The sequence below is a fragment of the Clupea harengus genome, chromosome 6 (assembly GCF_900700415.2).
Source record: "Clupea harengus chromosome 6, Ch_v2.0.2, whole genome shotgun sequence".
In the NCBI taxonomy this organism is placed as follows: Eukaryota; Metazoa; Chordata; class Actinopteri; order Clupeiformes; family Clupeidae; genus Clupea; species Clupea harengus.
This window is the reverse complement of record NC_045157.1, coordinates 30,649,058-30,793,236: the sequence shown is the minus strand read 5'-3', so window position 1 is coordinate 30,793,236 and position 144,179 is coordinate 30,649,058. Positions and strand designations below refer to the sequence as shown.

The 144,179-nt window shown below is 41.1% G+C and overlaps 4 protein-coding genes across 8 annotated transcripts in view; all 4 read right to left on the bottom strand.

Annotated features, from left to right (window-relative positions):
• The window catches only part of LOC105891078 (transient receptor potential cation channel subfamily M member 1), a 62,172-nt gene extending 43,779 nt beyond the window's left edge, over positions 1–18,393 (bottom strand). The window contains exons 1-8 of the mRNA XM_031568656.1: positions 18,019–18,393; positions 11,865–11,941; positions 10,495–10,675; positions 6,970–7,183; positions 5,692–5,816; positions 4,808–4,979; positions 2,962–3,136; positions 1,643–1,766 (exon numbers count right to left, since the gene is read on the bottom strand). Of these exons, the coding sequence (XP_031424516.1) occupies positions 1,643–1,766; positions 2,962–3,136; positions 4,808–4,979; positions 5,692–5,816; positions 6,970–7,183; positions 10,495–10,675; positions 11,865–11,941; positions 18,019–18,102 (1,152 nt within the window). The 5' untranslated portion in view covers positions 18,103–18,393. The remainder of the gene's footprint in view (positions 1–1,642; positions 1,767–2,961; positions 3,137–4,807; positions 4,980–5,691; positions 5,817–6,969; positions 7,184–10,494; positions 10,676–11,864; positions 11,942–18,018) is intronic.
• Positions 18,394–24,208: 5,815 nt separating this feature from the next.
• LOC105891079 (anoctamin-1-like) lies at positions 24,209–82,753 on the bottom strand. Of its 5 annotated transcripts, none has more exons than XM_031569738.2 (27): positions 82,630–82,753; positions 70,625–70,701; positions 68,648–68,784; positions 60,136–60,217; positions 59,581–59,840; positions 59,322–59,420; positions 59,067–59,218; positions 57,244–57,298; positions 56,765–56,816; positions 55,735–55,790; positions 55,319–55,360; positions 53,731–53,795; positions 53,047–53,181; positions 51,619–51,779; positions 50,531–50,625; positions 49,138–49,209; positions 48,152–48,226; positions 47,807–48,008; positions 46,609–46,720; positions 44,253–44,310; positions 42,912–43,012; positions 37,768–37,910; positions 36,377–36,529; positions 35,681–35,733; positions 35,390–35,574; positions 34,639–34,744; positions 24,209–26,646 (listed from the first exon to the last, which is right to left on the bottom strand). In XM_031569738.2, exons 3-27 carry the CDS (start codon positions 68,720–68,722, stop codon positions 26,434–26,436), a joined length of 2,802 nt encoding a protein of 933 aa, XP_031425598.1. In that variant the 5' UTR covers positions 68,723–68,784; positions 70,625–70,701; positions 82,630–82,753; the 3' UTR covers positions 24,209–26,433. The 5 variants fall into 5 exon arrangements, with proteins under 5 accessions (XP_031425598.1, XP_031425597.1, XP_031425599.1 ...); XM_031569737.2 differs by lacking the exon at positions 82,630–82,753 and adding an exon at positions 77,202–77,261; XM_031569739.2 differs by lacking the exon at positions 70,625–70,701.
• A 12,993-nt stretch (positions 82,754–95,746) lies between these two features.
• Positions 95,747–100,644, bottom strand: LOC116220835 (intestinal mucin-like protein). The gene is made up of 15 exons (XM_031569735.1): positions 100,323–100,644; positions 99,809–99,983; positions 99,495–99,673; positions 99,326–99,395; positions 99,107–99,237; positions 98,915–98,949; positions 98,437–98,614; positions 98,047–98,145; positions 97,760–97,800; positions 97,492–97,614; positions 97,288–97,386; positions 96,891–97,019; positions 96,445–96,487; positions 96,218–96,329; positions 95,747–96,102 (listed from the first exon to the last, which is right to left on the bottom strand). The coding sequence occupies exons 1-15, from the start codon at positions 100,534–100,536 to the stop codon at positions 95,898–95,900; spliced, it is 1,833 nt and encodes a 610-aa protein (XP_031425595.1). The 5' UTR covers positions 100,537–100,644; the 3' UTR covers positions 95,747–95,897.
• Positions 100,645–100,964: 320 nt separating this feature from the next.
• LOC105891080 (mucin-5AC) lies at positions 100,965–122,480 on the bottom strand. The gene is made up of 33 exons (XM_042707942.1): positions 122,444–122,480; positions 122,109–122,162; positions 121,378–121,639; positions 121,036–121,150; positions 120,637–120,727; positions 120,448–120,554; positions 120,029–120,245; positions 119,815–119,940; positions 119,581–119,698; positions 119,120–119,258; positions 116,694–116,801; positions 116,405–116,474; positions 116,153–116,290; positions 115,905–116,069; positions 115,715–115,809; positions 115,478–115,604; positions 115,106–115,361; positions 114,723–114,775; positions 114,407–114,507; positions 114,028–114,179; positions 113,800–113,938; positions 113,530–113,640; positions 113,252–113,431; positions 112,901–113,140; positions 112,640–112,796; positions 111,926–112,054; positions 111,130–111,301; positions 110,119–110,223; positions 109,385–109,495; positions 108,332–108,595; positions 107,789–108,070; positions 101,291–107,697; positions 100,965–101,206 (listed from the first exon to the last, which is right to left on the bottom strand). The coding sequence occupies exons 1-32, from the start codon at positions 122,478–122,480 to the stop codon at positions 101,565–101,567; spliced, it is 10,554 nt and encodes a 3,517-aa protein (XP_042563876.1). The 3' UTR covers positions 100,965–101,206; positions 101,291–101,564.
• Positions 122,481–144,179: the final 21,699 nt, after the last annotated feature.

Genomic DNA, 144,179 nt, shown 5'->3' with positions numbered 1-144,179 from the left:
CTTGAATGTGTTGGACAGACCCACCAACATGCTTGACCATGCAAGTAAATTTTCTAGTCTCACAACTTCCCAAAATGTCTCCAAGTATATAGTCTCACCTTTTTAGGGCTGCATTGACACTGTTTTTCCTGTTTCATTAAGTAATGCGGCAGGTCTTTGGCAGTAAAGCAAGGGTTTTTCGTGCTGGAGTATTTCACAAACCTCAGTATGCAGTGATGAGCTAAGTAGCTCATCTTTTCATGCCTCTGGATCAACAGGAGCTAGGTCACCTAAATAATATGTTAAAGGTACAGTGTAGAGTATTTAGTAGAAATGGAATATAGTATTCAGAATTATGTTTTCATTTTTTAATAATGTAAACCTGCAACTATGAATCATTGTGTTTTTGTTAGCCTGGAATGAGCCCTCATATTTACATAGGGATTGGGTCCTCCAAAGAGTCCGACAGGTTGCGCTGCCATGTTTGCCATGTTTGCCCAGAAAGGACAAACCAAAACACTGGCTTTAAAGAGGGCCCTTCACATTTTGTGGCATTTAACAGCCACCATAGGTTCTCGTACAAGCTTGTAAACGAGGGGTATTCAATTGGTTGCAATTCAGCAACCTGGCCACTAGACGCCACTAAATCCTAGACACTGTACCTTTAACTCGGGAAGTTGAATTGTAGGATTTTAGTTGAAAAAAAAAAACAGCAACAAAAGTACTTGAATTTTTCTGCACTGCCCTTAACTTTTATGAAGTTATTATACAGCCCTGATATTTTTGTTAGCAAGTTTAATGAATTTTGTTTAATTTTGTTGTCTTCTGTGTTACAATTTGACAGATGCCATACAAACACTTACACATACAAAATCAAATGTTAAAGATAGCCCATGGCATGCAAGGCCTGTCGTCTGTCTGCCTCACATGAACATTAGCCCTATCTATTATATTATATTCCATTATACCACACTGCTTGTCTACATGAAAACACTTTATGCTAGGTCACACTGACATGGGACATGGATATCACCATAGGTCACCCATAAACCATGGCAGCACCAGGGGGGGTGCGGTCGCCCCCCCTGCCACATCCCCGAGTCTGCCAGTGCACTGTACTGATATGCCCTTCACACTAAGAGGTTGTGCCCTGTGAGTATAACAGCTGAGGCTGACTAAATGTTTAGTGTATTACATGACTTCATGCAACATGTTACAGCACAAACTAACATTCCAGCTCAGAAATGGTTTAGAAAAAAAAATCTGTCACAATTACAACAACTGGTTCTCAACGCCACCTCATGTCATGGCCTTGAGTCACACAGATGAATCTCTAAAATATACGCATGTAAGGATATGTGTGTTTCTTCTGTTGCATCCACTATGGCAACTGGTTACTGCTTTCAGTAGGCAGGCTTTTTCACCTTCACTCCTTCCCCCTTGCTTTTCTGCGCTACCTACCTGTGACATGTAACTGTAAAAAAGACCATTCAAAACGCTACGTGATGAATGACCACTCACTTGAGGGAATATAGCTTTTGAAGACACATAGCAGATTATTCTGCCCACAGTTTAGAAGTGCAAAAACTGTATAAACACAGTGGAAACGTTTTGGTGTAATCAAAGCGTCACCACTAAATGGAAACCAAATCTTAGGCCTCACCAGTTCTCGCTTCTTCATGCAGTCCATCACCATGAGGTAGATCTGCTGGGCCTGACTCCGGCTGTAGTTGAATGTCTTCTGTATGGTGACTAGCAGCTGGTCCCTCACAGCATCACTCACCATCCTGAGGCACAGAACACACATGTGGGGGGAGACAAAAGAAAAATCTAGATTTGCATTCCCTGAAGGAAATATTAGTGCTTGCTAATCAAAAAATATGAAACAAAATACAAAATACAACACAAAATAAAAGATGACGAAGTTCAAAAGATATTTAATGCATGCACACACACAGACAGAGAGATTGAATGAGTGAGTGAAACAAGTGGTTTCCTTTATATCATTTAAAACGAGATAAAAGAGAACTGTAATATAAATATAACACAATATGAGTGAGTTAAGAGATTTTACTAACTAAGCAATACACTAGCTAATACTGCCAACTGATAAATTCCCAGATTAAACAAATAGCTAATACAAAGATAAAGCAAAACAGCTGTACCGAACGGTTCGACAATATACTGTGTACCGGTGCATCCCTAATAAATGTATGGATAGAGAAATAAGTAAAGAAATAGGAGAGTAGGTTGAAAGATACAGAGAGAGACAGAGAGAGACATGCATCTTGAAGTGCATTATTTTCTGAAACCCTATCTCTCCAACTATCCACCCGCCTATAGTTCTTTAATCTTTCTTTCTCTCGAACTTTAGGTCTTTATCATCTTCTCCGCCTCTATATTCCTTTCTTGCTACACTCTTTACTCTATCTCTCTATACTCTCTGCAATCCCTCATTCACTCTCTGTCCATCCACCGATATTTCTTTACTGCTCTCTCTATTTTCCCTACTTTAATAACTGCATAGCTACAATTTTGGAAGACCTGATCAAATCACTTGTGGCCCTGCTTGATGTAGCCATGAAGTTGTTAGCATTCACAGAGTCAAGCCATTGATCATTAATTACAACCATACATATCTGACTTCATTCAATATATCTCAAAATCAATAAATAATTCAATAAATAATTCCTGTTTGGCATATGGTATGTTTCACTGGTATATATAGTAGCTGAAGGGTAAAACACACTCTTTCACTGCCTCTACTAAAGTTTAGTGGATAGATTAGGCTTTAAACCACATATTTATGTGAGTCTCAAAGTCTGCTAGGTAGTACAATTTCATGATCAGGCTTTAATCAAAAAAAAAATATGAGTATGTGAGCCCATTCCAGCCATTCGTTTTTAACCTGGTTTTACATATATGTGCAAAGTATTATGTATGAACCAATGTTCAAAGCAATGTTCAAACATGTGTTTTTACCCATTTCCCTCTGAGAACTTGTGAGCGAATGAGATGATGTCAGATGCTCGTCCGCTGCCATCACAGACCACCACAGGCACCGGAGGTTCCTCACGCAGGTGCTCACACACAGTGGCGATCACATTAGGGCCACCTTCCAGGATCAGGCACACCAGAGGCACACCCTGCCCCAGGCCTTTGAAAACACATGAACAAACACACAGAAACACAAGGACATCCGATGAGGATCTTTTGAAAATCAGTTGACATTATGTTCCATGTGAACTCCTGGTAATGTTTTATTTTAAGCAACCTACATCTTATATAAAAGTTCCTAGAGTCAAGGGGATGGATTATTTTGTCATAGCATTACAATGTATTACTTTTTAAACATAAGAAGTGGAACAGTGCATGTGTCTCAAGGTTCAGGTACAGTTACATTGAGTAGCGTACTGATTTATGTCTAATTTACCAATTTAAGTCATGCTGAGCAACCACTCCTCTTCAATATGACCACAATACCATTAGATTTGGGTGATTATAAGGAATCAGAAAAAAGTTTTTGTTCTAACCCATGCAGTTCCTGCGATATGAGCCCAAATGTAAATGTGCTTATTGCAGCGCCCCCTTGAGGATGAGTAGGACAGCTTCTATGTGCCATTATGAATGATCCTATGAAGTTTAATGAAGATCGGTCTTTCACACTTCCAAAGACTGACAGCTGAAATTTGATTGGCAAATGGGGCCAAGTATAAGTATACCACATTTCAGATTTTGAGCGTAAGCAGATCTTGAGATATTGACACGTGTCAGTTGTAGCGCCCCCTATGGCTGAAGTTTCACAAAATGTTGCGTGCGTCCAAAGAATGTGAAGATATTGACCACAGAGTCATTATGAGCCACGCCTACATAATTGATTGATACATAACTTTGAAACGGATTGTCGGATGACGCAAAAGGCTTTCTTTTTTTACAGTCTCAAAATCACATAGGCTACCCTGATTATCAATATGGTTATAGTAATGGTTATAGTATGTAGCAGACACTTTTGTCCAAAACATTTGCAAACAGTTTAAATAAAAACAAAACAGGCAGTAATAGAAATAAGCCTAATGAAAAGTAATTCAAGAAACAATATTAGGTACCAATTAATAATAATAACAACAACAATACCAAATACCAAAGCTATGACTACATATTGGAATGCATTGTTTTCACCTGGAAGTAAGGTGCACAATAGCTCTGCAAGGTAAAGTTGAATGGGTCTCTCTCTGCTGCCATGTCATACTGCTGAATATGTCATACTGCTGAATAGGTCATACTGCTGCCATGTCATACTGCTGAATATGTCATACTGCTGCCATGTCATACTGCTGAATATGTCATACTGCTGAATATGTCATACTGCTGCCATGTCATACTGCTGAATATGTCATACTGCTGAATATGTCATACTGCTGCCATGTCATACTGCTGAATATGTCATACTGCTGCCATGTCATACTGCTGAATATGTCATACTGCTGAATATGTCATACTGCTGAATATGTCATACTGCTGAATATGTCATACTGCTGCCATGTCATACTGCTGAATATGTCATACTGCTGAATATGTCATACTGCTAAATATGTCATACTGCTGAATATGTCATACTGCTGAATATGTCATACTGCTGAATAAGTCATACTGCTGAATAAGTCATACTACTGAATATGTCATACTGCTGAATATGTCATACTGCTGCCATGTCATACTGCTGAATAGGTCATACTGCTGAATATGTCATACTGCTGAATATGTATCATAATCCGTACCATGCTAACTGTCAGCAAAAACCTGTTGAGGGGTTACATGTTCCACTTACGTGTGTTGATCTTCTGGAGAGAGACGTGTTTCTCTAGTTGTCTGCGTAGGCGCACTTCTGCACCATATTTGCCATGAGTTCCATTATCCACCAGGATAAAATGTGAGTGGCTGTTGTTTAGGACTGACAGCTTACTCAGTGGGTTTGACATGGTCTGGTATGGCCGTGTCACCTATACATACCCAAAAAAGATTATGTTAGATGATATATGATTGTGGAGTCACTAGAAAAATGTCAATTATAAAGATAGATGTAACATCAATAGAAATAACAACTTTCAATAGTGTACTTTATCTATCCAATACAAAATCTGCGTTCGTGGACGTAATCCGAATGGATCCAGACATATAGATTTCCCCTAAGGGGTCGATTAAAGTAAATCAAAATGTTCAGAATCTGAGCTTTGAGTTTTGTGGCAAGCAGTAGGCTAGTAAATTGGAAACACATTGAAACTGTTATGTCCTTTTTAAGACTGTTTTACACTATGGCTGTTATGCAAACACATTACACAACTGCGAAGTGACAAAAAAACAGATAATAAGCAGGCCTTGTTTTGGTTGTATTTGCATAAATAATTGATAAATTGATAGATTGTAGCCCATTCCAAAAGGTTTAAAAACAATAAAAAGTGTTTATTAGGTTGGTCTCATGGGAATTGTTGAAACAAGTGTAACAGTAAAAGAGGGTGACAGAACGGCAGTAACGAGCGTTTATGGAATCATCTCCCATTTTTTATAAGATATGATTCCTCTTCACCATTGCCCACTCAAAAAAAGTCAAATAGGTTTAAAAATCCTATTTGGTCTTGTGTTACGAACCAAACTTTCTCCAACATTGTACAAAACCCTGAACATCATACCACATGTATAGAGTAGCAGACTTACATCTTGGCCAATGAGGTCCTCCTTATTCTCCACAATTCCCCAGGGGGCAATTCCAATGGCACATACTTTCCCTCTAGATTTAGAGGAGTGCTCTTTCAGTGCATCTCCCACATGGCGCATCACACCTGCAAACCATTAAGCAACCATTAAAGGAGTCATCGTAGGCCCATTTTACCACAAGTTGATATGGTTCCTTGGGGTCTTATTGAGATGTGTTACGTAGGATGTTTTGTATGTATACATGTTGTAGGCCTACATGTATTGTGTTCTGTTTTGTGTTGTTGGTTTGTCTCCCCCTACTGTTTTCATTCTCTTACTTCTCAGATGTGCACACCTGGTTCCAGTCATCAGTCACCACACCTGTTCCGTCAGCCATTCCACACCCTTTAAATAGTCCTTTTTGTTTGTGTTAGAGAGAGCTTGGGTTGAGCTCTGGCTGAGCTCTGGCTGAGCTCTGGCTGGTTTTGCTTGTTTATTGATTTATCTTTAGTTATGTAAAGTTTCCACCTTGTTGTACATTTGTGAACCATTTACTTTAGTTTTTAGCAGCTTACTTTTTTTTGTCTTTTGTTAAATTTCTGGTTTTGCGCACAGGGACAAACAAGGGTAGGTAAGATACCCTGGGTCTACATATCACACGCATGTATCACACACCTTTTGTTAAAACCCCAGTTTAGAATGAGCACCACCCGCTGTACTTTGGGGTGCTTAGCACCTGTCAATGGGTGGTGGGGTTATTATGTTGGGTTGGGTTCCTGTTTTTTTGTGTAACTGCACCCTCACTTGCTCAACCTGTTGCCTTATGATGCGTCCTTCTACTCCGAGCCACCAGGGGGCGTAACAAGATGTCTGTAACATACTTTAGTCAAAATACCACCCCTCCTCCCCCTCCACGGGGTGTGTTCACCCATGTACAGTTTGGAGCTACCATAGAAACTGTTGAGCGTGTATCTTGGGAGCCATATGGATGCTGGAGACTGACAGCGGTGCACCTACACCGTTTTAAACCAGAGTCAGACCCTGAACAATAAGAGGCTCCCGAACAAGTTGGAGAATTTAGCCTTCAACAGGACATTTCCGAATGGTTAGTTAACTTTGTCACTTCAACAACTCTTTTTCTATGTTTGTACATTGGCTAAGGTCATACTGTCTTACCTACTCTTTCAAATATTCAAAGTTACAAGAAGACTACTGCGGCAAAAAGACCACTTTTGTGTACTAGTATTGGTCCCATGCCAACTTTCCATTAAGAGTGACCGAGGCGGGCGGAGTGGGCACCTGTGCTGACGCCTCCAGTGAAGATCCAGGCTCCTGTAGTGACTGCTGCTTTGATCAAACCTTTCCCAAACACCTGCTTGAGTTTGGGCTGTAGGTCAAAGTTCTGCAGCCCTCCGTGGACTGAGATGAGAAGAGCTGGGAGCTCCTGCTGCCACTCCTGAACCATCAGCTGAAGCAGTGCATCTGGTTTAGTGTCATAGGAGACTCGGATATACTAAGAATGGGTAAACACACACACACACACACACACACACACACACACACAGTTTGAGACACAGCCGGATCCATAAACAATTTAAAAGATCATTTTCTCACTTTTACTTACAGTGGATATGTAATAAATAGATAATAGGTGGAAGCAGTGAAGATAGAAGCCAAGCATCAACCATGAATTACAACACTGAAGGGGCTGCAGTCAAAACACTAAAAGTCTGTGTGTAGCCTACCACATTGGTGTAAGCAATCAGTATTCATCTGAAAGCATTGTTCTGGCTTAGTTAGCAATATATCACATGAGCTGTTGTATTGTTGTGGCTTAGTTAGCAATATATCACATGAGCTGTTGTATTGTTGTGGCTTAGTTAGCAATATATCACATAAGCTGTTGTATTGTTGTGGCTTAGTTAGTAGTATATCACATGAGCTGTTGCATTGTTCACATCATTTGTAATTGCATACATGGACAAAGAATGGTTGAGTTGATGCTCTTTGAATGTACCATGGCTGTCACTTGATCGAATAGCACTAGGTTGGTCATTCCACCATTGAGGTTCCACTAATGAGAAGCATCTTGTTTGCCATCTCTCGCTGTGGAGAGAGAAGGCAAAGACAACAGACATTCTACAGAAGAACGAAACGATCGCATTCTTCCTAGATCTCTTTCTTTCGTAGGGTGAAGTGGCAGAATCCACGCAATTGCATAAGTTACGGTATGCAATGGCCGACTGTTGTGGCGCGATCATATGGATAAGCATTTTTTGGTGGGAATGCATCTGTAGTGAATCTTCTTCTTTTGGCTGGGGTGTGTATGGCAGCCCCTAGAACTGTATGGTGAAAAGTTTCATGCCAGCGCCTCAAGCGCTCTACTGCCATCAATAGGTTAAAGTTGGGGGTACATTTATGCATGTAACTTTTAAAACCGTATGGCCGATGTGGTACCATTTTGGAGAAAGCCAAGTGACACCATATGACTATAACATTTCCACTATATTGGATGTCCCACATTTTGGATTTAATTGGAGTAATTGTCACAGGTGAAAACCTCAGAAAAGTTATCACATAGATTTTGATTGACCAAAGCATTCGAACATAACAGCCAATCAAAACAGGTGGCAAAGCTATCAGACAGGAAGTGAGCCCATATCTCTGCAACACTTTGATGTATCTACACTAAACTTATCTTTGATGTATCTACACTAAACATATCTTTGATGTGTCTACACTAAACATATATTTGATGTATCTACACTAAACTTATCTTTGATGTATCTACACTAAACATATCTTTGATGTATCTACACCAACTTATCTTTGATGTATCTACACTAAACTTATCTTTGATGTATCTACACTAAACTTATCTTTGATGTATCTACACTAAACTTATCTTTGATGTTTCTACACTAAACATATCTTTGATGTATCTACACTAAACTTAACTTGGACAGTGGACTGACTCAAGATCAAGATCCGGAGTGCCTCTCAGGGGCACTATGCTCTGGATATGTTGTGATCTTATTCAATGGCAAAGCCCCTAAAACAGGAGGTGGGGTGATTTCTTAGAACCGCATAGCACCAACACCATGTCAAACTTTAAACATGTAACTTTACAAGTTCATTGCACTCAATGATTCTGTTTCCACCATACTGGATTTTTCCGCCATATTGGATTTTAAGGAACAGTTTAAAACATTTTGTATCTGATCTTCAGCCTCACAAACTTATTCACATGAATTCTTGCCTTTCAAGAGCATTCGCGCTCGTCAGTCAACAACCGATGAAAACTTTCAGCGAAGCTGCCAAACAGGAAGTAAAGTCATATCTCAGCGCCACCTTCGTGAACATTAAACTTGGTGTATGGGCTGTGGTGAAATAGTCTTTTTTGCTTAGGATGGTCCCTAACTGAGTGAAAGAAGTATCTAAGTGGCAGCCTTGATAAGAGCTGGTCAAATTTCCTAAATGCTCAGGAAAGGTGCTTCAGTGCTCCTTTCTTATCTTTTACATTTAGTCATTTAGCAGACGCTTTTATCCAAAGCGACTTACATATGTGCAACTTACAATGTATACACATTTTACATGTACACTGATGGCACACTGCACATCAGGAGTTCAGTGTCTTGCTCAAGGACGCTTCGACAGGGAATCGAACTAGCAACCTTCTGTTTACTAAACGACTTCTCTACCTACTGTACCACTGTCGCCCCAATCTCACAGGGTACACTGGACCATCCTGTACAAAAGGAAAGGAGATGATGCAACAGCAAATGATCAACATGATCCACGTCAGTAGTATCCACCTTCACATAATCAAGTAGCCCAGCGTAAGTGTAGTCGGATTCTTTTAGCACTGTGGTTGTCTTATGAATTCTTCTCCACGTCTTTCCCTGACCGTATGACATTTTCCATCAAGGTCAAGGAAAAGTGGTTAGGAAAAGATGATAGGACGTACAATTCATCCGCAGCCATGACCTCAGGACCCCATTGGGAGGGAGCTGAAAAAATTGGGTCAAATATCCTCTAGGGGGCGCTTCAATAAGCAAAAATCCATAACTATTTTGGAACTTGGACACTCAAAAAACAAACTTGGAAAAATTGTGTTTTTGTCGAAGAATCACTTCACTTTGCAAAGCTGGTTCAACCTCATCACACCATAGATGACAGGAAACAGGAAATGCCACACGTACAGGTTAGTGAGGAAGTGCAACAGTAGACTACAGAATATGGCTGTCAAATGTGTAGGCCTATACTCGGCCACCAAAATACTCTTGGCTCTATTAAGTGGATAGCAGACTATAGTGATTGACTGGGCCAGCTATAGGTTATTTCTTTCTTTCACAAAATAGCTTGCCTTAGCCTCAGCCATCGAGAAATTGGTTCAAGGTGAATGTCAACACTGGATGCTCTCTGTTTGCTACCACCGGACACGACACAACAGTTGACTTAAAGGGAGCATTCTTTTGGTAGCTGATGCGCAATGTAATTTTTTTCTCGTTACTTTACTACTGTAATCTAGTCCGTTTGTAAGGTTTTTTTTTCTCTTTAATTTTTTTCTTGCAAATGTATGAATATCCAAGTTTTTTCTCATAAATGTACAACTTTATTCTTGGACATTCTTGGAGTTTTTTGGTCTGGGTTTAGATCTCAAAGTCACCACTGACAGCTCAGGAAAAGTGACAGTCCCTGCAAAGGAGACTCCATGTCACCTAAAATAACGGAAAGGATGGAAAAATGAATGGAAATCCTCTCAAAGGGGCCTTGGTGCTTGACCTCATCATGCACTGCTCTCACAGAAACAGAGACACAAACCATGGCTTTGCAGCTATGACCTCCTCCTTGGAATTCGATGACACCATACGCATCTGTGGGTGAAGCCTGAGTGTGCTTATTCACTGACCATCTCTCCCCTTCCACTGGATCCTCTTCATTCTTAACAGCTGGACTTGATAAGAGTCCCACATGCTGACTGGCCAATCGACCACAGCTACATCTGTTTGAGGAAAGAACAACAGGTTTACAGACATTACAATATTAGAGTCATTCTCTGTCACACACACAGAGAGAGAGAGAGAGAGAGAGAGAGAGAGAGAGAGAGAGAGAGAGAGAGAGAGAGAGAGATGTAGCGGTGATGTCACAAACCAAATCAGGGCTATATTGGCAGAAAAGCCTTTTGTAGCCTACACCATCAGTTGGAATACAAGCATTGGAAATAATGTTATATACGTTACGGGAAAACGACGTTTAAACTGCTTGCTATAACAGCTAAGCCAATTAACAACTAGCTAACCAACCTAATGTTACAGTGTTTCATTTTGAAATTAAATCATCATACTTACCGTAATTTCCGGACTATTGAGCGCACCTGAATATAAGCCTCACGCACTAAATTTTTTAAAAATAATTATTTTTAACATAAATAAGCCGCACATGTCTATAAGCCGCAGGTGCCTACCGCAACATTGAAACAAATTAACTTTACACAGGCTAAAATGAATATCAAAACTAATACAATAGTTAGTTTTGCCAGTTAGATAAGTGCACTGTTGCTTTAAGAGCGCACAGTCGCAAGAGTCAATCAGAAGCTAGAACGTTAGATTGAAGACAGATGCTAGTTTGAAACCAGTGAGCTAAAGAACTTGAAGACTGGATTTGTATTGTTGTAAACTTTTATTTTATTTTCTAAAGTGTTTTGAGTTGTGTTCTGTCTACGCTGGTAGACTGTGGTTATTTTGACATTAGTTAAGTTATTGAGAGATACTGAGAAATCGCGTGGAGCTAAGCATCCATGCGGCTGCATCCATGCTAGCATCCTAGCTACACAAAGCCACCGTAAACACAAAGCCACCATATACAGTCACAGGTATCATAATCCATAAATTAGCCGCATCGTTGTTTAAGCCGCGAGGTTCAAAGCGTGGGAAAAAAGTAGCGGCTTATAGTCCGGAAAATACGGTACTTTCCCAGTAACAATACAAAGGCTTTTTGCTTTTTTTTTTTTACTGATACTAGTGACAAACCCTAATTTGTAATCCTATAGGCTTTTATAAACCCTTAACCTTAAAGAGCTGCCACTGTAGACAGGAACTTCATGTGGAATCCAGATTGGTTTGTTCAGCCCTATAGTATATCTATACACACAACATTCAATTTCACTGAAGATAGCATTTGTGGTTTGTTACCTAGTGGGGTCTTTACTGGGAAGGATGTGAATACACTCTCTCTTTTGAAATGTCTTCTCAATCCATACCTTTTGACCCTAAAGGGGGAGAGGACAAATGAAATAGCCAGAGATTACACATTGTATGATGACAGAGTGCATATCAGGGTGATCTAAGCACACAGCAATAGTCTTCTTAGGCATTGGGTCAAATGAAGCACTTCAACAGTTTTTAAATGAAGAGTGTAAAACAGTTCAATTCAGTTCAATTAAAACAGGGTTCTATCAGATCCTTAAAAAGTCATAAAAAGCATTGAGCTCATTAATCTAAAAATAAGGCCTTAATTGGTATTAAGACTTCAAAAGTCTTAAAAATGCTAAGACATGCCCTTATTAAATGAGACACTACTTAAAGTAATACACAATTCACTAATTTCAGGATATGTTCCCCAATCATTCAAAATAGCAGTGATCAAACCATCTCTCTCAAAAAAAACTTTGATCCTGATAATCTGGCTAACTATAGATCTACTGTATATCCAACCTCCATTTCTTGAAAAAATACTTGAATAAAATGATAGCAAAGGAACTCATCTCCTTTCGCCATAACACAATATCCAAGAAGACCTCCAATCTGGCTTTAGAGCCCATCACAGCACTGAAATGGCCTTAGTCAAAGTTCTGAATGACCTACTAATCGAATCTGATCATGGGTGCCCTTCAATACTTGTTCTTTTAGACCTTAGTGCTGCTTTCAACACTATAGATCATTATATTTTGGTACAGAGACTTGAACATCATGTTGGTATCAAAGGTTTTGCCCTATCCTGGTTAAGGTCTTAACTTTCTGACCATCTTCAGTTTTCTCATGTCCACAATGAGCCATCCAATCACAATTTACAGATTGCATTTTGCCACGTCACGTAGATCAAGATAGCGGAACCATCAACCCCGTTTTATTAGCGGCAAGCATGCTCAGAGCAGATGTACTGTTTGCAAAATTTTGCATCATGTCTGAAACCGGTAGCAAGCAATGTATACAAGGCATGGTGTATTGTGCAGGAAGTGTTTCAAACTCTACATATTTCATAAGCCCCGTCAAAATTACCTGATCAAATCTGAAAGTAATTTAAAGGTTCAAGGTAGGCTTATGATTGTGAGTAGTATTTAATATGAACCTTGGGCATGTATTAGCTAGTTTGCCCAAAATCAATTGCTGTTTCAATATTGTAGCGTAAGCAAACTACTGGCCTACTCTTGAATTGTCATCTTAGTTAATCAGGGCTCAGTGTCTGAAGTAGAGTGCAGTGAGTGCCTCAGTGTCTGAAGTAGTATGCAGTGAAGCCTGTGCAAAGCAAAATGTAGATAAGCCAGGGTTATTTTTTATAAGTTCAAATTTATGTTAAAAATGCGTTGTTTGGCCATAATCACCAAAGGGGTGTTTGGAGAAAAAAGGAGCACCATTTGATTCCGTATGCCATGTCATGATGTCAATCAAAAAAACTGAAGCCAGTGAGAGAAAAACTGAAGACAGTATTTTGAGGGCAGTGCTGTGTGTACATTACAGTAGTTCAGTCTAGAGAAGACAAAAGTATTGATTCGGTTTTTTGGCATCCTGCAGAGAAGACTGGAGGTCTGACTTTATTGCTATTTCTGAGACTGCTGAGGCAGATGGTTGTTGAAGTGATGTTTTAAAAACACATTAGTTACCTCAGGTTTCATTCTAGAAGCTACATTTCCTAACAATGTTTGTACTGGTGCACAACGAGAAAACCGACTCTCCGCAGAGCCTTTCCACTGCTGGAGTCGAATTATACTTGGCGTTTCTGTCACTTTCCGGATCATTTGCAGCACAAATAATTGGAATCATGTCACCGCTGACCAACAGAAAAAGAAAACAAAAGTTTAGCGATAAAGATATATATCTGTTAATGAGGTGTCATCAAACAAAGAGGCATAACATAGGTAATATGTAGCAGGAGGTACGTTAGGCTCCACCAAACTTTCCAGTTCCTCCATTGTTAGTAAATGAGTTGTGTGAGATCACACCTGGCAGCAACCTTCAAAGGTAGCCTAGTCCTTTAGATGTCAAAGCCCGCAGGTACTCGTCTCAACGCTGTACTGTATCTTACCATGTGCTGTACATTTGTATCAGTATCAGCTGACTACCTCGCAGTGGATATTTTTCTCTTGAAGTTGTGGAAGCACACAATATGTTCTGGTTTAGCAGGGGAAAAAACGTATTTAATATAGATTTGGCAAGGGAATATTTTATATTTAACAAACACAATCGATCAGGAAGTTGGGGAGTATGGTGACGCATATGCAGACATCTCACTTGCCATTGCACATGGGCATGATCATAATCTATACACAGGAATTTACAGTGACATCACATTTTACAATAATTGTGTACAGGTTTAGAGGTTTCAGTCAGAAATTGCATTGTGGAATACCTTCCTTGTCCTGATCCAGGGATTTAGGGACATCGCCACGGCCCATGTATTGTTATTTTCATACAATCCATAAGCGCTTAATGGGAAAAGACTGAGAGCAAAGCTGATTATTTCAATCCTACTGTGCTTATTTTGCCATTTTATGACTGTGCTGCCAGATTAAAAACCATCTGATTGTTATACACACGAAGCAGAAGTAGGATTGACTGCAGCTGTTCTACTTTCTCTCTGATTATTTGGACTTGTACAGTATAAAGCCCCTAGCAGCATTCTAGGCATGGGTAGTAGATCTAGCACTGATGCACTGATGCAGCATTCTAGGCATGGGGAGTAGATCTAGCACTGATGCAGCATTCTAGGCATGGGTAGCAGATCACTGATGCAGCATTCTAAGCATGGACGGATTATGAAACCATGGGCCCCTGGGCCTGGCCGTGTAAAAGGCCCCCCACCCTTCACGCACATTCTTGTGCGCTCGCAAAACATTACATGTAATGACTTTTTTTTGTTCAACAGCACAATAACTAAATTCACCTGTACCTCAACAGGATTTACAGCGCACATACACATGTGCTAACACAGCGCAGCTACACTTAATAGTTCATAACAGCGACTTCATGTAGTGGCACTGGCTTAGGGCCCCCTGAGTTCATGGGCCCCTGGGCCTGGGCCCGGTAGGCCCATTCGGTAATCCATCCCTGATTCTAGGCATGGGTAGTAGATCTAGCACTGATATCACTGATGCAGCATTCTAGGCATGGGGATTAGATCACTGATGCAGCATTCTAGGCATGGGGAGTAGATCACTGATGCAGCATTCTAGGCATGGGAAGTAGATCACTGATGCAGCATTCTAGGCATGGGGAGTAGATCACTGATGCAGCATTCTAGGCATGGGAAGTAGATCACTGATGCAGCATTCTAGGCATGGGGAGTAGATCACTGATGCAGCATTCTAGGCATGGGAAGTAGATCACTGATGCAGCATTCTAGGCATGGGGAGTAGATCACTGATGCAGCATTCTAGGCATGGGTAGTAGATCACTGATGCAGCATTCTAGGCATGGGTAGTAGATCTAGCACTGATGCACTGATGCAGCATTCTAGGCATGGGGAGTAGATCACTGATGCAGCATTCTAGGCATGGGTAGTAGATCACTGATGCAGCATTCTAGGCATGGGTAGTAGATCACTGATGCAGCATTCTAGGCATGGGTAGTAGATCTAGCACTGATGCACTGATGCAGCATTCTAGGCATGGGGAGTAGATCACTGATGCAGCATTCTAGGCATGGGTAGTAGATCTAGCACTGATGCACTGATGCAGCATTCTAGGCATGGGGAGTAGATCACTGATGCAGCATTCTAGGCATGGGGAGTAGATCACTGATGCAGCATTCTAAGCATGGGGAGTAGATCACTGATGCAGCATTCTAGGCATGGGGAGTAGATCTAGCACTGATGCAGCATTCTAGGCATGGGTAGTAGATCACTGATGCAGCATTCTAGGCATGGGGAGTAGATCACTGATGCAGCATTCTAGGCATGGGGAGTAGATCACTGATGCAGCATTCTAGGCATGGGGAGTAGATCACTGATGCAGCATTCTAGGCATGGGCAGTAGATCACTGATAGCACTGATGCAGCATTCTAGGCATGGGGAGTAGATCACTGATGCAGCATTCTAGGCATGGGGAGTAGATCTAGCACTGATGCAGCATTCTAGGCATGGGTAGTAGATCACTGATGCAGCATTCTAGGCATGGGGAGTAGATCACTGATGCAGCATTCTAGGCATGGGGAGTAGATCTAGCACTGATGCAGCATTCTAGGCATGGCTAGTAGATCTAGCACTGATAGCACTGATGCAGCATTCTAGGCATGGGTAGTAGATCACTGATGCAGCATTCTAGGCATGGGGAGTAGATCTAGCACTGATGCAGCATTCTAGGCATGGCTAGTAGATCTAGCACTGATAGCACTGATTGCTGCTTGCTTTTGTTTATTACTTTTTTATTATGATTTTAGTAATCCAAGAAGCCTATCGGAACATCAGGCTCTGATACGATGTTGATCATTATTTTACTCCATGTATTGCTCTTGCTGCTTGCTTTTATTGATTTTATGTAAAGCACTTTGAACTGCAACTCTTGTACGAAATGTGCTAGATAAATAAAGTCTTACTTACTTACTAAACCCTATCAATATTTAACACCACATTAACACCACATACTAAACCCTATTTAACACCACATCAAAACCACATACTAAACCCTATCAATAATTAACACCACATACTAAACCCTATCAATATTTAACACCACATACTAAACCCTATCAAGTTTTGTTTTGCAAGATTGCTTTGCAAAGACTACTTACACTTAGTTGTCTTAACTGTGACTTATGTTGCTGGACTAGACTAATGCTGGACATAGACGACTCTTCGATTAAAAAAACAGCTGTTGTATGTGTTTGCTGCCAGTAAACATCCTAATGAAAGCACATTTTTTCAATGAAAATATATCACAACTAATACTCACATTTATTTCCTGTTAACTGACTGGAAGAGCATTGAATATTACAGATCTGCTTGCCTTGGCATCATTTATACTGCATACTTGGCATACTTTGTTTTCTTGCGGTACAATGCTGATTGAAAGACTGAATCCATTCATCCATCCAGACATTCTATTTTTGAAAGTCTCCAAACTAATTTTTTAAGCTGCAGAATGGCATTTCCTTCTTTTAATGTTTAGAGGAAAACTCTCATTTACATATGGTATCATGTGGTCCACCAAACAACTTGAACATTCTAACTGGTGACACAGTAAAAAAACAACAACTCCACACCAATGTTCCAAGGGGACATTCTAATTGTCCCATCTCTTGAAGGTAATAAAGCAAAATTTGGGATAAAATCAAATTGTCCAATGAAATGAACTCATTTAATGCACCCCTACTTTTCAATCCCTTAAAACCTAGTGCACAACATCCAACATTATGTGCAACACACTCAAGTCTGCATACATTGGCTTGCATCCTCTGCTAAAGGCAAAATTACACTTTTAAACTTTGGACCCAAGCGATGAAGGAATATCTGAATAGGCCTACATGGTACAGTGGAAGCATGTTGCCAGACCAATATGTTAAATCAGAAATTCTCAGTGCGTCAAGATAAGGAAGCGCTGTGAAGAATACAAGACTGAGAATATATTTGATGTGAGAATGGGACACTTTTGAACTATGGAAGTGTTGGCTATTATGCAACTCCTACCGCCCAAACTACAGTATGTCAACCTTAATGTCCATCTGCTCCGGCAGAGAACAGAGGCTTTTGGGAACACACACATATGAGCACAATGTGTCAGATTTACACACACAAACAAACTGCGAGAACAACTCATGGCTCTGTAACCATTTAGTCTGAGAAGCATTACCATGTATAAAGGACAGACTGAATCATTACCATGTATAAAGGACAGCCTGAATCATTGGAAGGAAAGAAGAATTCTTTGATGATGTTAATCTTGATGTTGACATTATTTTGCATCATCCCATTAAATAATTAGGGTAATGCTTTTTAAAGTCAGCCGTTTACGTACATACATTGTTAGCCACAGCACTTAATGTGTAATAGAAAAAAGTCAATTTTACATGTATTGTAGATGCCATTTGATAGGTGTTAGGTGAGCAGTAATGTGAATTGTAGTTGTACCGTACCTTCTGAGAACCAGAGATGGTGCGTTTTATAGAAGCATGTCTGAAAGATCCGCTCTTTCTTCCTCCAGGTACCCGGCTGTCCATACTCCTCTCTCCTGAGTGGACACTTCACACTACAGGCGATCTTCAGGTCGATGTGTGTCTAAAAACAGCCTTTTCTGTGGGATTTGATATACCTTCAAAGATCCACACCCAAACTAACAAGACTATATACCAATACAGACAACATCTACACTGAATACACAATCCACCTCTAAATAGAAAAGACAAACGTGTAAGTGGAACGCCACATAATCAGACTGAGCATATAGCATGCTTGTGTGGAAGGCTCTGCATGACAACTAAAATAGCAGCTTATCTATCTGCTAAAACATAGGCTCTCTTTGCCCCTTTCCAATCCCCCAGTCTCTATTCCCCTCTCTCATTCTCTTTTTCTCTGTGTATAATCAGGCTTAATGGAGCATTACTCTTTAATGGCAGAGATTAAATCAATTGAGATTGAAGATAAATCTAAATCTACTTTGTAAATTTAGTGACATAAAGGTTTCAAAAATAAGGAAAATAAAAGGCACGTGATAAAAGTGGCAGATTTGCTGCTATACTTAACAAGAACATCAAGAACACAAGACCTAATTTGGATGCTCAAATTCTGAGCCCTATTACTGAAGTCTGATGCATACTGTGATGACACACCTGCAGCAGGGACTGTGTTTGACTGTGACGGGCAGCAATGCTATATAATCTAATTCTTAATTTCATTTAAATTTTCCCGAACCTTAAAGGGTGTTGCATAAAAAAAATCTTGTTAGTACATTGAGTGAAATAATGAAAACCCTTAAGATTTCCCTTTTAAGAAGTCCCTTAAAATCTGTAAAGTATCTGTTCAGTGTAACATGAAGATTTACCTTAATGTAATTTAAGATAGGCAAAAATGTAACAAATGACACCGTTTTTTAAACCACTGGAGGAGGGAAATGTGCCTTGACAACCTTTTAGAGAGGGACAACCCACTGGACCACATGAATGATGAAAAGTTGATGATGGAATATAGATTTTCTTATCAATCAATGTATTCATTTTTATGGTAAGCGACCTGGATCATCCTACCTGAAGAAACCATTACATAAGTACTAACCCCCTTTCAAGTCAGTATTTAGTCGATGCACTTTTGGCAGCAATTACAGTTTTGAGCCTGGGTGAAAAAGTCTATCGCTTTTGCACATCGCACATTGCAGCAGTTTTTTTGCAGAACTGCTCAAGCTCCGTCATGTTGCATGGGGACCGTGAGTGACCAGCCCTTTTCAAGACCAGTCACACATGTTCAGTTGGATTGAGGTCTGGATTCTGACTCAGTCGCTCAAGGACACTAACAATGTTTGTTTTGAAACCATTTGTGCGTAGCTTTAGCTGTATGCCTGAGGTCATTGTCTTGCAGACTGAAGTCACAGTTTTCTTGCAGACTGCATCAGGTTTTCCTCCAGGATTTCCCTGTATTTTCCTGCATTCATTTTATCCTCCCTCACAAGTCCCGTTCTTGCACGGTCACTCAAGGCAGGTTTACGGTTGTGCCATGTCCCTTCCATTCCTCCACCCTTTAGAGTCCAATCGGAACATGACCTTGTGGCACAAAAAGGCTTGTTGTCATGGTACATAGCAGAGATAAAATATACCCACCAATATAAGCAGGAGAAACAGCCCTTTTAAATGATATGAAATAAATAAAGAATAAACAATAAAGTGCAACACACATCGGTTTTTTTATAATAAAATCAAAAATCAATCAAAAAACAAAACAAAACATGGAAATATCGATGTGTCAAGATAAATCCAAGATACATTTCTATTGTTGATAGAGGAAAAACCTCGAGTGTATGATCAAGTGTGAGGGAGGAGAGAAACAGAGGATGAGGATGAGGATGAAGATGAACACGAGGGTTCTAGCTGATGGTGACTGCTTCTCCATATGCTTCATTTTACCCAGAGTATTAAACACACTGTGTTGTTTTATTTATGATTACAAATTCATAAAAAAACCAGGACCAACAACGGTATTCACACACATTTTTACAAGCAAGCAAACAGTAACTTTATTAGAACCACAACGATATTACGACAACAATATATAACAAAGGTGAACATAATAATTTAACATGGCAAACTAAATATGCAGCAGTTTTTCCACCTGATCTACCTGCAGAAACCCTCAGCTTACAGCTGCCCTTTCCCCCCAAACCATTCTGCACAAATCCTCCTCTGCTTAAAACACATGCTGTGAGCCAGCCTACTTACACGTCATATAAACTAATGGCATCACTGATGGTGTTCTGCTTCATTGCTCTGCCTATCCTCATAATAGTAACCTTGTGAGCACACTGTATGCCCACTAAGCTGTAATACACTGTATGCCCACTAAGCTGTAATAGTAACCTTGTGAGGACACTGTATGCCCACTAAGCTGTAATACACTGTATGCCCACTAAGCTGTAATACACTGTATGCCCACTAAGCTGTAATAGTGAACTTGTGAGGACACTGTATGCCCACTAAGCTGTAATAGTGAACTTGTGAGGACACTGTATGCCCACTAAGCTGTAATAGTGAACTTGTGAGGACACTGTATGCCCACTAAGCTGTAATAGTGAACTTGTGAGGACACTGTATGCCCACTAAGCTGTAATAGTGAACTTGTGAGGACACTGTATGCCCACTAAGCTGTAATAGTAAACTTGTGAGGACACTGTATGCCCACTAAGCTGTAATAGTAAACTTGTGAGGACACTGTATGCCCACTAAGCTGTAATAGTGAACTTGTGAGGACACTGTATGCCCACTAAGCTGTAATAGTGAACTTGTGAGGACACTGTATGCCCACTAAGCTGTAATAGTGAACTTGTGAGGACACTGTATGCCCACTAAGCTGTAATAGTAAACTTGTGAGGACACTGTATGCCCACTAAGCTGTTCTACAACCAATACTTTGAAGGCTGGCTCTCTCCATTTGTATCCACTATTAATTCTGTATATTTCAGGTACAACCCCTAATCAGAAAAAGTTGGGACGGTATGGAAAATGCAAATAAAAAAAGGAAGCAGCGATTTATACATTACCTTGACTTGTATTTCATTGCAGACAGTATGAACACAAGATATTTCATGCCTGTCATGGTATGAGGTTGTGTCAGTGCCATTGGCAAAGGTATGGGGCGCTGTTGGCTCTGGGGGGCAGGTCCTCCCCAGACCTTCAGTGCTCAGGTGGGCTATCTCCCGGGCCTTTCTGTGTGGAGTTTGCATGTTCTCCCCGTGTTCACAAAGGGTTTCCTCCACTTAGAATCCCAACAGAAAAACATGCAAAAAGAACAGAACACTCCTGTCCGTCCCTGACCGAGACGGACGGTTCAATTGGTCCCAGGGTGCTGAGAAGCTGCCCACTGCTCCTGGAGGAGGGACGATCCGGGATGGGTTAAAGGCAGAAGTTGAATTTGCGGCGACCTCAGGCCTGCGTGTGTGTAGTGTGTCTTGTGTCGCCTACATATATAACACGTGTGTGTTGCAGTGAGTCGCTTGTGCAATAAAAAACTGACAGCAGTCAGCCTTGTTTGTTGTTTGTTGTAACTTACACTTCTGTGATGGCACCATTAATGCCCAAAAGTACATAGAAATTTTGGAGGATGCTGCCTTCAAGACGACATCCTTTCCAGGGAAGCCCATGCATATTTCAACAAGACAATGCAAAACCACATTCTGCACACATTTCAAAGGCATGGCTGAGGAAGAAGGGTGTGCGGGTGCTGGACTGGCCTGCCTGCAGTCCTGACTTGTCACCAATAGAGAATGTGTGGTGCATTTTGAAATGCAAAATGCGACAATGAAGACCCCGTACCGTTGCACACCTAAAGACTTGTTTACAGGTGACAAATGCTTTACTGTCACAACTTTTTTTGAAATATGTTGCAAGAATCGAAATTGAATTAGGTGTTTATTATAAAAAAAAAAACATACAATTCATGAGGTAAAACATGATATAATGTTCTGTTGTATTTTTTTCAATGTAATACAGGTCAAAAATAATTTACAAATCACTTTTTTTTTGTTTTAATTTAAACTTAACATATCGTCCCAACTTTTTCTGATTTGGGGTTGTATATACCTTTCACCATTGTTCTAGGAATCATACATGTATCATGTACATATGTCTCATGTGTACTGATATATATATATATATTTATATATCATCTGTCCATCATCGTATAAAGCCCGCCCTGACAATTTGATTGGTCTGGTCAAGTTTTTGGTCAGGCATATTTTCTCCCCAACGGAGCAATGCCAGACCGAACTTCCAGACCTCAAATGTAAATGTTGTGGGCAGGGCTAAGTTCGTCTGGTACCCAGGCTAGATATTTTACTCTGGTGGTGGTTAAATTATTCAACAAACATATGTATTAAATCACTTCATTAATCAAAGCAAAATATACTCAGATATATATATTGCACATACAAAGTTATTTGTTTGATCTACACGTCATGAGTAATAACAACTGCTTTGAACAGTGGATGATAACAATAATACACACGTGTGAATTAGTGTTAGGTAAAAAAGGGAGACAGACCAAATTTTATTTATATGTACTACGTTTTATTTTTAAATAGTTTTCCACAGGTGTCATAGCATTAAACATCATAGTTTGACCTTAAAACAAAAGTGTGTTCTGAACAAAATAACACAGAAGTACCCCATGCAACCCAAACATAACATACATATCTATAGTACCACAACAAAGCAATATTTACATAAACAAAAAATCAAACATTTTTAATGAAATTTTTTTTTTCAAACATTATATAAATAGGGAGATTAATATGACACAAGGACTGGTGTACTGTTTTTTTGGAAAACCTATCTCGTTGAATTATACCAAGCCTGCATGTTAAAGCATTGTGAACTTTATTACGCTGTCTGTATTGAGTATAATTGTGTGGTTACACTCAGTCCTGTTGAAGGTATCATAAACATATCCCAATATTCCTGAGCACATTGTGGTAATTGTTTAAATCTTACCAAACCACATTAAACTAAATCAAATTTAAGATCTTTAAAAAAAATATATATATAGCTGCAAGCAACTTGGTGCCATCATGTCAAGGTCATGTTGAAGCTAGAACTACCAAAGAAAGTTATGGTAACACTTCCCGTTTGGTAGCTTTGACATCAAATTTGATGAGTCACACCTTTGTGCTTGGTCTCCGATAAAAATGCAATGTTCCTTCTTTCACTCGATGGCCCGTTTTGAGGACGATAACGCCCAGGCGGGTTGTCTAACCTCCGGCGTCACACCAAATTCTCCTCTGAGGCATGGAATGTTGAATATGGACGTGGCAAAATATTCTTCTCTGACATGGAACATTAGAATGCACCAATCATGAACCATAATTTTCCAAGAGTGATTATTTCCCTTGGAAGAGTAGTGCATTATTACACATGCCTGGATCAGCAAGAGTAGTGCATTATTACACATGTCTGGATCAGCGAGAGTAGTGCATTATGCATTATTACACATGTCTGGATCAGCAAGAGTAGTGCATTATGCATTATTACACATGTCTGGATGAGCGAGAGTAGTGCATTATGCATTATTACACATGTCTGGATCAGCAAGGAAGCAGGAGCAAACCTGTGGTACGGGTTCATGCAATTAAGCATGCCTGCAAAGTGGTTTGACATATCAAGATTATTTTGAAAAACCCTTGCCAGCAAAGTCTGTAGAGGATTCTCACACAATTTTTGTGTATTCTAATACAAAATCTTAACTGCACATCAAAACGCTTTGCTGCTTTTCTTTGTTTGAAGGCTTTGTATGACCATAGAAATGTGTATACAAAAATACAAGGACCATTCAGAAAGGTAACTATTTCTGCTGACATTTGATTGGCTGTTAAACATAACAGTACACAGTCAAACAGAATACTTGAGTGACCTTTTACACAACAAGCCTCAACTGCAAGCAAGCTGGTGAACAAAAGATATCTGTTGACTTCTGGGGGCCACAACATATCAAACTCTAAGTTGAAAATGAAATGAAGATGTAAACAATTTGGACTTGTCTGTGATAATCTCTCTCGCATGTCTAGTGACTAGACTGATTCATTAATCATTCATGTGGGTTAGGGTCATAACCCTTGCCTTAGCCCACTGTCATCATACTGAATACTGTGCAGGACAAAGATATTGCAGCATTCTTTGAGAAATGTTCCAAAATCTCCAGGATCTATTTGGACTTCATGATGTATTCATAATCTCATCTAAAGCCTTTAAATGGAATGTGCAAAGATCCCAAAAGTAAACCTGACACTACAGCACATATTTTGTGGCTAAGCCTACTCAGTCTCTTCATCTCAAGCCCTACCTGGGGGTGGTCTTTTTTTCTGTTGTATGCGCCAGAAGTTTCTGTTTGACGACTTAGGCACTGAAGGTGAAACACTATGAGGCCGCCCAACAACAGGGCGGAGGCTGAATTGCATGCGTTTAAAAGCCAACTGCAATATCCAACCATGATGACATGGAATTGAGTTTCTCTTCAGGCCTGGACACGAAATGGGCAGGAGTGTATCACGTTGCACTGTTTAATGTGGCCACTGTGATGGTACTGTCCGTTCACCTTTTCCTAAATGTCTTGCCACTACAATGAGTATGCCATTGCCTGTTCAGTGTATTTTCTGGAAACATTGGCATAAATATATTTTTTACACCATAATCTATCACTCAAACGATACAAATATTCAGTTACATCACCCAGACGATAAATATTGACAAAAAATGTGATTAAAGGATGTTTTTAAGGGATTGAAAATAAGAAATGGGCAGAAATCACCCACTTTGGAATAGCTTTTCTAGGCTTGTATGGTAAATCCCAATGCAGTATACATTATCCCGCTTATTATACGGCTACTTAATAGAACTACTTAGAGGTGGTGCATAGCAACCTATTACTTGCTGACTTGAAGTTACAATGAATTTCCATTACATTATATGAATGGACTACTTGCGGAATGATATAAAATATTTGAATTAGAAGCACAAAACCCGTTGCAAATGGCAGTGGTCATTCATATTTTGCAGTGGTCATTATGAAGAAATATCACACCCCCTAACACTGGGGGGGGGGCATTAAAATCAATGGAACTTTTGACAACATTCTGAGGAGCTGTATAATAAGATGATGTATCCAATAAACCTAATTCCTCAAAGACTATATTTACGTCTATCTATGGAACCTATTTGATTGCATTTTTACAATGTTTAAATGAAAATAGACTAGAAACAAGAAATATAATAAATTCATGTTCATTAAATTTGGCTGTGATAGAATGATCATTTTTAAGATTTTAGTATAGGAATATTTATATATAGGAAAAGATGTCAAATTCCTTGTTGGGGTTGGGGACTTCCCGCAGCAGCCAAACCTCTCACAGTACTTAACAACAACAACAACAACAACAACAACAAAGTAGCTTTTTTGAGCACTTCACTGGGGTTGTCAAGTGGGCAACTTCCTTCGCCAATGTTTCATTGAATTAGGCCTAAGACACCTCTAGAAGGCTCAACAGTGGAATCTGGAATCCTAGACCCACCCCCCGCTATCCTCACAATAGGTTAGGACACATGTCGATACCTGAGACAACTAAAGACACACCTCAAGAATCAAGATACACCCAAGCATTATTGAGACACTTCCCCACAACAACCATGATCGGATATCAGTCCAACAGAGTTCATCAGCTATACTAGGAAGGACATCATAAGAGGTTCCAACAATGAATGTAATGCGCTTAGCATCCATAGCCCACCATTTTCTCCAGCTGATTAAGTGTAATAATAGCAAAATTAGTTTTTAGTATTTAGTAATTAATGGCACATTAATCACAGCCGCTAATGAGGGCAGAGGTTTGGACAATCCCTGAATGTCAAATAGTGCAATATAAAAATGGGAGGCAAAAGTCACGTCAAGGCTTGAAAAGAGAGTTAGTAGCAAACGTGTTTTTTGTGTGTAAGAATCGTTAAATTAGGTCCTTAATTCCCACACCAACTCTATATGCAGTGGCTTCCATATGGCTTCCGTCTTGATGTATATTACATTTACATTTTACATTTAAAGACAAACATTTTCATCAGAACTTGTGCTCCCTGGCCACGACCGTGGTTTCGTTTTTTCTCTATCAAAAAAGTGCTATGAGAATAGTATTTGGTCCCTGTCCTCGTATCTGGTGACGACTTCTGTGCACCCAAAACATAGGGCCCAGCGTGTAAGAGTTTAAAAGAACCTTTAGAAGAACCTTTTCACATAAACTGACTTCTGTATCACAGCCATTGTTCACATTCTGATTAAAGTAGGGCAGTTATTTTCCTGTGTGGTAGGAGAAGCTAAGTGTTTCTCTGTGTGTTGGAGCTGGGGCGTGAGCGTGCCAGAGGTGGACTGTGCTGGCTCTGGACGCTCCGAGGTGGTTTCTTCCCCTGCTCCTCCTTCATGAAGAGGTCCACCAGAAGGGCCTTCTCCCTGTGGATCTGGAGACTGATGTCTTTGGGAATGTCAGGGATCAGCCAGTCGATGAAGTCACTCATCAGCATCACAGCATTCTGCAATTAGAGCTTAGATTATTTGGAGCCTCATAAAAAGAGGTGCTGACAACAATCATGGCTAGAATGGCTTTCAGGGGAATAGAATAATTACAGACGCATGTCTGCAAGAAAACGTGAAGTGGGATTGCTCAACAGCAGCAGAAGATCATTAACCCTTTCCCAGCAAATGACAGATTATACAGCCTTAACACTGATCATTATAATTATATAACCTGGAACACATGAGCATACAGCACACAGTTGGCTTTATGATTCATAAAACAGTATTGAAAATAAGTCATTATAAATTACAAATAAATGTCCCCGGATCAAGGCACAAATGTCAATGTCTGTCCATTTATCAAGATCAAGGTCTAAAGTGTAAAAACACTAAAGTGTTACAATATTCTACCCATCCTCCATGCTTTAAGTGTAAAGAATGTCAATTATACTTAGAATACTTTGAAATCCTCAAATACCACAGAGTCAGCTGGTACAATGACTGTAAATGAGAGTATGGACAAATAGTCTTACTGTTGTAAAATCAGAGCATTTTATAGAATTTTTGTTATTTGTTAACGCTTTCAAATAAACCATTTAACCAATTTCAATGGAAGAGAAAATATGGTGTATCAAATCCTCTGTTACAGATGTAGTGGGGTTAACTGGGGATGAGCGTAGGTATGTGACCACAATAATCACACTTTAGTTGGACAAATGTTGAAAATATGGAAATAAATAGTTTTAGGCTACCTGGTGCCTGTCCTTATAGGATAACAGGTAGGCCATGTTAAAAATGTGTAAATAAAAAGTCTTAGCCAACTGATGCACAATGTAATGGTAGGCGTAACATAACAGTTAGTGTAAAGTACCTGCTGGTGACTTTGCTGGTGTAGCATGTGTGACTGTGTAGCATGTGTGCTGATGTGGACTCAGAATGCTGCCAAGGTGAAACACTGATATCACACCTTAGCAAAGGGCTTTGAAACCATTTAGTTAATAACACTCTTAGTACCTTGCTTTAGACTGCCATCTTTTGTCAAAAGCTGTTGTATAGGGCTGCCTGAACTGTCACTGGGCAGAACTTGTTTTGTGTATTGATTAGCGATGTGTTATTGGGACTGGCAGCTTGCATTATGCTTGGGATACACACAGTGTAACTTGCACCTTGTTTGTATCAGTAGACTACCCTGTCTCACAGTGATATTAGGCTACCTAGGCCTACTTGCAAGATTTCTTTGTTTCTACAACCATAACGTCGTCTGACTGCATTAAAAAAATGTGTCTACCCCTCAACACGTTTGATTTTTCCAATGCAAATGATTTGATGTTATGTAGGCTAGCCTACAAGTAAAGTTGAGCCAGTTGATTGTGGGCTATAGCCACAACACCTCAGAAGAACACAGCAACTATAAAGCAGTGCGGTGCTGTCAAGAGTTCTGCTCACAGTTAACCATGTAAAAATGCATTGTTGTCAAGTCAAATGTATTTATAAAGCACATTAGAAAACAGCTCATGTTAAAATGAACCCCAGTAGTAGATCCGTAACACCTCTAATTAGGTAGTAGTCGCCCGATATGCTGGGCTGACACACGGAGTAAGCATTATACTAGTCTAAAGACAATGTATGAGCAGATGTGTGGAAACAAACTTATGTTAGTGCCCTGTTGTAGGTTGTTACCAGCTAACTTAGCTAATGTTAGCTGTTGGCTAACACTGCTTACTAGCTATGCTTAGACATTACCTTGTCACTTTGAATTTGAATTTACACAACCAAAACATCAGATGGAATGCAGGCTGTAATTAATCCAGTGTTGGTGGTTTCGTCATTTCATTTAAGTAAATCATTTTAACCTTAGTTATGTTGCTAACGGCTAAGCCATGTTATCCCGTTAGCTGTTGGCTGGAGAATAGTTGAGTGGCTACTACTAATTATTGTAGAAATTAGGATATCAGATTTTAAACCTAATTACAGTACAGAGACTGCTCAACAAAATGAGTCAATAATCTTAGACTTAGAGCTGCTGCAATCAAGGTCTCAGTTCTAATTCTCTTAGATTTAAGTGCTGCATTTCACTCCATTGACCACTGCATTTTAATCCATCATCTACAAAACCAGGTTGGTCTCTGAATGCGCTCTTAACTGCTTCCAAACATACATCACAGAGAGACACTTTTATGTTAGTCTTGGAGATCATGTATCCAAGAAATATGACATATTTTGGTGTTGCACAAGGAAGTTGTCTTGGTCCCCTTTTTCATGATATATGTCACATCCCAAGGCTATCTGCACATCCCAAGGCCATCACCTCTTGTCGGCAAAATGAAAGAGGGGGGGGGGGGGGTTGTCCTTAACTCTAATGCGGTCTGTTTTTCTAGGTCAAAGCATTCAATTTCATGGCTGATCCCCTGCCCCTAGGAGGAACTAGGCCATTCAAATCCCATAAGCTACTGACTACTACCAGTCTTGCTGTGATTTGTTTGTTATAAATAGTTTATTATTATAAAATTGTTCTTTATTTCTCCGACATAACTACATCCCATAATGATGTAGAAAGAGTAGCACACTGGGTCTGATTCCAGTGCCAATGAATGGTATATCCTGACACCCACCCTAGCCTCTCCCCTCAGTCCTCAGGCAGGTTATGGGGACATATGTGGGATGACATGCTTACAACTGTGCTCTTTTCTCAGGTGCAGACCGATGGATGTATGTTGGTGGTGGGATATTACTCTGTCCTAATTGCTACTGCAGTGAAAGGACAGCCTGCATATGGATGACCTTGGAATGTTCAAAATAGACCATTAAGTAAGTAAGTAAGTAAGTAATTTAACCTGTTGTATGCTCCAACCACGTTGAAAATGTTTACCTCACAAGGGCCACCAAGATGATATTACTTGAGATGAATAGACAACTCGGGCTTCTTTGAAGCTCAATTCGGCCCTCACAGGCTCCATCGGGCTCTATTCTGAGCTCCATCGGGCTCTCACAGGCTCCATCGGGCATTTGCTCCATTCGGGTCTACTTGACCCTGAGAATCCCTCGGGTGTGATCCCAAGGTAATAGGAGTGCTTGTGGTCACAAAGGGTGTATGAAAGAGGATATTTGGTTTTTAAATTTGAATTTAGAACTTGATTAAGTTCATTTGTGGAGATCAGTGATTTGCAATGGCCAGTCAGGATTCAAATGATAAGGTTCCCATGAGCGTTCAGATTGCTATGGCCACAATTGGGAATGATAAAATGCATGACCAGATTCAAACTTAGATGATCACAGATGGTTTTCAGCTAGTGTGGGGAGTCTGAGAAGAGGAGAAAGTGATATATATATCGAGAGTATAGAGTCAGATGGTCAGCGTACTCCTCCTGCTAGACTGCGAGAGAAAAATAGTTAAGGTTTTAATAGGAAAAGTCCCACCTACTGATGTAAAAACCTGAAAGCTATAGCAGATTATGCCCAGCTAATAACTGAATTAGTGGCCAGAGTTGAAGAGGTCATAGCACAAGTTGAGGATATTTCTGGACAAATTGCTGCAGTGATGGATGCTATAGCCCCTCCACCTTCGGCTTTGAAGCCACAGGGAAATCTCTACTCCACTCTGCACACAGCCCCTATCTCCACTCCACTCTGTCTCACAGCACAGGCTTTCTCAGCTACCTCAAATGGCTCCTATTTGGCCTGTAACACAAGCAGACAGACATACAGGGAGCAGAAGTGATCTGTGGCATAAGTGTCACTTACAAGGGATTTAAGTGTCTTTGGGTACTTAGAAAAGCGCTATATAAGTCTAAGGTATTATTATTATAATTATTATTATGGGGTAGAGGGTACTTACGGAATGTCTACTCCACTTACCCCATGAGCTCTTAGCCACATTTTGCAGCCTTTTGCCACTCTAAACACAAGATCCAAATGTTGAATGTTGGGTAAAGGTAAAGGATGCTGTGATGACCTTTTGCCACTCTAAACACAAGATCCAAATGTTGAATGTTGGGTAAAGGTAAAGGATGTTGTGATGACCTTTTGCCACTCTAAACACAAGATCCAAATGTTGAATGTTGGGTAAAGGTAAAGGATGCTGTGATGACCTTTTCTCTAGAATCTACTGAGGTTGATACTGTAATAATGGCCAAAGGCCCTCGGGGCTATGCCATACTTGGGAACAGAGAGCTGAGGCTAGTATAGCACAACTAAAAAATTGCTTTACAGTCTGATGTTTCTGTCAATATCTATACCGGCAGTGTTTACGCATACCATTAAACAAACACTCACGGGGTCCCGTATGGAAGAGCTGTCAACTTACCACAGCTGCAGGAGCCCTGATGGCCCATTAGGCTGAAATGATCAAACTCTGACATACTGACACATCTAACTCCTTGTAAGTGCTCTGTTATTAAAATGACAGGACGCCGTGAACAAGCCATGGACGCATTGGCTAAGGGAAATGGTCTTTCAAACAGAGCCGCTGCGGATCAAAAGGAGGAGTGTGAGAGTGACAAGGGTAGCAAGTCAAAACAATCAACACAACAGATAGCAGCATTCCCTTGTAGAGACTTAATGAAGGCCATTTTGTATGGGGATAAAACAAAAAAACACATATTCCTTATCGGCCACAAAGCTCAGGGTATGTTGAAAGTCATAACAGAGTTCTCAAAACAGGTCTTAGAGCCCGATAAGAACAGCATGATGGTAACCGGACAGCACATTTGCCATGTTACTAATGCAGTATATCACACCAATCAGAACGACCAAACCATCCTTTACTACTGTTGAAGCACATTTGCCTGTTGTGTTACTGATGCAGTATATCACACCAAACCATCCTTTACTACTGTTGAAGCACATTTGCCTGTTGTGTTACTGATGCAGTATATCACACCAAACCATCCTTTACTACTGTTGAAGCACATTTGCCTGTTGTGTTACTGATGCAGTATATATCACACCAAACCATCCTTTACTACTGTTGTGTTACTGATGCAGTATATATCACACCAAACCATCCTTTACTACTGTTGTGTTACTGATGCAGTATATATCACACCAAACCATCCTTTACTACTGTTGAAGCACATTTGCCTGTTGTGTTACTGATGCAGTATATATCACACCAAACCATCCTTTACTACTGGTGAAGCACATTTGCCTGTTGTGTTACTGATGCAGTATATCACACCAAACCATCCTTTACTACTGTTGAAGCACATTTGCCTGTTGTGTTACTGATGCAGTATATATCACACCAAACCATCCTTTACTACTGTTGAAGCACATTTGCCTGTTGTGTTACTGATGCAGTATATATCACACCAAACCATCCTCTACTACTGTCGAAGCACATTTGCCTGTTGTGTTACTGATGCAGTATATATCACACCAAACCATCCTTTACTACTGTTGAAGCACATTTGCCTGTTGTGTTACTGATGCAGTATATATCACACCAAACCATCCTTTACTACTGTTGTGTTACTGATGCAGTATATCACATCAAACCATCCTCTACTACTGTTGAAGCACATTTGCCTGTTGTGTTACTGATGCAGTATATATCACACCAAACCATCCTTTACTACTGTTGTGTTACTGATGCAGTATATATCACACCAAACCATCCTCTACTACTGGTGAAGCAGGCATGGGCAGTCACAGGGCCGCCACGAAGGCCTGCTGTTAGACACTTTTCCAAGCGGTTACGTAACAAACAAGAGTTACATACAAAATGATCCAACACCAGAGAGAGGAGCAGAGAGGACTGGTATTTAGTAGACGCTTTTATCCAAAGTGACATACAGACGACCTGCAACAATCGGGAAACAAAGCTGCTCTGCGCCCCATACACTCTCCCGGCTCTGCAAAACCTCAGTCAGTGGGAGTGTGAAGACTGTCAAGTTGTGTTGACTGTTGGCTCATTAAAGCATATTGTGTCTGGATGTAAAACTAGCCTGACCTTGGGTCGCTTCACATAGACACAAAATCAGGTTTTAAAATCATCTGCGTGTTTGTTTGAGAATAAACTTTGAGGTAAAATCTTTGCTGGTTAATGACAGGCACAGTAAGGTATCTTTTGTGTTAGAGGAACAGAAGAATGGAAACCAGGCAGGTACAAACAGCACTGGCCAATGGGGCAAAGCACGGGATTGGAGATGGCTGAAAATGAGGAATCATTCGAAAGGAAAGAGCTAAAGTAAGCTGAACTAGTAGCGGAAGCGAGGGAACGCGGTAGGCAAGCACACACAATGCCAGGGTTAGAGGTTTCACAGCTCAATCTACCACAACACTTCAGTCACTTCACTACCGGTTGCCTCTGGTAGTGGCATGTATTCTAACTTGGGGTGCAACCATTTGGTACGCCCCTTACAGTTCAATACACACATGTGATCCGCAGTGTTACGGTATGCCTGTGAATTTCCTATCATTTTCAAAACTTGCTGACTACACTGCTGACTACATGCAACGTTGCACATTCAGATCCACAGAACATCTCTAGTGCCTATTAGAATTCCACTGGAGCCTATCAGCGCTCTGTATGCAAACAGGAGCTGGAGAAGAGAGAGGAAACTAAAGCCAAATGATCTGAGCTTGAAAAAGGTGATTGCTTGCTAGACAGAGAGAAGCACATGTGCACTGGTGGTGAGGGCAGGAAGACTGTTGATGGAGATAATTTGCAAACACTGTTAATTACTTAATTACCTTATATGAAGCATGTACTTATGTAAGCAGGAACATGGCTTTTCTGTGTTTCTGTGTGCGTGTGTAACTTAGAATATTAGGTGCCACTTAGTCTGCATATGTACAAGAGCATGTTTAGACCAGAAGAGATAAGAAGGGTCGAACTGTGCTTTTTCCAACCTTGTGCAAAACTTCCATCCTTGCCTCGGACGTGAGAAATCCACCACGTGGTTTTCCCTGCTGAATGCTAAACTTCTGTCTATATAAACCTTGTGCGATGTGTTTATCATAGCTTCACTTTCAGCCTTGTGCTGGGGGTGAGCCCGATTGCAATTGTTGTTTGTCTAATAAATATACTTATATGCAGCTCCGGAGTCCTGAGGTAACTAGGGTGAATATTCACCTATCAACTGTCAAGTTGCTTTGCCACTGTTGGCTACTCAAGTGGAAACACTTCTTCATTTCATTACTCGGCCCTATCCCAGGTAGAGCAAGGAGTCAACTCATTAGTGAAACACAAGTTTCTCACTGTTGCCTTCCAACAACAATTAACAACTAATAAAAAAAAAACAAGAGGGGTACTTAGAAAGCGCAGAGCTCCACCAAGACCAAATGCCGCATCTCGCAACTTAAGCGAAGGTGAAACTAGTCGGATCCACTCCAGAATTCAATGGGTTATTCCTACATGATCACATTCAGAACCGTCTTAACAATGTTCTGCAGGTGACATGGTAGTATAAAAGAGTTGCGTTCATGTGCTCTCAATTCTTTTGTCTGGGAAAATTGCTGATGGTTCTTCTTTACAGTTGAAAAGATTTTGAAAAACATCAGTAAATCGTTTTTTTCTTCAAATTTCACGCGTTGATAACACTGTGACTATGGACACAATCATCTTGCAACCTTTGAACAGGAAACTAAATATAGAGGTTATTATCTCTTCAAAATTGGAAGCCTCTAGCATTAAAACCTTTTAAGATAATAAATCCCAGTTTGTTCGTCTGTGAACACGTCAAAGGGGGTTCTATGATCAGGAAGTAATTGATATCAAGCTGAGTTTTAGTTTAGAAGGTCACACTTAATGGGGTTACATTTTCAAGAAAATCTGAGATGGTCAAACAGAAGGCATTTGTTGATTTGAAGGGGAGTGACCCTATATAAATTAATAAAATCGAACTGAGCTTGAATACATTTTGGAAATTTCAAATCAGACCAGCAACTGAAAACATTGTGTAGAAATTATTATTTTAGTTATTTGCACTGTAAAAAGACATTAGACCAGCAACCAACTAATGTTGGTCTGTACTTACATAAATGAGCACAGAATCACCTGAACTCACCTGAAAAATAATGACGAATGCAAGCCTGGCAGCGAGTATGGCCCAAAACTCTCGAGAAAACTCATAGGGTGTATCGGACCATGGTGGGTCCCTGTAGTCCTTATACCTGATATTACACAAAATACACGTTTGGACAGTTTCCCTCATGACTTCATCACATCGCTAAAATACTTAATGATGAAAGTTGATTCAAATAATTTCTCAAAGAAGCAAAGTTAAAGTGGCATTATGTAGGAATTGTACTTCAGGGTTAGGGTTAGGATTAGCAGTTTTAGCTTAAAAAAACAGCTTAAAAAAAATTGGGGCGCTAAAATGAAGTTTAATATGGAGAATCGCCTCCGTGCCATTGTTGCCCGGTTACTACTGTCTGCCGAACTAGTAAGTAGCTTATTTGCCGTCTTGTTTTGTCTTGTGTTGCACTTGCTTGATGTTTGACTGTGTTAGGAAAGTTGTTGACTCACTAGTTTGTCATAGTGTCAAAGTAAGCAAATTTCAAGAGGTTTCGCTAGGTTTAGCCGCTAGCATCTCGTTAGCGATTAGCAATTCCTCCATCGTGCTGCTTTAATAAGTTTAATGAGTCTTAATGTCTCAATGCCAGTCAGGTAAGTGCTCATCCAAATGGCAACAGCTGTAGGCCAATTTGAGGCCACAGTGTGATGCCAATTAAGATAAAAAAAATATATAAATAACCATTTAAAGTTTACTTTGTTTAGCTTGATATACAAGGTTCCCTAGTATAGCTGCCGTGTACCTGCAGAGGTCCACACTGTAACCCAAGTGCATAGGCTGCAGGGGCGCAGTCCCAGGCTGGAAGTCAGACACATTAAAGTAGGAGAGGGTGTGATTGACAAATCCATGCAGGGTGCCATCTGGACTATACATGTACTGGTAAAATAGCCGTGGAATAAAGTCAGACGTGAATGCAATAACGAATGCCTGGAAAAAAGGAAAAAGGAGTGATAGTCAGCAACATATCCGTACAATTCTGAATCACCTTTACAATCATTAGATAAAACTTTATAGACACAAATGAAATACTCACGTTCACAATCACTGCCACTTTGCTGAGCCCTCTTAGAAGGTTATACCAGATACCTAAAACAAAAAACCTGAATTACATTTTTTAAATAATTGACCACTATCCTGGATCCCATCACATCACCATAATTGCTTTAAAGCATCGGTTCCCAAACTGGGGTACGCGTACCCCCAGGGGTACGCGAAGTGGTTCAGGGGGTACACAGGGAGAAAATTTCCGCGATAACAGAAAACGGACGGAATTCGCAGAATGTACCGTTTGAAACAGAATTGCAACTTTCAGACGGAAACATCATTTTGTGCATCAAAATTGCCCAAATTCCCCTGTATTTTGTCCTGCAAGGCTGTATTTCTTTCTTATAAACACAACAACGATCGCAACGATGAACAAGCATTAATTAGAAAACAAAACCACTGAGAAAATGTCACGTCTGTGCTGAACTCCGCTCCGGCCACGCCCCCCTATTCAACACAGACCTCCGTAGCCTGTCAAATGAATTCGCTCATCTTCCCAATCGCCTGCAAATAATGTTTTTTTAGTCTTCTGTTCTGTTGATGGCTGGCAAACAACAACCTTAGAAGGTTTGGGTCACGGGACTGTAAAAAGTTTGGGAACCACTGCTTTAAAGCAATGAAATAAGTATGCGACAGATGAGGGATACAGAAGAACGCATGTTTGCCTTTCATTTATCAAACTCACCAATATCCTTTGCCCTTGCTGCAGGAGGTCTTCTCAATTCTGTGACAAACTTCTTGGCGTCCAGTCGGATCTCAATGACATTGTTCAACAGAGCAAACAGTGGAGCCAAGGGGAAAGAGGCCACAAAGAGTGTCACCATGCCAAACTGGATAACTGTTGGAAAGACAATATAAACATTGGAACTATTTTAAAATAAGCCAATTTACATGGTTGATGCTTTACCAGGCCCTGCCATCAGGCCGAGGTTAATAGTTCAAAATGATTCAAAATTGTATCACCTCTCAATAATTGCATTATTTGTAAGTTCACAAGTAGTTGATTTCCTTTCATGAACATTCAAAAACAAATACTTTAGAAATACTATATTGCAAATACAGTTAGAAAAACATGCGATCATTGAAACTAAATTCAGTACACCTGTGATCTCCAATTAGCCTGAGTGCATGAACATGGTTATAGAATGCACTGTGAACACCAGAGCGGTCGGAATGCTGGTCCTTTAAATAGTTATTCTGATATGGACATTTGTATGTTGATTGTCAGAAACCTTCCCGAGGTAACATAAGGTAGCAGTGTTCCTTAACGTGAGAAGCTGCAAGATCAAGCAGAGGTTGGTTCATCTTGTATTTAAAACCATCAAAACTGTTAAAGCTGAGACGTGTCAAAGATGGAAATAAATCATTCGTATGCTTACATGTTCATTTATTGAACAGCATACACCTTGATCTGTTATTATCTCCAATCAGGTCCATGTGCCAATACTTTGTGAATCATTTTGAATATTAATAATTTTCACATGTAGGTGTACAGTCAGGCTGCATGGGGTTCGTGAGTAAACAGCCTTTTCAAGTCCAGCCACAAATTCTGGAGTCTGACTTGATTACTTGACAACATTAACATTGTTGTTTTTAAATCATTACCTGTATGCTGTATTGTCTTGCTGGAAAAACAATCTCCTAAGTGGAAGTTCTCTTGCAGACCAGACATATATCTCCTAAATTTTGCTCAACAGAACTGCCGTTCGATGTTTTCATTCTCTGAAAACTCTAGAGACTGTGGTGCATGAACATGTCGTGAGATTAGCAGTTTCTGAGATACTCAACCCCCCCCCATCTACATTTTCGTACAAGTCAGTTTGATCACATTTCTTCCCCATACTGATTATTGGTGCGAACAACAACTGAAACTCTTGGCCATATCTGCATGCTTTTATGCATTGACTTCCTACCATATGATTAGCTGATCAGATCTTTCCATTAACAAGCAGGTGTAGAGATGCAGCTAATACAGTATCCACTGAGTGTACTGAAACATATGGACCAAAAGCTCTTCAATGCAAGCTTTGTTGAACTCAGAAAAGTGTCTGTGTGGGTAGGCGTCCAGTGACTCACTCATTTCCATATATTCTGGGTTGAGGCCAGCAAAGGCCCCCAGGAAGTGGTCCCGCTCATGCCGCTGCAGATTCTTCTTGAACTCTTCCTCCTGCTGTGCGTCCATTTTGGTCTTTCGTCGCCGCATCATCTTCTTCAGTTTACTGCAGTACACAAAATAGTTTGAAGTTTGAGTACTCTTTTACTGTATATCTTTTTTATAATGCATGTCAGCAACACTGGTTAATCAACTAACAAGTTCACATGTCAATGCTAAAGCAGAAAATATGATATTCTTTTCAAAATTATAAAAATGATACAGGTACAACTGATTGACCATTAAAACTTGTACTTGTACTGAAGAACAACAATGTCACCACATAGGAGAGATTTGTCTGGAGAAAATCATTTCTTTGCACAAAAGAGGACAAGGGTACAAGAAGATTAGTAAATCACTGTTATAATAAAGAAGACTGTACTTTGATACAAAGATAGTAAAACATGACCTTTAACAAGCTCCCCCAAACGTTCACATCAACGAAGTAAGCTTTCAGCTTGTGATGAGCCATTTTTGCTAATAAAAGTTTTTTCAGTCAATTTGGAGCCAATCTTTTTGGATCTGATGCAAGTATGAGTGCTGAAGGTGTGAGGGGTTTGGACTTCATATATGGCATCATGAATTCACAAGAAATGTACTGAGAGAGATGGTCCTAACCTCTCAACATAACTCATCACAACTAAACACATATAAAATTCCCAGAATCAGTAAAACTGGGCTACAGCCAGTGCATGTTGTACTGTGAAGGAGGGCCTTTAGGGATCCCAGGTACAGCATGTGACGTGTGTTGTGGCTGTCGCCAGCCAGCTGGGCACTGTTGTGTACCCTGCCACCCTTGCCATCATAACTCATCAAAATTAAACATCAATAAAATTCCAATACACCTGGCCAAGCAGCCTCCCTCTCTCCCTCTCTCTTTCTATACCCTATTGGTAATGCTTATACTGATACTGATAGAGTGGCCATAATACCTACTTAGCTAAATGTATCTCCTTATCTGTTTATCAAAATGTTCTCTCTCTTATAGTGTGACCTTTGCTTGCAAATACTGATGGATGTGGAAACATTGTTCCTCATCACCATATCCATTAAGTACATTTACATATAGTGGCAGCCGAACCCACCCACTCACTTTGTCTCTTTCTTCCCCTCCTGGTCTAGACTATCTTCACTGTGGGATGCTGCTGTAGTGTCTCCACCTGATCCACTGTAGAAACCCTCGGCCTACACGTACCCACCCCCACCATACGGTCATACACCTATTCTACCCCTCTCTGTGCTATCATTTTCATACAATGTAAATCATTGCCACCATCCACATAGTTTTCTGTTCCTACTCTCCTTCCCCTTGTAATAGTAACCCTACAGGCACACTGTATACCCACTAAGCTGTTGTCCAATACTCAAATGCTCTGTCCTTCACTACCAATTATGTATACATCATGTATATACCATATTAAGTTTGAATGTATTATGTACATTTACCACATGTATGCTGTGTGTACATCTTTTTCTATCTCTACCCAGCCGGCCTCAAGCAGATAACCAACCCCCCCCCCCCCCCCCCCCCCCCATGTGCCACGGTTCTGCTTAGGGTTTCATCCTGATGAACAGGGAGTTTTTTCTTGCCCCTATCACCATTGTGCCTGCTTCTAGGAACAATTTGATTGTTTTGGCGCTATATAAATAAAGTACTCCCCCTCGAACATCAAGGCACTTAATGTGGTCATCCTTCTGGAGTTGAACAGTATGTTACAAAGTTGTACTCAAGTGTACACTCAATGTCAAGAACAGTCAATGCAGTACATGTTAGTAACAGAGAACATACTAAGTAGTAGAAGAATCAAGTGTGTACTCATTTTTGCAACCCTTGATCTAAGCAAAGTTTTCTAATTTACTACTTTCACAGTTATTAAATAACATATCTTTTGATGCTGTTAGTAAGTATATGTTTAATACAATTTGTATTCACTATTTGTTCCCCATCAGATATATGGCTTGACTTGCACAGCCAGCCCATATCTCCAAAGCTATTTTTAACTTTAACTTTTAAGAAAAAGTAGTATCAAAAGAGCCTTATTTGATCAAATGAGTGTCTCTAAATGCACTTTTGCATGAAACCATGATATTTGAATAGGATGTTCTGATCAAATATAAGATCAATTATTTGTGCATACCAAGTGCTTAACACATTATTTCATGTAGCCCGTAATACTGATACTCAGGAATGATTCCACATATGACAAAATGACTATTAAATCCCTGTGAACCCCCCTGTGCATTTCAAGATTAACACTCTTAGCCTATGGTCATCACTGTGCCACTGTGTGTGTGTGTGTGTGTGTGTGTGTGTGTGTGTGTGTGTGTGTGTGTGGGACTTACGGAATGCCAATCTCAAACAGGTTGTTCTGAATGAGCTGTTTCCCCAGCATGGTGATGTGTGTGTGTGTGTGTGTCTTACGGAATGCCAATCTCAAACAGGTTGTTCTGAATGAGCTGTTTGCCCAGCATGGTGATGCGTGTGTGTGTGTGTGTGTGTGTGTGTGTGTGTGTGTGTGTGCGTGTGTGTGTGCGTGTGCGCGTGTGACTTACGGAATGCCAATCTCAAACAGGTTGTTCTGAATGTGTGTGTGTGTGTGTGTGTGTGTGTGTGTGTGTGTGTGTGTGTGTGTGTGTGTGACTTACGGAATGCCAATCTCAAACAGGTTGTTCTGAATGAGCTGTTTCCCCAGCATGGTGATGCGTGTGTGTGTGTGTGTGTGTGTGTGTGTGTCAGTGGCGGCTGGTGGTTTTTAAAGTGAGGGAGGAAGGACTGCGCGCTTGGTTGCCATTGGCCTGCTTATTCTGTTGATGGCATAAGTATGTGAGATACAAGTTGTTTCAGGGTGTTTTTGTGAACTACAGTACAAAATAGCAGGCAGGGATACAATTGATATAAAGCCACCAGTGTGGCACAGTTGTACTTTGAAAGCTGGTGGGCAGCATGTCTTTGGACTAGACAAGGCCAGAAGGAAAGGATGCAAAGCCAATTAGTCAAATCAGGCCTACTCTTGATTTGAAAAACGAAATACAAAATTCTGGGCCTATCATTGGGCCTATTTCCCCCCTCAATTACTGAAGCTATTGGTTTTGATTTGACTAATTTTATTTTCAGCTGCAATTGTTTTAAGAAAAATTAAGACACAAGACCAAAAGTGATGCCATTTAAAATGCATCATGCTCTGAATCATTCATTAACATCCTTTCCACAATATTAAACAACAAGTAACAAAGGCAACAAGTAAAAGAACATTATTTCGCAACTATTAACATGGGCTTTAAGCCTAACATTGTTTGTGGCAAATGTGGATGTTAATGGATGTTTCAGAATGTTGGTCAATGTGCATTGATCACTTAGGGGTGGACTGACTTTGACTAAGTTTAATATTAAACAGAAATATATTTTTATGTTTAGGCTATGTGTCTGTCTAAGCAGATGTTTTAAGCCTATATAAAACAAATAGGCCTATGGAAAAAGTACAAACCCTGAGTAAATTACCTTTGTTCTCTAAAATTGCAAAAACAAAAACTTCCTATAATTGCTGCTCAGATTATTACAGCTATCACCCAAAGTAGCCTAATATGAGGCCAATGCCCAAGTGACAACGTAGGCTAATTAGAATAGATACGAAACACATCGCGTTCTGAAACATGCAGTAACAATTTCCATTCAGAATGTCAGCTGAACAAAACAGTATAGCCGACTGTTTGTAATGGTATACCAGTGAGCCATGAGTATTTCGCATACCAGTTAGCATCAGGGACGTGCGGTCATTAGCATTAACGGCAGCGGTTTTACCATTGGGTTTAATGATATGGATTTTTGGAAGTGGTCTCCATGTTGTTTTGATACTAACCTTCTCTCTGTAGCTAAATGTAGAAAACGGTTTGTTCAATAAGACATGTACAATGTCTTCGTTCTCCATTGCACATCTCTTTATTTGCAATATTTCTACAACAATCCAAGAGTGAAGTTCTATCGATAATATCTACAGCAGAATGGTCGAGCCGGGTAACTTCTTTCGCTCTTAATGTGTAATCCCCTCCCTTCAACGCTAAATCCGTTGTTTATTGGTTAAGCGATGTTGGCGCAGACTCAGACGCTAGGGAGGTCTTTCCTCCCCTGGGCAATGTAAGTGAATGAGCCCCACGAGCCGCCAGTATCAGAGACAGATCCCATTGATCTCAATAGGGGCAAAAGGGAGGACGGCGCTCCGTGCAATAATTTCTGGTTACGATAGGGGGTGCTAATGTTATTTTAACTCAGGGAAACGAATTGTGATGTGCATAGTATTAAATACTGGTATCAAACTGCATTTTTAAAGGAGTTTAGTCAGTTCAATTAAAAAAATAAATTCTCAAAAAGTTTGGGGAGGTCCTTCCTCCGTTTCCTCAATGGAAGAGCCTCCTCTGGTGTGTGTGTGTGTGTGTGTGTGTGTGTGTGTGTGTGTGTGTGTGTGTGTGTCTTACGGAATGCCAATCTCAAACAGGTTGTTCTGAATGAGCTGTTTGCCCAGCATGGTGATGTGTGTGTGTGTGTGTGTGTGTGTGTGTGTGTGTGTGTGTCTTACGGAATGCCAATCTCAAACAGGTTGTTCTGAATGAGCTGTTTGCCCAGCATGGTGATGCGCGTGTGTGTGTGTGTGTGTGTGTGTGTGTGTGTGTGTGTGTGTGTGTGTGTGTGTGACTTACGGAATGCCAATCTCAAACAGGTTGTTCTGAATGAGCTGTTTGCCCAGCATGGTGATGCGTGTGTGTGTGTGTGTGTGTGTGTGTGTGTGTGTGTGTGTGTGTGTGTGTGCATGTGTGTGTACATGTGTACATGTGTGTGAGTGTGTTTCTCTGTGTGTGTGTGTGTGTGTGTGTGTGTGTGTGTGTGTGTGTGTGTGTGTGTGTGTGTGTGTGTGTGTGTGTGTGTGTGACTGTGTGACTTACGGAATGCCAATCTCAAACAGGTTGTTCTGAATGAGCTGTTTCCCCAGCATGGTGATGTGTGTGTGTGTGTGTGTGTGTGTGTGTGTGTGTGTGTGTGTGTCTGTGTGTGTGTGTGTGTGTGTGTGTGACTTACGGAATGCCAATCTCAAACAGGTTGTTCTGAATGAGCTGTTTGCCCAGCATGGTGATGCATAATTGGATGCATAACTCCATCAGACAGCCAGCATGGGCACACTGTGAAATCAGATAGAGACGGACAATATGGAAATGAAAACAATTATATTCATTTTCAAATACACACATTACTTCCCTAGTTCTCTCTCCCCCTGATGGGCACTGTTCACATTTCCATCAAATAAGGAGCAAAATGAATAGAAACTATAGTCCAAACATTTACATGGTTAGAAATAATGATCTCTGTCAGAAATAATGGTTTTAGAGTCTCTTCTCTGTGATCCAAACACCAATTTAGATTTCTTTGTCAATCATCTTCCGTGGTCTGTGCAATTTTTGGTATTTGACGCTTCAATTAATAAACAAAAAAGAGTTTGCATGTTCTCCCCGTGTTCACAAGGGGTTTCCTCCACTAAGAACCCCAACAGAAAAACATGCAGAAGAACAGAACACTCTCCTGTCTGTCCCTGACCAAGACGGACGGATCACTTGACTAAAGGCTGCCTTGGAGGAAGGACAGTCCAGGATGGGAAAATGCAGAGGAAAGATTCACCGCGACCTCGGCCTGTGTGCGTGTCCTGTGTCACCACCTAAAATGCACCTATGTGTTGCTGTGTGTTGTTTGTGCCACAATAGACTGACTTTGACTTTGAAAAAAAAGTGTTATTTGATATGTATTTTTAAATGCAAAGAAAAAAAAAAGAAAATTTGTATTATTTCGATAATAATTCAATTTTCATTTAATCTGAATTTGTGCAGTGGTCTCCCACGTGTCTTTCTAACCTCGTTAAAAGCAGTTTGCACTGTTCTGTGAAGGAGGTGGTGACCACCTTAGTGCGTTAGCTGCAGTGTCTGCTACTTCTATTCTATGACACTATGCAGTGAGTGGGTGGGAGTTCACTGACTACAAAAAAATATTCTGGCAAATGAGTGTTACTAGGTCCTATGTTAGTATGGTGCTTAAAACTTTTCATATGCTGCAATTACTGTATAAAGTTTAAAAGTAACACAGTAATAAATTGGAAGAAATTCTCATTGTTTAATCTTTGCAAGCTGCAAGAGTTCTATAAACTTCTTTTCATTTTAAAAATCAACAAGATCTGCCATGTACACAGTGATCCCCAGACTGTTGTATACACATTTATTTCCGATGCGAGAAATAAAATTTCACAAAACAAGGAATTTCCCTGTGATTCTAACAGTAGTTAGTAGTGTATATCTGCCATAAACCTTAGTCCAGGGAGAGAGACACACATGAGACCATACATAGAAGAGAACAGAAGAGACTGTAAATAGTTACCTCCTCCATACGGTAGTTCCCTACAACATAGAGATATTTGCCAGGTCGCCCAACAAGCCTGTAGAGAGAAGATGGAAGGGCTTTCACTGGCCAGGATCACCCCTCTGCACAGCACACATACTCTATATCAGAGCAACAGTGCTTCAGGGAAATGAAACGCTTCCTACAGTGGCTTGCAAAAGTATTCAACCCCTCTGAATAGTCACCACCATTCTCACAGTTACAAGAGATACTTACACATATTTTTCCAATCAATATATTTATTTCGAACATTTATGGTCTAGTATATTTCCAGAGCCAAAATATTGTATTTGTCTGTTAAACATAGGATTAAAATAAATAAATAAATTGAAACCTCTAATATACTACTTGCATAAGTATTCAAAAATCGGTGTTTTTGAGTTCCAGATCAAATGATGTGAATATTGCAGAGGTAACACTTATTTCACTTAACTAATCATCATTAGGTGCTAGCTATGAGTGGTTAAAGTAGAGATTTCCTCCTGGATATAAAGATCACTCTGTCTAAAGGTCATCAGCCAGTGTGCTAGTCAGGGCTGCCTAGGTGCCAAGCGAGCAGAGCCAGGTCAAAGGTCATTTGTGTATTTACATCATGGAGGACCTTCATCTACTGCTGACGGAGCATTTCATTCAAGGCAGATACATTTGATGACCTTTTCCTAGACACAAGTCTTTCAAGGGCTTTAACCATTTAAAATAAACATTTTATGGAGGTTTCTGGCCAATTCTCAAAGCGCTACAAGTGGAGTTAACCTAATTATATTTTGTAAACAAAGTTGGGGAGGAGCTCATGGGGATGATTGACAGCCATCAACTCATCCCACTTCCGCATTATAGGATATTTAAAGCTCAGGATTCAACATCTACGGCCGGGAAAGGGCAGCTGATTCAGGCAAGCGCAGGGGCGGAGGGGTCTGTGTTAGGGTTCACTTTCTATAGGCTACAGATGTAGCGGTACTAGCATCACACTGCTCTCCAGTCCTCAAGCTGCTAACTGTACAAATCAGACCCTTCTATCTACCGCAGGAGTTTACTGCAGTCATTCTGAGTGTAGTCTACACCCCCCCCCCAGGCAGATAGGGCTACTGCTTTGGAAGTACTGTATGTGATTATCAATGGTCTGGAGAATATGCACCGGGAGGCAGCGTTCATTGTAGTTGGAGATTTCAACAGAGCCAACCTGAAGAATGAATGCCTAAGAGACCAGACCCTCGATCATTGTTATACAGCATTCCCGGGACAGTTATAAACCCCTCCCCCGCCCTGCTTTGGGAAAGGTGGATCACGTCTCCATTCTTCTCCTCCCCGCATATAGACAAAAGCTATAACAGGTCAGACCGGCTGCGAGGACAGTCCATCAATGGAGTGACGAGAGTGTTGCGACTGTTTTGACACCACTGACTGGCTGATGTTTCGGAAGGCAGCAGATGGGGACATACACGGACTCCGTTTCCAGCTACATTCAACACTGCATCGATGACGTCATCCCTAAGAAGGTTGTCTGGCCTTTCCCCAATCAGGAGCCCTGGGTTGATGCCGCGGTTCGGGCCAACTTGAGAGCCCAGTCTGCCACCTATAACTCCGGGGACCCTGATCAGTACAGGAAGGCCAGATACGACCTTCTGAAGGTCATCAACGCAGCAAAAAGGGCTTACAGGACCAAGGTGGAGTCCAGTTACCATGGCTCTGACCCCAGGCACATATGGAGTAGACTCAGAGCCATCAAAGACTACAAAAGGAGGTGCTACAGTGAGACCCAGTCCTCTGTCCTACTTCCAGACGGGCTGAACTCCTTCTACGCTCGCTTTGAGAGGGACAGTGACCCCCCTGCAGCCAGTGGGTTGCCTACATTAACTGTAGCCAAGGTGAGGCATTGCTTAAAAAAAAAATCAACCTTCGCAAGGCACCAGGCCCAGACGGCATACCAGGTAGGGCCCTCAGGGGTTGCGCTGACCAGCTAGCAGGGGTCTTCAGTGACATCTTTAACCTCTCCCTCAGCCTGTCGGTACTCCCCACCTGCTTCAAGATCTGAACCGAGATCCAAGATCCTTTATGCTAGGTGAACTTATTGGCAGCGCTTATCAACAAGAAAAATTGAATTGAATTGAATTGAATTGAATTTAATTGAATCCTAAAAATTGTGATCTCAACAGAATCTTATGAGGGTTTGTTATGATTGTTGTGGCCAAATGTATGTGCTCGCCAATGTCTTTTACTTCATATTTTTTGATCGGTAAATATTATGTGTTATTATGATATCACATTCATTAAATGGGGCTGTTGCAATTTCTATTATTAGCATTTATATAAATTCACTGGAACAAATGGTTCTTACCTTCCCCTGAAAAAAGCCAGGTAGACAATGGGTGTGAAGGCATTGACAAACTTTAAGATAAATGTCTTAAAGATGAGTCTCTCCTCAAAACTCTGGTCTGTCTTTGGAACCTCTGGAAAGAAAACACAAAAGAACAAACAGAAAGTCGAGCTAAAGGTCAGCAGGCGTTTTTATCCAAAGCGACAGACAATCGGCACGTCAACCACTTGCAAATCATTTACTCAGTGCAAGTGCAAGAAAGAGAATAAGATGAAAAAGTCTACCAAATACTGGGAGGTACCTGTAAGTATTATCATTATTATGAGTCTGCCTGTAGAAGATTCCATATCAGCAACAGAGAGACAGCACATACCCACTTCTTCTAGAAGATTCCATATCAGAAACAGAGAGACAACACATACCCACTTCTTCTAGATTTCTCAGTGATTACCTCTACTGCCTCTTCACTTCCACACCTAAGACTTCTGTGTTTTATAATGTGTGGAGATTTTAACAATGTAGTTGTTGTTATTTAGATAGATTATCTCCTTAATCAGTCATTATGCAGATGTGACACTAAATACTTTCATGACTAACTTCAGGAATGCCTTGGTTGAATCCTGAAGTCTTCTAGGTTTGGACTGTAGTGGCACACATTTTCAGTAACATTTTGATCAACGCTTTCTACAACATCCACTTTACTGTTTTTGAGCCACTCTAGTGTTGCTTTAGCCTTGTGCCTTGGGTAACTGTCCTCTTGATGGGTAAACCCTCTCCCAAGCCTTAGCTTTACAACAGACTGCACAGGCTTTCTTACAAAATGGTGTACAATTTCTTTCCATTAATTGTCCCTTCAGTTCTAAAAGGTTTCCCAGTTCCAGTAGATGAGAGATATCCCCACGGCCTAGTTCCCATAGTTACCACTGTGATATTCTGCTATAGGGATGGTGGATAGGGAACTCTTCTTAAGACCTTAGTAGTGCTAGATTTATGCTATGTGTAGCGCTTTGAAGTTTGGAGCTTTGAAGACAAGGCAACTTTTGGTTCAAAAATACCACACAACCAAACAATAAATGCACACAACCAAACAATAAATTGACAACGAAACAATACATTGAATGATCTATGAGAAAAAAGTAAAGGTTAAGAACTTTGTTCGTACTGTGGAGAAGGGGTTTCGTGCAAAAGCTGTGAAAAAAAAAACGTTTCAAAAACCCACCAAGGACAGTGAGCCAGCGAGCCAAGGCCCCATAGATCTCATCCATGATGATGATGATGATGAGGTTGATGACCGCAGCTGTACCCTTCACAGTCGCACGCACATTTGAGCGGAAGGTAGGGGTAGAACTCATATGCAAGGCTGTTTTGATGGAGATCCGGTACAGGACAACCCCAAACACGATGGCAAAGGTCACAGAAATCTGCGCAATGAAAGAAAGTTAGAGTCAATTCACAATTTCCCCAAACTGTTAGTGTTATTAAAATAAAATAAAATCAATACGGGAAAAGATGCTAATTAGTTTTAGCATTTGTAAAATGAAATGTAAGCCTACTAAAGCTTTACCATAAAACACATCATGATGAAGACGGTCATATATGCAGGCATTCTGTCTGTGCAGGTTAGTTTCACCTTCTCATTCTGAAATGGAAAAAGAATGTCATATTAAGTGTAGGTACAATGGGTACCAGCCTCACACGGGCACCAGAAGAACGGAGGCGCCTTACCTTCTGAATAACTGTGGGTGCAACCCTGCTTCAATAGTAATACTGTCTTCACGAGGGCCACCAAGATAACATTGGTACTATTCTGACAACATCAGTAATATGCTGGTGATCTTACCATTAATAAGGCAACTTGGTTGTAGTTATTCATTTAATTATGAATCAAGTTCCAAATTGATAGTTGTAAAGAATTGATGTCCACTCAATAAGTATATTTAAGTGCAAAGTTCTCTATTGAACAAACATGGAGGTAATACAGGCAGGTCATCAATCTCATCACATTCAGCATCAACGTAAGACTAACATATACCCGGAGGCATCTGATTTGATTTGAAATCAATCTTATCACATTCAGCATCAACGTAAGACTAACATATACCCGGAGGCATCTGATTTGATTTGAAATCAATCTCATCACATTCAGCATCAAAGTAAGACTAACATATACCCCGGAGGCATCTGATTTGATTTGAAATCAATCTCATCACATTCAGCATCAAAGTAAGACTAACATATACCCGGAGGCATCGGATTTCCGGTGACGTCACTCAAGGGTCCTAAAGGTCCTAGCAGTTAGATGGTCCCATATACAGTACATGTACACATTATATGACAATAGTGTCATATTTTATGAGTATTATATTTGATTGATTTATGAGACTGATTTGTGACTGATCTTTATTTTGACCACTATGGTAGAGCCTACACCTTGTGTGGCGCCCCCATGTGTTCAACTTAATTGATCTGCTGTTGTGTTGAGTGGTTGATGCCTGTCCAATTGGGTGAGATGAATGCCGGCCACATTCAAGGACACCAAGAGAAGCTTACCTTTGAGCTGTGAGACTCCTTATGAAGGGTCTTCTGCCTTACTCGGAACTCATAATCAGGTCGTGGATGGTCCTGGGCAGCAATGAAGAAAGAGACAGAATCTTATTCATTCACTGCAGTCAAAATGCAAATAACGACTCAGTTCTTGCCCCTGGGGTGACAACTTAAAAAAAGAAAAGAGGACAGTGTCCGGATTTGACACTGCTACAAGAATCTTGGCCCCTACGATGTCTGAATATCATACATATAATATCACTGAAATATAACTAACTAGTTTTTAAAAGTGCAGTGTGTAGAATTAAGGAGGCATCTATTAGCAGAAATGGAATATAGTATTCATTCTTATGTTTTCATTAGTGTATAATCACCTGTAACTATAAATTGTGTTTTCGTTAGTTTAGAATAAACCCTTCATATCTACATTGGAAGTGGGTCATCTTCTAAGCAGCCTGCCATGTTGCACCGCCATGTACTCTATCTACAGCAGCCTAGAACAGACTACTGGCTCTAGAAAGGGCCTTTCACATTTTTATGTTGAAGCGGCTGCATGAATATGGTGACAAAGACAGAAGAAAACGAGGAATAAGTGGTTGTGGGTGCTGGCTAACCATTTTGTTCTGTGAGAACCCTAATTTTGAAAAATGGAGGATCATACTTATTATTTAGCAAAAACACGAGGCAAAATTAAATCGGCAGGTTACAGTGGCCATTATCGTTATTCTGAAACATTCAACAATACAGGCCCACATAGATTAAAATGGAACCAGATATTACAAGCAGCCATAACACATGACTATCTAATAGGTTAACAGCCAGACTGCAGAGGGATCTCTAGGAGCAGAGGACGACTGGGTGCCGAGGCTGCCTTCTTACTGGCGCTTAATTGGCTTTCCTCAGATCAGTGCACTTTCTGCATCTCTAGAAATGGTCTGTGGGATCCTGGTGTTTAACTGGCATAAATGTTTTTCAAGAATGTGGGTTTTATTATTACGCTACTTTAGTAAGTGTTCACGGACCTCTCAGATGGTTCATTTGTCACCCTGTAGTAAGCTTTTGTGCTGATGTCTGGCTACAACAGCTACCAGAATAAACCATGCTTCAAATGAACATCAACACAAACAATATACGAACACAAACAGAAGAACTTCTAATGTTATGTCAAAGCATTGCTTTGTCGTTTTCCGACTTACACAAATCTTCTTTATTAGTGTAAGCAGAATATGTGCATTTATGAGCATTTCATTTGGTCTTATTTAAGAGTCAATACCATCTTTCATGATTCAATCCTGGCGTTGTGTTGAATGGATGTCCAGGAATGTGAGGAAATGTAAGTGAACTGGCCCCAAACACCTGTACAGAAGACCTACTTGTATCATGTACTATGTGTACTTACTGTGTCAATCAGATCTTCCTCTTCAAGGCCTGTGAGGTCCCAGATGTAGTTGAGCCTCATCTGCCTCCTCTTCCAGTGCTCCATGAACATAGTGGCTAGAAAGGGAAGTGGTGGGGAGCGTTTAGACAGATGACTGTTTCTCTTGGAGTGGAAGATCTGTGGAACCCCTGTTATGTTTTCTGATAAATGTTATCTACAACATACCAACAGCAATAAACATACCACATATACTCAACCATCCAAACATTAACAACTGCACTGATTTGCAAACCTGTATGTTTACATGACCTGCACTGATTGTTTGTGGCATAGGTGACAGCCAATTGCCAGCGGTGCCAGTGCGTAATGGAAAAAATTGAAAAAGATATGTTGGGTAAACCCTATGAGTGGTTAAAGCAGAGATCCCCTGGATATAAAAATAACTCTGTCTAAGGGTAATCAATCAGCCAGGTTATGAAATAACAGAGAACACCAAGAGTAAAGAGACAAGGCGATTCAAAAGCTTAAGTGTGGACAATACAAAATAGAAAACAAGTGTTTTGATGTTCAATTGAGCACCACTGGTTGTGCACAGTGCCTATGGAAATGGAACACTGCCAAGGTCTCAAGAAACAGAAACAGCACTCCATCATGCTGATGTTCTTGGACTTAGTTAGGCTAGATAAGTAGCCTAACTGTCATATAGCACTGCAGAGGTGTTCACAATTAAAATACTGATTGGGAAAATATGTATATCATAATAAGTACCTTTATAAACCAGAAAATGGTGATTACTTAAGTTATGCCAAAGATCCAAGTCACCTCAAAAGTGCCTGTGGTTACAGCAGCAGAACTACGGGTGCGGTGCCAAGAAGTTTCATGAGCTGTAAATCATGCTCATCCAGTTAGTGTAGGATTTTGGTTACTGTGGTCATCATCGGCCATGGCGTTTGCAGTTCAGGAAACTGGCTCTTTTTTGGGGTAGTCCATCTCTTTCTCCAGGTTTATGCCACACATCTAACGCTAGGCATTGTTTGCATCACCAGACTCTCCTATTGTAACAGTAACAGTAACAGAGCAAGAGTGAGAGAGAAGGCTGACAGGCTTACCCCACAGAGCCATGAAGACAGAGAAGAAGACAGTGGCTGGGTTGTCAAACAGGTGGCTTGCTCGGGCGGTGCCACAGGCTGTCGAGAGCTTCCAGTAGCTACAGGCACGATCGCAGAGAGGGCACATGGTGATGTTGTTGCGAGGGTCACAGATCTCCATACTGTGCAAAAGGGTTGAGCAGAAATATGTTTTTGAATTTGTGTAATGATAATGCTAAATGCAAAGTATGATGCAAATGTGTTGCTTTAACTAAAATGGCATCAACTTCCTACTCTGAGGAAAACCTGTTGAGCTTAACTGTACACTTCCATTGCAGCAAATTTCCCTTCACCGTCTTTCAGATTGTATGCGAAATTCGCTGTTGGAGAAATCTGAGCGAATCAGGCCAAGCTGGCAAAATTGAGCCTATGCAAATGAAACCATGTGAGAACCAATCAGATCGGTGTGTGATGTGTTTCATACGTGGCATTCTCTAGAGGGGCAGGAGTAACAAAAAACAGTCTGACCAAGATAGCAGAGGCTCAAGGCTTCATGTAGCATGAAAATATTTATATAACTAAAACATGTCTGAGCGACCTAATTGTCTACATCAACGCGGATTGTTGTTTACATGTTACATGAACTTAGTTGGGGCAAATAGACCCCTGTTGATCTTCATTTCATTACTCGGAGCTAGTACTTTATAGCTAGCTGACAGGCTAACTGCACTATAACTACACTTGCTACTAACAGGATTACCAAACTTGCTTGCTGTTTTCGCGACCACAACCCCCAAACAAAAAGTGGGTAGGTGAAGTCTGCGAGGTGTTTCGCTGCAATGGAAGCATAGCGTAAGAGTGCTATTCTGTACTATAACTATAACTGTGAGAGGGCTGGAATATATTTATTGTAACATTACAGGTTTTGCAAGCAATAGCTCATCCTAAGCGATACCAACATTTACAGCATAACTACAAATTATTCAACTCCCTTAACCCTCATCACATTCTACTCATGCTGATGGAATTTGACATGGTTAATTATTCATGACAAAACATGTACTAAATCCAAAAATGACCATGATCATTCATCAGAGATTAAGGAAACATGACAAACAACAATACTACAGCCAGTATATTCTCCTTTTATAAATTATTGTTCCGGACCGTCTGTGTTTTGGCCTGTTTGTTGTTGAACTATATGTTAACTTTGCGTTGGCTATTGTGTAAAGTAACCTTTGACAGTTTATTAATATATTTAAAAATATGTTAAATATATTTTCATTAAACAAATCACCACAATGTGTTAAGGGAAACACATTAGTTTGGGGTGGGGGGGGGATGCTGCACTGTAGTGGACAAGAAATACATCCAAAGTACTTCGGACCATCTGGCCCTACCTGTGGCACGTGACCATAGACTTTGATAATGCCCAGGGGGCTTACAGACCTGGGAATGTTATCATCTACAGTTGCACAGCCGTACAGGAACACAATCACGCCAACAATGGCTGCCGGGATCAGCATTTGGGTGTATACACCCAGCCAAGCAAAGTAAAGGGCCACCTTCTCCCCAAAGTACTTCCTGTTGTGACAGAGAAAGAGAGACAGCATAAAATGGATGAGAAAAAAAACAGCAAAGTCATAAACATGTGACATTTGATTCCCTAATAGCATCAGAACTACTCTCTGTAGTCACTCAACAGAAATGAAGAGGATCTGGCATCGGCGCAGCACCTCTTTAAACTTCGATCCTATCATCCCGAACGTTAATTATGTAAACATTTGAACAAATATGAACTTTATAGCTGGCACTGCTAGCTACTTAGGATGCTAAAAAAATGTACTGGTCAGATGGCCGTATCCATGTCAACCAGGTAGGCAAGGCAAGCAACACAAGCAACACTTACAACAGTCTTAAGCATCACTAAAATAATAATAATAATAATAACAAAAACAAAAAAAACAACAATGCCCTTTGTGTAGTTCTATGAAAGAACGTTCTAGTTAAAAAAGCACAGAGGGTCCCGCTTTGTGTGCTCCTCACCATACTCACAACAGCACGGCTGAATAAAAAAATCTTACACTGTCTTCTTTAGGCAGAGAGCTGATGGCTGATTGCACCATATCATACCTGATGAGGCCAATAGGCTGGTACTTGTAGAAAATGCTGTAGGACGCCCACTCCTCATACAGGATCTGTGGAAAAGAATGAGTTAAACATAACATATGTAAGGGATATACTACTTGCGGAATAATATGAAGGATTTGAATTAGAAGCACAAAACCCGTTGCCGTCAATGTAAAGAAATATCAGACCTCCGAAAGTTGGGGTCGCCCATTCAAATCAACAGAGCTTTTTGAAACCTTATGAGGAGCCATATAAAAAAAACAATAAAACATACAACAAATATAACAATATAACTTTCATCAGTCTGGGAAACAGATTGTTTTTGTTATTTAAAATTGTGCTAAAATTCCAATCTATTTAATTATTTATTATTATAAATCCTCAATTGACAATAAAAAAAATTGTCAATTGTCTAGCTAATGTTAAAAGTACCATGTCTGTGTAAAGTTGGTATTTCATGGAATACTGTGTATGATCATTGTTGTTCATTTGTTGATGCGGCCTTTGTCAACTATGCCCCAAAATTATGAAACACTTTACCCATAAATATTAGGGAATCTTTTTACCAAAGCATTTTATTAATTTTATTTGGCACTATTTATTTATCTGTAACTTGAATTTTATCTTGCCCTATTTTTACTATTTCTCTGTAAACTGTTTTGAGGGTACCCTGTTTTTCTAGTCCTCTGGGCGCGGCAAATATAGCGAGGGCTACACAACGTATAGTCAAGTATCTGGAGAGACAAATTAGGATAGCTATCGCCGGTCCCCTGCAGGCCTCTGGGCGCGGGAAACATAGCTAGGGAAAATATTTAACAGGGAAAGGCGAAATCTATGAAGCAACACTATGGTTTCGACTGAGCTAAAGACCAGGCAGAAGGGTTTTATTACTTTTATCATGATTATAGTAATCCAAGAAGCCTATCGGAACATCAGGTTCTGATACGATGTTGATCATTATTTTGCATTGCTCTTGCTACTAGTTTTTATTGATTTTATGTAAAGAACTTTGAACTGCAACTCTTGTATGAAATGTGCTATATAAATGAACTTACTTACTTACTTACCTCATTTGTTTGTTTGCTCATTTTAATCATACAATAACAATAACAAACAAGACAAGGCAGTCTGAGTCCACTGCTGCATGACGTCCACATTCGGGGGTATTTGTTTTTTGAAGTATAAAGACTAAATTTTACTCTCAATTGAGTTTTAAAAATCACGGACATGCACACTTTAATTTATTTACTTATTCAAAAACACAGACATGCACACTTTCATCTATTTATTGATAGTTGACCTCTTTGGTAGGAATTAGGTATGGAACTAATGACTGGGCTTTGGCCATAGCAACCATCCATGTAGAATCCATGTTGAATGCCAACAGACCCGTTGATCTTTATTTAAACACTGGAACTTTTCAAATACAGCTAACGATTATACGATAGGCTTGCTTCTTACTGATGTCAACTACAGTTGACAATGTTCTGGTCTAGGATGCTGTACATACTGGGACATTATGTGTATTTCTCACTATTAAACATGTATTGGTTTTTATAGTGCAGAACTGAATGTCTGGACTCAGTCTCACCTTCCGGTCATTGGGTTCTGCCTGTATGCCATCAATATCTCCCTGTAGGATAACACAAGTGACAGTCACACAAGAAGAAATATATCATACAGACCTCTAAAACTTGGGGGAAAAAATCATCATAATATCTTAGCACATAGCGCAAAATGGTTAACACTGCACACTGCAATTTTACAAATGTAGTGTAATATACTAATTATAAAACAGCCAATTGATGTGGTGTTAGCGCATGATTCCATCCTAAACTACATACTTGTGTGGTAACAATGTAACAAGACTACTGTTACATGACCGAAGTCCAACTAAAGAACTGCTGTAGGGGTGTGGAGTGCGGTTTCATCAAACAGTTAATAGCTTGTAGTTAAAAGTGTGTTTATTAAAATGAGTATAGCATTATATTACTTGATGCAACTTACATCATGAGGAGGGTAAGCAGAGGTATAAACTCCATTTCCAAGGAGGCTGGTAATTCCTGGATAACATGGATGTATTGTTTCATTTTAAGATGTTGAAAAGAGATATCACAACACACATGAAAGAGAGAGCCTGGGCTTCCACGGAGGTGTATTCCAGAAGATGATGATTGCATGATATATTGCATGACTAAATCTATATAATAGATATATTATGGTATGGTATATCTTCACTTCTCTGGCAATAACTTGAATGGAGTAATGGAGATGTTATGTTATCTTGCTTATGAATGTGTTATAAAATCCTTACGCAAGTACCCTTACACTAAACCGTTACAGAGGACCTCTGGAATGTCAGGTGATGCATGGAAAATGACCTGGTCATCCACTCGTGAGGAGGCATGTCTGACAGACTAAAAGTATGCCTCCCTCTCTTGAATTATGTTTTGTTTTTGCGTTGAGTTTTTGTTTGAATCGACATGCTCACGATTGCCAGTAGATTTGAGATAATTCATGCACTGTATTTCTTTTAATGGATTTTGCTCTTGCTCAAAAAATGGCCTCTAACTGCAAGGGAATCAGTCAAATGTAACGTGAGGAAACATCAGTGCATTACAGCCGTGGTCCTGGAGTCTCTCCAGTGACATTATGGCCTAACTTGTGGCCAAACATTCCTATGTTCGGTCTTAACAGAAAGTCTTCTTTACTACTTTCCTGAAATGTGTGGATGAATTTCTGATGGCAAGGCATGCATCCCACTGATGTTGTGTAATATCGTAATATTTAGATGCTGCTGCTGAGAATGTCAGTTTATTTAAAAAAAAAAAAAATTTTTTAAGCCTGTATAAATTGCCTTCTAGAGGATCAGTTAGGCCCAACGCAAAAAGACTCCAGAGGGGGATATACGTATGTTCAAAGGGCTTATACACTTATACACATCCAATTTGACATACAATTCCTCGAAAAGGAAGAAGCCCAGGCAGTCTCTTTACAGCTTTGAGAAAGAGTTAAGTGTGTCAGAGATAAGGTTTACCCATGATGTATTTTGTCCGTGTGCACTTTGTTCTCTTCAACACTTCATACACCTGATGAAGAAAATACATCTTCATGAATAAAATACACAAATGAAATTAATGTTGACATGAACTGTGATACTCTGATTTGGCCAGGATTGACCCAATAGTCTCCTGACTCAGGTAAGGTGGCAGTACAAAATGAGGAAAGTTGCAAGTAAAAGTTGCCTGCACTAACAGTTTCCATCACCAAAGTGTGACTGTATATCACGAAGCAGCTATATCTGAAACTATGAAATGTGTTGGTGTACAGCTTATTCTACAAATAGTTTAGATGATAAATACATGTTTTTTTTTACATTTTAAGCATGTGGTAAACAAGAGTATGTAACCAATTTGGTTATTCGGTCAAATGAACTTCATGGACTCACATCACAGCAATGAATGAATGTAAATGCTAAATACAGTACCAGTTAGTCGTAGTGTGTGTAGTACTTACTATTGAACTCCTGGTTTTGCTGCTAAAGAACGAAGCTCTGTCCGAGAGGTCAAACCTGCCAAAACATTAGGAGTCCCTGAATTATTGCTATTGTATATTTTGTTTCAAATGGTTATATGTAATAATGTAATTAATAAGGCAGGATGCACTTCTCCTCTGGGCGCTCCAGTGAGGGCAACACATGTGTATGTGATACTGGAAAGCCTATTGCTGTAGTCGTTTTTGCGTTTGTGTCTTTTGTGCTTGCCTCAATATGCAGGAATTATGCTTGAACCTGGGTAGCATTTCATTTATAGTGGATTTTTCCCCATGTTTTTCCCCCTCCCTTAAACCCCAAACTATACTAAACAAAGTCTTTAGCATGTGAATGGAACCGTTAATGAAGGGGCTTGGTCTACTGGCCCACTGTCCTCCACCTTGCCCTACTGCTGCTGTGACAGAGACATGCATACCTACACAGTTCATTATTTTAGGTACTTTTCAAATGGAAATTAAACCGGTTGGTGGATTTACTGGAAGGAACAGCCTTTAAGGTTTCTATCAATGCTAGAAAACAGAATGCAGTGTGCATCCTCTCATAGTGAGAGAACAGAAGGGTGACAGTAGCCTGACGCAGAGCTAGAACCAACCAAAACAGTCCATTCCTATGCATATCGTCTCCTGTGTCCTGTCTGTGGCTGTGTGGAGCGTCTCCTGTGTCCTGTCTATGGCTGTGTGGAGACACTTTGGGTATCAAAAAGTTCAGAGAGTTCCTGTTATTAACGAATGGAGCACAGCAAGTATTCTGCGTTTCGTCGCTTGTTCAACATCAGCACCTGTGTTACACGTGTTTTTATGACCACTGCTACATGCGCATTTCAGACCCTTGAAATGCTTCAGAAAGCCTTCGGCAATGAAGCGAGGTGCCAGGTGAGGTGTTTTGAGTGGCATTTGCATTTCAAGAATGGTAGAAAGTCACTGGAGGACAACAAGAGTTCAGGGAGACCCACCGGTGATGAGTCGGGTCTATGGCTACAACCCAGAGACCACATTCTGAAGTCTGAATTCTGATCCTGATGTGTATGTTCATGCAAGACATACATGTACTCTGCCTTTCCCAAAATAAAGCCAATTGAAAGTCCATTTCAAATTTTCTCTTAGTAAAACCTTAAGTGAACCACGTTTTCAAAGCTTGCAGAATTCGAGCTAAATCACAAACTATCTTTACAGATGTCAGGCAACACTCAAAGACAGTGTATCTTTTATAACGTAATCAGACTCGTCAGACTCCAACAGCCAACAGGATAGGCATAGTTCACCGTTAGATAGCTAGCTAATGTTACAGCCTCAGTTGTTTACATAAGTAACTTAAGCCTGTGTTAAACACATTGCAACTCTCATGGTATGCTAATCATCGCTGGCATAGCATGCTAACAGTTCCTTGCAATAAATAAGCTTTAATAATCATCCAATCTGAATGTGATACATGTAGACACATCCATACATATTTTGTTCATTTTGGCCAGCTGTGTTTTGTATTGAAATATGTGATATTAGATCCACAAATGTTGTTGATCATGACATTAGGCTAAACTTTCATCATGTATGGGCAAACTTTAAATGCATAGTGGAAAGCATCAGAGTTTCCGAACAGGGCTGTTTTAGACAGGGTGAGAAGGGTGCAGTAGCAGGTCACAGACATTTTCAAGAACAAACCCATCATTTCAAGCTGAAATCATCATCTGTAACATTGATTCATTTTACATCTTATTTAAAAGATACAAATATAAGTTTTGAACAGTAGTGGATACTTTTAGCATTATTAAGCATACTTCCATACTCACAGGTGTTGTCTCTCTCTGGAGAATGGGTAGCTCAAATGCTTGGCAGTTTGACTCTTGCTCTCTTCAACTTTTGGATGTAATGGTTCCGTCACTTTATGAATAAACAGATTGATCTTCTCTACTATATTGCTGCCTTGCTTGACTTCATACATCTGTACGTGAATTCAAAGAATACATAGATATAAATGGTTATGGTCTGAGCTGGCAGGATATGACATCATGTGCTCGATGATGATGATTTGATTCAGTACACACCTTCTTGGTGGGCATCTTCAACTTCATAAACTCCGCCTCTCTGCAGAGAACACTCCACGGTGCATGGATCTTCAGGAAACCCATACCAGGTATTGTAGTCTGACATGATACAAAATGAAGATGATGAATGAATTGCATTCGTGAAAAATACATAATTAGACATGATATGACACCACAAAATTGTAAGAAGTATGGCTTAGATATCCTGGTCTTGCTCAGCAAATGTTTTTATGACAAAATGTCAAAATGTCCCGCTTACCCCTTCATCCCTCTCCAACTCTAACCCCATCTCCCTAAGGTTCTCTTCAAACTCCTCCCGCCGAAAATTCTGGTCATCTTCATGGTAGTCTGACTGATGTTCCTGTGCAGCAATTTCTGGGTCCTCTTGTGGATCTGGTGTTTGGCGGGTACGCCGGAAGCTCCGCATCAGGCTGTCCCTCATACTCCGTGCGAATGAGCGCGAGGGCTGCCGCCGCACACTGGTAGGGGTCTTCTGCACATGGTAGGTGAGTACATAGTCTACAAGAATAATATATGATACAGCATGATTAATAACAATATATACATATATATATATAATTAAATAAATATATAAATAAAATGCCCAGAACACAGAGACCTAAAAAAAAAGGTATCTAAATGTATATAAAACTTGTTAAAGGCCAATATCAATGCATAACTGTTAAAACATAGTTGAAATTGGAACGTTTTCAAAGCTAATATTGCCTGATATACCAGGCCAGTTACACATTCTCTGTGTGTGTATATCGAACAGGGTCGAGAAAATGTTGTTCCCTGAAAGTAGAGCCAGTACCTATTTGTCGGAGCCCATCTCGAAAGTAAGGTCCTTGCCTTCCCACTTTTGATACTTCATCCACCTTCAGTGACTTGAGGGGCTGTCCAAATACATGAAACACAAAGGCACATATAACTTTCCTTCAACCTTCTTTGTGATTTGGGTGGTTTCATTATATAAAAACTCTAAAATAATCCAAAATGATGGGATGCCTTTTTGAATTTTGGAATTCATATGGTGGGTGTCCTTTTTGAATTCATATGATTCCAAGAACTGCTTCTGCTTTTGCAAGAACTACATACATTACAGTGTTTTTTGATGAAAATGATTCAAATCTAAAGATGATGTTAGCTATGGTTGGAAGCACAATAATGGATACTATACTCCTGGCTTCTTCTCAGGACCTGTCAATACTACTACTACGACTACTGTACTAATCCTTATTATGGAAAGAACCACTCAACTAAGTAAAGAGAAACGAGAGTCCATCATTACTTTAAGACATGAAGATCAGTCAATCTGGAAAATTTTAAGAACTTTGAATGTATCCTCAAGTGCAGTCACAAAAACCATCAAACGCTATGATGAAACTGGCTCTCAGGAGGACCGGCCCAGGAAAGAAAGACCAAGAGTTACCTCTGCTGCAGAGAATATGTTCATTACAGTTACCAGCCTCAGAAACCACCAATTACCAGCACCTCAGATTAGAGCCCCCAAAAAATGCATCACAGAGTTCAAGTAGCAGACACATCTCAACATCAACTGTTCAGAAGAGACTGCGTGAATCAGGCCTTCATGGTCGGATTGCTGCAAAGAAGCCACTGCTGAGGAAGAACAACAAGAAGAAGAGACGTGCTTGGGCCAAGAAACACAAGGAATGTACATTAGACCAGTGGAAACCTGTTCTTTGAGATTTGAGATTTTTGGTTCCAACCGCCGTGCCTTTGTGAGACGCAGCGCTGGTGAGTGGATGGTTTCTGCATGTGTGGTTCCCATTGTAAAGCATGAAGGAGGAGGTGTGATGGTGTGGGGGGTGCTTTGCTGGTGACACTTAACCAGCATGGCTACCACAGCATTCTGCAGTGACATTCCATCTCATCTGGTTTGCGCTTAGTGGGACCATCATTTGTTTTTCAACAGGACAATGACCCCGAAACACACCTCCAGGCTATGCAATGGCTATTTGAACAAGAAGGAGAGTGATGGAGTGCTGCGTCAGATGACCTGGCCTCCACCATCACCCGACCTAAACCCAATTGTGCCCTGTGCGCCTCATGGTGTGGAGAGAACTAAGTTCTCACACTCACAAGCCTAGGCCTATACGTAGGCCTTTTCACCCCAAAGAGCAACGTGCCTGTGACTATACTGTGAGACACCGGGGTGGTCCCGTCCCTGATGGTAGCTGGGTTAACTCTTTTCTCAAAGCTGAAACATGGCATGTTGCGGTGCTGCCCAAGAGTTTCATGACTTAAGTTCTGCGCTTGGCACACAAGACTCCCATGGCTGGTCACCTGGGCATCAGGTAGACCCAAGCTAAGATTCTTTGCCACTTCTTTTGGCCTCATCTACAATGGGACGTGGTATCCTTCTGTAAGTCATAGTATGCCTGCCAGGTGGTGGGGAAGAATAACTAGACAATTCCCTTAGCACAACGGAGTCTTCTACCTTTTGTGGAGGAACCCTTCTCTCATGTTATGGAGAACTGTGTAGGGCCCTTTCCCAAAACAAGGAAAGGAAACAAGTTTATTCAAGGTCATTCTGTGCTGCCTTTGTGGCCTTTCGGGTTTCACACAATATTTGCATGGATCGTTGCATTTCAGAGGACACATAAGCTGTAGCACTGCAAAGGGAGGACAGACTGCATGTACCAGCAGCGGGAGACGACGACAAGGCAGACCACCAGAGAGACACAGGGTCTGGTGCTTTTGCTACCCTGTCCGACACCGACATTCAACATCATTGAACCCCTTTTTACCCAGTGCAGCTGTTCTCAGAATACAAAAGACAGTTGCATTGACAGGGTGGCTCAGTGGTTAGCACTGTTGCCTCACAGCAAGAAGGCCCTGTGTTCAAATCCCGGTCATTCCAGGTCGTTCCAGGTCCTTTCTGTGTGGAGTTTGCATGTTCTCCCCGTGCCTGCGTGGGTTTACTCCGGGTACTCTGGTTTCCCCACCATCATAAAGACATGCATCGCATCGTATGAATGTTGGTGGTGGTCAGAGGGGCCGTAGGCGCTGATTGGCAGCCACGCTTCTGTCAGTCTGCCCCAGGGCAGCTGTGGCTACTGATGTAGCTTACCACCACCGGTATGACTGTGTATGAATGACTACTGGACTCTGTAAAGCGACTTCGGGTATTTAGAGAAGCGCTATATAAGATTGAATTGATTGATTGATTCATGAGGTCACCACACGGTTTCAGTGCCTGAGGCAGAGACTCTTAGACATATCAAGGCAGTCTGTGCTCTTTTGATGTCTCAGAGGGAAGAAATAATAATAATGGATTTTATTTGTATAGCACACTTTAAAATACAAAGAAATCTCAAGGTGCTTAACATAGTATAGACAGTCACAACAACAATAATACAAAGTATGGTATGTGCGTCTCAGTCAGAGTAGGGAAAGTTACATGCTGATGGGATGATGATGATGATGATGATGATGCACCTCACTGGAGGAAGTAACCTCTGAGGACTTCTTTATTTTGACTTTTCGTTTCGATCGGCGTTAGTCATCGTTACAACTATAAAAATCTGAACTGTGAGGACTATACTGCAAGAGAGCTGGCCATCTTGGTGGATGTTCATTATTTTTGGGACCACCAGTAGGCCTTCTCATTTAGCAGAGGTAAAGACAGCCTGGAACCATGTCACTGAATGCATCAATGCAACTGTCTTTTGTATTCTGAGAACAGCTGCACTGGGTAAAAAGGGGTTCAATGATGTTGAATGTCGGTGTCGGACAGGGTAGCAAAAGCACCAGACCCTGTGTCTCTCTGGTGGTCTGCCTTGTCGTCGTCTCCCGCTGCTGGTACATGCAGTCTGTCCTCCCTTTGCAGTGCTACAGCTTATGTGTCCTCTGAAATGCAACAATCCATGCAAATATTGTGTAAAACCCAAAAGGCCACAAAGGCAGCATATTTTAATGTGCCACCTGACCTGTCCAAGCATCTGAAACACATTTTTAACAGGCCAAATGTTCGCTCAATCACAGACCTGTCACTTGAAAATGCAATTTTGAATTGCTGTTGCCGCTGATGTATGGCATGGCAAGTGCATATCAAATAGCCATTGTCTCCTAATAGCCACCCATCCAACAGTGCAACATCCTAGAAGGCTGCAGGAACACCTCAATTTGCCAAAATAAAAGTTGTGTGTAGAGCCAAGATAGTTAACACATGAGTAACCTTACAATATGAGTCACAGATCACTTCGAAAGAAACCCTTTAGGATTCACGTAGATATGCCGATGGAATAGGGGGCACACAACGGAATGTGCGTACAGTCCATTACACCAGTGGTTCTCAAAGTGGGGGGCGTGCCCCCGAACACTCTCCAGGGGGGGCGCGATGAAAAAAACTACCGCTGACCTGTCACTGGTTAGTGAAAGCTCCCTCAGTGGCGAAATGCAAGGGGCTGGACTGACCCAAACAAATCAAATACGGCTTTGCTCCTGATCCACCAATCAAAACGGAGTCTTATCATTTGAACGCGAGTTGCGCCTAAGTTTCCGAGTATAAAAAAAAAACGCAGGAATTGGTAAGCGCTCACCCTGAGACGACACTCTGCAGAGTTTGTTACATTTCTCTTGTTTCCTGTATCATTCAGATATCCATTGCTTTATAAACAGTCTTTTTAAAGACTCACTCCTTCCTTAGTAATACCTTACTGCGCTTGCAGTAGGTCTATTTGTAGCCTATTCTAAGGAGTAATTTGCTCCACAGTCTTTTGAAAAAGCTTGTAGCCCCGGGAGCTAGCCTAGCTAGCTACCTTCTTCCAACTGCAGCTAGCCCTTTTCTCCTTAACACCTACCTTTACATTTTTGTATCATCCACCGTGTTGCAACAAATAAAACACCAGCACTTGAATACTATTTTGTGCTGTCCCTGTCTACATTGTGTACAGTTAGTTTTGTTAGGAATCATTGCCTAGCACAGCCTTATCCTTATCCATTATTCGTGTCGTTCACAACCACACATACAAGAACACGACGTTGAAATTAGAACTTTATTAACTTCACACACACACTGTATCAGCAAACAAACACAACTATGGACACGTTTCTGATTCGTAAAAGTCAGATAGAGAAGCCTGTGGACTTCTTTAAACATGAACGTGATGGCCTCCAGCAACAACGAACCACCATCTCCAAGCAGTGTCTGGAGGCATCTTATGTAGTTGCTCATAGAATTGCTAAGCTTGGCCAACCCCATACAATTGCCGAAACACTGATTTTGCTGGCCGCGCAAGACGTGTAGAATAGGAGCTAAACTCGGCGCAATACTTATGTCAAATTACATTGTATCACGCCGAATATCAGAAATCAGTTTGGGTCCTATTTCAAAGAGGACTACCGTTCCTTCGCCTAAGTTCGGGATCCATTTCTCTGCTCAGCAGACGAGCTGTCAATAGACATGAAAGAGCAGCTGAAGAGTGACAGTAGACTTAAGCATCTCCCCTATTTCGTCATTCTGGATAGCAATGATCAGCTTTGCGACATAGCCTTAAAAATGCTCCTCCTTTTCGCGTCGACATATTTGTGCCAGGCAGGCTTTTCAAGACTGACTGCGCTCAAAACTAAATACCGCAACCGCGCACAGATCGAGGATGACCTGAGGATATGTTTGTCAAACATTGCCCCAAAATTTGAGAACCTTTGCAGTGCAAAGCAGGCTCATGTCTCACATTGACAGACCTGTAGGATTTTTTTTGTAAAGATCACAAGAGGCCCATAATAATAACAGTATCCAAATGATAGCAATAATAACACTAATTATTATTATGATAATAATACAATAATAATTGGTCGATAATTATAATAATAATAACATAATGATGGTGATAATAATGAATAGCCTACTATTAGGCCTACTATTACTGATAATAATAATAACAATAATAATAATAAATAGTTATAATAATTGTCTGTATGGGCCTAACAATAGCCTAACCTTGACATGTCAGGCCTATCAATAACAATATGCTATCTATCTATCTATCTATCTATATATGGTGGTGTAGTTGAGGGTGGTGGCGGCAGGCCGCGGGCCGCGCGCTGGGGGGGCCCCAACTACCCCTAACCAGCTTTGGGGGGGCCCAGCTTGCAAAAGTTTGAGAACCCCTGCATTACACCAAAGACCCACAGTAAACCCGTGGGCGTCCCAAAACACTGTTACATGCTGGGTGTCAGGTGATGGAAAACCACAAACTGCCGTGCCTGCATGTATTGCTGAGCTGCACAGCTGACTAAGATACCCCGACCATGGAGGCCTGGGGATGCTGGGAGGATCCAGTGGCCAGCGCTGCCGTTACTTTCACAGCTATGGGAAGGGACTGGCACGTCTGGGGTTTCTCCAGGTCGGGACCAGTTAGATGGCATATGTAATTAGCCTCTAGGGGACTGTTAGAAATATCTCCGGCAGTACTGCTTGGTGAGGTCCATGAACATGCAATGCAAAAGGGCCACCCTATAACTATGCCTCATACATTCTAAAAAAGGGGAAAAAAAATCAAAAATTCATTTCATTTTCATTTTTGCCTTACTTACTTACTTTACTGACTTAGTAAACAAGCTAAGGTAACTTTGTATATATATATTATTATATATATATTAGTGCTGTCAAACGATTAAAATATTTAATCGCGATTAATCTCATTTATGTCATAGTTAACTCAAAATTAATCACGATTAATCGCAAATTTGTATCTATTCTAAATGTCCCTTTGTTTATTTATTTTTTCCATCATTTTATTTTTATTTTAATGCCCTTATCAACATGGAAAAGTTGGTTTTATTGAAAACCAATATTGCCAAACAGGGCGGTACAAAATAAAATTATAAAGTGCACATTTCAGGTAAACAGGGACTCAGCCTATAGTGCAGTTAAACCATGGCTTAATATTTTATTTTTTTCAAGTTTGCTGGGAACATAGCAGTCAGGCCTCTTATTTCAGAAACAATGAACCATAACAGTTAGGTTACCAATAAAAGGTAAGCCTACTACTTCTTTGCTTTCAGCCAGCTGCCTGTTGACATTTTCAGACAACAGTGAAGCTCGCTTCTTTTGCACAACACAACTTTTAAAAGTAAACTTTCCATTCAGAAGCTTTTTATCATCCATTTTGCCATATCGCGCTCACCATTCACTCAAACCGTAACGTTCGCCTACTACACAGTTTGCGAGGCCAAAAAGAATGTTTATCTAAAAAAAAAAAAAATTTGCGTTAATCTCGCGATAAAAAAAGTAACGGCGTTAAAATGGGTTTGCGTTAACGCCGTTAATAACGCGTTAAACTGACAGCACTAATATATATATATATATATTTCACCTCATGTCAATGTTTACATATCTGGCTGGTTGTCAAAGACGTTCCCTAACCATTTAGACAATTTAATTAAATATAAAGATAGATTTTTTAACCTTAACATCACAAGATATTGGCTAGTGAAGGGCTGGATTTCTGCTTTGTACATTATTCACTGGGTGGTGGCGCACTCCAATGGGCCCCTCCAGGCCAGCTTGCCATTCAGATGTAACCCTACCCCACTTCAGGGGGTGGCAACACCAAGGGAAATGCACACCTAGGGAGACAAATCTTCTATTTTCATATCAGCAAAGTGGGGCTACAACTATACAAAGTTCCATGTGGATTGGTTTAGTCTAAGTGTATGATATCGCTGACCAAAAATGTGGGGTCTTGGTGTTTTTTTTTTATTATTGGACGTTTTATTTATCTCCAGCTTATCTCCTCCACTATCTCCACCACACATGTCCGGGAAAGCCCCTTGAGCATGTCGCTATAGTAAGCCTAGGTTAGGGTTAGGGTTAGGGTCATTGCATCATTTAGTGCAGTTTCTCCTTATTTTTCACCTCCGCCTCTTCCTAGATTTTCCACAACCAAAAGACCAAGAGCTGACAACGCCAGTGCCATTTGAAACATCTTATCAGACACCAGAGCACAGACAAATGAGACAAGCATTCCGATCAGCACAAAACTCAGACCTATTCTTCACAAAACTAGCGCAAATGAGTCAAAAGCAAATATAGCTCCATGTCAACATATACTGTACAATAACAGAACCAACACAACAAACAGTAATGAAAGGACATCTAACAATACAAACAGAAGGACAAACACTAGCTATTTAACTAGTGTAGACTGCTTGTATAGTGTTTTCCACTCATTAGAGCACTCAAAGCACTTTATAGGTTAATGCCGTTCGCCGACTAGCAGTTTAAGTTGGCTTCAACATGTGTGTTTAAAAAGAAATATAAATATCAGAGTCGCACATTAAACAAGTTTTATACCAGATTAGATATTGGCACTGAGGATCTTGCTATAGATGTGTCTTCGCCCCTTACTATCACAAGGTTATGATGGTAACCTTATCTAGCGCTGTTTACTCACTCCTCTATACCCACATATACCTTATGCCTAAGAGTATACATACTGCATGCACACTAATATATTTACTTCTTGACTGTTGTATGTGTGAAATTATCTGCAGGTCTCTGACTCCCTGAGTCCTTTCTTTCAACCCCACTACCAGGCCGGCCTCAAGCAGATAGGTACCACCTTTTTAAGATGGGTCCTGCTGAAGGTTGCTTCCTCTGAAAAGGGAGTCGATTATGTGCTTACCCTACAGGGTTTGAACCTCAGGCTCTGTAAAGCACCTTGATACAATGTAAATTATTAATCGTGATAAATAAATGAATAAAACTGAATTGGACTTTTTTTTTTATTACCATTTGTGAATTTCATATTATATCTGAATTATTTGATAATGAGGCGATAATGGCACATCCTTGGTACCTACAGGTACTTACTTGTGGAAACCCCCTTTTGAGAAAACTACGGTCAAAATTCCTTGCAAACAGCTGAATACCCTTGCCTCCACAAGTGTGCCAACGTGGCCACCAAGTGCCATAAAAACATGAAAAGCCTTCTCGAGCCAGTGGTTTGGTTTGTCTGGGCTACCGTAGAAACATGCCAACATGCCAACATGGCGGACTCCATGGAAGAGAACTCACTCACTATATAGATATGAAAGCCTCCTTCTAATCTAACGAAAACAAAATTATACACTAAAATTATTATAAATGTAATATTCCATGTCTACTACTAGATGCCACTAAAAACATTATGTCAAAACAGTTATGTCTTCATAACCTGTTGATATTGTTAGTTAGTGAGTAACAAAAAATATTCTATATAGCACCTTCAACACAAGTTTCCTTGTAATATGTACCACTATCATCTAAGTATTTTGTATTTACAGTGGAATATAATAATATAATAATATAAACTTACTATGGCCTGTGCCTCCCCACCATCCGTGGCCCTCTCATTGGCTGGCACAGGAGTGTAGGTGTCATGACGCCACATATCTTCCTCTTGGTCCAAGTCCAAATGGTCTCTTGAGCAATTTTGAACCAAAAAGGTTTTTCCTGTGGGAAACATGTGGGAATTTGTTGTGACTGTTCAACATAAGAAAACCCCTCCCAAACATTACACAGTTACATTATAGGGGCACTGCTGCCAATTGCAGTTTATAGGACAAATTTACATGACCATTGAACCATGTGCAAGAAATAGAAAATAAAATGAACCATCATTGAATTTCTTGGTTCAACCTTAGTCAGTGCACCCAGTGAGGTGAATTTCCACCGTATTGGATTAGAGCCCTTAAAGCAGTGGAGAGAACATCTGTGAACAAAATTGTTAGCACCTGTAGCAGGCTGGGTACTGTAGCAGGCTGGGTACTGCATGTTCCATTAGAAGTTTTGCTCTAAAATCATTTTTTCTTACATTTCTGTTTTTTTTTTTTTGTCCCGGACCAAAAGGACAACACAGTGAATAGCCTGAGCAGCGTGTGTTTATACGTCCAAGTGTGTTTATACGTCCTTCCATATACCAACAAAATGATTATGAATCTCACACCAAAACTAAAAACAACATTCCATCACATATTCTGTGCCTTGTACAAAATTAGACAGTAGTCTCATCATCTTGAATCAATTGAAGGTCCACAGTCAATCGCCTTCTTTTAAAACCATGAATAGTCATCATTAGGTTTAAGGACATGGTAATTCGTGAGGTTTGCAAGCCCGGTCACAAGATTTGTCTCTATGTGCGGCTTCCCATCATAGAAAGGTTTATGACTAAGCCAAATGACTACAAAATGCATTTGCAGAGCTCAGCACACTGAAAAAAAAAGAAGAAAAACTCACAGCCTTCTCTTCCAAGTGTATGCATGTACAGGTGCAGGGGTAGACCCTCCCTCCCTCCCTATACCACACAACGTCAGCATAGAAACTCACAGAAGTTCACATTTTTGAGGTACGTAGGGAGCAGGTGGCAGCAACCGTACCATATTCAGGAAGACAAAAGCAATGATTGAAATGATATTTTCTTGTAAGACGCGTTCAAAAACAGAAGCCTGGTAAAGCAGGTCTGGAGTATGGAGTCGGTCACAGTGTGAAAGAGCTAAATATGCAAACACTTGCCGTAATAAAAACCAGGCAATTTATTCCTTACAAGTAGCGCATCATTGGTAAAACAAAAAGCCTGCACAGTATGAACAGCAAGCAAAACTGCCAAAACAGTCCAATTGGTAAATGCATCTCGGCCCTATTAATAATAAGGCAAGTTGTCACACTGGTGATTTCTCCAAAACTTGGGGCACAATCTCAAAACCGAAATGCCCCCAGTCACCGCCATGACAGTCAAAAGAGCTTTTTTCCGTTATCTAAGAGTGCTGCCACTCTCATGTAGCTTTTGAAAGCTCACTGAAAGGATCACATCTACAGAACTGTCTACACGAGAAGAAGAAAACTATTCTGAGACAGCTTGCAACAGCACCAATGTTTCCATAACAATGCCTTTGTTACACCACCTGTTGTGGTCAGATATGAACTAGCTAGCTGGTTAGTTAGTTAGCCAGCAAAGTTAACCAACTAGCTGACAAGCCAGCCGTCAGTAGAGATGTGTTTGTTTTTGACTTTGTACAACATCAGTCAAAAAGTGCATGCTTACAGACTTCAGTCTCTCCACTGACCAAAAGTTGGTAGGTCACTGCGCCAGTGACAATGGCTGCCGTCGCTCGGTGTCCTCTTCAACTTTGTCATTTTCTTGTTTTTCTAATGTTATTTTCTTGTTTTGTTGTTCTTGTTTCATAACTAAAGTGTTAATTAAGCCAACAGACAGACTCTCCTGGATATGAGGCTAAATTTGCCATCTGGAACTACACAGACAACTTTCCTTTGGCTGGATGGAACGTTAACCTACCTTAGTTACCTTGGTTACCAGGGCAGTAACATCGCCAGAGGGGGACAAGGGGGAAAGGTCCTGGGGTCCTGGTCAAGCTGAGGAACAGACGACAGTGTTACCCCCTTCCTAGTGTTTTCCAAGAACTCGGCCATTCTACCTAAGGGTCTCTCCATTCATTGCCGGGAACAACAGTTAGACAAGTGCAAGGGAGGTGGTGTGTGTATCATGGTCAACAAACATCGGTGTGTGTATGTACAAACAATATCGACGGGGTGTTCTCCTGACCCTGAACAACCCATGATCAAATGCAGACCTTTTCACCGCTGTTTACGGCCGCCCACATGCCAACACCACACGGGCGCTGGATGAACTGGACAGAGTCATCAACCAGCATGAAACAGTGGTGAGTCTAACAAAGCCAACCTGAAGAAAGTTTTGCCAAAGTACCATCAACATGCAAATATTCCAACGTGAGGTGAGAACACCCTGGATCAAGTTCACTCCATAAGGCCATGCTTATGAAGTCCGTCCCCACCCAGCCAGGTCATTCAGATCATGTGGCCAGCCTATAGGTAGAGACTGAATTTCAAGCAGCCTGTGACGCGTACAGTACAGTGCTGGACAGACCACTTCGTGCCACCGTTTTTGCACAACAGACTGGTACTGGGAAACGATTATACTGAAGGATACATACGCAAATGTGTTTTGTGACAAATATTATTGTTCAGCTGCCATGATATTGATTATTAACTTTAAAGTTTTGTATAGTTCTAACTATACTTGACCCTTGCTTGACATGGCAAAATGTGTCTTCAGCTAGGTGCTTCTGTGTGCTGTGGAGGAAGTTTGGAGTGCAAATGTGGTTACAAAAAATACACATGCTAAAAGTCTAGTCAACTTTTCAAACTACCGGAAGTAATAAACACAGTAATAATCAAAGACAATTGTTTATTTTTCCAGTAATTACAAAAATATGGTGTGATTGATGTTACAACTTGTCCATTTACAATAGGTCTAATCCACATGTAACGTCAGTCACAAAGTATCAATTTATTTTATTGCTTAGTATTCCATCATGATTTTTTGTGGCCTTCACAATTGAGGTTATGAGTAACTTTTCCATAGCAAGCAGATTCCTGTGTCGGTGTTGAAATATGCAACATCAGTCACATGTAATGTCAGATATTAGGAATCAGAATTGATTCAAAGCTCTATATATAGACAAATGTTAATTGTACCTTAAGCAGTAGATGGCAGCACATACTAGTACTGGAAACAATTATGCAAAGCCCTTCTTGACAGTTGCAATTAGGGTAAAGTATTCCATCTACTGTAAATAAAAAATGTCATACTGAAGGCCAGTTTGTATGTTGCCAGGGAGCTTTCAAAAATAGGGAAATTCCATTGCTTGATGGCATTTAAGTGGCACTTCTGTGTGGGACCCACATAAAAAAATATTGTGGATCGTGGAGGCCTCGTGGATCAAATGTATAACTTCCAGTAACATTCAGGCCTTACGTTAGTACACCAGCTAAATATTTTCTACAGTAAAAATGTTTTATCCACCTCTTGATGGACCCTAGTGAGTATAGCTAAGCCCAGGGCGAGCTAAAAAAGTGAATACAAAAAAGACCCACAATACAGGGAAAAGGTAGAGTCATGTGACAGTGGCTCCAACACTAGACACTTTTAGATTGTTACCATCATCACAGACGTCAAAGGAAAGGGCTGTAGCGTGGGGAAAGGGCTGTAGCGTGTAGCGTGTAGCGTGTAGCGTGGGGAAAGGTGCCTAGATAGTTAGAACACGATAACAGTGCATTTAGAATATTTTAGGCAGTAAACCCTTTAAGGTAAATGCATGCAAATCTTCTGGACTGGACCATATCTGTGGCCATGCTCTGAAAGCAGGTTCCTTACCACCTAGAAGAGGTCCTCATACATCTTTAACCTTTCCTTTCTGTAGTCCCTGTGTGTTTCAAGAAGACCACTATCATCCCAATCCCAAAGAAACCCAAAGCAAGTTGCCTACATAACTATAGCCTGAGCAGATAGTCAAGGCTCACATTGCATCCTCCCTGCCCCCCACACTAGATCCACTCCAGTTCGTCTACAGGCCAAACCGCTCCATAGGATATAGCATTTGCACTGTACACTACACGCCCCTCTCCCACCTGGACCAGGAAAACGCTTAAGTGCCTTTGCTATTCATCGTCTACAGTTCAGGGTCTCATACCATAGTGCCACTCCGACTAGTCAAGAAGATCCCAAACTATTCCCTGCAGGGAAGGGGGGCAAGCCTCATCCACATGGAGGGAACAGCAGGAGGAGGGAGTCGACAGCTTCAGAACCCTGGGGATTAACATCAGCAAAGATCTGAGCTGGATACACCACATAGGTGTGGTCACAATGGCAGCGAGACAGCGACACCTCTTCCTCCCACGGGATGGCATTCTTCAAATACACTTGTTAGGAAATGTCTATACAGCTGCAGCCCTTGTCTTAGGTTGAACTAGCCTTAAGATTTAGCCCTAAGCTAATAAGGGCAAGTTATCACATGTGTTGACTATTCTAAGCCCTGGCAGGTTTTCTCCCCTGAGGTGCAACTGGTAGGGTAGATTTACTTTGGTTTACATGTGAAAACCCCTAAACCCCTCCTATGTGGGCAGGGAAACCAAAGGCATACACATACAAAGGACTCAGGTGAGTGTTCTATTTTCCATCTGCTTGCCAAAGGAGTCTTGGGTCGATGATGTGTAGCCCATGTTGCATGCAGGCTACCCTCAAGAGAGGCCATTTTTGCCAGAATTATAATTTTTGAATAATTCTGGCAGACCACAGGAATAGTCTGCCATTATTTACTGATGAGTATAAATGTGTCATAATGTATAGATGATTTTAGACTATTTTAATCTATTAAAATACCCCATTCCTTTTTTGTCAGTATATGTTATTTCTTCCCCTCTCACTTTAGACTCTCCACTGCCCCAGGTATGCCAGTCTGATGTCTATCTGAAGTATTTGCTTGATCCCATGTATGAATTATCCGTCTACCTCTCCTTCTCCGAGCTAAAGATTTCTCCCCTTTTCCCCCTTGTTAGGTTCGCCTTGTGCTTGCCCTTGGGGCTTTAGTTCTTGGGCTCTGTAAAGCGCTTTGTGACAATGTCTATTTTTATGGGCACTATATAAACCATGGAAGCTATGTAAAGTAAGCTCTTCCCTAATAACATGAACAACTCCACTGCTGTATCGCAGGGCATGGTACTTGGACCCTTCCCATGTTCGATTTACACACTTTATTAGGTTAGAGTCTTAGACCATCTACTCCTTCCCATGTTCGATTTACACTACTTTATTAGGTTAGAGTCTTAGACCATCTACTCCTTCCCATGTTCGATTTACACACTTTATTAGGTTAGAGTCTTAGACCATCTACTCCTTCCCATGTTCGATTTACACACTTTATTAGGTTAGAGTCTTAGACCATCTACTCCTTCCCATGTTCGATTTACACACTTTATTAGGTTAGAGTCTTAGACCATCTACTCCTTCCCATGTTCGATTTACACACTTTATTAGGTTAGAGTCTTAGACCATCTACTCCCATGGGTGCCATCACCGTTTTTGCTGATAAGACTTAGCAGTACTTGTATAAATGTATAAGCAGGCTGATAAAGCACAAGACAAAACAGTCTAAATCAAAGACTCAAACATAACCATGGGATAACTAGGCCAACAAATTCTGATGGATATGCAACGCTCCTCTACATGGGGTCAAAGAACCATCCAAGTTCATAGGCTGTAGGTCATACTCTTGCTTGTTTGTTCAATTCGTTTCTTCCCAGTACAACAATGCACCTCTATTTACAAAACCACCTTCTCAGGCCACTCCAATCAACCTTGAATGCGTGCATGGCGCGCCGCAATGTGAAAGTAACCAATAGTCTAACATTATGAGCAACAGCAGCGCAAAATTTGTATTAGGAATGTTTTGTTATGCTGACCTGCAAACACTCAGCGTTTCAAATGCTTCGTCCCCCCATTAGTAGTTCAGGAGGTATTAAGGGTAATATTCAATATATATACTATTGAAGAACTTTGATATTTCACTATGTTATTTCACTATTTTGAATGAATATAATTGTCTCAAAAGAATCTTTCATTAAGTGCTTTGCAACATAGGCCTACTGTAGACCTATGCTATAGGAAAGATGTGATATTAGTGGTGAACTCAAGGGACTACTGTAGACCTATGCTATAGGAAAGATGTGATATTAGTGGTGAACTCAAGGGACTAACGCCACCTACTGTAGACCTATGCTATAGGAAAGATGTGATATTAGTGGTGAACTCAAGGGACTAATGCCACCGGTGGGGAAGCCCATCTGACAGACTGTAGACGACAAAGAAACTGTAGAAGAACATCTGGCTGTTTTTTCTGGCTTTTTGTAATAAAGGAGGAACAATTGATATGGTACAAAAATAGTACATTGTAAAGTGAACAGAAAAATGTAAAGGACTTTTATCCATAGCGACATACAGAAAACCTGCAGCAATCAGGACTCAACCCTGGGTCAACCACTGCACCGCCGCACCCACAGGCCAGAGCTGCTGTTCTACAAATAGACTAAGAGGCGTCCCTATGGAAGACTGCAACAATAGATCTGATCTCAGATGAAGATGAAGAGGACATTTCTGACTGAAGGCCAGTGTGGGTTGTCCAGCCTCCAGCCCATATTACACACTATATGGTGAAGAATATTGGTGTTTTTCATATCCGTTCAAAGTAGTTGCAACACACGTGAATTCCTCCCCCACAAGAATGTATCACATTTACACCACGTTCATTAACGTTCAAACAGTCAGCCAGACCTTTTCTGTCTGCTGACCTTCACACCTTTCATATCTAAAACTGCAGTCAACATAGAGGGGAAAACCTAAATGGACTCATTGCATACAATGTGAGCCTCCAGAACAACCATCCCTTCAAAAAGACATGCAGAATAAACAGACACCCTACCCATCAGACCGGCATTCCATCGAGTCCTTACCGCAACCGCAACTAACTTCCGAACAAAAAAGTGTGTGCAGAAGTGCCTTGTGAATCCCCTTGCATGGGGAGTCAGGATCTGGGTTCTTCTTGAGAATACTCAGGTGATCAGTGGTTCCTTCATACTCACTAAAAGTCTTTGTTTTGTCATGTTACATTATATCATATGTGTCATTATACATTGATGTACATTGCCAATTTATATGTCTAATCATTTATATTTCACTGTATTTTTTATTTCAAATAAAACCTTTGTGTATTACATTTTAGTTTGTCAGACAATGTATATAAGCTACCAAAGAACAACATACATAAAGTAAATAAACCATTCAAATGATGTCTGAGGAGACACACTGGAGAAGTGGCATGAGTACACTGCAAACAATCCAAGGTCAAACTTGACAAACTGAAGGATACCTACTTAACCAAGGGGAGAAATGCAAATGTTCTCTAGCGATCACCCACAGGGGAGTATTCATCATAGCAACTAATGGCTCTGGCATATATCCAGGAGTATTCCCATTACCCTAACAGACAGCAAACTCCCAGACACATCTAATTATCTGTTGAGTGTAAAGGAGTTTTCCAGTTCAGCTACACCTCTTTTCACTCCGTCTTCACAACAAATCTGAGATATGCCTGGATTCATGACCAGAAAGTATCCAGTGTGTAAATAAACTAAGTCTTGGTGATGTCAGCCTTACTAAACAGGAGGTAGGAGCAAATATCAGCGATGTCTGTGCGCATTTCCACCAAACTTGGTGCATCACCTTTTTTTCTACATGACCTACGCATACTCAAGCGTGTGGTCATCTTTTAAATACAAAAGCACGATGCCTTAAGAGCAAGAAAGGCAATGTCTCAGCGATGATTTATGAACTATCTAGAGCACTCAGTTCATTGTCCGAAAAGTGCTCTCAATAAATTATTAGTCTGATATTCATCATCATAATGTTGGCCATCAATGTCGTTACAATCAACAAAAATACGGTTCTTGTTTTAACACACATATCAGCCACGTTACCAACTGGGAATAAGGCTATACAACCCATAACAGTAAACTAGTCTCGTCTACTTGAACCACGGCATTGGTTTTGTAACCTGCTTCCACTTTTCTAAGCTATGCTCCATATTGGTTCATAATTCAAAGCGTTGGCCGTTTTCAGCGTTTAGACCAGTTTAAACATAGTAGCCTATTATGTTGTGTGTATAAAAATTCAAAACTAAATAGAAATGCACCCCAACAATATGGACGACGGGTTTCACCGAACTGGTGAAATATCTGCGTTTGGCATTTGCGTTTATCGACATGTAAGGCTACTACTGTTGACAGCAATGGTAATGCATGTAATTACCTCCCACACATAGCTTTTGTCAAAAAATCCTATCATAGTGCATCTGGTTTGCGAATGTTGTGCGCAAAATGTATGACAATGTAAGTTACCGTTTTATCATCAGAACATACTAAAATATAGGCTACAAGTATTGCTTACCAGTTTACTAGCGTACCATCTTTTTTATTACATAAAAACTAGACCCATATCTTACCAGATTCATTAGCATGCTTGATTCCCTCCTGATAACCTCCATACCCATCCATCAGAGCGAATAATTCAGGATTTAAATAATTTCATGCAAAACCTTGCCAGTTATTCTTTTCCCCCCGATATTCCTCCAGTGCATCGGATATACAGCGCATATACGTGGTTTCCCCTTGCATCATGGAGTAGTCTATTGATGCTCGCGCGTGGAAGAGAGACGTGTGTTAGTCGAAATTGAAGCGGTGGGTGGGTGTTTGTGGCTTCTTGTATGAGCAGCGTATGCTTCCTTTCTGTTCAACCCATTTCAATTAGACCGGCATTATTGGTGATCAACCCATTATTTTGATTGACCGACATTTGTTGGTGAAACCTCGCTATTTGCTTTTAAGTTTATGAGTCGGCTGGACTGCTCTACACATTTTATAATTGATCTGATGACAGACTCTGGCCGCAGCTCTGTCAAGTACACATCTAAGATCTGGGAACACTGGCATGAGTGCCTTTTTTAGCCCTTCTTTCCTTGTATATTTATATGTATTTATGATTGTATGTATGTATGTATTTATATGTAATTTATTGATTATATGTATTGTGCATCTTCCATGTGGGCCTTGAGCCTGTAATAAAGTTTAATATATATATAATATTTGCCAATGTGCAAGTGTAAAATCTGTAAAGACACTGTAAAAGATAAACAACTTTGTGGGTTTAGGCATGTACAATACCCCTAGGCAGGGTTATGTTAGGGTAGGTGTTTGATATAGGCTACAGGTGGGCAAAATAGAAATCACAGCTGAATTACTAGGCCCACCTTTTTAGCTCACATGTTGCAGTCACACACCTTCTACTGTGTGTGGAGGGTTCTTTGATGGATGGACATGGACTGCAATCACACACACCTTCTAAACCATGTGTGGAGGGTTCTTTGACGAATGGATTGCAGTCACACACCTTCTAAACTGAGTGTGGAGGGTTCTTTAATGGATGGACTGCAGTCACACACACACCTTCTAAACCATGTGTGGAGGGTTCTTTAATGGATGGACTGCAATCACACACACCTTCTAAACCATGTGTGGAGGGTTTCTTTAATGGATGGACTGCAGTCACACACACACCTTCTAAACTGTGTGTGGAGGGTTCTTTGACGGATGGACTGCTGGCAGTAACCAACACTGCAAAAAACTAGCATGAACGCAGAAACATTGTGAGGTGATGATTGTGTATCTGTTTTGACCCCCCAGTATGGTGGTAAATGTTCATTCTGCCCCATTCTGGCCGCCTGTATTCCAACCTCATATAGCAGGGTTATCCTCTTGGGGCCTTTTCACACCTATAGTCAATGTGCTCTGCAGAATCAGTTCATGATTTTGTAAATTTGGAGCATTTTCCCCTCACCTTGGTTCATGTTCTAGCTAGCTGCAGCTACTACTCCTACTGCTCCTGCTCCTCCTGCTGCTACTCCTACTACTACTACTACTACTACTACTACTACTACTACTACTACTACTACTACTACTACTACTACTACTACTACTACTACTACTACTACTACTGCTGCTACTGCTGCTACTGCTACTACTACGCAAGCTTCAACAGTTTGCAGACTCTGGTTCATCCCAGAATGCAAAGCACACCTGGCCATGGGAGCCGCTTAGCTCAAACCTGCAGAGTACACCTGGTCTGATCACCTTAGCTCAAACCTGCAGAGTACACCTGGTCTGATCACCTTAGCTCAAACCTGCAGAGTACACCTGGTCTGATCACCTTAGCTCAAACCTGCAGAGTACACCTGGTCTGATCACCTTAGCTCAAACCTGCAGAGCACACCTGGTCTGATCACCTTAGCTCAAACCTGCAGAGCACACCTGGTCTGATCACCTTAGCTCAAACCTGCAGAGTACACCTGGTCTGATCACCTTAGCTCAAACCTGCAGAGTACACCTGGTCTGATCACCTTAGCTCAAACCTGCAGAGTACACCTGGTCTGATCACCTTTCCACCACAAATGAACCGCTCAAAAGTTAATTTGGGACCGGACCAACACCACCTCTCGAGGGTTGTTCTTTTGGTCCGCACCCAAGTGCAATTACTGTTATTTGGGAGATCAAACCAAATTAAGTCCAATTTAAACAGACTAAAAAGCACAGGTGTGAAAACACCCTTACATTCACTTGTCAGATTTTAACATGAACATGTAGGCTCCTGCTTGCACTACAGAGTAGGCTACCCAATGAATAGGTTTTAGTTTCAAAATAGTATCTGTCCTCTTAGCTGGACCAGGACAAATTTAATTATTTTGTCGTTTAGTCAAATACCAAAGACAAATATTTCTTTCAAAATCTGTTGCCCTAAATGAAATACAATGACCACAACAACGTGGAAGATAAATTCAAACATGTGTTGTTAGAATGTAACTCAACTACACCAAGGATAATCAGCAAGAGGTGCCAATCTTTAACCGTCACTTCTCCAAACTCTCACCAAACACAGATTTCTTTCCAAATCCGTTGCCCTTGAAATGAAATAACATGAGCACAACAACATAAGATAAATTGAACAACTCCTCTGATGTTGTGACATTAGAGAGACATATGTTAGGATGTAAAACAATGGGATATTGGCAAACAAGAGGAACCTATCTTTATGCCTCACTTCCCCAAATTTGAATTCCACACTCCTATGTTCTCAGCAAACACCACAGACGGAAGGACAATCAGACATTGAAAATAAATGAAGTATCTTGTTAGAAATGAGAAATGATGGAAAACATTTTGGCTTAATACAATCAAAAATAATGTCCTATTGTGTGCTTTGTGGGCTGTATGCATTCTCACTTACAGTACACTTACACTCAGATGGCAATGAACATCTTGGTGTTTTACCCCTTCTGTAGGGCAGTTTGAATTTGAACACATCCCCCACCCACATTCATTTCTGCTACGTTTAACCTGTCAGGCAGGTTTTTCAACCCAAGTCTTATCAAATGGCTTGCTTTCTCAACCTGGACCATGCAGGGCGTGTCTGGTCAGTACATTTCCATAAGCACCTAACACCAACACTAGTCTATGCATTTGTCTTGTCATTGTTAAAAACCTAACGTCCAGCAGACTGATTATAACTTGAATTTACAGACACAGGAATTATGGCCGCTGTGTTCATTAATTACACAGTTTATCAGTTGACATTTTTTTGTCATAATATTCTCTTTAACAAGACTAGACTTTAAACAAAAATTACAAGATAATTTCATGGGGTGTTCTGACTTGTTTTGAATATTGGCATTGATAGCAATGTTTGGAACTTTCAGACATTCTTTTGTGTAGAACAAACACAAGCTGAGAGACGTCATGTGAAAAGGAGACAGGCAACATGTCATAGCTTGCCTTGACTACCAGGATGTTTCAATTCTGGGTGGGTGAAATGACCTAAGTATGATTTGAAATACCTTGTGCACAGCTTATGAAAAGTTTCTGCCCACTTAGTTGACTTCAAATTGAATAGGGATGCATGCATTTCTGCTTGCAGATCTAGGGTCTGTGTCAAAAGCACTCCTAAAAGATAACCTAAGCCAAAGTAATTTCACCAACCTCAAAAATCTGGACAAAGTGTTCAAATGTTTTACATCAAATTAAATTAACCTGTCAGAGATGTTATATTTAGCTATCCTCCAGTTAATTTATTTGAATTGTATAATTTGATTAAACATCTTCGAACATAATATCAATTTAATATCATCCAGGCAGTCAAAAAGGAGTTGTAAACTATTATGACCAGACTTAGGAAGGAAATTAATCTAGGTATCATTGGCATAGCAATGACCAGAAGTCCTATGCTTCCTGAATATCTGTCCAAGGGGCAGTAAACAGAGTGAAGACAAAAGGGGGCCTAATATTGAGCTGTGCCGTGCACAAATCCAGATTGGTACAGGTCAAGGATCCTATTCTCAGTCAGATCATTGATTAAAAACAGCCTTCAAGTATTTTTTATAAAAATGGAAGCTTAGATTTGTTTATGATGCCAATGACATCACTCACAACATGAAACACTTATTTATTAGTATTATAAAAGGTGAAAGGGAATCAAATCTATAGGGCATGTTGTGGGTTTGATATGAGACACTAGGTCAGTGAGGCAGGAGCGTGACATTGAAATGATCCAGAGTAGAGAAGACGCTACACATATTATAGCAGCCAGTTGCTGAATAGCTGAATTGATCCGACTCCATTTAAAAATGATCACTGAAGATTGAAGAAGTTGTGCAACCAACTGGAGTGTTACAATTACTGATAGTATTAAATAGACTTGGTGGCGCTGTGATAATTTAAGATAGTCATTTCTAGCTTCTTTTTTTTTTTTTTACAGCATTCTGATAGTTAATAGAGCAGGCACGCATGATACAAAATGCTTACAATCTGTCCTTTTTCGATTTACGTACCTTCTCCACATTTGCCTCAACGTGCGTGTGGGCTGAAAATAACTTCTGGATCTAAACTCCCTTTTAGGCGCATTAGCATCAGTAATTTAGGAAGGCTACATCCGGAGTTGAAACAACCAATAGCTCATCAACGTCTGTCTGAGAATTAGACTTAAAGATGGAAAAGAAGTACAAATGTGGCTAACGCTCTTTATCGGTCTCATAACGCTCGGCGGCATGTGTCCAATAGTTGTAAAATGTGTTAAAGCCAAGTTTTTAGCAGATAATTCTGACCCTGCTTAGTATCAACTGAAACACACTGTAGATTGGGAAGCCAATAAACAGATTTCATTCTGCCAATCAGTATACATTCGTTGAATTAGTCTAGCAACCATAGTCTAAGCCTACAATTGCAAGCTAACACTTAACTGTTCATGAAGTGTAGGCCGATTTAAATTAAATGCTTCAAGTTGGCTGATGTTAAAGGAAAAGCACCCAATATCTTCAAATCGACTTGTAGTCTTAAACATGACCTATTGATTGGACGAGCAAACTCCTGTTAACCATCATCATGCCAAGGTCCATTCAGAGCGCTATCCTACTTGTGTCCTGCAATTCAATTAAAGCAGGTTTGGGATATTTTTATATAAGCTAGGCAAAGAACGATAACCTGAGTGTTTTAGACACAAGTTTCGATATAGCTAACCTCGACAGCAGCTACGACGGTAACGTTGCGTACCTATGCTTGCAGTAATTTCAGTTAACCTATCTGGTAGTAGGCCATATGTCCGTCTCTTCAAATTGATAGTTGTGGGACTCTATCTCAGAGAGGAAACCAAATGGCAAAATTGGTCTATTTCCGCGAAAATGCTCGCTGCTGCCTTATGTCTTCATCTAAGCTATGCAACATAAAAGGTGACCAGACACACCCATCGCTTCAATTCCAAAACATCATTCAAAATTCTTAGTAATCTACGTAAATTCATAGTAACCGAGGTCAAAAATAAATAAAACTTACCAAAGGGTTAGCCAATCAGATAGACTATACCATGAGAGACTTGTTTCTGAATAATCCACTTCGAAGAGCTACCGTGAACTGCGCACACCTGTGAAATGCAACTCCTGCCGGGTGTTAAGGTAGGCTAATACAGGTGTACAATAGGCTATCGGCAAACAGAGAGGAAATACCATTCAGTAGTGAGGGAAGCTATACGTCATACATTTGTATGAAAAACCAATCTTATGTAAGCTACCCATGACCAGAATACAGCAATTAGCCTACTAAAACACATTAAATAAGTAGCCATGGGCTATATGACCTTCCGCGTTGTCAGGCAGAGTGAAAAAAAAATCGCTACAATAAATAACCTAAGTATTTGGGGAAGGTGTCAGTACAAACCTAGACCCCTAAAGCTACACTATTTAAGGCAAACAAGTAAGCCCAGTCTCTGTCAGGTGCTATCAAAATAATTTCATTTGACCAATAAACATCCTAATAATATTGTTGTTTTTGTTGTTATTATTATGATGATTATTGTTATTAATAATAATAATAATCATAATAATATACTAGAAAATGCATTTCCTGAAGGAAATACCAGTGCATGAAATGCAAAAGTTGAGGAAAGGAAGAAGAAAAGGAAGAAGGAAAGAAGAAAGGAAAGAAGAGTGAAGAAACTAAAGTAGAGTGGAAGAAGGAAATAAGAGTGGAAGAAGGAAAACAACAACGGTACAAAGAAGAAGAAGAAGAAGTATAAGAAACGAAGGAATAACAATACAGGGCATTTCATGCACTGTAATAATCAAATGGAACTAATATTAATATATAACCTAATGGAAAAGAGTGCAATAGTATTTGCAATCAGCCACAAGTTTTTTTGTTTCTGAAAATTTAATTTAGCATTTTACCCACGGAGGATGTATTTCAGGTCCATGTTGGGATTATTCAACATCACATTATTATTATTGTAAATATGGTTATTATTATCATCGTCGTCATATTAATATAAAACCAATGGAACTGGTCAGATTTTAACATGAACATGTAGGCTCCTGCTTGCACTACAGAGTAGGCTACCCAATGAATAGGTTTTAGTTTCAAAATAGTATCTGTCCTCTTAGCTGGACCAGGACAAATTTAATTATTTTGTCGTTTAGTCAAATACCAAAGACAAATATTTCTTTCCAAATCTGTTGCCCTAAATGAAATACAATGACCACAACAACGTGGAAGATAAATTCAAAGATGTGTTGTTAGAATGTACCTCAACTACACCAGGATAATCAGCAAGAGGTCCCAATCTTTAACCGTCACTTCTCCAAACTCTCACCAAATACCACACAGAAGACAACACATGTGAAGTGCCTCTGAAATGTAAAGCGTTTCTTTTTTTTCTATTGCATTGTAAAAACAGTCAGCCATTGACAATTCAATGGAAGTGTCTTCAGCAATGAGAAATGTAGCTTAACATTGTAAGAAATAACATCATATTATGTGCTTTGTGGACAGTATGCATACTACACTTACACAGCAGTGAACATCTTGGTGTTTTCCTCTTTTGTAGAGTGGGTTGAGTTTGGACACATCCCCTTCAATCATGCTACATGTTTCAACCTGTCAGGTAGGTTTTTTCAACCTAAGTCATCAGATGGCTTGCTTTCTCAGCCTGAACCATGCACAGTGTGTCTGGTCAGTACATTTCCATTACCAATTCACATCAGCAGGAGCCTTTGCATTTGCCTTGTTATTTTAAGATTAGTAGTTCAAAATCTAGTGGGGGGGGGGGGGAAGGGAAAAGGAGAGAAAAAAATGTAGCCCTTTGGAAAAGTAGTATAGGCTAGGGTTTTCAACCAGGGGTCCGTGGCCCCCTGGTGGTCCGGGACGGCATTGCAGGGGGTCTGCGACATGAGACCCCTATCTTGATCAGTTCACCATTGACTTTTTTTTATTATATATAAATATACCTGGGCCCGTCGACATATTTATGTCTGAATAGCCAAGTCGCATTGCCCAAAATACTGATGTAGACCCATATTCAGCGAAGAAATTACACTGACAAGTGTTATAGGCAGAATATGTGTGCGGGGGGAGGGGGCGTGGCGGCGGCGGTTACAAACATGAAAAAGAAGGGTACGGGACTGTAAAATGTTTTGGGAATCACTGGCACATCAGTGGGCAGCGGATTACTTTCTGGTCAGAATGGTGGTCCCTGGGACAAAACCAGTTGAAAACCCCTGGGCTAGATGATTAAAGTTCATTAGTAGTATAAATAGAATAGGGTTATAAATAGAATAAGTTAATAAATAGAATAAATAGGATTTAAAAGATTAAAAACTATTAATACAGTTGTTATTGCATATGTTTCCTGGTTAAGGTCATGTATTGTTATATACCCATGTGAAATATATATTTTTTTCTTTTCTACTAAGTTCCTGATGCTGTAAATGTTTTATAGGTATTTTAATTTGATTACTATATGATAAGAAATTGAAATGTAAGAGTTCATATGATAAACCAATGAGATCGGAGTTGTAGGTCAGGGGTGAAGGGTAAGGTGAGGGGAACGTAGAGGAAACGGGAGAGAACGAGGAGTCAACGAACGAGAGAAGATGTATTGGAGATTTGCTCTGTAACACTAGACTAACACTGATTACATTTAATGTGAGAACTACACTCCATTAAGCAGATCATTGTCATTGTGTGTTAGACTAACTAATAGTTAACCTTATAGGACAGTGACAGTTATTTAGTCGGGGTTGAATAATAGTTCAGAGAACTATTAGGAGGACCTAGCAACCGATTAGCTCTGAAGGCTAACTTGGCTACAGCTAGTCTTGCATTAACGGACGTTGGACAAGGGTAGCTTATTCGGCAACCTTCACAACACAGCGTCCCTACAGCCCAGCAAACCCCAACGAGAAAGAGACAGAGGAGTCCAGGCAGTAGACAACTCTGGTCGACATCTTGGGTGAGCTACCAAGGACAACATCTTCCTCTACATCCACTCGGCACGCTCACGGAGGCGGCGGCCATTGTTGCAAGCTAAGTATTTTATTTTCCTCAACGCGACTGGCACAAAATAGCTGTTGAGTTTTTGGCTACTACGAACCCGAGCGACGACTCAGGCTTGCAACATACGACTCCAGTAACATTTGGTTGTGGAACTGTCAAAGACCGTCATTGTGTTAATTGATACTTGTGTACATATGTATATACATTTTTCTAAGTAAATAGTTAACATTATCGGTGCTATCTGGTGAATGATTATTTGTATTAGTCCCATATTATATATATTTAGGTATTTAGTGCCAATATAAAACTCTGGTGTGAACAGGTGAGTGATTGTCTAGCATTAGGGGTGTAAAGATTAACCGATACGTATCGATATCCGTTTTTAGCGTGTAAGATACGACTACATCGATGCGTGAAGTCCCGTATCGGTATTAAAATGACATGAACCGGTCTTTGCCCGATTTAAAAGTTATGAATCGGTTCACAAGCGTTTGTCTCTCAGTTTTTTTGCTACGCAAAACACAAAACACTCACTGACCTGTTGCATTTGATCTCAGTCAGAACAATGACAGCCTGTCATTGGCCAAAGCCCGCATAGCATAAACCAATCAGGCTGTATTCTCACAAATAACGCCAAGACCAGAGAATGACAGATTACAACTAGCTACGCTAGTCATTTCAATCATAGACATGTATACTATGTCTATGATTTCAATGGCCAATGCTATGCTAGCTACCCTATCCATTTCAATGGCCTATGCTATGCTAGCTACTTTAGCCAAGGACGATAAATCGTTGTTGATTGCGTGTTTCTACAGACATCCTCAGATTTAAATAATTATAATAATAATAATAATAATAAATAGGAGAATATTTGTATCATTAACAATTATGTTTAACATTTATAGTCATGATTCCGAGACCGAGCCATCATGATGTCCTAACATAAATAAAAGCACTTTATTGTAACGTGCCGGCATAGTCGCCCCATAATGCTGTGCGGCGGGCGCATACTTTTCTCTATGTGATGCACTAGTGCTCAACGATGTTCCCTAACAATGTTCCTTACTGTTCTAATTGCATGTCGTTGTTCTGTGTTGGGACGGAGTTTATACAGGTGTGTGACGGTAGCACAGTCTGTTCGTGATAACTTGTACCAGGGCATAAAGCCCGTGCCATTTCGACATTGTGTTGTTTTTAGTGTTTAATAAAAAGCCATAACAAATATTCCGCACTTCTGTGATTTGTTACAATATGAACACTGCAAATGGCAGTGAATAAATAAATAAGCACAATATGAACACTGCAAATGGCAGTGAATAAATAATTAAGCACTAAACTCAATCGCGTGGATATAGACATAGTGGAATAGAATGGACACATCTACATTCTGCAACAGTAGGCTACCTCCATCTCTTCCCTGGTGAAATTAGGTCTGGGTTTACTGGTGCTTGCTTTGAAATGATTTTGATCAGTCTCTGAAGTTGCTTTCGCGTTGCCTGTGGAGTGTGCACATGTTGCAATAGCATGCTCTTATAAGGAGCTGGCAGGGCGTTTCTGTATGCAAGTTCAGGTGCATGAGAAAGCGCTTTCAATTAAGAACACATTTCCAGGCGTTCATAAATCCAGCGGAGATCTTTTCGGAGGTTGGTAAGAAGATATTTACTAAGACACTTAAGAAAATGTTCGAGAATGAGGTCCATTGTTTCCTCACAACTCAGTGTTTTCAATTATTGAACTGCATCGCATCGCATCGTATCGTATCGTATCGTATCGAATCGTACTGAATCGTTTTTATCAACATGCATCTTTTCTTGTATCGTATCGTGCCCATGTATCGAGATACGAATCGGATCGTCTTTGTCATGAGAGATTTACACCCCTATCTAGCATTGATAATATCTTTGTTACATAATAATCAACACGCAAACAGTAAAGACAAATCAGGCATACATTTATAAGTTAGAGATAATGTATTGAGTTAAAATAACTCAGGTTAGCTACCCCTAGTAATTGCCCGGAACAGCAAAGGGGCGCTACATAAAGAAGGAAAGGATTTTGTATGACCTAATCCTCCATGACTGAAGTTTTTAATGTTGATGCACATCATAAATCATTTTTTAAACCTTAAACGTGTAAAGGTTGGGGGGAGCTGTGGCGCAAGCAGCAGCATCCCTGTACCATACATGGGTCGGAATGCCCATGGAGACCCGATTCAAGTCCGACTCACGGTCATTTCCTGATCTCTCTCCAGCTCACCTCCTGTCTCTCTCTACTGTCCTATCTGATTAAAGGCATAAAAGCCCAAAAATAAATCATTTAAAAAAATAAAAAAAAACTTGTAAAGGTTGCCTAAAATCACCTTTTTGTACATGGCTTTTTCAAATGAGAATGTTATGTATGGTATTGTTATGTATGTATTTTCTCCTGGAGTGAAGACGTCATGTATCTAAATTTGCAGTCAGCTGACTATGATGAACGTGAGTTACTGGGAACATGTTACTTTTGCTGCACTGACTTTAAATGTGAAGGCGTGACTCAGAAACTCACTACAGCTTACCACCAACCAAACAGAACGGGTGAACAGAACCCTGAAGACCATGCTCACCTCGTACGTCGGCAACCACCACCAGGATTGGGGGAGGGGGGGTGTAAAGGTTGCCTAAAATCACCTTTTTGTACATGGCTTTTTCAAATAAGAATGTTATGTATGGTATTGTTATCTATGTATTTTCTCATGGAGTGAAGACGTCACGTATCTAAATTTGCAGTTAGCTGACTATGATGAATGTGAGTTACTGGGAACGTTACTGGGTTACTTTTATTGTGCTGACTTTAAATGTGAAGGCGGGGGCGTTGTACGAGGCCGGCCTGTCTTCCGTCTACCTGTGTGTAGTCGAGAGTAAATGCGTTGTGATTAGAATAACCCATCTTGTGGATTATACCCTGCCTCTTCGGCTCTGGATTTTGTCTACCTGAACGTCGGATAACTTCCCAAAGGCATTGGAATACCCCGAGCTGCAGACCCGTTGCTCTAATCAAGGTAAGTGGTGAGATTGCGCTTCTTAGGCTGTGTGGAGTGGCCTTACAACACACTCTAAGCCGTTCAAACTCTCTCTGCACCGGACGAACTTTCGTTTATTGAGTTTGCACTGTGTGGTTTGACTGGGAGACTTTGGGACTGTTGGGGGGAGTGAACTCTGGGGTGTGTGATTGTTTGATAGAAAGAATCTAAATCTCCAATACCGCTAAATCTCCTACCACTAACAACAAACCCACAATTTCGAGATGGGAATTGGGACATCTTATAGGTAAAGCGTCCTGTAAAAAGTGAACCAGTGAACCAGTGAAGCAGTAGACTAGAGATTCCCCAGGTAAAATTCAATTCAATTCTATTTTTATTTATATAGCGCCATAACAATACAATTGTCTCTAGGTGCTTTACAGAGCCCAGAGCCTGAACCCCCTTGGTGCAAGCACAATGGCAACACGGGCTATTAGGAAGGGGGGATGGGGCAGGGTTGTGTGGCAGAAGGGGAAGGGAAACAACAGGTGTTGTACATAGCCTGCATTTGGTAGAAGTACATAATATATATACAGACATCCGGTGGTAAATATATAATACAGACAAGACCAGTTTAGTGGGTATACACTGTGCTCATAGGGTTACTGTTACAGGGCTAAGGGGAGTAGGAACAGAGAAAGATGTCGATGGCAATAATATATATTGTACATAAATGCTAGCATAGGGTATGAGGTAGAGTAAGTGTACGGCAGTGCGGTGGCGGTGGGTGCAATTGGCCGAGGGTTTCTATGGGTAGACCGGGTGGAGAGACTACAGCAGCGTCCCATAGCGAAGATAGTCTGGATTAGGAGAGAAAGAAAAAGAACAGAGTGAGTGGGTAGAGTTTGGCTGTCCATATGCGTAGTTGAGGAGTAGTGGGGGTGAGGAGCAATGTTTCCACTTCCATCAGCAATTGGAACATGCTACAAGGGAGAGAGAACATTTTTGTTAGTAGACATTTATTTCAGAAACAGATAAGGAGATACCTTTGGGTAGTAGATTTACAGTAGGCAATATGGCCATTTTAGCAGTATTATTATAAGCATTAGCAATGTGATATGAGAGGAGAGGGAGAGAGGCTGCCTGGCTAGGTGTAAGGGAATATTATTTAGTATATTATTTAGATTTTAGTCCAGTTTAGTTCATTAGGGGGGTATTACATGTGTTTAGATTTGTTTGGTTTATGTAATAGGGTAAAATATTTAGTTGCATATGTTTTTTGAGCGGTTGCTATTTCGGGCGAAATTGGCGAAAATGTGGAGAATTAAGGAACTCCTGTATCACATTTTCTTTTTCCTCTTTCCTTCTCAATCCAAAAACAGCTTGTTACGTTCTCCTGCCTTAGGGGTCGCTGTTTGACCTTATTTCTGTGTCTGTTACTTTGCCTATACTTTAATTGTGTGCAGGTGTTGCCTGTCAGCCGTGGGCGGAGCCCGATATGTTTTAAGGCCGGGATCGCCGACCAGAAGCTCTCTCCTTCGACTGCGTGCCGCCACGCTATTTGGCCTTCCTCGTCGTCCTATCTTTGTTAATGAAATTCTCTGTTCTATTGTCGCCTTTTTGTTTATTAAAACCCCCTAGACTCGAGCCCATTCTGTTTGTCCTTCATTTGTTGCATATCAGTACAGATAGTTTGTAACACAGCTCCTACACTGCTTCTTAACTGTAAATACCTCCAAAAGTCCCCTCTATCTGTTAAGTCAAAATGTTTTTTAAGGTCTTCAAATGACATAAATGATTGTTCTCTGTACAGATCATGAACTGCCCGTATGCCTTTCACCAACCATGTTTGCCATAAGAATACCTTTTTCCCAATACAGACTGAGGGATTATTCCATATTGAGGAATAGCTTTGTTTATATTGTGATATCCCCAATATCTTGTGTGCCCTTGCCCATGCCCACTGAGAATGGCGTAGAATTAAGTTTTTTCCTGTTGTCTGACTCTCTGTATTCTTTTGTGACAATAGTTCCATAACACTGAATGGGCAAGGTTAGGTTTTTTGAGAGATGGTTTGATCACTGCTATTTTGAATGATTGTGGGACGTATCCTGAAATTAGTGAATTATTCATTACAATAAGTAATGTCTCATTTAATAAGGGTAGTGCATGTTTAAGTAGTTTTGTGGGGATAGGGTCTAGTAGGCACGTCGATGATTTAGATGAGAGGATCAGGGAGTTTAGTTCAGGGAGGTCAGTGGGTGTGAAGGATTCAAGGAGAGCACCAGGTTGAGGGGGTGTTGCCATAGCCACAACACATTTTGGAAGGGGTGTAGGGTCATAGAGGGGGAGGAGACTATGAATTTGTTCTCATTGTTAGAATTTTGTTATTGAAAAAGGTCATGAAATCATTACTGCTAAAGATTATGGGAACAGAATGTTCAATTGTATTGTGGTTTTTTGTTAGCCTAGAAATGGTGTTAAATAGGAACCTTGGGTTGTTTTTATTATTGTCAATCAATGAGAAATAGTAGGCCGATTTCGCCTCAGAAAGTACTCGTTTATAGCTTAGAAGACTATCTTTCCATGCCAGGTGGAATACTTCAAGTTTCAAGTTTTCTAGTTTTCGTGTGGTCTGTTTAAGTGCACGAGTCTGATCAGTGTACCATGGGGCCAGTCTTTTCAGTTTTCTTATTCTCTTTTTTAGTGGCGCAACCGCCATCCGTTAGTAGATAAAACAGTTAGCATATAAAACAATACACTTCATTTTCAACTCTGTTACACACACCCTACCGCTACAAAACAGAGTTGCTATAATGGAGACCAACTTATAATGACCAAGCTCATCAACCATTGTTCTTTTTTTTTTTTAAAAGCCCATTCCTAACAGTAAAATTTCAATATCAGGCCTTAATGAAATTAACATAAAATTAACGGTGCCATCTGCCAAAACCGAATTTGCATTTTTTTTACCCCTATCTACTGTAAGTTCACTTATAGTGTATCCAAGCAACTTTGGCAGTCAAGAGGTCGCTCTTATGTTGTTTAAGTCCAACAATGACAATTTTCCAGCCTTAAATGTAAAAGTGGTTATGCGCTGGTTTTAGATAACTAAGATCTGACTTGTACACGAATCAGAGACTTACTGGTTATGCTATCTGGGTGCTTTGACAGGGAGACATTCGCTAACATCTTTAATAGAGCAAAAACACACAGAAGTTCTGTACCTGAGCCAGGTGAAATTGCTGTAATCAGAAAGGATAAGTGATTCTGCATGAGTTATGGCAACATACAGCAATCAATGTGGTCCTTTGTTCAGAGCACACATAACAGCCTCAGGGAAGATATTGGACTTGATCGTTTAAGATACAGCACAGCCATACTGTATTTCATTCATATGTGACAGATACGTATGCAAGAAAACCTATACACTCTTTCCTGAAAGCATTGTTGAGCAACAGTAAGCATTCTTCAGCTAACATGTTATTTATTTTATAATTATAATTAAGACCTTTGTCAGGTTTTTAATGGCACACACGACACACTGGAACACACACGTGCATATATGGAGGCGACACAGGACACACACACACACACACACACACGCAGTTAGGCCTGAGGCCGCGGTGAATTTATTTTCTGCTTTTTCCCATCCTGGACCGTCCTTCCTCAAGGACCCCCCAGGAGCAGTGGGCAGCTTGTAGCGCCCGGGGACCAATTGAAGTGAACTGTCCATCTTTGGTCAGGGATGGACATGTGTTCTGTTATTTTGCATGTTTTTACTGTTGGGGTCCTTAGTGGAGGAAACCCCTTGTGAACACGGGGAGAACATGCAAACTCCACACAGAACATTTACATTTACATTTAGTCATTTAGCAGACGCTTTTATCCAAAGCGACTTACATATGTGCGACTTACAATGTATACTGCACATCAGGAGCAATTAGGGGTTCAGTGTCTTGCTCAAGGACGCTTCGACAGGGAATCGAACTAGCAACCTTCTGATTACTAAACGACTTCTCTACCTCCTGTACCACTGTCGCCCCTAGCGAAAAGGCCCGGGAGATAGCCCACCTGAGCACTGTGCACTCTGGGGAGGACCTGCCCCCCAGAGCCAACAGCGCCCCATGTGGGAATCAAACCCATAACCTTCTTGCTGTGAGGCGGCAGTGCAAGCACCTGAGCCACCGTGATTATATTTGATCTACTTACCAAAATTTGAAGCTAGATGGCTTGAGTATTCCAAAAATAATGTCACTTATAGCTGCTTTAACATGCATAAATAACCTCCGGAATGTTGTGTTCATATCAGCTGATGCATTAGCTGATGTTAGTTTAGGAAACCTCTACCTCTACAACTAATTTATAAATTCATTTGCATGTAGTTATTGCCAGCTCTGGAAATGTGTGGGGATGTTTAATATATATTCCATACATGTACAGATTGCACAAAGACTGAAGACAATTGTTAAAACCAAAATAAACAAAAGAATATTGCAGGGGATTTTGGCACATTTTTTTTGGCCGCTACCCACACGGTTAACTCTGTGCATTCGTGGAATGAGCAACAATCCTTACAAGTTGTACCTCGTTGTAAAGGTCTGTAGTTTGTAGAGCTCTGTAGTTTCCTGCCTGTATGCTTTTCAAATTAAAAGGCTTGCAGCCAAGCAACACAAGAAGAACCCACCGACAGTACAATATTTTTGTTCTGAACCAGTATCTCCTGTATCTTTCTGCCAGCCGCCTCCAGTGCTCAGCCCACATCCCAAAACATTGGGCCGCTCCGGTCATCCACGGACTGAAGGAGCTAATATTGGTTGGCTTCTTATTAGGCTCATGTAAGGTAGCTGTAACTACACTTGCTCACAGATGGTGCTACAGTATTTGAACCCTTCACTGCTGTTGGTTTGGCTTTGACTTACAACCTTGACAGAACCACTACTTCAACTTTCCCCATATAAACCCTGTAATCCTGTACCAAGCACAGATCACACTGATCCAACATAGCTTAAGATACAGAAGACTACACCACACACATATTAAACAGGCTAGAATATTATTATGATGAAGCATTTCCTTTCTTATTGTTTCTTCAACCACAAATGTTGGCCCCTCACAGCATTGTGGCCCTGGGCTTGATACCTGCTAAACCAGTGTATTACTGGAGCACCCAGTAGGCACATCATAGAGTAAGCGGCACAATACTAAATATGATGAGCTCTCTAGGCTTACTTTATTTCTGGTGACAAACCAGACCTGTCTAGTCACATTTTTAAAGCATATGGTTCTACCACAAGACAATAATACGAAGTTAAAGAAAGCTCGGACCGGGCCACACACTATTCCAGTCAATCAACAACGTTGCTTGACAGAAGAGAGGGGTGTATTTGATTGCCTGTTGAGCTCACCACACCTTTAAGGACGTAATACTATAACTAACAAGTGATATTTCTCCTCCGTCATAGGCAACCATATTTGATATGACAATCACTGTGTACAGTGTACTACCTCTGGAGCCAACATTCCTTCCTGTCACAAACTGGAGACTTGAAACAAAGAAATAGGATGCAAACGCTCAAGGCGTGTTTTACTGAGATAAATCAAAGTGCCACGATGGGCAAACAAGGCAGAGATCACAGGACTGGAGAACAGCACATCTTGCTGATCACAAACAATTACACACAAAGACAAAGGAAAAAGCCCAAGGCTTACATAGGAGCTCAGTGAATACATTGGCTACAGGTGAGAACTAAACTTAATGAACACATAGGCTACAGGTGAGAACTAAACTCAATTATCACATTGGCTACAGGTGAGAACTAAATTCAATTAACACATTGGCTACAGGTGAGAACCAACCCTGGAGGGAAAACTAAGAAGTGAGGGAAATACTAAAACACAGGAGAGGATGAACGGACTGGAGTAGCATATGGAGCAAGAGCAGGAACAGGAACAGAGGAGTGTGCAGCAGAGGTTGTGACACTTCCTCCAATATCTAACCTTACGATTGCTCAATCATCCAGCTCTTTCTGTGTGCATTACAGCGTAGGATGACAACACAAATGATTAAAAACTAAATATTCACCACCTGGAATCTCAATAGCCTTTGTGGTGGAATTCACAACTGATTGTCACTGTGAAGTATTTCATGTGATGTGATTATGTCTATGATTAGAGCATTGGAGACAAATTAATGAAAGACAATCATGTTGAAATTACATCGTTTATATTAGTTTTATCCCACATTTGTGTACGGGAAAATTCTAAGGAGAATGGGTACAAGTGTGGTACAAAATCTTCCTCTAGCTGGTGAAACTACGTCTGAGGATAAGTGAACTGCTGTTCCATTTTACCGCCACTCGGTGTCACTATTTTATTAAAATTGTCATATTGTATTGACGAGGATGCAGTGCAGGTATGAGTTACGTCAGGGGTAATAATTACAGTCCCCTCCAGAATTATTGGCACCCCTAAAAAAGGCTGATGAAAATCCCCCTCACTGATTATCAAATGTTGTTTTTACTCTACAAATAAAGAAAATATATGAATTCCATATGAGCCCATTACTACAAGACATTTCTTTGCTACCAAACTCTGAAACTGAAAAATTCTGACACAGAGATCTTTTGTTGACTTCTCTGACCATCCTCCACACTGACACAATAGCCTTGTAACCTCTTCAGGCTGCTTCAGGACAGTTTAGAATGTCTTAAACTTCTCAATGCTTGCCCTAACTGATGATATGGGCATTTTAAGTCTAGTAGCAATTTTCTTGTATACATTCCCTTATTTATGCAAATCAACACACGTTTGCCATATTGCAATAGAATGCTCTTGAACTCATTAAGGGGTTAAAAAATAGATACAAATTGACTTTCCACTTAGGCCAGGTGTGTGACTGTGGTGGTTGCATTACGTTATCACAAAGGTGGCACATGTCAACCAGAAGAGCAAGGAGACGAATATGATTTGAATAATGTGAAGAAATGGGAGATTTTTTTCAGTGCATTGCAAGTAACTACTTATATATTTATTATCATCGTTACATGCAAAATTATCAAATATAGCAACACTTCTGATAAATAATAATGACAAGACATGATCATGCATACATGCTAAGGTTTATTTAAATTACATTTTGGAAGATACAAAAGCAGTCGCCTACTTCTTCCAAAAAAAATGCTAAAACTACAGATTCTTTTAGCAGTCCAATTGAGACAAAAATAGAAAAAGTGATTTGTAATAAGAAGTGAGATCTAGCACTGTCTCATTAACGCCTTCTTCTAAGCTTTTTAATCACTGCTTTTTCCACTGTGGTGCATTTTGACTGAAGACAGCCACATAGTTCAATGTAGTCATATGAATAATTGAACTTTGACCCATCAGGGCAGACCATCTCGACTTCCTTCTTGCTACTGTTAATCTCCTGGCAACAGGAACAGGAGCGCTCAATCATTCTTGTCTTCGAAGAGAACCTGAAAGTTAGCAAAGGGAAAGTGTTGTGTTATAGGTCCTGGACGTAGATTTATGTTAAAGAAAGTTACAAAAACGTTGGCAAGTGCTGCTTTGTTCTGCTGCTCTGCTACTTACCAGGAGGACGTCTGACAAAGACCTTGACAAGTGGACATGTCAACCTTCTTAGAGGATGTGCAGCCGTTATGCTGCAGGTATGTGGATTCCTTTGTCACGTTGCATTTTCTTACTGTAGAAAAAGAGGCAGACGACTTTTAGCATTGCTTTCACAAGCCAAAGAAAAGACGTCATAGTAATGTTGGTTAAAGTGGATTTGTACATTTGCTATACAGAGAAAAACTTACTACATGTATAGCAGCAACCGTCAGGAGCAAGGACCTCTGTTCCCTGTGCAGATCACAAAAGTATGATAAAAAAAAAATTCAAAGTTCAAAGCTAAATCCAAGACAAATAGGTGACACCAACACCCTAGGATCACAGAGTTTGCCAGTACACGGTATACTAACTAAATAGCACAGTGTGTGCTTTCTCCCCTCTAATTACATTGTGGATAGGACCACTCATACAATTACAGATCAGAAAGAGGTGACAATAAGACTTGCCATTTTTAACAGCAAATTGAAGGATCATATTACCCTTTGTATTATGTACTAGTGTGTAAGTTTTCCCATCTCATAATAAGATTATCTTGATGGTGATTGATTATCTTCACCTACATTTAAATAGAATTTCAAAATAGTGTATGGCACCAACATAGTCAAGTTTCTTGCAACCATTTTTTCCCACTTACAGGAATACAATCTTGAGGGTTGTAGAGAGGACAGACTGTTCTGGCCTCAATTGTGATGAACTGGGTTCCGATCTTCAAACACTCAAACTTCACACACTTGTTGCCAGGTGGAGTCCAGATACCATTAACCTGTTAAAGAACAACAAATTCCATATCTCACAGTATTTTGTTTTGTCTGTGAAAGGGTGTACTTGAGTACAAGCCTAAAACTGAAATTGAATGTGAAATGCTGTTTTATTAAAGTAGCGGTAAGGAGTTTTGATCTGAAACCTGTGGTAAATTCATGCATAGTGTTACTATAAAGACAGCGAGTCCTTCCAATGCAATGCCTTACATACACAGCTTTGCATGAAATAGCTGTTGGTCACAACATGCAATGTTTTGGTTGTGAACTCACTGGAATAGTGTGTGTGAGGTTTCCTGAATATACGCCCACACAACTGGTCTGCACGCACTTCCCACAGCACTGTCCAGGTATTTCCTGTAGCTCAAAGCCCTAAGGGAAAGAAGACGCATCAAAACCAGTCAGGAGGTTACCCAAAACTATTTTGAAAATGTCAAAAAGTCAAATCTTTTTTTGACAAAGTAGGAAGCTACTTACCTGTGGACAGTAAGTGTCACACTTGATAGGCTCACATCCAATCGCATGAAGCTTGCCATCGTTTTCCAGTTTATCACTACACACACAATTCTCACAGTATCTCATGGGCACACTGTTGCCTGGCTGTAACAGGACAGAAAACAAAAGAAAATATTAAAATCACACAGTTCTATGTACATGACCAAGTAATATGAAGACACAACCAATTAGTTCGGTGCTAGATGTTAACCATCACTGCATAATAATTAGATTGCATGTGCATTCTTACCAAGTATTCGGTGTTGTTGAATACACAAACAGGGTTAGGAACTGAAAAGTTAACCAAAAACACAATTAAGATTTGCAGTTAACTCTGTGTCAACCATAGAACAGTAAAGCATGTAGGACCATTGTTTTGCACTAGATTAATGCATACCACAGGTGTGTTTAGTGCACTAGATTAATGCATACCACAGGTGTGCTCAGGGCACTAGATTAATGCATACCACAGGTATGCTCAGGGCACTAGATTAATGCTTACCACAGGTGTGCTTAGGGCACTAGATTAATGCTTACCACAGGTATGCTTAGGGCAACACACTCCCATTTCAGTCTCTTGACTGTAGCCAACTGGACAAGAGTGCTTCTGGCTTGGACAACTGGTGACATCACATGCTGTAATGAAAAAAATACAGGCTTGTTCAAATCATGCTCTTAGTGTTTAGGTGTTCACTGTTTGTTGTTTGGGATTTGTTGTTATTTTTACTTATTGTTTTCAGTGGTTAATCCAAGAGTACATTTTCACTGGTTAAGGAGAAACATAACATGATTTTGCATCTTAAACATTGAATCCACGAATCTATTTGTACCTGCAAAAATGAAGGATATTTGACTTGTAAAGTTTTGTAGTGACTGGCAATCACTCCCTACCAACGCCTGTGTTGGCATCTCTCAGAGGTTACTTACCACATTTGTCTTGTGTACAACATCCCACTGTTTCAGTCACTGTAACCTGGCCAACCTGATCACATGTGACTGGGGGTTCAATTGGACAGGGCAACTGTTTGCAGATGACTGTTGGTGAAAGGTTTGGCTCTGACTGGCACGTGCAAAGGTCACAGCCACTGACCCAACTTTCATTAACCTGATTTGACAATGAAGCATGTGTTAGAACACAAGTGCAATGAATGAATACCCACATCACTTGATATAATATCTAATTATGTAGCCTAAATGTATTTTCCTGTTGGTTCATTTTTTTTATGTTGGACAGATGTTTGATGTCATGTAGGATTGTGTACCAGGAACACATGTACATAAAATAAATGTAGATTTTTGCCAAGCACATATTATTTGTGCATTGACGCCTCACAATTAATGCCTACAGACATTACAGTCACAGACAAAGGTCACAAGTACTCTAATACAGGAGAAATGTCTTTACCTGTTTCCATTTTCCATTTGGTATGAAACAAATATCTGATAAAAAAAGAAGGACATTTTAGTTGAGAAACGAGTTAAAAATGTGCTTTGTTATTTTTCTCAGTACAAACAATATAGTACAAGTGATGCATTTAAGCTGCTAATTCTTTGAAATTAAACCAGTTGTTTTTTGTATTTTATATGACTTTCTCACCACAGCTGGGAAGGCACGTATGAGATTCATGGTCCAACAAAGTAGTACCCTCAGGACAATAGCATCCCTCCCACAACATGGACGATAAAGCAGTGAATTGGGTTTCATCTTTAATGAATCTGTTATTATACCTGTTGGGAAAAATGTATATCAAATAAGATATAATATTTGTATTTGAAAAGATTTTAAACACGCTCTAGTCATATCAGTTCAATATACCTTAGATCACAAGTAGGTTCAACTTGTGGACCACAGGCCTCGTACACCAAGGGTGCATTGCATTCGAAGTCTGTTCAGACAAGGTACAGAAAACAAACCACATGATGAGATATCACCAATGTGAAGGTATAATTTCAACTGTGAGATTAGAAAATATAAACATTCTTACCACACACTCCATCTGTGGCAGATCTCCAGTCGATACAAACACCGTTCAAAGCACACTGCTGAGCATAAGACTGAAGGCTAGCACATCCAATAGAGGGATTCTTTATATTGCATACGTCAAACTCACACCCCAGCACAAATGGGATATAGGGGAGAACTTCATGGCACCTTTCAAAGACCCTGGGAAGAAGACATGTCGTAGTCAGCAACGGCACACTTCAAATTTAGTTCTTTTAAATTGAGTAGAAATACATTAGAAATAAATCACTTCATTTGTTCAAACATTATGTGTCATCATGTTCATCACTTTCTTACTTGCTCGAAATGATTTTGCAGATGGTTTCTGGTGGACAGGTGTGGGGTGGGGGTGGTGGTGGGGGTGCTGGACAGCTATCATTAACCCTCCAATGGTGGGCCATATCTGGGCAAGATGAATCAATTGTTCCATTGGGCAAGCGGCAGTCATCTTTGCGATTGTTGTCACATGTTCCTGTGAGACATAAAAAAATCATATTTGAGTATTATCAGAGGCCAATTATGTTTAATTTTGACAGAACTGCTGACAAAATAATGTAATGCCATGTTTGACCATGTGGTGAAAAAAAAAGATTTGAGTGGGTCATTGATTGGCCAACAGGGTCATGATAATTCTGTTATTTACTGTGTAGTTCCTGCAGTTATGGTCATACATACAATTCGTTTTTTTACATTTCGTTGTTTAAATGTTTGAGGTTAAATATTTAATTGTAGTCCGTACAGTACTGTAATTGTATTCTTCCAGAGATGACAAAATATAGTTATGGGAACAATAATTAGAAATTATTTTTACCACATTGTCCCTCGGTATTGCCATGGAATTTACTCCATGGGAGTTCAATACTGAACTGGAGACCAGAGAACATAATCTGCGCGCCGATGGCAGGTATGACCAGTAAAGCTTCAATGCCGTTGTCTGTGATTTGGAAGTCATTGTTACTGTAAGCTGGGTAGACGCGCTTGTGATTGACATAAATCTGTGAGAAAAAGAAAACAGATGTTTCCATTATGAAGGCAATCTACGTTTCATACATTTAAACAGATATTTGTTGAAAAGAATTATAAAAAGATTTCGTTACCAAGTTTGTGACTTTTCCTGGAGAAACCTCTTGACTCATGTAGATTTCAAAAGATTTATAGTGAATGGTCAATGATTTAGGACATGAAAGACCATCTACTGCACCACAGTACACGTTATCAATGATGATGCTGAAGTTGTATTTTGGGTGGATCTCTTTAACCAAGATATAGGAACAGTTTCCTTGGAAACCATAGTATGTTCCATCAAAGGTCACATAGTGAGGATCTCCAAAGCCAATGCAGCGACCTGAATAGATTCATTAGGAAATGTAGATCATGTCAGTGTTGGTTTTTGATTAACAAATAAACAGGTTATATTAACTGCTTCATAAGAAACTTTGCATAACCCATTTTTTCCTGATATATTGATTATTATCATCAATCCAATCATTTTTGTCTTTGACATTAGAAATACTCACATTGACATTCCTGTACGTAACAGCACCCTGATTCATCATGAACAGATATTGGAGGGTACCCGTTCTGACAATTAGGCTCCGGTACATGTGGACATTCCTTAGGGTGCTTGCTAACAACGCCATTGTCACATCTTTCAGTCGTACAGTTGTCCTTAGTGGAGTTCCAACTTTCTCCATTCTGCAAAAGAAGTAGACATTGAGTCCACTGACAGTCCAAACAAAGCTAACATAATGATGATTTGACTGAGTTCATTAACAATACCTTTTTGCTACCACAGTCAATGATCTTGGGTTTAGTTGTTGAAGAAACAGTGGTAGGAGGAGTTGCAGTAGTTGTGGGTGGAGCACTTGTAGAGGTACATGTGATGCCCTTCACTATTGTGCAGTTTTCAGTGCAAAGGGCAAAGAAACTGCATCCTTCATGATCGGTACGATTATAAATAACAGAACCTGTGTAAAAAACGGACGTTGGGTTTAAGAATTGGGTTTAAGAATTTCTACTGAAATCCTCTCATTATGTGTAAAATACATGAAAATCAGAGACACTTGCCTGCAGGGTGAAGCTTTCCATTTACATCTTCGCAACCATTACAAGGTGGAGATGGTTTTTTTGTGGTGGTAGACAAGACAACTTGTGGAGATGGTTTGAAAGTAGGCCCGGTACGCACTGTAAATGTGGTTGATGAAACAGTTGTAAATGAGGCAGGGTGGGCAGTGACAGTACTGTGGGTGATAGAGGTGGTGGACAATGTTGTGGTGGTAGGTGTAGTTGTGGACGTTGTTGTTGTGGTCGTAGGTGGAGTTGTGGTTGTTGTTGGAGTCGGAGTTGTCGTTGTCGTAGTCGTAGTAGTTGGCACTGTGACAGTGGTACTTGGTGGTGAAGGTGTTTTGGTGGTCGTAGATGTAGTAGATGTTGTGGACGTTGTTGTTGTGGTCGTAGGTGTAGTTGTGGTTGTTGTTGGTGTCGGGGTTGTTGTCGTTGACGTAGTAGTAGTAGTTGGCACAGTGACAGTGGTACTGGGTGTTGTAGGTGTTTCGGTGGTTGTAGATGTTGTGGACGTTGTTGTTGTGGGCGTAGGTGGAGTTGTGGTTGTTGTTGGTGTCGGAGTTGTCGTCGTCGTCGTAGTAGTTGTCGGACATGGTGCACAACATTGTACTCGAATTTCATAATCGAAACACTCTTGCTTATTTGCCTGGTTTTTGTTCAAGCAAACAAGTCCTACAGATGGACTGCAAATGACATCTTGGCCCAACTGAGTAAGGGGTAAGGTTGGATACATCTTGGCCCTGCAATCAACCTTTGTTGGCTGTGTACAACCAATACGTTTGGAATTGATAAGTTGTGAAATTGATTCAGTGTCTCCTCCATCAGGGCCAGGTGTTGGGGATCCAAGATCAATCCAGTCAGACCATTCACATGTGCAGTTTTTGGGAGGGGGTGCAGTTATTGATGATGATGTTGGTAAAGTGACCGTGGTACTGGGTGTTGTAGGTGTTTCGGTGGTTGTAGATGTTGTGGACGTTGTTGTTGTGGGCGTAGGTGTAGTTGTGGTTGTTGTTGGTGTCGGGGTTGTTGTCGTTGATGTAGTCGTAGTAGTTGGCACAGTGACAGTGGTACTAGGTGTTGTAGGTGTTCCGGTGGTCGTAGGTGTAGTTGTGGACGTTGTTGTTGTGGGCGTAGGTGTAGTTGTGGTTGTTGTTGGTGTCGGAGTTGTCGTCGTCGTCGTAGTAGTTGGCACAGTGACAGTGGTACTGGGTGTTGTAGGTGTTTCGGTGGTTGTAGATGTTGTGGACGTTGTTGTTGTGGTCGTAGGTGGAGTTGTGGTTGTTGTTGGTGTCGGAGTTGTCGTCGTCGTCGTAGTAGTTGTCGGACATGGTGCACAACATTGTACTCGAATTTCATAATCGAAACACTCTTGCTTATTTGCCTGGTTTTTGTTCAAGCAAACAAGTCCTTCAGATGGACTGCAAATGACATCTTGGCCCAACTGAGTAAGGGGTAAGGTTGGATACATCTTGGCCCTGCAATCAACCTTTGTTGGCTGTGTACAACCAATACGTTTGGAATTGATAAGTTGTGAAATTGATTCAGTGTCTCCTCCATCAGGGCCAGGTGTTGGGGATCCAAGATCAATCCAGTCAGACCATTCACATGTGCAGTTTTTGGGAGGGGGTGCAGTTATTGATGATGATGTTGGTAAAGTGACCGTGGTACTGGGTGTTGTAGGTGTTTCGGTGGTTGTAGATGTTGTGGACGTTGTTGTTGTGGGCGTAGGTGTAGTTGTGGTTGTTGTTGGTGTCGGGGTTGTTGTCGTTGATGTAGTCGTAGTAGTTGGCACAGTGACAGTGGTACTAGGTGTTGTAGGTGTTCCGGTGGTCGTAGGTGTAGTTGTGGACGTTGTTGTTGTGGGCGTAGGTGTAGTTGTGGTTGTTGTTGGTGTCGGAGTTGTCGTCGTCGTCGTAGTAGTTGGCACAGTGACAGTGGTACTAGGTGTTGTAGGTGTTTCGGTGGTTGTAGATGTTGTGGACGTTGTTGTTGTGGTCGTAGGTGGAGTTGTGGTTGTTGTTGGTGTCGGAGTTGTCGTCGTCGTCGTAGTAGTTGTCGGACATGGTGCACAACATTGTACTCGAATTTCATAATCGAAACACTCTTGCTTATTTGCCTGGTTTTTGTTCAAGCAAACAAGTCCTACAGATGGACTGCAAATGACATCTTGGCCCAACTGAGTAAGGGGTAAGGTTGGATACATCTTGGCCCTGCAATCAACCTTTGTTGGCTGTGTACAACCAATACGTTTGGAATTGATAAGTTGTGAAATTGACTCAGTGTCTCCTCCATCAGGGCCAGGTGTTGGGGATCCAAGATCAATCCAGTCAGACCATTCACATGTGCAGTTTTTGGGAGGGGGTGCAGTTATTGATGATGATGTTGGTAAAGTGACCGTGGTACTGGGTGTTGTAGGTGTTTCGGTGGTTGTAGATGTTGTGGACGTTGTTGTTGTGGGCGTAGGTGTAGTTGTGGTTGTTGTTGGTGTCGGGGTTGTTGTCGTTGACGTAGTCGTAGTAGTTGGCACAGTGACAGTGGTACTAGGTGTTGTAGGTGTTCCGGTGGTCGTAGGTGTAGTTGTGGACGTTGTTGTTGTGGTCGTAGGTGGAGTTGTGGTTGTTGTTGGTGTCGGAGTTGTCGTCGTCGTCGTAGTAGTTGTCGGACATGGTGCACAACATTGTACTCGAATTTCATAATCGAAACACTCTTGCTTATTTCCCTGGTTTTTGTTCAAGCAAACAAGTCCTACAGATGGACTGCAAATGACATCTTGGCCCAACTGAGTAAGGGGTAAGGTTGGATACATCTTGGCCCTGCAATCAACCTTTGTTGGCTGTGTACAACCAATACGTTTGGAATTGATAAGTTGTGAAATTGATTCAGTGTCTCCTCCATCAGGGCCAGGTGTTGGGGATCCAAGATCAATCCAGTCAGACCATTCACATGTGCAGTTTTTGGGAGGGGGTGCAGTTATTGATGATGATGTTGGTAAAGTGACCGTGGTACTGGGTGTTGTAGGTGTTTCGGTGGTTGTAGATGTTGTGGACGTTGTTGTTGTGGGCGTAGGTGTAGTTGTGGTTGTTGTTGGTGTCGGGGTTGTTGTCGTTGACGTAGTCGTAGTAGTTGGCACAGTGACAGTGGTACTAGGTGTTGTAGGTGTTCCGGTGGTCGTAGGTGTAGTTGTGGACGTTGTTGTTGTGGTCGTAGGTGGAGTTGTGGTTGTTGTTGGTGTCGGAGTTGTCGTCGTCGTCGTAGTAGTTGGCACAGTGACAGTGGTACTAGGTGTTGTAGGTGTTTTGGTGGTCGTAGATGTAGATGTGGTTGTTGTTGTGGTCGTAGGTGTAGTTGTGGATGTTGTTGGTGTCGGGGTTGTTGTCGTCGTCGTAGTAGTTGTCGGACATGGTGCACAACATTGTACTCGAATTTCATAATCGAAACACTCTTGCTTATTTCCCTGGTTTTTGTTCAAGCAAACAAGTCCTACAGATGGACTGCAAATGACATCTTGGCCCAACTGAGTAAGGGGTAAGGTAGGATACATCTTGGCCCTGCAATCAACATTTGTTGGCTGTGTACAACCAATACGTTTGGAATTGATAAGTTGTGAAATTGACTCAGTGTCTCCTCCATCAGGGCCAGGTGTTGGGGATCCAAGATCAATCCAGTCAGACCATTCACATGTGCAGTTTTTGGGAGGGGGTGCAGTTATTGATGATGATGTTGGTAAAGTGACCGTGGTACTGGGTGTTGTAGGTGTTCCGGTGGTCGTAGGTGTAGTTGTGGACGTTGTTGTTGTGGGCGTAGGTGTAGTTGTGGTTGTTGTTGGTGTCGGGGTTGTTGTCGTTGACATAGTCGTAGTAGTTGGCACAGTGACAGTGGTACTGGGTGTTGTAGGTGTTCCGGTGGTCGTAGGTGTAGTTGTGGACGTTGTTGTTGTGGTCGTAGGTGGAGTTGTGGTTGTTGTTGGTGTCGGTGTTGTCGTCGTTGATGTAGTCGTAGTAGTTGGCACAGTGACAGTGGTACTGGGTGTTGTAGGTGTTTCGGTGGTTGTAGATATTGTGGACGTTGTTGTTGTGGTCGTAGGTGTAGTTGTGGTTGGTGTTGGTGTCGTAGTTGTTGTCGTCGTAGTAGTGCCCACACATGGTCCACAACATTGTACTCGAATTTCATAATCAAAACACTCTTGCTTAATTCCCTGGTTTTTGTTTAAGCAAACAAGTCCTACAGATGGACTGCAAATGACATCTTGGCCCAACTGAGTAAGGGGTAAGGTTGGATACATCTTGGCCCTGCAATCAACCTTTGTTGGCTGTGTACAACCAATACGTTTGGAATTGATAAGTTGTGAAATTGACTCAGTGTCTCCTCCATCAGGGCCAGGTGTTGGGGCTCCAAGATCAATCCAGTCAGACCATTCACATGTGCATGGCTTGGTTGTAGGTGTTTCTGTGGTTGTAGATGTTGTGGACGTTGTTGTTGTGGGCGTAGGTGTAGTTGTGGTTGTTGTTGGTGTCGGGGTTGTTGTCGTTGACGTAGTCGTAGTAGTTGGCACAGTGACCGTGGTACTGGGTGTTGTAGGTGTTCCGGTGGTCGTAGGTGTAGTTGTGGACGTTGTTGTTGTGGTCGTAGGTGGAGTTGTGGTTGTTGTTGGTGTCTGGGTTGTTGTCGTTGACGTAGTCGTAGTAGTTGGCACAGTGACAGTGGTACTGGGTGTTGTAGGTGTTCCGGTGGTCGTAGGTGTAGTTGTGGACGTTGTTGTTGTGGTCGTAGGTGGAGTTGTGGTTGTTGTTGGTGTCGGTGTTGTCGTCGTCGTCGTAGTAGTTGTCGGACATGGTGCACAACATTGTACTCGAATTTCATAATCGAAACACTCTTGCTTATTTCCCTGGTTTTTGTTCAAGCAAACAAGTCCTTCAGATGGACTGCAAATGACATCTTGGCCCAACTGAGTAAGGGGTAAGGTTGGATACATCTTGGCCCTGCAATCAACCTTTGTTGGCTGTGTACAACCGATACGTCTGGAATCGATGAGTTGTGAAATTGACTCAGTGTCTCCTCCATCAGGGCCAGGTGTTGGGGATCCAAGATCAATCCAGTCAGACCATTCACATGTGCATGGCTTGGTTGTAGGTGTTTCGGTGGTTGTAGATGTTGTGGACGTTGTTGTTGTGGGCGTAGGTGTAGTTGTGGTTGTTGTTGGTGTCGGGGTTGTTGACGTAGTCGTAGTATCTGCCACAGTGACAGTGGTACTGGGTGTTGTAGGTGTTCCGGTGGTCGTAGGTGTAGTTGTGGACGTTGTTGATGTGGTCGTAGGTGTAGTTGTGGACGTTGTTGTTGTTGGTGTCGGTGTTGTCGTCGTCGTCGTAGTCGTAGTAGTTGTCGGACATGGTGCACAACATTGTACTCGAATTTCATAATCGAAACACTCTTGCTTATTTCCCTGGTTTTTGTTCAAGCAAACAAGTCCTTCAGATGGACTGCAAATTACATCTTGGCCCAACTGAGTAAGGGGTAAGGTTGGATACATCTTGGCCCTGCAATCAACCTTTGTTGGCTGTGTACAACCAATACGTTTGGAATTGATAAGTTGTGAAATTGACTCAGTGTCTCCTCCATCAGGGCCAGGTGTTGGGGCTCCAAGATCAATCCAGTCAGACCATTCACATGTGCATGGCTTGGTTGTAGGTGTTTCGGTGGTTGTAGATGTTGTGGACGTTGTTGTTGTGGGCTTAGGTGTAGTTGTGGTTGTTGTTGGTGTCGGGGTTGTTGTCGTTGACGTAGTCGTAGTAGTTGGCACAGTGACAGTGGTACTAGGTGTTGTAGGTGTTCCGGTGGTCGTAGGTGTAGTTGTGGACGTTGTTGTTGTGGTCGTAGGTGGAGTTGTGGTTGTTGTTGGTGTCGGTGTTGTCGTCGTCGTCGTAGTAGTTGTCGGACATGGTGCACAACATTGTACTCGAATTTCATAATCGAAACACTCTTGCTTATTTCCCTGGTTTTTGTTCAAGCAAACAAGTCCTTCAGATGGACTGCAAATGACATCTTGGCCCAACTGAGTAAGGGGTAAGGTTGGATACATCTTGGCCCTGCAATCAACCTTTGTTGGCTGTGTACAACCGATACGTCTGGAATCGATGAGTTGTGAAATTGACTCAGTGTCTCCTCCATCAGGGCCAGGTGTTGGGGATCCAAGATCAATCCAGTCAGACCATTCACATGTGCATGGCTTGGTTGTAGGTGTTTCGGTGGTTGTAGATGTTGTGGACGTTGTTGTTGTGGGCGTAGGTGTAGTTGTGGTTGTTGTTGGTGTCGGGGTTGTTGTCGTTGACGTAGTCGTAGTAGTTGGCACAGTGACAGTGGTACTGGGTGTTGTAGGTGTTTCGGTGGTTGTAGATATTGTGGACGTTGTTGTTGTGGTCGTAGGTGTAGTTGTGGTTGGTGTTGGTGTCGTAGTTGTTGTCGTCGTAGTAGTGTCCACACATGGTCCACAACATTGTACTCGAATTTCATAATCCATACACTCTTGCTGAATTCCCTGGTTTTTGTTTAAGCAAACAAGTCCTACAGATGGACTGCAAATGACATCTTGGCCCAACCCAGTAAGGGGTAAGCCTGGATACATCTTGTTCCTGCAATCAACCTTTGTTGGCTGTGTACAACCAATACGTTTGGAATTGATAAGTTGTGAAATTGATGCAGTGTCTCCTCCATCAGGGCCAGGTGTTGGGGCTCCAAGATCAATCCAGTCAGACCATTCACATGTGCATGGCTTGGTTGTAGGTGTTTCTGTGGTTGTAGATGTTGTGGACGTTGTTGTTGTGGTCGTAGGTGGAGTTGTGGTTGTTGTTGGTGTCGTAGTTGTTGTAGTTGGCACAGTGACAGTGGTACTGGGTGTTGTAGGTGTTTCGGTGGTTGTAGATATTGTGGACGTTGTTGTTGTGGTCGTAGGTGTAGTTGTGGTTGGTGTTGGTGTCGTAGTTGTTGTCGTCGTAGTAGTGTCCACACATGGTCCACAACATTGTACTCGAATTTCATAATCAAAACACTCTTGCTGAATTCCCTGGTTTTTGTTTAAGCAAACAAGTCCTACAGATGGACTGCAAATGACATCTTGGCCCAACCCAGTAAGGGGTAAGGTTGGATACATCTTGTTCCTGCAATCAACCTTTGTTGGCTGTGTACAACCAATACGTTTGGAATTGATAAGTTGTGAAATTGATGCAGTGTCTCCTCCATCAGGGCCAGGTGTTGGGGCTCCAAGATCAATCCAGTCAGACCATTCACATGTGCATGGCTTGGTTGTAGGTGTTTCGGTGGTTGTAGATGTTGTGGACGTTGTTGTTGTGGTCGTAGGTGGAGTTGTGGTTGTTGTTGGTGTCGTAGTTGTTGTAGTTGGCACAGTGACAGTGGTACTGGGTGTTGTAGGTGTTTCGGTGGTTGGAGATGTAGTGGACGTTGTTGATGTGGTCGTAGGTGTAGTTGTGGTTGTTGTTGGTGTCGGGGTTGTCGTCGTCGTCGTAGTAGTTGTCGGACATGGTGCACAACATTGTACTCGAATTTCATAATCGAAACACTCTTGCTTAATTCCCTGGTTTTTGTTTAAGCAAACAAGTCCTACAGATGGACTGCAAATCACATCTTGGCCCAACTGAGTAAGGGGTAAGGTTGGATACATCTTGGCCCTGCAATCAACCTTTGTTGGCTGTGTACAACCAATACGTTTAGAATTGATAAGTTGTGAAATTGACTCAGTGTCTCCTCCATCAGGGCCAGGTGTTGGGGCTCCAAGATCAATCCAGTCAGACCATTCACATGTGCATGGCTTGGTTGTAGGTGTTTCGGTGGTTGTAGATGTTGTGGACGTTGTTGTTGTGGGCGTAGGTGTACTTGTGGATGTTGTTGTTGTGGTCGGAGTCGTAGTATCTGCCACAGTGACAGTGGTACTAGGTAAAGCAGTGGTAATGGGTGGTGAAGGTGTTTCGGTGGTTGTAGATTTAGTGGATGTTGTTGTTGTGGTCCTAGGTGGAGTTGTGGTCGTTGTTGGTGTTGGAGTTGAAGGTGTCGAAACTGTCGTTGTTTCGCATAGCTCCATTTTACAACACTCAAGTTTAACCTCATAATCAAGACACATTGGGACTGGACTTTGATCTATGTTTTTACAAACTAATCCCACTTCAGTGTTGCAGGTGACTTTTTGATCCAGTTTTGACAGAGGAACGAGTGGATAACGCACTGCTTGACAACTGATATTAATTGGATTTTCACATATTTTGTAACCTTTCTTCATGATATTACTAATGGATTCTGTGTCACCTCCTCCAGGGCCAAATTCTGGATAATCAACATTTATCCATGGTGACCATGTACATACTTCACAATACGGAGGCTTGGTGACAATCGTTGTTGGAGTTGGTGGAACAAATGTAGTTGTTTCTGTTGATATACAAGAAACAATGTTGATTTGAAATAGAAATATAGTAATACTGGGCTATTATTTTAATTTGACTCCAGATTTAAACAATATATCATTTTAAATGTGCTCTTACCTGTTGTTGATTGCGGGGTGGTGAAGGTAATCACTGTTGGTGTCGGCACTGTTGTTGTAGTTGTACTTGTGGTCGTTGTTGGTGTTGGAGTTGAAGGTGTCGAAACTGTCGTTGTTTCGCATAGCTCCATTTTACAACACTCAACTTTTACCTCATAATCAAGGCATATTGGGACTGGACTTTGATCTATGTTTTTACAAACTAATCCCACTTCAGTGTTGCAGGTGACTTTTTGATTTAGTTTTGACGGAGGAACGAGTGGATAACGCACTGCTTGACAACTGATATTAATTGGGTTTTCACATATTTTGTAACCTTTCTTCATGATATTACTAATGGATTCTGTGTCACCTCCTCCAGGGCCAAATTCTGGATAATCAACATTTATCCATGGTGACCATGTACATACTTCACAATACGGAGGCTTGGTGACAATCGTTGTTGGAGTTGGTGGAACAGATTGTGTTGTTTCTGTTGATATACAAGAAACAATGTTGATTTGAAATAGAAATATAGTAATACTGGGCTATTATTTTAATTTGACTCTATATTTTATCATTTTAAATGTGCTCTTACCTGTTGTTGGTTGCGGGGTGGTGAAGGTAAACACTGTTGGTGTTGGCACTGTGGTTGGCTTTGGGGTTGTGGGACAAGGATGCATTGTCCGGACAACAATCCCATTCTCTGCACAAACAGCTGTTAAGCAGCTACCCATTCCATCAGTGGTGTTATAAATACTTTCGCCGTAGTGGTACTCCTTATGACGGTATGTACAGGTGCAAGCTGCGGGTTCAATAAAATGTTATTTGACTAAAAGCTGGCTTTTCTAATGCTCTTAAATGCTCTCATAACAAAGATTCAATATGAACTGGTATGGTGACGCTCACCTCTGGTATCATTTTTGCAGCTGATGGTTGTGGAAATGCATTGGCTATGGAAAGATAAAAAAAGATATTAGTTAAATGTCTAGCTCATCAAGTCATCTTATCTCTGTTTTTTGCTTTAATGTACTATGTCTGATTTGGATTATACCATGTTCTACAGTTGGCTGACGTAGGGACTTTCTCTCCATTGACGTAGTGTCTGCCTTCATCATCAAAACAACCACATTTCTCCCTTTGTACACATTTCATGGTGTCTTCGTCAAAAAAGGGCTCATCGGCAGGGCATTGGGGGTAGCAACCTGAGGGTGAAGGGACAAAATAACCCTTTTGATAATGTAGGATAATATACAATGACCATAGCTGAATATAAGGTTTCCTAGCAAGGTAGAGGGTGACAACTATTAGCTTGCATTTTCCCACAGTTGAATTTCATTTGGTCGAAAGGAAACTTTTGCAGGCTTGTTTCAGGATTAGGTTTAAAAATGTGAGTGTAGGGTATTACAGTAAGGTAGTGTGTTATGACACCATTATGAGATTTGCAGGAACAGGAAAGGAGCAGCAAGCATATGTAAGCGAGAACTTTTGAGAAAAGAAGTGTGTTGGCATTATGGATGCACAGTGTGCCTTCCTCTCGGCTTTATCTGCACAATTCCCATACTGTGGCTAACACCAAAGACAGCTGAGAAAGTGTTATACATTAACTACGTGTTAGCAAGTATGAGATCTATAATCTCAATGGGTGATTTCTGGGGATTGATGACAATTAAGAACTGTGAAGTAATACAAAAGTAAGTCTGACACCTTTATGAAAGTCAATGTTAAGAAGCCACAGGCCAGAGAACACGTGTAAAATGTACTTTTTGAATTGTTTGAAAGTATATGACATGTTAACATGATGTCTGTTTGTTTGGTTTTTAGCGTACCTTCCAGTGCTGGTATCTGCTGAGAGCACTGCCCTGTGGGATTCCTGCAGGTCTTCATGCATGGAGCTCCGCAGGGTTTATAGTGCCACTCACACTCACCCGGTGGGTTGTAGTAATCACAGAAGAGAGCTGCAATGAGAGGACATCACAGGTCAGGGGCATAGGGCCATATTATTATTCCATGGAGTACTGTTTCCATAAATGGTGCATTAGATTGTATTCAATTAATCTCTGTGGATTAACAATATAGATAATCTGACATATTTGAAGGTTTATTTCTTGAAGCTAGCCAGCTGTAATTACTAAGAAGGGCATCTGAAGGTATTTTTAGGATGTTTATGTTTGTGGATATCATGACTTAATATTTCTAATTAAATCACAATGAAAGTGGCCTTAAACATATGACAATAATGAATTGATTTGGGTTCTAATACAATGAGCTTCAGATGTAATTAGGTATAGATGTAACTTAACCCAATCCTTACCCTAATCCCAAGTACATTTTATCAATGGACAAATGGACAAATGGACAAATAGATTGAATTATAATAATTTAGTTAATTATGTCCATAGTGCATAGTCCCATAATAAACTAAATAAATATGTGCACCTATTTTAGTGTCCTCGGAGCTAAACAATACTAACTTACTATTTCAAGACATTATATAAGTGAGGGTGCACTGCAGTTATGTTGCCAAGGGATGGGAGACTTACGGCAGATATTTGGGGTTCTCCAGGCCACACAGGCTCCTGCTTCATTGCAGGCAGCTGCATAAGATGCCACTGCAGTGCAGAAGCACTCACAGTCTCCACCACTATCACAGGCACACGAGTCACTCACGCAAGAATCATAAAATGGAGAAGGATCCACCTAGTTGGGAGAGATATGCAAATAAAGCACACAAGACTCGGACTGGGAGAACGAGAGGGGTTCATAAAAGAACCATGATACAGCAATGGTTGTATTCAGCTCACCTGATAATGGCACGATGCAAACGCTTCACTTATGATAATGCTACACTTTTTCTGAGCCCAAGATTTTCTGTAAGGGTTGGATGTGCAGGGATTTTTGGTCTGTTTGGCATCAGGGCAGCTTGGAGAAACTTTCCAGCTGTTTCCAAACTCCAGAGACTTAATGGCCTGTCCTTGGTTTCTCGTAACAAAGTCATTATTGGCGTTGCCATCATAGTTTCCACACAGGCCGCAAACATCACCCTTTCAGAAGGATTAAGTGATCAGTGAAAATCATTCTTTTTCAGCATTACATTACATCCATTTTCATTATTCATTATATAAACTATCCACAGATATAGCAGAAATCCTCACCTTGAACTCTGGACTAAGCTTGATGAACAGACTTGTTTTTCTGTCCCACATGAGAATCAGCCCATTTTTAGCTTCAATCACAAGGTAGATCCCCATGGTGCGGATCTGGAAGGGCACCTCTTCTCCTGCATTCCTCTTGACAACTTGGTAACCTCCGTCTGTCAGTATCAACTCGTTACTCTGCTAAATGACAGTATGTTCATCAGGCTTCTGGACTGCATGGAGCAGCCATTAACAATGCAGTCATGTACTGTATGTATCATTCAATGTATCCTCACCCCCAAAAATATCTTGATGGCTTTGGAACAGGTGGTTCCGGTGGTTCCACAGGGGACGTTCTCAGTGATGACTCGGAATGTTCCATTAGCACTCCCATGTCCACAGGAATTCTGCAAACAGCAGGAATTTGTAAACAAAGTTGATATATTTTTTCAAATTTGCATACAACTGCATGCGATAAAACGCACTGGTGTCACTGGGATTCTTTTCTGAATCTGCCCTGAATTGTATTAATTGGAAGTAAACGTCACAACTACATTTAAACACACCTCGGTTAGGATGTATTCACAACCACCATCAAAGCTGAATCTCTTCCCATCAAAAGTGATGTAATGTCCATCTCCATAGATGGCACAGGTGCCATGGCACAAGTTTGAGCTGCAGTCCCATTTGCTGTCTTTGCAAGTACTGTTTAAAACAAAGAAAGATGTTCAGAGAGGATGTCTCCTAACATTTGCACTGTGGTTAGAAATTGAAAAGTGGAATAATGAACATACCATTTATTGCAGTCCACCTTGATGCTGTCCCCAGGTTTGTACTGAGCTCCATTGTGGTAACAGGGGCACTGGTCCTCCTTTACACAGCCACCCTTTCCATCGGAGACCAGGCCAGAAGGACACACACAGCCTGAGACACACTCTGAGCTGATCTGTTTCAGCAAAGCAAAAGTACATTACTAAAACAGGGAAAATACTGTGTGTGTTCATGTAGACAGCTAATTCTAGTTAGGGCAAACAGTACAGATTCCAAGACACATAGTTCAGATGGACAGAAGCTGGGGATAAGTGAGATCTGCTCCAGGGTGTTACTAGAGAATCAACACTCTCAGGTTAATCCTACAATGTAAATATTTGACGGGACGTCCCCAGCACTCACACAGGCCATGTGCAGGGTTGAACAACTCCTCTGACACTCGGAGCCTTTGGCTGCTGGGTCAGCACTGGAGCAGTTGAAGTACACCATGGGTGCTGGGCATGCTGATGACACAAAGAAATGTTATCGTACTACTATCACATTATCCGTCTTACTTTTCAGTGTATTATCACTTTCAAATTAAATGAATGAAAATGATATACTGACATTGGCAAAACATGTACACCAAATGTCTTTGAACATACCATATGCCACTCAAAGTCCTACATATTTACCAAATGTAAGACTTTGAGTGGCTGTCTCACAAAAACGAACTTACTTGGCAGATGTGTAGTTTCTCCCATGCAACTGAGTTTGCCTGCTTTGCATGTGCTGAAATGAAAAAGTAAATAAACACGTTTTTATGAGCGATGTCTTGACTCAGTTGTGTTCATTTCAATGGGGCCTCAAAAGCAGTATCATCTACCAAGATCTTTTCTGTCTCTGCTGGAGATTAAAGATCTCAATGCAAAGCTCAACTTGAGGTCTGAAAGGTCACAAAACAGCAACTGTCTCAGAAAGCAACTGTTGTAGCCATCAACTGAAGGTCAATTACAGGAGCTCACCAGGAGGTTACTCATTGCCCTGAAAGAGAAAGGATAACAAGGCACAGCTAACATGTTGAGTGAAGTTTTTTAGGAAAAAAAAAAAATAGCTGCTTACCACGTGGCCTTGTCCTTGCTGATGACCTCCCCAGGAGGGATCACCTGGCCTTTGTAGTAGCAGGAGCAGCTCGCTGGTGCAACACATTTTCCGCCTTCATCCAAATACATCCCCTTTGCACAGATGCATCCATCCACAGATGCAAATGTTACTGAACAGGTGAAGTCGGGGTCACTGTAGCAACGGCAGGAGCGGTCACTGTTTTCTATGCTGTAGGCGTAGACCATGTTGCTCGGGCAGTTGGTGGCGTACTCCTCTGAAGACAGAAAAAAAGAGGTTTTCAGCACAAATTTCAGCATTACATAATACAACGTGTGTGATATCTGCACAGATTCACAAATCCAGTAGGTTGGATGCTGTGCTGTCACTCACTGCAGGCCGTGTCTCTCCAGCCATTTAGCTGGATGCCTTTGGCTGCGCATGCATGCACATAGGAGGAGAGGGCAGCACACATGCAGTCCTCACTCTTCTCACAGTTGCAGCTGTCATACATGCAGTTCTGGAGCAGAAACACAAACATTTATACGAATCAACTTGGGTTTGGCATGTCTCCACTCAAGGTGGCCATATCTGTTTCAGATGGTGTAGTATAGCGTGTGTAGGACTGACCTCTTTGTAGATGTCAGGGTTGATTTCATTGTGGCACGGGGAAAACACCCCGTCAGCATCCGTGAGCAGGGAGCACCACTTTTGGGCATACTTCTCTGTAACGATGAGAAAACCATATCCATCAGCTGATCATCCTGGCCTTAGCATGTATTTTGGAGAAACATCAACGTGCTTTTCATGCCATCCCTACCGTTGTCGAAGCTCAGGCTGCAGGGGTTCTCCAAACTGCTCTTCACATCAGGGCAACTGGCTCTTGTTTTCCAGGTGTTGGCAAAGCCGGATGCCGTTCCCTCTGTGATTCCACTCATTGTCAAGAAATCGTCAGCCTGAATGTTGTTAAAGTTTCCACACAGACCTGTGGGAGGAATGAGAGTGATTGAATGATCCCCTTCTGGAGGTCATGGTTGGACATTCATGTGTGATCACATTGGTACATACCACATGTCTTCTGCTTGAGCTCAGAACTTGCTGTGATGTACACCTGCATGGTCGGTGACAGCTGAATTTCCAGCTGAATACCAACTGAGGTCTGAACGATGATGAAAAATGTGGACGCTTCAAAGATTTTCACTCCAGCTGTGAAAGTTATCAAAGAACAGCCGATGAATGCATTACAAAATCAACCAATCAGAAGAAGTGTGAGCCCTTCACGCTGTTCACATCCAGTGTCCCAGTATGTTGGTAACAAACCTGTAGACAGGGGCAACTGAGAGTAGATCCTGTTGATGAAAACTTTTCCATTGGGCTGGATATTGATCACCTGGATAATGAAGTGAGATTGAAAGTGACATTACATGTATGTAACTATAAATATCAATATATTCTTAAATGTAGAACATTTACTTAATCAAATATTTAATGTGATCTGAAAACCAATACAGATTGTTCTGTCTTAAAGTGCATGTCTTGCAATGTGGATACAAATGAATGGCCTAAAATGAAAGGGTTTTATATATCAACATTAGCAGGTAACACTCACAGTGTTTCCAGCAACGGCAAGTGTTACAGCCTTCAGACAGGTTTCTGTTTCAGTTAAACCACACCTAACAAGATCTCCCAGAACTGTGAAGTCGGTCCCATTGCATTGCTGTGAACACACGTTTGAATGCAACAAAATATTAGAGGTATTTCAAGCATATTAATTTATGAGTCTATATCGAGCTAAATCATACCACAACAATTGTCACAAATTGACACCCCAAACAAGATGGAGTGGAGATATAAGTGAATTCAGAAAACATGCTTCAGCATTTTAGTAAACGAAGATTCCACGCTGTCACTTGAAACACCACTGCACCCTAAGGATATGAATTAAAGAAATGTAAAGTAAAGTCAAATTGGATTAAGTCATCAGTAAAGCAGATTATTTTCTTCAGAAAGTGAAAAAAATAACTTGTGGTGCAAACTGATAATAAAAGATATCCATTTTTAAGTTACTCTCAACCTGCACTATTTGAAAGACAAATTGAAAGAAACCTTGAAAGGATGAATGAGGTGATGGAGGCAAAGTGATGGAGGCAATGTAACCATGGTCACCTGAAAGTGTCTTATTGTCAACAGGAATGTAACCATGGTCACCTAAAAGTGTCTTATTGTCAACAGGAATGTAACCATGGTCACCTGAAAGTGTCTTATTGTCAACAGGAATGTAACCATGGTCACCTGAAAGTGTCTTATTGTCAACAGGAATGTAACCATGGTCACCTGAAAGTGTCTTATTGTCAACAGGAATGTAACCATGGTCACCTGAAAGTGTCTTATTGTCAACAGGAATGTAACCATGGTCACCTGAAAGTGTCTTATTGTCAACAGGAATGTAACCATGGTCACCTGAAAGTGTCTTATTGTCAACAGGAATGTAACCATGGTCACCTGAAAGTGTCTTATTGTCAACAGGAATGTAACCATGGTCACCTGAAAGTGTCTTATTGTCAACAGGAATGTAACCATGGTCCATTAAAAGTGTCTTATTGTCAACAGGAATGTAACCATGGTCCATTAAAAGTGTCTTATTGTCAACAGGAATGTAACCATGGTCACCTGAAAGTGTCTTATTGTCAACAGGAATGTAACCATGGTCCATTAAAAGTGTCTTATTGTCAACAGGAATGTAACCATGGTCCATTAAAAGTGTCTTATTGTCAACAGGAATGTAACCATGGTCCATTAAAAGTGTCTTATTGTCAACAGGAATGTAACCATGGTCCATTAAAAGTGTCTTATTGTCAACAGGAATGTAACCATGGTCACCTAAAAGTGTCTTATTGTCAACAGGAATGTAACCATGATCGGAAAACATTCCTCAATGGAACTTCCCCCACATGAAGTTTACTTAAACCTTACATTTAAAAAAGATAGGATTTTTATGAAAATCAAAGAAGTGCTAGACAACTTGGAAGCCTGATGTGGAATAATGATGTGACAAGGATATTGCAAGGGCAAGATGGAGAATGAAGTCAAGGAGGGATAGGTAATGTGTGACTACAGTAATAGACAGATGGAATCACTGCAGGTCATTTGGCTCAGTGTAGTCTACTGTATTGGTGTAAACTATGTTTTGGACTGGAAAACAAATTAGCAAGCTGAACAGAAGTCATCTTTTGTGAAGTGATGATGAAATTACATAAAATAGTAAATGAAAAGGATACCGTAATAAAGTATAGAAAAGGGAGTCATGTGGCATAAATGGGTATAAAATGGAAGCGGATGAGAAGTCACCATTTATGTAGTGAAATCATGGCTGTGGTCATTATGTAGCCTAGTTATGAAGAGTCAAAGATGGGAATAAACTACAAGTGGATACAAGTAATGATGAAATGGTGCAATGGTTCATGCATAACATGCAAATGGATGTGGCATAAGCCAAGTTAAAGAACAAGATGGCATGTACTGACTCACGAGAGGGGTGATGATGCACATTTGACAAAGCGAGCTGTGCCACCCAACAAAGAGATACACTTCAATAGAAATCAATAATAGATGGTGCGCAGGATGATATCAAAGTCGTTTAGAATAGAATAGTATTTATTGCCAAGTAGGTTTACACCTACCTGGAATTTGTTCTGATGTATAGGTGCATATAGTAAACAGCAACTGCAGTTTAGCAAAATGAACAAAATTAAGATGGTACTGTACTTCAAGATGGAAGACTATTTTGCTTCAAAAAACATCCCCATGTGGATGCTCACCTAACCTCTCTAGAATGATTTGGCAGGGAGTTGTAGGGAAGTTACATTCAAGTTTGACTTCTCCTAGAAAGGGTATACAAATACAAGTATGTCTTTCTTTGAGCCCCAAAGATTCTCAAACTGTATTATTAGAATACATAAAAAGTAATAGAAATAAAGGAATGGTAGGACTGGTGTTGATCTCGGGGGTCTGTCTGAAGTGTGTATGGAAACTGACCTTGGTGAGGACATATGAACAGTCCCCATGGAAAGTGTAGGCTTTCCCATCAAAGGTGAAAAAGTGGGACCCTCCCTCCACAGAGCATGTTGCTGGGCAGTCTTCCTCCTTACAGCTCCACTGTCCTGCACCACAGGTACTGGGAGGGAAACACAATACAGTACGATCAAGTCATTTGAGGAAATTGTCCAGTTTTTGTGTAAAACTAGCAGATAAAGCTACATTTGACGGCACCGTTCTGTGAAAACGGTTCTTTTTTTGCAGGTTTCTGCCCCTGAGTACAAAACTACACGGTGAATAACCTGGCGGCTAGTGGAAATTAAAGTTTCATCAAAATTAATTTGAGGAAGATACAAAAACAGACCTCAAACATCCCAAAAATATCCACACTATTGCTTTAGTATAATTTTAGTATTGATAAATGGTCTTAAGTGTAACATTACAGAGTGCGACAGACTTACCAGTGCTTACAGTTGCTGGAGTAAGATTCTCCAGGTTGGTATATGTTTCCGTTGTTGCCACAGGAGCACTCTGTCACACTGATGCAGCCCTTCCCAGTGACGTCGTCAAACACAGTGCCTACACAAAAGCGAAGAGTAAGGTTTTGGGCTACTGAGTAACTTTATACATCAGAGACACTGATGATCCTTGCACAGTAAATGAAAGACAAAGACTGATTTGTCAGAAATTCCTACCTGGTGGGCAGAAGCATCCATCCATGCAGTGCTCCTCACACACCTGTCCTCTGTCAGGGTTTGAGCAAGTGTCAACACATGGGCTTCCACACTCCTGGTGCACCATGTTGGTGGGGCATGACTTTGCTGCAGGACATATGGACACGTCAGTTACTGCTGCTCACCTCATCCCAGGATGCCCTGCTTTCAAACGGAGTGTGTGAATGATACTCACGGCAGAACTCTTCTGTCCTCCACTCGCCGGGTTTCCCGCCGGCATGGATGCACTGACGCGAGTACTCAGATACGGTGCCGCACAGGCAGAACGAGTCAGAGCTGTTGGCACACTGGCAGAGGTCCCTTGCACAGGCCTTGACAAATGAATCAATGTCCACTAGGTCTTTACAGCTTCCAAAGGCTGGGCTGGAGAGCAGCTGGTCACACACCGATGTCTAACAGACAAACAAAATGATCACAAACTTTACTAAATAATGCATTCATTTCATACGTCACATTGAAAATATCTATGCATACACATTATATCAGAGGGTATCAAGAGAATTGATGTTCAAGATGTTACTCTTTATGGCACTGAATACTGCATTGTTCCTAAATGAATATGGATCTGGTGCCAGTTCTCTGATCCAGTCGTACCATATCTCTGCACACTGGTTCAGGTTCAACTGGCTCATTACAGGTTTCAGTTGGACCATCCAACTTCCAGATGTTTCCATAGTCAAGAGTAGAAATTGGTACACCATCTGGATAAAAAAAAAAGCATATTGTGTTCTCCAAACAAACTATACGATTATCAGAATGTTTTTACTGAAAAAAATATATTACCATCTGTGACAAACTCATTGTAAGTCTGGACGCCATTGAAGTCTCCACACAACCCACATGTTTGGTTTGCGTATTTTTTGTCCAATTCCACCTATAAACATTAAGAGTCACTGCGTAGTCAGTAAGCTAAAAGTTGAAAGTTGACCACAACCACAAGACAGTACTGACTATATTATCAAACTCCTGAAGATCAAATTCGCTTGCCGCTGGTTAGAATGTTTTTTTTTAGCAATACTTTAAAGGATCATCAATGCATCTCAAAAGTCATGGCAAGATAAATTAAGAAGAAAACTAATTTTAAAGACTACTCTTTCTCTTCAGATAACTAGGGTAAAAAAGATCTGTAGTCAAAAAGATCTATGACTTAATTCAGGTCGTAGATGAGGTGCAGTTTCGTACCAGGAAGGCATCATCCTCATTCCACTTGACCAAGAGCCCCAGCTTTGCCTTGATGTTGATGTAGGAAGGGCTCTTCTCAATCTGAACTCCTGATTCACTGAATGGCAGCGTCACACTAAAAACCAAACAAAGGTCCCCCACAAAAAGCAGATCAGTCTCTTTTGTTTTGAACCATCCCTTTGACGAAAGCACAGCTATCACTGACTTAATGTGCCATGATTTCATCCTTCCTCAGAGTGACATTACTGAGCATGTGCACAAAGCCACATATCTGGCGGTACATTTGACTGAGAGCACTGATGACACAAAGGAGATCAACTGAAACACTGAACATCCACTTACATTTCCCCATTGACAGAGACAGTGCCCTTCATCAGCTCGACCACAGTGCCCTCCAGCATCATGGTGATCTTGCTGATTGTTGGCAGGCCATTCTCCACCTCCCTCCTCATCTGGATGTTGAAATCCTCATAGCTGCTCTTACACTGAGAGGTCAGGATGTAGTTGCAGCTGGACGGGAGCTGGAAGATGTCTCCATCGAAGGTCTTGAAATGGTAGTTACCCCATGTACTGCAGACCAGTTCGTTGTGGACAGGGCTTGCTCCTAAGAATACATGATGTCTTCAATGTCATGACAATATTTTTTTTCATTAACTACACTACTTAGGTATGCAGGGGAAATGCTTTTGTTTTGTTCTCCAGTTTTCATAGAATGGCTACACATCAGAGGGCTTGAACACTTTTAAAAGGGAAAATTATGAAAAGGAATGTGAATATCAATGACACTAAAGATAATTGATTCATTGTTTTTCAACCATATTCAACAGTTGTATGCTGTTGTATCCACTGCATACTGAGGACTAATACAGTTTAGAAATAGGTGTGCCAATAACAACCTGAAGAAATTGGCTGACCAAATGTTAGCCAGTCAAATTAATTCCATTACACTCATACGCCTGGGGACTGTCACATCAATGAACTGAACTGCTTGTGGAGTTATTTGGGATGCATGTGTATCAATCAGACATGATCAAGCTTTTAGAATCATCTGTGATGTAAGGACATGACCTTACCTGCAAGCATTTGTATCTTGGTCATTGTTGGAATCACATTAACATTTGTGGGACCTGCAAGAGTCAAAGAGATTTTATAAGCCGTGCAACCATGAACTGTTGATTATTTTCAAAGCAAATACATTTGCCATACATACAGGTTTACCTAAGCATTAATCATATTTTCAAACATTAGAGCCAGCACAATAAAAAGGGTAGAGCAACCTTGGAGAGCAATATATCCTTTCTTTCCTGTGGTTATTACTGTGTGCAACAACACCCAGATCAACTTATAAAACCTAACCCTGTGCATTGCTCAACCAGCCACACAATGAACATGGATAAAACCATTGTACCTGTTTCTGAGGTAGTGAGTCCGATGTACACAGCCATCCATACTAGCACCCAACAGGGTGTCACCTGTGCTGTTCCCATAGTGGTCCTGTGGGTAGAACTCTGCTCCACAGGTGTTTGAGAGAGGTGCATACCTGGGCTCTGGACTTTATACCAGCAGTCTTTGTGGACTTGCTGGGAGAAAGGTGTGGCAGCAGGGCTGAACTGGATTTACTTGGGTCCATCCCAAAGTGAAACAGCCATCAAACACCCACCAAAGGCACTAAGGCAACTCGCTTGCTTTGTCTTGTTTTGTGTTTTTTCCCTTTGATTATAGATGTTTTGAGTAAGATGTGTTATTATTTACTGTTTTTAATTGATTAAACGAATATTATAAATGTGGGACATTTGAAACTACTATTAATGGAATTTGGGATGGGACTGTTTCATTTGTTTGCCTTGTCTTGACTCACACAGCTGCATTGGGGTGTTTCTTCTTCCAAAGAATAATTTCTAATTACATCTGTTGACTGTACACTGTGGGTGCCATGCTCTATTGTTTCCGTTATCTCAAGCATTCGCAACTCATAATGTGCAAAGACTCTGACTCAAGATAAATATAAAGACCGTATTTGGTTCATTGTGAAACAACCCCTAATCATTGTTTCAATATCCAGGCCATTTTAATTGTGTGGTACTGTTTAATTACCTCTACAATCCCAAACGTTATTGAAGTGCTTATTTGTTGCTCAGGTGAGCTGATGGGTTAAACGGCAAAATATCTGCCCAGGTCTTCCACCTCAATTTTAATATCCTTTAATGTGGCAATTCAGTCCGTGTCAAAAATCACACAAAAAAGAGAGAGAGAGAGAAATTGTCAGCCCATCATTCCCTACACAGCGTATTACTAACAACTAACAGTACCCAGATTTGTTTTCTCCAGTATTGTGGATATATCAGCCTGGAAGCACACAGACCTCTACCACAATGGCATTCAGATTTGAACAGTGATATCGCTGGTTTCAAAATTACAACAATAATACATGGTTTACTTCTACTTTCTTATTTCTTATTTGTAAGTTCTTGTATCTTATGATTCTGTATGTGGTCATACACTATGAATTAAGATCCAAGATGTTATGATCGTGCCTCAACTGTTAATTGTTTTAATGTATCTGGCATACTGCTAAAAAAGTCACAGCATAATGCAGTGGCATTACTTTTCCTCTGTCTAACTTTGTAGTTTTCTATTTTATTGAAATGATCAAATACTTTGGCCAGTTCAACATTCATTCCAAAGTAAGTTTTAAATTTGACCAATTTAGCAGCAGTGTAAATGGCACATTGCTGTTCAGTGGTTAGGTTGAAAGGCCTGTCAAGAGATAGATTTAATGATAAAATACTACTTTTTAATTGGTGTTTTATTTGTTTACCCCTGCTATTTACTAAATTCAGTCTCCTAGCAATGCAGGTTTTTATGTATAGTTTTCTGTTATCTGTGCTACTCCCGGTCATTCATCCTCCCATTTCTGTAGTCCTATCTCACTCTCCACCTATACAAGTATATTCATATCAGCTACCCATGACTTACTCTCAGACTGAATAGGTGGAGGGCACATTAAGATACAGGTATCAACAAGATACTAAGATATGTGTTTTTCAATCCTGTACTGGGGTCAAAATAGGAACAAAGATACAATACATGTAACAATACAATGTAACACAAAAGGACCAGGTGGGGCAAGCAGCATTAGAGGAATGTTTTTGATAAGTCTGCCCTGGGCAGATACGTCTACACATTAATATCCATCACTTTGGCATTTCTGCATTCTGTGCTTCTACATTCTCAGGGCAACTCCAACCCTTCTGTTTCGACACAGTAGCACTACGCAGGTATGCTGTATAGAAATACTGTATGGAGAGCACTGAACTGTATAATTACAGTAGAAGTCGTCATGCACTGACATCTTTCTCCTTAATGTCAACATGACATACTACATCTTCACACTAACCCAATACCCATCAAAGCCAAATATTGTTAGTGAAAACCCATGCGTAGTAAAGACACACATCAGGCTAATCCCCTTTCACCACTATCTAGACATTAACATGTACTGACTTTATCTGATGGGAACACAATACTTCAAGCACCTTGCCATCTACAAGTCCGAGGGCACAGTCCTCTTCTTCTGTGTTAGAAGGTGCTGAAAGTGCCTCTTTGGCTCATTTAATTTTTTGTTTCTAACACACTCATATAACCAGTATGAAATAGAACTCTTTCATTGAATACCTCAAATAAGTTTATTTTAGAAAAACAAATAAGCTCATTTGTGGATTCAGGTGCCCATTATCAACATTGATGGGGGCCACACCAAGATTTTAATACAACTATTCAGCTCCAATATGCAGCAATATATGGCATTTAATACTCGCCACTGCTAGAAATAATGCATGTTCTCTCTGAAGCATGACAGTGGAAAAGTACCAGTATTCCAGAATCAATTCAGGTTTCCATTATGTCAACCACACTTGAGCGTTTCTATTCAACATGGTTACACCTTCAAAAACCAGCCCGATTTGAATCATTCGGTGTCCATTTAAGGCTACCACAGGAGTGAGCAGTGATGATGAACACATATAAATGATTTAGAGCCAATCATGAAAGTAAAGTGTTGGAATTGGTTTGTCTTTACAGCTGACCATTGCAAAGAGATAAACTAACATGGGTAATGTATTTTACTCTATTAGTTGAATTCATAGAGCAATTGCTTTGACGTTCATAAAATAAATTACATTGTTAACTTAAAATTTCAGTTTTCTCAAGAACAAGAAGACTTCATCCGATTAGAGCAAAATGTATTAATATTGTTTTCTTGTTGACTCAGCATAAGTTTTACAGCAAAACAGAAATGTAATGTATTCCAAGATTGTAAAGGTGAATTCTTGAAGCAAAATGGTTTTAGTTCAAGTCAGAGTATCATCCAAAGTATCACTTTTAGAATGAGTGTCCTCCTATTCGATTTGCTGCATAGAGACAGGGGTTAGTTAGTGTTAGTATATTAGACTGAATTCCTGAGGATGGGTCTGAGGATCTAATTTTGTGATAAACAAAAATGGCAGAATTATGTTTCCTATCTGAAATATACACAAAATCTATTGATCCATACATACAGATTTGTATATAACATGTGTGCACTTAATTCTTTTATCTTCTAATGTTGTTCAGTTGCTGTGATATCTTTTAAAAAGGGTGAATTCACATCTGGGTTGCTGAGATGCTGATTATCTGGAGAGAAACTACACTAAATGAAAAATATTGTTGCACACTCACACTTTGATTAATTCACAATTAGTTTGAATTAATTGAGAAATATGATTTGAGATTCAACTCCATATTAAGACCTGTAGAAGCGAGATAACCCAATTTATAGATCCACTCAGCTCCCTTTTGCAAAAGTATTCTATCTTAATCACCCCCACAAGCTGCAGTAATAACAAAACGTATATATTTTGTTACCATGTGTAACTCATACAGTAGTATGTAGGCACTAGTCTTAAATTGAAATTAATTTGAAAATCTCAGACATAGTCTATTTCAGATGAGCCAGCATTTCATAAAATACTGCAAATCATCAAATCTAAGCCTTTCATCAATGTATTGCAAAATGCAGTACAGCCAGTGTCCTTTATCGCCATCTTGAAATAAGGAATGTTATCACATGCACGCGTGAAGAAGGCTCATACAGTGCACTAAACTCGTGCATGAGCTGGAAGTTTTCAACCCCGGAACATCCACCAATCCGCATGAACAACACACTATTAGAGCCTGTTGTCATATGTTATGTGGTTCCTAATTGGCTGTGGGCAGAAGTGATGAGATGACAATTTAAAAAATGTCGGCAGTCAATTTATATGCTAATCCACCTAATCCGGACCCCCTGAACAAAACAGAGCAACGTTTTGTCTGTCCATAAAGAATACGCTGAAATGGCTTCACTCTCATCTTCGCGCTGTGAGTGAGTCCGAAAATTGTTGTTGAATAAATATACTCTGGAGTCCTGAGGTAACTTGAGTGACTTTTCACCTAACAATACAGAAATGCTTCAAAGTCCTTGACCACATGCAAGAGATATAGCCTACTGAGTGATCTGATAACAATCCCAGACATCCCAAACTGCAAAAAGTCATTTCAGGGAGGTATCCCCCCCCCCCCGAAAAAAAACAAAAAAACAAAACTATTTACATGCACGCTTTCATGTAGGCCTAGGCCTATTTCCCTGCGCTCCCAAACAAGTTGTGGTCCCTAAAAGATATAAAAGCATAATATCATTCTATAGGCTATAGCCCTATGCAATTCTTTGTTTTACTATTTATATGCTGCTTATACTATTTATGTTAACTGCTTTTATTTTTATTCCATTGCCACTTTAATCAGGTCTAAGGAGTTTGTTGTTTTCATGTAGCCCTGGCAACTAGCCGACCTGAATAATATGCACATGAAATTTAACTTGTTGAACTCACCCCAACATGTATTTTACAGTCATTTAACCTGCCATGAGCAATGCAGAAATCACTGTTACAGCGAGCAAGACTGTCATCGTGATTTACTTTTCTAAGACAGGGGTACACTTTTGTATAGTCTGTTGTAAAATGTGTCTTATATTTTCGTTTTTTGGGGCACTTTCCCTCTGCCATGGTGCTCCTGTTCCTAGATACACTGAACTAATTAATTCGGTTCGGGAGAAGAGATAAAAGCCCGCCCACACTGAAAATTGATTGGTTGACTTACCGAAACAGGCCAATCAGGATGCTTCATGAGGCACACACTCGCACTGCTCTAGGTCCCTCTCCCTCTCTGTCGTGCGCGCGCTACACAGATGCTTACGCGGTTTGGAGCACGTCTGTCTCGCGTGCGCGGTCTTGCTCGCTCGCTCTAGATTCCGGGAGATTTTAAGTAATTTGCGGGCATCAGGGAGTCACTATCAATATGCGGGAGACTCCCGGAACTTCCGGGAGACTTGGGATGTCTGCAATCCCCATAATGTAGCTAGGTGCTATGACATTTTGTAGAAATTATTTGAGATGTCCTGCATGGATAACTAATACATTCATTCATGCTCAGTCTGACTTACTGACCAAGTAACAGCAGGCTCAGGTCCAACGCATGATGTAGCCAACGGAACCCGTTTACAGTCAGCTAGTTAGCCAATATGTTACTATAACCAAAACTGTCATTGCCATCACCTACTAACTACTTAATTAAATAATAATAATTTATTTTATTTGTAATGCACTCTTCATTCAAAAGAATCTCAGTGCCAACATATTATCTTGGGTTAATTCGTTTCGTACTTAGCCAGTAACACCTTCTGACAACAATTTTAACACACTCAAAACATTAACAAGATCAAACAGGCTACACGTAACCATAGCTTACTTCATTGCTTATTGAGGGCATTCTCCTGCTTCAAGTTCCATTTCTGTAAACCTGATTTATTTTGACAGACAAGAGGGAAAAGTGGATCTGCTACTCCATTGAGGGCCAAGCAGTAATGTTGTGTTTCTACCTTTTCTTATTCATCTTCTTTATCGTCATCTTTCCTCTGCTATTTGGAGTCTATGGCAGCCCCTAGAACTGTATGGTAAAGTTTAGAAATTTGGCACAGTAACTGGGGACAGTTCCCTGATTATTTTCCCAAGTTTCATGTGTGCGCCTCGAGCACTCTAGCGTGGTGAGGTACGTTTAGGTACGTAACTTTTAAACCGTATGTGCGATTTTCAAAAACGAGGTATGGTAAGGCAGAAAATTATAAAATCTACAAGATGGACTCCCCGATTTTCCAATTGTAGAGAAAGTTGCTATCATTTCTTTGCCATTAAAATGTACAGTCCTTCATTATCCATTACACTTTTCATCCAAATTAGTGAAATCCTATCTCTCCAGCTTGCCACCCAACGTGTGTGTTCACTAGAGTTCCTGCACAGTCCAGGCTCTGTATATGGGAAACAGACAAAGTGGCTCTGACCGGGCCATGACATTATTCAGACAACGTTGCTTGACGGAAGAGAGGGGTGTATTTGATTGCCTGTTGAGCTCACCACACCTTTAAGGACGTAATACTATAACTATCAAGTGACATTTCTCCTCCGTCATAGGCAACCATATCTGATATGACAATCATTGTGCACTCAGGCTGCCTTTTGAGCAAATATTCCTTCCTCCAATATTTAACCTTACGATTGCTCAATCATCCAGCTCTTTCCGTGTGCATAATAGCGTAGGATGACAACACAAATGATTAAAATCGAAATATTCACCAACTGGAATCTCAATAGCCTTTGTGGTGGAATTCACAACTGATTGTCACTGTCACGTATTTCATGTGATGTGATTATGTCTATGATTAGAGCATTGGAGACAAATTAATGAAAGACAATCATGTTGAAATTACATCGTTTATATTAGTTTTATCCCACATTTTTGTACGGGAAAATTCTAAGGAGAATGGGTACAAGTGTGGTACAAAATCTTCCTCTAGCTGGTGAAACTACGTCTGAGGATAAGTGAACTGCTGTTCCATTTTACCGCCACTCGGTGTCACTATTTTATTTAAATCGTCATATTGTATTGACGAGGATGCAGTGCAGGTATGAGTTACGTCAGGGGTAATAATTACAGTCCCCTCCAGAATTATTGGCACCCCTATTTAATATGAGTTAAAAAGCCTGATGGAAATCCCCCTTACTGATTATCAAATGTTTTTACTCTGCAAATAAAGAAAATGAGTTCCATATGAGCCCATTACTACAAGAAAAAAATTATGCTACCAAACTCTGAAACTGCTGGACAGCTATCATTAACCCTCCAATGGTGGGCCATATCTCGGCAAGATGAATCAATTGTTCCATTGGGCAAGCGGCAGTCATCTTTGTGAATGTTGCATATGCATATATTCCTGTGAGATATAACAAACCATATTTCATTATTATCAGAGGCAAATAATGTTTCATTTTGACAGAACTACTGACAATATAATGTAATGCCATGTTTGACCATGTGGTCAAAACTAAATATTTTAATTGGCCATTGATTGTCCAACAGGGCCATGATAATTCTGTGATTTACTGTGTAGTTCCTGCAGTTATGGTCATACATACATTTTGTTGTTTAAATCTTTGAGGTTAAATAGTATTACTAATAATGTGTAATGTAACAAATCCACAAAATGAAAAGGCTTTCTTTTTTCTTTCTGAAGTTGTTCTGACATTTACACATCTTTCAAACGTACAGTTGTCCTGCTTTCCTGAAGTATGTCTTTGACGTAGCCGGTCGCAGCATTCTCTCTATAATCAACAGCTCTCTGGCCACTGGTACCGTTCCAACCTCCCGAGTAACTACCGACCAATCTCTAAGCCCCTGTTCCTGTGGAAGGTTCTTGAAAAGGTCATTCTCTGCCAATTGCTGCCCCACTTACACCAAAATAACATATTAGAAAGATTTCAGTCAAGTTGTAGGGCTCATCATAGCACAGAGTCTGCCTAGTTAAAAGTATCCAATGACCTGCTCCTCTCTGTTGACTCCAGTGACTGTGCTGTTCTGATTCTTCTTGACCTCAGTGCAGCCGATGGCGCTTGTGTAGCAGCCGTGGAGATCTCGTGCAGGAGATAGTTGATACTATAGCCTGCCTGGAGAATACCAAAACAAATTCCTAGTATCTGTATACATGGCGAAATAAAGTTGAATTGAATTGAATTGAATTGAATTGAATTGAATTGAATTGAATTGAATTTTGACACAGTGGATCACAACATTTTAATTGACCGTCTCCAGTGCGGGGTTGGAGTTAGTGGTATTGCTTTGAGCTGGTTCTCATCCTACCTCAGCAATAGAAGTTTTGCTGTGAATTTAGGTCAAATAAGTCTGAAGTTATATTATTCGGCCCCCCTGACTCCATCAAAACTGACCAACCTAGGCAATCTGTCTACTCTGGTCAAGCCCCAAGTCAAAAACCTTGGTGTAATATTCGATTCGGCCTTTCAATTTGACAAACAGGTCAATGTAGTAGTTAGAGCCAGCTTCTACCAATTTCGCACCATTGCCAAAATCAAGTCTTTCCTGTCACCCAAAGATCTTGAGAAGGTCATCCACGCCTTCATATCCTCCTGGCTAGACTACTGCAATTCCTTGTATGCTGGAATAAGCCACTCGTCCCTGTCCCGCCTACCACAAGTCCAAAACGCCACTGCAAGGCTCCTGACCGGTACCTGGAAAAGAGACCATATTAGCCCTATCCTGGCCTCTCTCCACCAGCTTCCAGTGCGGTTCAGGGTTGATTTTTAGGTGCTCCAGTGCGGTTCAGGGTTGATTTTAAGGTGCTCCTTTTTGTTTTTAAAGCCCTTAATGGCCAGGCCCCTTCCTATATCACAGACCTCCTAACCCCTTATTCCACCGCCAGGCCCCTTCCTATATCACAGACCTCCTAACCCCTTATTCCACCGCCAGGCCCCTTCCTATATCACAGACCTCCTAACCCCTTATTCCACCGCCAGGCCCCTTCCTATATCACAGACCTCCTAACCCCTTATTCCACCGCCAGGCCCCTTCCTATATCACAGACCTCCTAACCCCTTATTCCACCGCCAGGCCCCTTCCTATATCACAGACCTCTTAACCCCTTATTCCACCGCCAGGCCCCTTCCTATATCACAGACCTCTTAACCCCTTATTCCACCGCCAGGCCCCTTCCTATATCACAGACCTCCTAACCTCTTATTCCACCGCCAGGCCCCTCAGGTCGTCTAAAATAGGGCTCCTGGCAGTCCCCCAATCTAAGCTTAAATCCAGGGGTGACCGCGCTTTTGCAGCTCCTAGACTGTGGAACAGCATCCCCCTCTCTATAAGATTAGCGCCCTCTATTGACTCCTTCATGTCCGAGCTCAGAACCTACTTTCATTCTTTAGCCTTTGGTTCCCCCTGATTTGAGTTGATAATTTGTGTGTATATAGATGCATAGTTGAGGGTTTTCATCTGTTTACTATTTGTTTTGATCTTTTATTTGTACAGCACTTTGGTCAATGCAAGTTGTTTTAAAATGTGCTTTATGAATACATTTGACTTTGACTTTGAGGTCCAGGTAGACATTGAGTCCAAGACAAGTCTGGGAAGACCACAGCCAGAAAACCCTTTGATGACTTCATTATGCGTTATGCGTTTTGGTTTTTCTGTCCACCATCCATCACGACCAGGGAAGAGAGTTAGAAAACACTCTCTTTGGCAAGCTCCAAGGCTACTGTGGTATTGGCCATTCTCGCACCTCTCCTAATCCTGCAGAGCGTTTCAACAGAGCCTTGAAGAGTCCCAGAAATCAAGATGGAAAGAGAACCTAAACAAAGTGGTCCATAACTATAACTCACATATAACTCACATGTGCATGAAGCGACGGGATTTTCTCCATTCTTTCTTCTCTTTGGTCGTGAGCCAACCTTGCCTGTTGGTCTGGTGTTCCCGAGGAGAGGAGAAGAAAGGAACCAGTCACAGACTGGCTACGCAGAGAAGTGGAGAGAAGTTATGCAAGAAGCCTATGTTATTGCAATGCAGAATATGAAGAAAAGTGCAAGAAAATGACAGAAAAACTACAATCAGTGGAGTTCTGCCCTTGAAATAGGTGACCATGTCCTGGTGAGAAACCTCACACACAGAGGGGGTACTGCGTAGCTACTGGGGAGACATGATTCATGTTGTCGGGGGGGAAGACAGGCCCTGAGAGTCCAGTATATGTGGTTGAACCATTGCAAGGAACAGGGAAGAGGACATATGTTACATCGTAACCTACTCCTGTCATCATGCCTCTACCTGGTTGAAGAGCCAGAGGTTCGTGAACCCAACCTGAAAGAGGTAAGCAGCAGAAACAAAGCAAACAGACAGCGAGAAGAAATCATACAGAAGCCAAACATGATATTTACCTGACACACAGACAGTTCCAGTGAAGAGGAGTATGACTTGTGGACAGTGAGACATGCTGATCCACCTCTAAATACAGAGGGCATGGGTGGCAGAGGAGCACTCAGAGACAGGTCTGAGAGGGCATGGGTGGCAGAGGAGCACTCAGAGACAGGTCTGGGAGGGCATGGGTGGCAGAGGAGCACTCAGAGACAGGTCTGAGAGGGCATGGGTGGCAGAGGAGCACTCAGAGACAGGTCTGAGAGGGCATGGGTGGCAGAGGAGCACTCAGAGACAGGTCTGAGAGGGCATGGGTGGCAGAGGAGCACTCAGAGACAGGTCTGGGAGGGCATGGGTGGCAGAGGAGCACTCAGAGACAGGTCTGAGAGGGCATGGGTGGCAGAGGAGCACTCAGAGACAGGTCTGAGAGGGCATGGGTGGCAGAGGAGCACTCAGAGACAGGTCTGAGAGGGCATGGGTGGCAGAGGAGCACTCAGAGACAGGTCTGAGAGGGCATGGGTGGCAGGTCTGAGAGGGCATGGGTGGCAGAGGAGCACCCTGAAGAGGAGCATGTGGATGAGAGGCATAGCTTTTTAAGAGCTGAGATGTGCCATGGAGTCTGTTTTAGAAGACATCGACGGCGCATTCATTTTGAAAGAGGAACAGAGAAACGCGATTAAGGCATTTGTCAATCGAATGTGATGTTTTTGCCGTCCTTCCTACGGGATTCGGTAAAAGTTTAATTTATCAGCTGGCCCCGATGAGTTATACTACGTTGTAGGTCTATCCAATTGAGCGAAGAGGCATTTTTTTTCCTGATTCGGTTGAAACACGCCCCATAATCACAGCCCAATGGAGCAGTATCAGTATTCGAAAACTTAGATAGCTGTCTTGATCCTTGATCTCTTGTTGGACAGGTGTCTGACGAGACACGTCCTTTCGGGGGAAGGTATCTCAAAAACCGTTGATTTCGAACAGTCTATTAGGATAGCATGTACGGCAACATGTGACGTCATCACGCTGTGTGTGCTTATTTGCTAGCTAACAGCTACTGTTAGCGACCTGGCTAACGGATACCTCAGACTATTTTTGTTAATCAATCATGGCATAATTGCATAGTATGAATAATAATACGGTGAATACTTTTGTGGGACTTCGACGATTTCATCCACCATCTTTTTTTTTATTTGTCTCTGGTTAGGGAGATGGCGCACAGATTTTAAGAGTTTTCGAACAGGGCCTCAGACTCATTTTCTGACAAGAATTATGAGTATGACAACGTCAAGCTAGCAAAACTATGCCTCTGTTGAGAAATCGCCAACATTATTGTGATTGGTCTACATGGGCTACTTCCAGTGGCGATTTTAGCCTGAAATTTCTGGTGGGGCAATTTTGTATGACGTCATGTCACCGTCACAAAAATAGAGGTAGCTGATTATTATAAGCAGTAGGCCTATATAGACCAGTAAGATATGCTATGGGCTGCATTTTGAGTGCCAGCAGGGAGCAGAAATCCTATTTCAAATACATTTCACATGCTTCAGCGTGACACAAAGATGTTGCCTATAATACAGCATTAAAGTAAAATGATTGCAACAAAGTAAAACAGACACATAGCTCAAATAACTTGCATAATTTATTAAGCTTGTGGCACACGTGTGGCATACAATATGAAGCAAAAGGCACAACTTAAACAAATAACAGCAACAAAACATGCTGCTAAATGAACGAAACTTTGTTCTTGCAGATTGCATTGATACATCCATCAGCTCCAAAAAAAAAAAACTTTGACTCACAGAATCGTAGTGTCTTTGCAGCCTGGTGCCGGCCCTCGCACATCGTCTCAAAGTTTGCACTTCCCACATTACATTTTACATTTAGTCATTTAGCAGACGCTTTTATCCAAAGCGACTTACATTGTATACACATTTTAAATGTACACTGATGGCACACTGCACATCAGGAGCAATTAGGGGTTCAGTGCCTTGCTCAAGGACACTTCGACAGGGAATCGAACTAGCAACCTTCTGATTACTAAACGACTTCTTTACCTCCTGTACCACTGCCGCCCACAGAGCTTTATGCACGATATCAGCCTCCCCAGTACATAACGATTCTCCTCTGTCTGTTTGTTGTGCTCTAAAATGTTCCGTTGATATGCACTATCTAGCTGTGCCATGATGTTGACCTGCCCCAAAAGTCCCAATTGCAGGGCGCAATTGATTATGGGGTTTACAGCTTTCGTGTTTCACTGTTCTTTCTGCCAGATGCTTCAGGTCTTTGAATCCATCCCTTGTCCGAACTGAGTCTGCATTAGTACCAATTCCAAAAAGAAGGCATGGGAAACAGAACATTGCTCGTTTTGATATGTTAGCTGTTAGCCATGTCTTTCTGTCATACCATTCCGTCTTGAAAGTTCGAGTCGCTTTCTGACCAGGCTGCAGCAGGATCAAGTCGTCTGGTATGTGTAGTCCCAAACATTTGATTTCTAATTTTTCTTCCAGCGGCAATGTACAAAATTGCACCCTCAACAAATAATCTACGTTATTCATTGTATGAATTAAAAAACACTTCCAAAATAGTCGTAATCTAGCGATAGCTAACTAGCAGTGCCATTACTGGCATTGATCTGACTGTATGTTTGTTTTTTCTTAGTCACGGGGTACAGGTCTCGCGGTTTTCGCATTATTCCAGTCTAGTTGCCAGGCATATTTCGTGGGGCACATCTGAAAGTGCCCCACCGCTCAATGTTAACTTTGGCCTGTGTGGTTCACGCTCATTGGTGTTTCCATGGTAACGGTGGGGCAGCGTGGGCTGTTGCCCCACCAGAAAGGGAGGGACAGCGGAGAGCAGCATTTCACAGAGCAAGCACACAGACAGAAAAACACACAAATCAAATTACTCCAAAACAAGACTATAATGCTTGTGAGTCAAGTTTATTCACACACATATTCACGCTACTTTGCATACAAAAATATATATATTTTGCAGCGAAGTACAAATGTATTGAGCTTTTTGCACAACAGCGTCATCTGGATCTGGTGGGGCAGTGCCCTACCTGCCCCTAATGTAGAAACGCCACTGGCTACTTCACATCACAGCACTTCAGATTTTGCTACAGACCAGCCTAATTAATCTAGGGGCGAGGGTGTTTATATTCACGAATATATATGCCTACATTTTTTCCAAAAGATGGCCAGGTCATCACAATGGTAACATTTGATAAGAGAGTAAAAATGTAATCGTTGGACATTGGTGTGCAATTAAGTTGGAAAAAAAGAGAAGTTAGAAAGTGAGAAGTTAGAAAAGTTGAAACTTCAATGACTCAACTGCGATCGAAAATGCTAAACTCTCTAATTAGGTTTAAGGTCGTGGGATGGATCCGATAAATGTCCTTCTTCGATACTGATCATATAAATGGGACTGTAAATATTGTGGCTAAAAAGATGAAGTGGTGTATTTTATGCCATTGGGTGACACCCATTTTCCCCTACACGCCTGATGTTGCTTTGGCGACGCTGATGGCATAATGACACGTTCCAGAACGTTTAAAGAAGAACACTTAAGAAAACGAAATTTTGATCAAACCTTATCGAAATCCCTACTGAGACTTTCAAAAGATATTCAGTTGATTTTAATTATGGAAGGCCACACTGAGGTAATTTGTGAAAAGCAATTTAGGCTAGAGATTACAGAAATAGGTTTTTCTTCATTTTTTGTCACCTAATCTCTTAAACTAATTGAACGAAATTCTACATTGTTTAGGCTACTTTTAATCTTGGCTGTTGTTTTAAGTATTACTCAATTCATATTACTTTTTCTGAACACTGAATGTTTTCAAAGACTTTCTTTTCTTGCTGTGATCTACAGCATAGATTAGATTTTAGCTGGTTAAGCATATTCCACAAGGAGAAAATAGGATTTACAACAACGTTATTTCAATCAAACTCATTCATTCGCTGTGTGTGTTTAGTTAGCATATTCTGTGTGTAACCCTTGGGTAACCCTTGGGCTTGAGATGGCAGCAGCAGGAGTCATCGAGCCAAGCAACAGTCCGTGGACGGCGCCGGCCGTCCTGGTAAGGAAGAAAGATCAGAAATGGCGTTTCTGTGTCGATTACAGACGCCTGAACTATGTCACACGAAAAGACTCATACCCCTTACCACAGATCGACAACGCCCTCGACAAAATTGCCGGGTCGAGATTGTTCAGTTCTCTGGACCTTCTGAGCGGGTATTGGCAGGTACACCTGATGCCAGAAGGCGCGCGCCAAGACAGCGTTTTCAATCAGAGGGCTATGGCAATTCCGAGTCTTGCCATTCAGACTATGCAACGGGCCGGCCACCTTCGAGCGCTTAATGGAGAGAATGCTCGCTGGTGTGCCACGGAGTCGCTGTGTGGTGTTCCTCGACGAATTGCTATGCCATGCTGCGGACTGTGGCTATGGCTAACCTGCAAGAAGTGTTTGAGGCTATCCGAAAAGCGGGACTCCGATGACGACTGTGTGTGACGACGGAGTGCTGGCAGTGTGAGCGTCACGAGAAGAAGAGCACGGCGACGGCTGAGACAACACACGACCAGCATCCAAGAGAGGCAGATGTCCGCACAGCCAACACCACGGACGCAGCGCCAGCCACAGACAAAGAGTGGGAAGCCTTCAACAGACAAAAGCTGCAACAGATGCAAGAGCAAGACCCTGTCCTCGCCAGGCTCCGTTCTTGGGTGGGAGAGGGGCAGCGTCCACAGTGGTCTGCTGTTTCTGCTCTGGATCCAGAGACCAAAACACTGTACTCGCAGTGGCCCAACTTCACCATCAGGCAGCGTCCGGACAGCGTGAGACACTACAGCTGCTGGTGCCTCCCTGTGTGCGTGGCCAGCTGCTACGGATGAACCACGGCGCGGTGGGGACAGGACACTTCGGGAACTCAAAGACACTACACCGACTCCGGTCACGGTTCTACTGGCCGGGTTGCCGCCTCGACACCGAGCAATACGTCCATTGCTGTGACGCCTACACAGCCCGAAAAGGTCCCATGCCCCTCTACAACGATACCAGGTCGGGGGACCCATGGAACGAGTCGGCGTGGATTTCCTCGGACCTTTCCCCGTCACTGAGCGGAATAACCGCTACATCCTGGTGGCAATGGATTACTTCACCAAGTGGCCCGAGGCGTACGCCACTTCTGACCAGAGTGCCGTAACAACAGCGAAATTTCTGGTGAACGAGATGTTCTCTCCTTTCGACGCCCCGAGGCAGAGGTGTTCCAGGATGTCTGTCGGTTGCTGGGGGTAAAGAAGACACGGACTACCCCACTACACCCCCAGAGGGATGGACTGGTGGAACGCTTCAACAAGATGCTGGCGGAGCAATTGACCATCACTGGCAATCGGCAGACAGATTGGGACCTCCACATCCCCATGGTCCTGTGGGCGTACAGGAGCGCAGTTCAGGAGAGCACCGGATGCACACCCGCTGCCTTGATGTTCGGCCACGAGCTCCGGACGCCCGTGGATCTGGCGTTCGGACCACCCCCGGTCGAGGGCGCACCAGGACTGAGCTACTACTACCGGCTGCGTGACCAACTCCGCAAAGCGGTATGGGTTTACTCCCCGCAGCGGAAAAGAGATATGTGCCCGAAGTTGTCTAGCAAATGGATAGGGCCATGTGTTGTGTTAGATAAACTGTCAGATGTTGTGTACCGTGTGCAGCTAACAGGGCGTAGAAGAACTGTAGTCCTCCACCGTGACCTCCTAGCACCCTACCGGCCTTTAGCTCGCCGCAGTGAGGAAACTGTAGAGACTGTGGGGGAATCGTCCACTGGGACCGTAAAAAAAACCTCCGCCTGCAATGAGGACGCCATCGAACCACTCAGGGCGTACCCACAGGGCCCCTGCTCATCTTCAGGACTTTGTCATGCAGGCTGGGGTTTATGAGGACATGTAACCCGCCTGAAGGGGGCTATGTAGCGTAGCTCGGATTGTTATGCCGACTGGTGTTATTGTTATGCCGAGGTGTATTCTGGGAGAACTAAGCCACAGCTGTTTGAACCCATCATCGACTCATTCTTTACTTCGTCACAATACATTGCACAGATTATGCAGACGCAGACCGCCACGATTGACTGACACACACACACATTGTTCAAATCATAGGCTGGACGCTTTATTAGTCTTTCTACATGGGTTTAGTTAATGATCGGGCTATAATAAGACCACATGGGCTATGTAATCGCTGACAACCGGGACAATTTTATAGTGGTTGGTGTAAACCGGGACATTTTAGCGTCCCGACAGGTTTTTGTCGGGACTCGGGACACGCAACTCAAAATCGGGACTGTCCCGGTCAAACCTGGTCACCCTACACAAGATAGACATCACGATAGGTTCCTTAAAGGCGGAATAAGTAGGACTTGTTGATTGCTGTTTGTAAACGCACCATTCAAAGTTGGCCCCTCCTCCATGGCTCAACGATCACGAGAGAGAGAGAGCATGAATAAAAAGCATAAGATATGGTTGGAGTAAGAGTTATCCATTAGTGCGGTTACATGTGCAAAACAATATGAGAAGACTATAAGACACAAATAATCGCCCCCTAAAAAAAGAAAGAAAAAAGAGCAATGAGAGAAGGAAGGAACGTAGCCATGAGATCAGCTCCCTTCAAAGAGCCGCTATTCCCATCTCTACAGGTTGATTGGATGACTCTAAGGTGTCCAACAGATCGCACAGGAACACATGAAACACCTGCCAACAACCCTAATTGGTCTCATTTCACAGTGGGAGAAAGCACAGTACATTGTACCACACTGTGATTACACTGTTCAAAAACATGGGATTTTTAAAACATTATGTTGCACTAGACCGCAGTAATTGTTGTTTCCTCTGCCACTAGGGAAGAATGTGACTGGACGTAGGTCTAATTTTAACTAATTGTGCATGGCAAAACTTAAACACCATTTTACAAACAACGGTCTTATCAGTCTTATCAACTTAATGCAAACAAACACAAAGGTCTCTCAGACTAACTGCAGCTGAGTAGGTTGGGATATTTCAGCTCCAAAATAATGACACGATTAACAGTGATATAGTCCTGTGACAGTTGTGGAGTAATAGCGCCATGCTGTGGTTAAAACAAATATTTTAAAACTAAATGTAAAACTATGCCTAAATTGAGAAACAGTCTACACATGATTGTGATTGGTCTACATAGGCTACTTCAGATCACTTAAAATATTGCTACAGACCAGCCTAATTAATTTAGGGCTAGGGTGTTTTCATTCACCGATAGATATGTCTACATCTTTAACAGAAGATCAGGCAATCATAATGGTAGCATATGATTAGAGACTAAAAATGTACTCGTTGGACATTGGTGTGCAATTGAGTTGTGGCAGTTAGCAAAGTTAAGACGTCAATGACTCAACTCCGATCGAAAAGGCTAAACTGGGGAGTCTATTCTCTAATTAGGTCTATCGTGGGATGGATCCGAGAAATGTCCTTCTTTGACATAGATCATATGCAGTGCCGCTGCTAGCCATTTTGGTGCCCTAAGCATAACTCCTTTATGATGCCCCCCCCCCCCCCCCCCCCCCCCCGAGAAAGAAAAAACGAAACGAAAAAGGAAAATCTACTTTGTAAACACAGTTCACAGAACAGCCAAAACATACATACACACAAGTATTGGGATGTGCAAAATCTTCGTAAAAATTAAATAGTCATCCATAAATACAAACTTAAAAGCAGAAGTATACAAGTAAGCAATCTTCTTCAATGAAGCAAAGATTTAGAAGCAGAAAATTCACACAATTTTACTTCACTTTGTAAACACACTATGTAGAACAGCTAAAACACCTCTTGTCACTACATATCCATAACTTTGCAGCTAAATTTGTGATTCCTGGTTGCTATGGTTATCAAGGTGCTATGCTAGCTAGCTAACTAGCTAAGGAAACTTTTAATAACCTTAAACGATTTAAATGGAAGATTTCCATTTGCAGGAAATGATAGCTAGTTATCTAGCGAATGTTATAGTCTCCTCGATTTAACTTCTACAATTATAATGGGTGCCTGTGACACTTCTTATGAACGAGTTCATATTCATATTCATGAGTTCATATTCACACATATTAACAGCAGTTCATCATTTGTAAAGAATGCTGATATGAAATATGAAAACAACCAGTAGTCAATGTGCAAGCTTCCAATTTAATCGTGATTTAAGATACTTTATTTGAGTTGGGGCAGTCTGTCCTTCAGTCGAGGCATAATGATCTCTCGCTACAAGTTTCACCTGTTCGTGTTGGAGTAACAAATGCTTGTGGAGTCAAGTGCAGTTGAGAGGCGCTTGTCTCCAGGGCACAGATAAAAACTTAACTTTTTTCTCTTTTCACGGATACAAATAAAAAAGGCTGTGATTGGAATACGGGACTGGAGCTGTCCCTGACGGGACAAATACAAATCACCCATAATTCAGGATGTCCCGGACAATTCGGGACGGTTGGCGACCCTACTTGCACCTAAGTTATAACATATTTGAGTGTGCTAACATTAGCAATAACGTCAGCTAGTTTGAGGTGTATGCATAGGCTAACCATTAAATTAGCAGCACATTTCCCGTATTTAACAATGATTAAACATGGACTTACCTGAAAATGATGCACGGGCATCATCTCGCAGTTTCTTTCTCTTTCTTTTTTGTGCCCCTGACTCCTGTTGTCTTTTTGAGGCCATTTTCGAAAAGTTAGCCTACTGTCAAAGTTCGTCAGGCCACTGAGATAGGAAAGGGCACCCACGGCGAGCTTGGGAAGTTGAGTGAGTATTTTTATTTATTTATTTTATTTGGGGGGGGGGGCACCATCGTAACTTTTTTTGAGCAATTAATCAATCTCTTGTTCTGCCTGTTTTGTGATATACATGCCTAAAAGGTGCCTAATATTTCTATACTGAAATAATATCGGCATTATAATTATTATAACTATGATGATTTTTCAGTTGCCTATTTTTTGGTGCCCCCTCAGGACTTGGTGCCCTACGCACAGCGCGTAGTTCGCGTTATGGGAGCGGCGGCACTGATCATATGAATTAACCTATTAGAAAACATTGTGCCTAGATACAAAAAGTGAGTTATGCCTTAATTTCAAGCCGGCATTGTCATTGTAATGCCATTCTTGGCTTTCTGAAGAAGAAAAAACTGAGAGACTTCAGCTCATTCAAAACCCTGCAGCTCGGCTATTAACCAGAACCAAGAAGAGCGAGCACATTAGTCCAGTTTTAGCTGCTCTGCACTGGCTTCCGGTAACATTTAGAATTGATTGTAAGGTCCTTCTCCTTACATACAAAGCCATTAATGGGTAAGGACCAAGTTACATTGCAAACTCCTTTGTCAAATAATTGCCTTCAAGAACACTGCGATCATAGAATGCTGGTTTATTGTAGGTTCCCAGCAACAGCCGTAGCATAAGAAAATCGGAGACGCAGCATTTCTCAATTACGCCCCAAAACTATGGAACACACTGCCTATAGATATCAGGGAAGCCAGCTCGCTAAACATTACAAAACAATGTAATTTCACCTTAGACATTAACTAGCTACGACTGCTGCATTTGATTTATTTTTTCTTTTTAAATCTATATGCACTCTATCCCTGTTTTTATGTTCATGTTTATTTTATGGATATTTTTAATAATAATAATAATAATAATAATGTATTTTATTTGTAATGCACTCTTCATTCAAAAGAATTCAAAAGAGTGCCAACATATTAAAAACTAACTATAATAATACAATAAAATAAAAATGAATTAACATAAGCATAATAGAAAACTTTTTAACATTTTAACATACGATTTAACACAAGGCCAGAAATGCCTTCCTGAATAAAAATGTTTTTAGTCCAGCTTTAAAGGAGTCCAGCGTCTGCGTTGCCCTTAGGTGGTCAGGGAGGCTGTTCCATAAGCGTGGCGCTGCCGAGCAAAAGGCCCGGTCGCCCATGGTGCGGAGCTTTGTTTTGGGGACGCGGAGGAGCGAGCTGTTTGAAGACCTGAGGGTGCAGGTGGAGGTTTGGGGAGTAATTAATTCTTGCAGGTAGGGAGGTGCATGCCCATTTATGCATGTATGGGTGAGTATAAGGACTTTGTAGTCAATCCGGAAAGAGACAGGGAGCCAGTGTAGTGAGTGTAATATTGGTGTTATGTGCTCATATTTCCGGACCCTCATCAGGATCCTGGCAGCGCTGTTTTGGATGTATTGCAGCTTCTGGATGTTCTTGCCAGTGATCCCATAGAAAAGCGAATTACAATAGTCCAGTCTTGAGGAGATAAAGGCGTGGACAAGCTTCTCTGCATCTGATAGGGTTAAAGTGGGGCGGAGTTTGGAGATGTTTCTTAGATGATAAAAGGAGGTTTTGCACAGGTGTTTTATATGGTCATTAAAGGTCAGGTGAGGGTCAAACCTAACTCCGAGATATTTTTATGTGAGTCACTGTGCATGTAATTCCTTTGTGTACGTCATTTCTTTGCTGTTAAGCACTTTGAGCTGAATTGTTTTGTATGAAAGGTGCTATACAAATAACGTTTATTATTATTACTTTATGTCATTGCCTGACCATAGATTGCGCTTGTAGGTGACGACACCTATTTCCGCCTAAACTCCTGGTGTTGCTTAGGTCTCCTTGACGGTATAATGACACGTTCCAGAACGTTTGAAGTAGAACACTCAAGAAAACGAAATCTTCAGAAAACCTTATCGAAATCCCTTTCAGAGAGCGCAACATTTTTTTCCTACCAAGACTTTCTAAAGATATTCAGTTGATTTCAAATATGGAAAGCCACACTGAGGTTATTTATGGAAAGCAATTAAGGTTACAGATTACAGAAATCATTTATCTCTAATCTCTTGAAATAATTTAACGAAATTCTACATTGTTTAGGCTACTTTTCATCTTGGCTGCTTTTGAAGTATTACTCAGTTCTTGGTATTTCTGAGACTTTTCTTTGCTGCCGTGATCTACACTATAGACTTAGCTGGGAGCGGATGTTCAACGAGGAGTAAATAGGCAAATAGAAAAAATATCACTATGTAAATCAAACTCATTCATTCACTGCGTGCGAATTAACTGGTTTTAGTGAGAATATTCTGTGTGTAACCCTTTGCTCTGACTGACAAATCTCTTGCAGAGGGAAATGCTGGTGATCTTCATGAAGCTTTCTACAGCAGGGAGCCATAAAGCCCCTCTTCTCTGTGCATGACATGATCGAGTATATGATCTGTCAGGAGAGAGAAGCCTACATGGAGAGGTCCGATAGAAAAACCACATCCTTAAAATGTCAAAGTCTGCTAGAATAAGGGTGTACCAGAGAGATTGACCAGGAAGATCGTTTTGTATTCCTCTTTTACACGTAGGTCCTGTAAAATGAACGGCACTGTCGACTGTCTGGTAAGCGAAAGTGATCATTATAATAATATAATTATAATACAGTCCATCTGTAACAGCTGACACTGTTTCAATGAATTGAGAAGAATTTGAACATTAAAGAACATATGTATGACTACTTTAATTCAAGTTACAATATTTGGCTTATAATGTTTTCCTTCTTTAGATGATGGAAGTGTAGGCACTTATTAAGCTGCTGGATATACATCGGGAAATCGAGCAAGAACTGGTGGAGGCTAAAGAGTCTTTGCCCACAGCTCTATCTTTTCCGTCACCTTCAAAAGTGAGAAGCATGGTTCAATGGTTCAATTACAGTTTTCTTTGAGGTTGTGTATTGTTTCCCTTCATTTCTAAGATTTCTGATTGTGGATAATATAGGCCTACTCTATGT

Excerpts from the sequence above, each read along its gene's own strand:
- LOC105891079 (XM_031569736.2), bottom strand. The coding sequence starts at position 77,253 with ATGGATGGGTATGGAGGTTATCAGGAGGGAATCAAGCATGCTAATGAA. Across the intron at positions 44,311-46,608 it reads CTGGCTTTTTTCAGGGGAAG|GCTTGTTGGGCGACCTGGCA; the intron begins GTAAGAACCATT and ends TTCTCTCTACAG. Across the intron at positions 37,911-42,911 it reads CTGTTTGAGATTGGCATTCC|TAAACTGAAGAAGATGATGC; the intron begins GTAAGTCACACA and ends TGTGTACTGCAG.
- LOC116220835 (XM_031569735.1), bottom strand. The coding sequence starts at position 100,536 with ATGGAAACATCTGTTTTCTTTTTCTCACAGATTTATGTCAATCACAAG. Across the intron at positions 99,674-99,808 it reads TGCAAAATCATTTCGAGCAA|GGTCTTTGAAAGGTGCCATG; the intron begins GTAAGAAAGTGA and ends TCTTCTTCCCAG. Across the intron at positions 97,801-98,046 it reads TTGCCCTAAGCATACCTGTG|TTCCTAACCCTGTTTGTGTA; the intron begins GTAAGCATTAAT and ends TTAACTTTTCAG.
- LOC105891080 (XM_042707942.1), bottom strand. The coding sequence starts at position 122,480 with ATGGCTGTGTACATCGGACTCACTACCTCAGAAACAG. Across the intron at positions 113,432-113,529 it reads CCATCAAGATATTTTTGGGG|AGTAACGAGTTGATACTGAC; the intron begins GTGAGGATACAT and ends GTCATTTAGCAG. Across the intron at positions 108,071-108,331 it reads TACAACCAAGCCATGCACAT|TACAATGTTGTGGACCATGT; the intron begins GTGAATGGTCTG and ends ATGAAATTCGAG.